General features: G+C 36.9%; 11 protein-coding genes, 3 long non-coding RNA genes, 1 other non-coding gene and 1 pseudogene across 18 annotated transcripts in view; 7 read left to right on the top strand and 9 right to left on the bottom strand.

Annotated features, from left to right (window-relative positions):
* The window catches only part of LOC145220547 (cytochrome P450 4B1-like), a 12895-nt gene extending 6530 nt beyond the window's left edge, over window positions 1-6365 (bottom strand). For both annotated transcript variants that reach the window (XM_080087762.1, XM_080087764.1), the window contains exons 1-4: window positions 6120-6365; window positions 3732-3879; window positions 2892-3024; window positions 1459-1617 (exon numbers count right to left, since the gene is read on the bottom strand). In XM_080087762.1, the coding sequence (XP_079943888.1) occupies window positions 1459-1617; window positions 2892-3024; window positions 3732-3879; window positions 6120-6329 (650 nt within the window). In that variant the 5' untranslated portion in view covers window positions 6330-6365. The remainder of the gene's footprint in view (window positions 1-1458; window positions 1618-2891; window positions 3025-3731; window positions 3880-6119) is intronic.
* Window positions 6366-10606: 4241 nt separating this feature from the next.
* Window positions 10607-15005, bottom strand: LOC145219192 (4-aminobutyrate aminotransferase, mitochondrial-like; the record flags this gene model as incomplete). Its single annotated transcript, XM_080086587.1, has 5 exons — window positions 10607-10842; window positions 11733-11991; window positions 12657-12836; window positions 13207-13344; window positions 14826-15005. Coding segments are annotated over 5 exons (885 nt in total), but the record flags the coding sequence as incomplete, so codon positions are not given.
* Window positions 15006-21512: 6507 nt separating this feature from the next.
* LOC145220309 (uncharacterized) lies at window positions 21513-23973 on the top strand. Its single transcript, XR_013858095.1, has 3 exons — window positions 21513-22701; window positions 22771-23003; window positions 23329-23973. It is a non-coding gene; the product is annotated as an uncharacterized LOC145220309 (long non-coding RNA).
* Window positions 23974-30847: 6874 nt separating this feature from the next.
* LOC145218907 (uncharacterized) lies at window positions 30848-31920 on the bottom strand. Its single transcript, XR_013857781.1, has 3 exons — window positions 31733-31920; window positions 31516-31669; window positions 30848-31144 (listed from the first exon to the last, which is right to left on the bottom strand). It is a non-coding gene; the product is annotated as an uncharacterized LOC145218907 (long non-coding RNA).
* A 5176-nt stretch (window positions 31921-37096) lies between these two features.
* LOC145220078 (uncharacterized) lies at window positions 37097-37673 on the bottom strand. The gene is made up of 3 exons (XM_080087373.1): window positions 37614-37673; window positions 37368-37556; window positions 37097-37276 (listed from the first exon to the last, which is right to left on the bottom strand). Exons 2-3 carry the CDS (start codon window positions 37554-37556, stop codon window positions 37097-37099), a joined length of 369 nt encoding a protein of 122 aa, XP_079943499.1. The 5' UTR covers window positions 37614-37673.
* Window positions 37674-46634: 8961 nt separating this feature from the next.
* Window positions 46635-54353, top strand: LOC145219789 (NACHT, LRR and PYD domains-containing protein 3-like). The gene is made up of 7 exons (XM_080087100.1): window positions 46635-46796; window positions 47037-49028; window positions 50665-50826; window positions 51205-51366; window positions 51594-51755; window positions 52458-52619; window positions 54183-54353. The coding sequence occupies exons 1-7, from the start codon at window positions 46635-46637 to the stop codon at window positions 54351-54353; spliced, it is 2973 nt and encodes a 990-aa protein (XP_079943226.1).
* Window positions 54354-69424: 15071 nt separating this feature from the next.
* LOC145218908 (CUB and zona pellucida-like domain-containing protein 1) lies at window positions 69425-84899 on the top strand. Of its 2 annotated transcripts, none has more exons than XM_080086306.1 (17): window positions 69425-69523; window positions 69829-69995; window positions 70453-70603; window positions 73707-73885; window positions 79191-79341; window positions 79567-79727; window positions 80717-80867; window positions 81047-81222; window positions 81515-81665; window positions 81756-81801; window positions 81955-82120; window positions 82280-82437; window positions 82799-82970; window positions 83189-83259; window positions 83363-83552; window positions 84018-84105; window positions 84617-84899. In XM_080086306.1, the coding sequence occupies exons 1-17, from the start codon at window positions 69463-69465 to the stop codon at window positions 84787-84789; spliced, it is 2412 nt and encodes an 803-aa protein (XP_079942432.1). In that variant the 5' UTR covers window positions 69425-69462; the 3' UTR covers window positions 84790-84899. The 2 variants fall into 2 exon arrangements, with proteins under 2 accessions (XP_079942432.1, XP_079942431.1); XM_080086305.1 differs by having other exon boundaries at window positions 84018-84126.
* LOC145220073 (uncharacterized) lies at window positions 75364-79133 on the top strand. The gene is made up of 2 exons (XM_080087369.1): window positions 75364-78158; window positions 78271-79133. The coding sequence occupies exons 1-2, from the start codon at window positions 75397-75399 to the stop codon at window positions 78710-78712; spliced, it is 3204 nt and encodes a 1067-aa protein (XP_079943495.1). The 5' UTR covers window positions 75364-75396; the 3' UTR covers window positions 78713-79133.
* Window positions 84900-86932: 2033 nt separating the features above from the next.
* Window positions 86933-90184, bottom strand: LOC145218563 (uncharacterized). The gene is made up of 5 exons (XM_080085977.1): window positions 89102-90184; window positions 88976-89012; window positions 88837-88906; window positions 88551-88649; window positions 86933-88192 (listed from the first exon to the last, which is right to left on the bottom strand). The coding sequence occupies exons 1-5, from the start codon at window positions 89185-89187 to the stop codon at window positions 87159-87161; spliced, it is 1326 nt and encodes a 441-aa protein (XP_079942103.1). The 5' UTR covers window positions 89188-90184; the 3' UTR covers window positions 86933-87158.
* Window positions 90185-90262: 78 nt separating this feature from the next.
* LOC145218562 (uncharacterized) lies at window positions 90263-101000 on the bottom strand. 2 transcript variants are annotated; one of them, XM_080085975.1, is made up of 17 exons: window positions 100841-101000; window positions 99398-99529; window positions 99242-99316; window positions 98706-98870; window positions 97682-97721; window positions 97490-97527; window positions 95797-95825; window positions 95670-95700; window positions 95158-95192; window positions 94397-94454; window positions 94021-94175; window positions 93699-93786; window positions 93008-93118; window positions 92444-92536; window positions 92143-92220; window positions 91295-91421; window positions 90263-91061 (listed from the first exon to the last, which is right to left on the bottom strand). In XM_080085975.1, the coding sequence occupies exons 1-17, from the start codon at window positions 100880-100882 to the stop codon at window positions 91003-91005; spliced, it is 1356 nt and encodes a 451-aa protein (XP_079942101.1). In that variant the 5' UTR covers window positions 100883-101000; the 3' UTR covers window positions 90263-91002. The 2 variants fall into 2 exon arrangements, with proteins under 2 accessions (XP_079942101.1, XP_079942102.1); XM_080085976.1 differs by having other exon boundaries at window positions 90997-91061; window positions 91321-91421.
* A 2614-nt stretch (window positions 101001-103614) lies between these two features.
* On the bottom strand, window positions 103615-103768 carry LOC145220743 (5.8S ribosomal RNA). Its single transcript, XR_013858263.1, has one exon. It is a non-coding gene; the product is annotated as a 5.8S ribosomal RNA (ribosomal RNA).
* Window positions 103769-105787: 2019 nt separating this feature from the next.
* LOC145221363 (small subunit ribosomal RNA) lies at window positions 105788-106997 on the bottom strand (annotated as a pseudogene).
* A 314-nt stretch (window positions 106998-107311) lies between these two features.
* LOC145219987 (mitochondrial amidoxime-reducing component 1-like) lies at window positions 107312-112284 on the bottom strand. Its single transcript, XM_080087280.1, has 7 exons — window positions 111985-112284; window positions 109548-109718; window positions 109166-109319; window positions 108520-108660; window positions 108235-108296; window positions 108099-108173; window positions 107312-107723 (listed from the first exon to the last, which is right to left on the bottom strand). The coding sequence occupies exons 1-7, from the start codon at window positions 112215-112217 to the stop codon at window positions 107603-107605; spliced, it is 957 nt and encodes a 318-aa protein (XP_079943406.1). The 5' UTR covers window positions 112218-112284; the 3' UTR covers window positions 107312-107602.
* A 2825-nt stretch (window positions 112285-115109) lies between these two features.
* On the top strand, window positions 115110-118887 carry LOC145219097 (endoplasmic reticulum lectin 1-like). Its single transcript, XM_080086474.1, has 6 exons — window positions 115110-115812; window positions 115878-116021; window positions 116198-116294; window positions 116681-116843; window positions 117419-117575; window positions 117816-118887. Exons 1-6 carry the CDS (start codon window positions 115144-115146, stop codon window positions 118065-118067), a joined length of 1482 nt encoding a protein of 493 aa, XP_079942600.1. The 5' UTR covers window positions 115110-115143; the 3' UTR covers window positions 118068-118887.
* Window positions 118888-121426: 2539 nt separating this feature from the next.
* Window positions 121427-123186, top strand: LOC145219180 (uncharacterized). Its single transcript, XR_013857877.1, has 3 exons — window positions 121427-121757; window positions 122524-122634; window positions 122717-123186. It is a non-coding gene; the product is annotated as an uncharacterized LOC145219180 (long non-coding RNA).
* Window positions 123187-127772: 4586 nt separating this feature from the next.
* On the top strand, window positions 127773-142467 carry LOC145220289 (tyrosine-protein kinase RYK-like). Its single transcript, XM_080087543.1, has 15 exons — window positions 127773-127938; window positions 130046-130218; window positions 130280-130339; window positions 130747-130930; window positions 132273-132347; window positions 132706-132847; window positions 133229-133320; window positions 134214-134310; window positions 134419-134522; window positions 135124-135270; window positions 136258-136382; window positions 137573-137643; window positions 137716-137875; window positions 141899-142035; window positions 142159-142467. Exons 1-15 carry the CDS (start codon window positions 127830-127832, stop codon window positions 142268-142270), a joined length of 1788 nt encoding a protein of 595 aa, XP_079943669.1. The 5' UTR covers window positions 127773-127829; the 3' UTR covers window positions 142271-142467.
* Window positions 142468-142876: the final 409 nt, after the last annotated feature.

Below are 142876 nucleotides of genomic sequence, written 5' to 3'. Positions count from 1 at the left end.
TTACGGTAAACCTATTTGGTGGTTATTTTTATATTCTTAAGGACAAATTTTTCACAAAGCATAAACTTAACTTTAAAAGTTCTTTTCCATATTGTTTTAGCATCAATATTGTCATATAATTACAAAAAATCGGTGAAAAAAGAACGGGGAAAATACATTCAATTTAATCTCTTGCTTTGACCTTGATATTGTGGTTCAAGTTCAGTTTTTAAACACAAATTTTCCTAGAAAGCCTTAACTGTTGTATTAGACACTATATAAAAAAAAGTCGTTTGCTACAAAGGTATACATAACAACTTGTTTTTCACTTAACTTTGTTTCGCAAAAACGACCGTTTAATGACTTTTGACACGGTTTTTAAAAGCATGCAGTCCTTAGTGTTCAACAATACCGTTCGGACTAATTTATACATGACTTAAGTACTGATTCTTGAATTGATTTGTCCAAAATAAAGAAGATACGTTATGACGAAAAATTCGTAACGGTGTTGTAATGCCTATAAGTTGACCTTTAGTGACCCATGGTTATAAGACGGCCAAGCTGACAACGAGAATTTAAAGACCATTTATCGCGGCGTTCGAAAAAGTTAAGTTTGTTAAGTTTCATATTTATGTTGATCAACGATGTTTTGCCTGACATAAACGAAACCGAAGTACGTTTATCGAGTTCGAATTACGTCTTAGGTGTAAAACCTGCGCCAATACTGAAAATGCGCGTGATAACTCAATAAAACGACACTGCATTGCTCCACAAAAAAACAGCTGATTACTAATCACCGAAACGACTGTCTCATAAAACGTCTGTCCAGACGTCAAGCTGAGCACTCCCGCTCTGCCGCCTTAATCGTAAACCAGTGAATTCCTCCCTTGGGACTTATATCTGACTGATAGCGTACACATATTATGGGTTGTAAAGGTAACTGGCAAAATTTTAAATACTAAACGAATACCCTGCTTAAACAATTGTTAACTTTTTCAAATATTTCTGCACCATAGGGCATGTATTTCTGCCTTAAAACTAAAACCGTTTATTTCGGTGTTTAAAGGGTAAAAAATGAGTGAATCCGAAAAAAAGATACAAAATTCTTTAAAAAACTTTACATTGCACCTAACAACAAAGCATGAAACTCCAAGATGCGGTACTTTAGTCAGTACAGCCGTTTCAAAAATTTTACGTTTTGGGGGCCTGTGGGTGAACCGCTGGGTCAATCGGGGTCAAACTTCAGGAGGATCAAATTTGGATTATTAACTATAACATCTCTGTAAATTTGAATAAATTTGGAGCACTCTTTCTTGACCAAACGCGTCTCACAAGCCAGCGTTAGACAGAAAAAAGAAAAAAGAAAAAAAGAAAAAAAGAAAAAAAGAAAAAAAGAAACAAAAAAATACGGACAAAAACAATATGTGTCCCCTTCAGGGAAGGGGACCCATAAAAATAATATTATTTCGATCTACGAACCTTAGCTGCTGGCAGTTAGTTTCAACCGACATTGCGCACTGAAGCATAGTATCCAACGTCATTAATCCAACATCAACAGATATTTCGATTGGCCCGCTGCCAAGATTTTCCCACTTGTCCAACATTTCCTTAGACGTCTTGTTAAAGATTTCAACGTAGCTGAATGCAGTAAAAACACATTTTATTGGATTTGTAAAAAATGCCAGACTTTTTAATTCAATTCAATATTTTATTTGCCACACTTTGAGATTTAAACACTTGCAATAAGGAAGTAATAACTGCGCGACCGGGTGAGTGAGAGCCAAACATCGGCCATCGAGTCACTGGACCCGTTACTGTTTAGCCTATACTTTAAAAGAAAAAGGGACGAAGGGTAATTAGGTAGTAAGGCAAAACACAAAATGCAATACCGAACACAGTTAGTACCAAAAACGACCTGGCAATATTACTAGTGAACAAAATGCATGAATCGTTGTACATTGGGGATGTGAGAACTGAAGCTCGAGGGCAAAACAATGCAAGGCATGTTTACGTTAGCACGTGGCTGAAGGCAGCATGTCATTACCAATTCAGTTGAGTATACCAACTTTTCACTCATTTTTCAGCCCAGTAATGTCACATCTATCTTTGTCAAGGCGCAACTTAGATGATTTGTATGTTAGTTCTTCTACATGCAAATAAATTTAGATATCACCAAAACGAAAATAATACTTCCCTATTAACGTGGGCATCAATACATGGTACAATTTAGCTTGATAAGGCCCGATCCACACCGGTTAATTGCTCGCACGCACGATCGCTCGCTTGGCTTGGAATTGCGTCGGCGTTGACCACATTGTCTACTTCATGCTTGGTTGACTGCTAACATTTTGTCAAGACTAAATGATATGAAATCCCGCATAAGATTATTAAACATAATTTTTCCTGAATAATATTTGCTTTATTACTCATTGCTATATACTTTGCTGATCTGTGATCACTAGCTAGCACAACATAACGAGTTTAAACATTATCTGGTATTTATGTAACATCGTTTGGGATACACAAAATATATCAAAGACCAAAAATATGCAGTTTTACTAACATAAACACCATGTGATTCAACCCCTGCGTAGCAAATTCGTTCACTTTTGCCTGCACGCGCTGCCCGAACAATGGATTTTCAATTCGGCTGCGAGCGACGCACGCAGCGTGAGATGAAGCTCGCGCCGCCTGCGGACAAAACATCAATAAACAAAGATCGTGCGAGCAGTGTGGATGGGGCCTTAGTCTTGACAAAATGTTAGCCGTCAACCAAGCATGAAGTAGACAATGTGATCAACGCCGACGCAATTCCAAGCCAAGCGAGCGATCGTGCGTGCGAGCAATTAACCAGTGTGGATCGGGCCTAACGGTGCACGACCCATCAGTGAAGCAGTATTTTAAAAACTCACCCTTTAAGAATTTTGAAATGAAAGGCTGGTGTGAGGAGATGTCTATTTCGTTGCCATTTCTTTCCTTTACTCGTCAGCAAACCGTCACCGATCCACGGACGTACAAATCTGTATCCAACATTATTTTTCGGCGCTGCGTAGAACAATATACTCGTTGTTTATCTCTTTACCAGGGTTAGTTTGTAAACATTTTGACGAAACAACAATGTGTCATTTTTACGACCAAAATATTCATGGTAATTGCATTATGTTAGTCTCCTGGTATGACTTATAGCAGGGGCGTCAAACTCACACAACTTTGTTGATCGAAAACAAACTTTTAAGTAAGGGCCGCATTGTCGAAACATTTTTTACAGTGTAGTGTGACAACAAACAAAATGCATATTTCAAAAAAATGTTCGGTAATAACATTAACTGCATTAAAAAACAGTTATTGTGGTAAATAGCAAACAGATATACAGTAGCAGAGGGAAAGAAGTAAAGAACCAACTGCGCTTTGTTGCTTTGTGTGAAAACGATGGCATACAATGACGCAACAATCGCAATTGCTGGTTCTAAACATGGGCTATTTCAATCATCATGATTAAACGTTGCATATACCACCAATAAAGAATAAGTGTGTCATATAAACTCACTGGTCTAACAGGGTATTCCGCCTGAGTAAAACACATAACTTCTAAAGGTTACTTAGCGGGCCACACAAAAACCCTTGGAGGGCCGCATGCGCCCGCGATCCGCGTGTTTGACACCCCCTGACTGATGGAAGGTACATCCGTAATGCGCTTCCACGTTAATGGACACAATAAAAAAGACATTACAAATGAAAGCAAATGGCCTTACCGCCGCTTGACAGAAGTGCAATGGCAGAGTCTGGATGATACGTGTGCAGAAACGAAAAGCAAGGGGCAATCCAAAAGTTAAACATCAATGGAAAACTAGCTGGACGTTCTCTTGAACCTCTCAAAATGCCATCGTGTGTAGGAGGATACTACAAAACAAAAAGCCAATATATGCTGTACATGTCAGTGTAAATCAGTGGTTCTCAACCTTTTTTCTTGTATCGCCCCTTTTACGTGTTCGTAATTTATAAACGCCCCCCTCAAAACTGACAAAATCAAATCGATTTTGGAACACTATATACGGATCTGTTCATAAGTTTAATGGTGAAAATAACGGCCCAAATAGACGTAAAAAGCGACATGCTTTATTGTTCAAATGATGTGGCCTTCTTATCACTGATGATAGCATGAGCATTTGCCGAAACGTTTGAACAATAAAGCATGTCGCTTTTTACGTGTATTTGGGCCGTTATTTTCACCCTAATTCAAATCGATTTTTTTACAAACAATATCAGTGCGATAATTAAGAGGGAATGTTTAACAAGCTATGTTTTAGCACTTAATCATAAATATTTTAATTTGTAATTCAACATGATACCACTAACTGCAGACAGTGCTCATTGCTTTTAGCTTGATTCGCGTGATGGGTCAAAACTGCAATCGTTTTGTTTGGTCGAGCAGCAAGCATCTCACGTCACGTTAACGCTCGTCGTTTTGTGACGTCAGAAACATTTCCAATTCCATGTTTTTACTTTTTAAGGCCCCCTAGGGCCGTACTGAGGGTGTATAGGTAATTTCCGCATACCACACAAAGAGAGCCAACGCCAAGTAAAACACCAACGTTTTTTTATGTAACAAATTGCAACTGAGAGTGTTAACACTATTTTATGTTTTTGAAAACAGTCGCTTTTATTGTTGGGGACCCTACCTCTGTAGGTCAGCACTAAACAAATCACACGTTCAAATGAGATGTCACAAAAACCGTTTATGACTTACCCGTTACATTATTGTGTAATAAGCAATAATCAACTCGTAGTACGGTTTTGTAGTGATTGTGTAACACAGGGATCACCAAACTTTTTTTCACTGCGGGCCGGATAGCATTAAAAATATCATGTGAGGGCCACATAGGTTGCATGCCCTAATACGCGTCTTTCCGGGACCAACACTAGTGCAATCTTTATTAAAGTCAGATCGTGCTACTGTCAAATAGTAAATTTTTTTTAAAAATTAAAGAATCTCTTTTACAGACGACTCATTTATTCCATCACAATTAACACTAGAAAGCCGTTGTTCACGCACAAAATAGCATTGATAGTTTTGGTTTGGCTGTGACAAAACAAACAACTTTTAGAACGTTGTATGCGTTCTGTAAAATTAGACGAACTTAGTCCTACATGTTGATGCAGAAATACTTTTCCAGTAAATTAACGTTTAACGTTTATCTAGCTTTAGTTTTTCCAAGATGTATATTAGGACCAAACACTCGCGCAGCCTGGATGAATTGACACTGTAGTAAGTGTAGTTAATGCGAGCGCAGCATCAAAAATTGCGATGCTCGGTACCAAGTACTCGGGTTCTAGCTCGGTTCGGCCAAGCACAAGTCAATTTCTGCCTGCAAATTTTGCTTTTAAAGCGGAGACAAGCCCGACGCATTGTGATTTGTGTAAAATGCATTGTGACACCACCATCAAAAACACGCTTTAAACCGGTGGTTCCCAACCGGGGAGGAATTCCTCCCCAGGGAGGAATTTTATGAGTTCAGGGGAGGAATTTCATAAAAACTGCAAAAAAATTACATTGGAAATGTTACAGAATATTTCTGTGTGTACATTATTATGTCCATTAAAATTTGGACCCAGTTCACATTTGGTAAAGGATTCTGAATGGACATCCCTAATTATAAGGTCTATTTCAAATTGCTATAATTTTTTATGTTATATTTGTTTTTCTTCTTATGGGGAGGAATAAATAGTTCGAAAATGGGCGAAGGGAGGAATGTAACAAAAAAGGTTGGGAACCACTGCTTTAAACAAAGTATACAATACAGTGAATATCATCTCATTTACTGGTCGCTGATGGAAGAGATATGATAAAAATGACTTTGACGTTTTGTTTCTTTTCATCTGCTCTTTCTTTTCCCAGCGCCCCCCAATCGCCCAATTTTTCTCCAGCGCCCCCTTAGTGAGAGCAAACGCCCCCAGGGGGGCGCTGGCGCCCCCGTTGAGAACTACTGGTGTAAATGAAGGGTTTTGCTTAGGTGAAATGAAAATATACGGTGTAACTCACACTACCAAATATATCGATGCCTTTTTGTAGAAAGAAAGCTCCAAATTGCTAAAACAAACTTTGCTATAGAACTTTACATCATAGGTCAAAACACTCATACCTTTTTAAGGTGACCAAAAAACCAGTGACGAGGTGCTGCGCCAACAATTTCGTCCAATCGTTTGGTCCGCACAAACAGTTTGACAAGCGGCTTTGCTAGTTTCCACAGAATAACGGTTACCAAGACAAATACAGACAAGCTTACAATAGTTGACGGTGTTTGAAGAATTTCACTTAGTAAACTGCCAAGCACAGTTGACAAAATTGACATTTTGACGTCTACAAAACAAACTCGATTGAGATAATAGGTGTTAAATACAGCGTGTCAGCTGTGTGAACTCAAATGTACAACCTTTTCAAAAGTCTTTCTACTTAGAAATGTCACTTCAGACAAATGTAGGTTGACATTTTTGTTTATAAACCGTACACCAACTAAAACCAATTCAATTGTTACACCAATCTTAATAGCGTATAGAACTGTAGTGTAAGTGTACAGAAAAGGGAAGAAAAGCTTTACTGCTGTAGCATACGATGGTCTCATTATTGTACGCTTATCAGGAAGCCACTAAAGACAATGCTGTGACGACATAACAATGTCATGAATGCTTTGATGATTGATCACACACAAACGTCTTTATCTTCTGTTCTTTCGGCCCACAACAATAAACTTTCGGTTTTGAACGTAACCTCATTGTTTGGAAAAACAAAATACAAACTACATCAAGCTTTCGGGAACTCAACTTCTTTCTAACGAAACTACTAAAAAAAAAACAAGTGCATGACTCATTAAACAGCTGGTCAACTGTAGTGAGAAAGGCCACTGATCTTTTTGTTATCTCATTGCTGCTACTACAATTAAGGCCTTCAGTCACCTAAACGCAACGTAAAAATGTACCTGGGAACAACAAAACAATACCACAAATAAGCACTGAAAACGGCATGAGTGAATACACTGACAAACTTACGGCTATTTCAAAACCAGTGGCCGCACGGCATTAGCGTCAGTCAAATTATACACCAAAGGAAAAGAAAAAGGGTTTGCCTTTTTCGTGATGTGCAACGCGTGACCTCACGTCACGGCGGTCATTTAAGATGCGCGTAAGAAAACTACAATCTTTTAAATCTTCAAGGAGAACGTTGATGTAAAGTGAAAGTATTTTGCCTTTAAATTTGTTTGAAGCTTTTATGTTTGTTTGTAGGGGAGTTAAAGACCGCTGTTACTGTAATTTATAGCGATAAACACCAGTTCAATTGATCAAAAACATGAGTTAATGCTGTAACAATATTGCATTGCTTTACTTCTTATTTTCGAGTGCAGCATGTTTCCAAACTTGTCAAGGTTTGAGAACTTTTGCCGCTGCGCTGATGTGAACCGATCAATACAGACTGTCGCACAACAGTAAACAAATATAACCTGGAGAGCGTGTGAAAAAATGCAAGCTTCCTTCGTAGTTGATTTTGCCAAGTTCTCAACCACTCAATTTAACTTTCCCACCATTCATGTCGCCTGTATTGTGCATTTCCGTCGAGGTATTCATTTTCCAGCCGTATTTATAGTAGTGGTGTGTAGGACGGCTCTCAGGTGACCATTAAGTAAACCGGACCAAAACAAAATGAAATTTATGCCTAGGGCTACATCTTCATCTAATTGTGCATCAGCTAATTACAGTACGGTGATTTTTCACCTGTTAACTATAGAAACAAAGATTATGTTTGCTACAAAATCAAGATTCTATTTGCAGAAAAACTAGTATGTCTCAATTACATGAAGGTTATAATTTCCTAGTTCAGGATTTTTGCGGTAGAAAGACACGGTCAAAGTCAGGGCAATTCATGGGAAACGTCGGTCACACAAAAGTCGGAATACGGTATGACAAGAGTTTGTTAATTGCCAATTCGGACGTATTTCGAGGCAATCGAGTACCTACTTAACTGTGCCTGTACGACGCCATGTTGTCATTCAAAATAGGCTTTGGACGTTTTATATACATGTACCAACTATCTCCAAAAAATCTATTCGCGTACCATTCTTATCAAGATCTGTAAACAAACTTAGATTAGAACAGCTACCTTCAAAAAACACCCTTTGTTGCTCCATTATAAACGTTTTTGTAACTATAGCACAATGTATAGTCCAGGGGTGGGCAAACTACGGCCCGCCAAATGTTGGGAAATTTTAAAGAGAAAGTTACCGAGCAACGCTGAATAGTATTATAACCACAGGCGTAGTTTTTAAAAACTACCGGGGATGTTTACGTGCTTTAGCCTGTTGTTTCTGCCTCGTTATCATGCACATATTCACTTAAAACAATTTCTTCGTTCGATAAATGTAAAAGCTATTCACGTTTTCAAATACAGCCCACTTTGTACTGTTGACGGCAAAACTTTGGTCACTTTGGATCAAGTTTAGGTCGTTGCAGTACATTGCAAACGGACATTAAACACGGCTTTAGAATCGTTAACACAGGCCACACCACACTTAAGATGGATACTAAAAGCGGCTCGCTTTGTTTAATGTTGGCGCAAGGAATTTATTAACAAAAAAACGTGGTGTAGCCTATGTTGCAATAAATGCTTGTTTATTTTGAAACAATTACAATTGTAACGTTTTAACCAATGTTTGTGCAAACAAAGGGACAACAAACGTATTTCCACATAGCTGAAAATATACTATGTTAATATTTTGGGCTAAAGCAGGGGTGCACAACCTGCGGCCACATGCGGCCGCGGAGACGAGTTTGTGCGGCCGTGACCATGTATGTTAAAATACATGTACAGGCTGCCATGACGTAACTAAAACTATTTTGCCAAATATTTCGGTTTTCAAACTGCCAAAAACCGATTTCGTGAGACAGAAAAAAAGACTACCAGCCTAAGAACCACATACGCCAGGCTTTTTACCCGCTTATTGTGTGCAAACAATGCGAAAAAACAGGCACCGGAATCGTCACAATACCGATGATGACGTCATAAACAGCTAGCTCCGTTCAGCTAAACTTATGCACCAAGTTAGAAATTGTTAATATGAGCATTTTAAACGGCTTGGAATCGTATATACACGATATATAAACCTAATTGTTTACACCAGTTATTTAAAAAAAACAAGCAAGCAATTGGTGGCTGTTGGTAAAATACTATGCGGCCCGATAAGATTACGAACTTTTGAATGCGGCCCTTGCACTGCAAAGTTTGCCCACCCCTGGTATAGTCTATATGTCAACTTAAGTCAACAGGATTGCGTAGGAGAAAAGTTACATACAACGAAATGTAGAACTATTAGTTCTTCCGACATGACCAATAAAGTAACCACATGAAAACGGGGCACAAATGTGCTTTGGTTGGGTGTACGATTGTAACCTTTCGATTTAGTTTAGACAAAGTTTGCAACGGCAAGTAGGAATTTGGATCTCATCAAGTCAGCAACGAATACCTAGGTCACCTGTTTGGCCATCTTTAAAAAGACCATGTAAACGGGTTAAATAAGAACTCTTCCTTGCGCTGTTCTTTTCCTGTGCAAATAATGGAATACAAGGTTTTACAAAATTTTTATTTTATCTTAAAGCAGTGGTTCTTAACTGGTGATCCGCGAACCTTTATTAATGGTTAGCAAAATATTTGAGGGGACCTTTAATGTTTTAACTCGTGCTCGTTAATTTCCTAACGATTTTCGAAACACATTTGGCAGTTTACTAGGTATGGAAGGATGTCTAAATATATTCTTAACAAGCGAAATTGTGATGCCGTAATGCACTATACCAGTGGTTCCCAACCGCCGGTCCGCGTAAATATTTTGCCGGTGCTACTTTTTAAAATGGAATGCCAAGCTACTTTTTAAAATGGAATAATAAGTAGGCCTATTGCAAAGTTTTTGATACATGCGAAACTCATTTTACGCTTGGCTGTAAAACTGGGCTAGCTCTCCACCGTTAATACCTGCAAAATTAATAAAGCTTTTGTGACGTTTATGATTGTTTTATCATGAACTGTGTCTAGCATTCAACATTTTTTTGTAAAACAAAGCTATTCTTTACTTTTGAGATGATTTTGAGATTCATACTGGCAGCGAAACAACAGCAAACATCCCACTAGCATTGATTTTGTATGTAAATGGATTGGCGTTTTGTTGTTTCAGTTGAGTTGATTGCCGTTTGGTTGTAATTTTTTGTCCTAAATTCATAGGCTATGACTAAATCTTGCATTATGTTGCGCAACGACAACTTTGGTGAACAAAAAGCTTAAAAATATCTGTTGCATTCACTGCGATCTTATGTTGCCGGTCCGTGGATTTTTTTTAAAAATTTTTGCCGGACCCACAGTGAAGAAAGGTTGGGAACCACTGCACTATACAAAACCACTGCACTATACATATCCGGCCCGAGGGCCGTATAGTATGGTGCAACATTTTTCGTTGGTGAGCCGTGTAACCAATTTCGGACATCAAGCGAGGGCCACACACTTTTTTCATGTAACAATAAATTTGAAAATTCTCACAAAGCAGCAATCCATTTTCTTTTGTAAGACATACAGTTTCGCGCAACACTGGCTTTTCACCAAAATATTTGTTTATTCGGCGTTGTACCGAATCAGAAAAAGCATTGAAGTAAAATGAGATTTTCAAATTCTTATTTAAAGGCTCGTGTTAATTTTCACAACGTTTCACAATTTGGTCACATCACTGATTGCTTTATCAAGGTTGTCCACAAGTATGTCAGCATGGGATGGTGTGAAGAGAAGGGAGGGTCGGAACCGCATGGTTTGCGTTCCACAGATGCCAGTTAGGACACCTAGAGGATATATTAAGTACACTGATTAAAGAGAATTTGTACATAACTTGTTGGATTTCTTATGAAGAAAGTGTTTTAAAGCCTTAAAAAATCTTCAAATCAAGTCAAATACCACGACAACTTTCTTTCTAATGGTAAATACTTTGCCAATGTCTAGTGGATAACTTTAGCATTCAATATTAGACTATATGTTCAAATTAGCGACGGTCTATTAAAAAAAAAACTTTTACAGTCCGTTTTTTCTGACTTTGAAACACTACCATATTATGAACTATCATGCATTATTATTGTCTGGGATGTGTATGAAGGTTTTTGAACAATATGTTGGGGTCATGTTAGCATATTGACCGGGATAGCGCTATACGACATGTTATTTGTCCCACTTTGTGGAAGTATTCCTTTTAGTGAAAGTATACCAGGCTTGTAGGTATCTTCTAATAACCATTGGGTTAAATTTTTGGACCGATAGGGGTCAAAACATTTATGGTTTACACGAACCAGTAGGAATTTCTGGCAAAAGATTTTTTTTAAAAGTTGAATGTGTATTTGTTTGAAGGGAAAATATTTGTCTCTCGCTAACAACCAAATTTTAAAGCAACCATATTCATGCAAAAGCAAGGTTTTTAAATAGGGCCCGATAAAATAAGGCAGTGATTTAGTGATTTCAGGCACAGTTGTAAGCGGGCCCAAACCCAAACTTGTCTAACATTAAAGTTAGGCCCGAAAGTTTTTGGTTTTGAAAGTGAAATATAGACATTTTTATGAAATTATACCGTTCAATAACCACTCCAACTATTGAACAGGTTGAAAAGAACAAACTCTTTATTTCGATACAAAACAATCATGCACAAGTCAAATAAACCAAACAAAAAAATCAAAATCACAATTACCTCTTTGCAACAATTTCCCCCGGACTTTATCTCTCATTCCTTCACCTATGACGTCGATTGCTGTGAAAGTCCCCAGCCCCCTGGCCCCATACACCACCCCGGGGTGGAGCTGCTCCAGCTGTTTAAAGCCCCCTAGCAGGTGCTCCCCCGTTTTCGCTGCTTGTTCCACTAAACTGTTCTGATGAACTACTTCGATTGTCTTCTCAAGGAGATGAAGCTTCACTGGGTCTCCCAACCACGTGTTAAACACACGGAAGCCCTACAATAACGTCATCATATTACGTAGCAAGAAAAAAATATACGCTTGGCGTGACATCCTTTGTAGCGTAGAGCAATGCTAGTTAAGTTTCCTGTTTAAATAAAGGTAGAAACGATATCAGAACCTACAGTCTTGTGAGGACATTTGAGGCAACCATGATCTGTTTTTACCTTTAAAACTATTTGATAAAAATCATTGCAACCAAAAACCAAAAACTTCAAAAGAGTCAAGTTGTGATCAAATTTTAAATGACAATCATAGTTTAAGTTTTACTCAATTTAGGCTTTCATTAAACTTTGCTTCACTTACTTAAATTACCTTTCCCAACCGATTTTTAAACCTATCTTTTTAACTTAAGACTGCAAACTAATAAAACAAGTAATTTTGTAATTATTTGCTTCACTTAACTTAAATTCCCAAGTTTTCTACTAACCACTCGAATAGTGTCAAGATCCCAAACTTACTCAACTTAAAGTCAACATTTTTAACTACTACACTCGAGTCAAGATTTCTAACTGCTTATCGTAGTAACAATTAACAGTCAAGATTTTTTATTTGCTCAACCTGAGATTAAAGTTCAAACTACTCAAATGAGGCTTTTTTTTCATTGCAACTGTTTGCATATTTACTGAAAACCTTCCCAAATTGTACTGGTTTTTACTTACGGTGTTCCATCGTATCTCATCAGAGAAATAATAACCGCCAGTCATCATCTTTTCGGCAAACGTCACCACATCCGGGGGACTTTGCAATTTGAAGTGCTCGTGCGCCCACCAGCGGCCAGTTACCGCCATACCAGTTTGAACCTCGTCACAGATGAATGCGATTCCTTGCTGTAAAATCACGTGATGTTAAACAGAATCTTAATTTTTAAGGCGCATACGCCCATTTATATGTTAAACATTATAATGTTAAAGATAATCTTTAATTTGAAGCAAAAAAACAAAAACTATTCGTTTGTTTTATGTTAATTTTGTGTTTATTTAGATTCAAATATTCTTTTCCGGCAATTTTATGACGGGAAATTGAACTTTGGACACCAAAGTCGGAAACGTAAGAAAAAAATTAAAAATCTTAACCTCAGAGTTGTCGAAGTAAAAACTGAAGGTTAAAAATCTAATTCTTAACCTAAAAATGGTTGATGAGCAAAATAGAGTCAAAAATATATTCTGTGGCATCAAATAATTTGTAAGCTACTCTTCTAGCTCAATAAATTTCTAAATTTCTGAAGTAATCTCCCGTCGCGTGAAAATCTCCCCCCTCGGCTTGAACTGGCTCGATAATTAGTCCAGCTACCGGAGATTTAGTCTTCCACTGATCCACCAAGTCCTCGGCTATTTCAAGACATCGAGCCTGAAAATTAAGTTTCAATTTTGCTCGTACAAAAACTTTTTGTGTACAAACTTTTCTACAAAAGCTATTTTGTTCTATGCAACTTGTCGATTTCCATGCAACTGGTCTACAAGTCCGAAAGTCATGGATGCGAATCCCGTAAACGGTGAGTAAATTAAGTTTCATTTTTTTTCGCACAAAATATGTGATTTGTATGCAACAAGTTCTACCTGAGTAAGTACAGAAGTCATGGGCTCTATTCCCGGCAAGGGCAAGTATTTTTTACCGTTAAAACTGCCAAAACATTTTGAAGAAACATCAAAAAGTTTTGTATCTGTTGCAACAAATTCTGGATAAAGATTATTGTATTAAATTTTCTGTCTTTTATAAAAGATTGAAAAATTCATAATTTAAAAAAACGAATTTATGTTATTGTAAACACAAAAGCAAATTTGGTAGTTTTAAAAAAATGATATCGATTTAATTGACGTGCCCATAAACACTCACCATGCAGACTAATGAGTTAATCAGGGGTCTTCAAGAAGGTATTTGAGTGTTAAGTAAAATAAATAGTTACCAAGTCGCTGAGATGAATATTTATTGCTGAGGTCAGCCATAAAGCGTTCATGGAGGACAAACCACGAAACACTCACATGTTAATAATAACACTCTTAAAAACACACTTAGGTTCAAATCCCACTCAAGGCCAGATTTATTTAGTAATGCCATAAGTAATGCTTTAGAGACCTTTAAGGTTTTTAGTTTGAAAATTTGTATTTTAAATAAAATTTAATTTCGTCAGCTTGACTTTTTGAACTACACAAATTTTTTCTTTGAATTTTATTTTATAGTTGAGACAATTTTTTTTAATTTATGTGCCACAAGAGATTGTTTCCAGCTTGTGCTAATTGCAAAACTTGTGTTTAAATTGTAACAAATAGCTTGGTAACCTACTAGATGATGAGAAAAATAGTATGAGTTCTCACAGTTTATGGTTAACTGTGATCATTTTTTTGACACTGAATTTGTTCTAAACCACATTGTTGCACTTTCTGACATTTTGACCTACAAAGTCACCTGTACCTGTTTGACCGGCACATTTTAGCGTGTGCAAATATTTGTCATGAGCCCTGTTGGCCCATGATTCCAGCCCTTTGCTGCACCAAATATGCTGAATTCGCAACTTAATTCAAACAGTACAAAAGAGTCAGCAAAAAAATGTGACATGGGCAAACAGGCCTTTTTGCAACGTGTTTTAATTGACCCTTCGGAATTCTGTAGCAAAGATGTAACAACACATGTCGTGGTGTAGAAAACATTTAGTCAGAAAACAGCTTACTTGTTTTGCATTAAGTCAAAATAAACCTTGATCGATAACAGCACTAAGCATTTTTTTGTATTAAAGACAAATTTTCGCCTTAATGGCATTGTTCGGTACCAAGAAACTAAATGCTCGTCACATGTATGGCGTTTTGCGAAAGAAGCAAGGAAAAATACTGTACCTCTTCTGCTGCATTTTCACTTTCAAATTCCTCCAATGGGTATTTGAGCTTTGGAAATGGAGCCTTTGGCCAATCAAATGCCGGTGTGTCCACGTTTTGGATTGCTTTAGTGCAGTGGTTCTTAACCTTTTTTCCTTGCTGCACCCCTTTCAAATCACCAACCAATTTTCGCACCCCCTTTCAAATCACTAACCAATTTTCGCTCCCCCTTCTGTAATTGCTTAAACAGAATATACCTAACCAACCTTAATGATTCAGCATCCTCGCACCCCCTAGGAACAGTTCTCGCACCCCTTGGGGGTGCGTGCACCCCAGGTTAAGAACCCCTGCTTTAGTGTGAGTGGCCGACAGAGCTCCAAGTGTTCGTCCGTGAAAACCCCCTTCGAATGATAAAATTGACAGCTTTGGTGCCCCTGGTGGTTGAAAATATAAAACACGATTGGTGGTGTTTACTTTTGTTCCTTCACCAGGCGCTAACTATACGTGAATTGTTTATTTCACCGGAAGTTTAAGGGGTGAAGCTGATTTTCGATTTTTCATTAGATGATTTTGCCAATGTTATTGAAACACTTAAACGATTGAATTACACTGTTTGTTTTAAAAGCTTGGAAGTAGTAGTATACCGATCAAGTTTTATTCAAGACCCGTTTGACGTTATTTACCTGCAAATTTGTTCAACACAACTAAAACAAATTTTCTTTTATAAGTTTGTGACAAGAGGATGTAAGACCCACGCTAGCTCTGTGGCGTTATTACCTGGTTCTGCATGCATGACTCGTAGGCCGGGTCGCCCAAGGGGGGCAGCTCGACCCCCCGTTGTTTCTTCATGTACCAAAAAAAACGACTTGAAGGCGTTCTCGTTGGAGCAACTGCCGCATGCCATCGTAATCACTTGACTGGCGCCACGTGGCGCCACTTTTAGCAAAGTGTTATCAATGAGCACGGGAAAGTCACGGTTGGGGAACATACCCATCGCCGGTCTATTGATCACAGGGCCCTGGAGAGAAAAAAATATGCTGGTGCAAGTCGATTTCTGAGCCCCCCTTTGAACACTATTTATGCGCAGATGATCAAGCGTTTAATACGTTTATTCGCCAAAAGAACAAACAGAAGCAAGCTAGCAGCACTCATTAAACAGCTTGGACAATAACGTCAAACCTTTAGGGTTTAAAAATCCTAAAATTCCTATATTTTTACTCCATGCACTATAGCGTTCGTACAGCAAAGTAAACGCTAAAAAGCAAATATTGGTCTTGACATGTACTGCCTTCGTTTAAACCAGGGATCTCCACAAACTTTTTTCAGCGCCAAGACATGGTATTTCTAAAATCCCAAAATCTGGTAATGCGACTGTTAAACTGTATAGTTCAAGGGTCGGCAACGTTTTAGGCGACGCGTGCCAAAGGCTGAATTTTAAGACCATGGCATGATAAAAACTATAAACAAGCAATGTAACAGGTTAAATTGTTACTTCAATATAAACACGCAACTCGGTTGGCGTGCCATAAAAAACCACCTAGCGTGCCAACCTTGACCGTCCCCTGGTTAAGTTAGTCTCATCTTACGAGCAATGCTTGTATATTAGGTCACAAGTAACCTAGGAAGGCAATTGTTTGCGCACAATGAACACTTGTAGTCTTGTTTGTGACGTAACAAACCGGCTTTAGTTCAATCTTGGGCGATGTAATCCTATGAAACTAGGTAAAATCAATTCCACATATCGCGACAGGAAAACTTTCGTAGGGAGTAATTTAATTTTTAAATGTTACAAAGTTATCAATACGGTTTCGCAAACCAAAAAAATATGGTCGAGGGCCGGATGAAATGACCTCAAAAATATAAAAATATATATACTCGGTATTCCAACAAAAATACCTACAAATCGCACAGTAAAGTTCTGCTATTGTTTGGTTAAAGCCAACTGAACAGGTTATCTGGTAAAAGATTTCGTGGTTTTGTTGGTATATCGAGTCAAGCCAAGTCTTTTCACAGCTGAGCAGACTCAAGTCAAGCTTGCGAAAAATGTGACTTAAGTTGGATGAGACCCCATTACTGCTAATTTGTTTAAAATAATAACTGCTTTGACGGTAATTTTCACATAGGTACGTACAGACCAATTAAAAATGTTAATACGAAGGCAGACATCAAAGTAAACGTCTTCACACACACACACACACACACACATAACTGTCGCTTTATCGCTTATGTACTTCAACAAATATGGTCCAATAAAGTACCTGGCTTACTACCAAAGCTGCGACCAAATCAAATACGTGTAACAAATGCTATTATAAGTCCATAAAACTCACCAGCACTATGTAGTCAATGTGCATAATTCTTACCAAACAACGGACGCAACTGTGGCACAAAAAGCAGAAACATCAAAAATAGATCTCGCTACAATTCGCGCATGCATCAACGTAACAATCATAAAACGTGTTGCATAGAGTTGCAATACAAACAAATCAAACTCCACATTCGGCAATCAGCATCAACATTTTTCAGTTTTAAAACAATTTTAAAAGTACACATTTCAACCCGTAATCTTCAACTTAATAATTATGGGCCCCCTAGATTCTCATGGGCCCCGGTGCGGCGCACCGGCTGCACCCCCCTCTCGTGGGGCCTGATTGATCATGGCGGACTGCAGAAACATAGTATATTTTTCGGTGGTCCTTTACAATGAATACTGTGACTTTAAACAAAAAAAAAACTATGTGACGTCACCAACATTACGACCCTGCTGACAAGAACATAGATGACGTCACAAATCGTAACCTTGCGCATGTTGTTTGCAAATAATGGAAACTACAACCATCAAGAAATATAGCAAAACATACGTCATTGTCCGTCACGTGGGACGATTTACGTCATCGTACCTTTGCGGGTGCAGAGTTCGCTACTTTGATAAGTTCTGGGTGGTTGTAACCTTCAAAACAAGTTTATGTAAAAGAAAAAACGCAGAACTTAAAATTCGCAAAAATGGATATTAACGTCACCAAATTCTACCCAATGGCAACGAGGAGATTTACTGGAAGCAGTCAAGCAGAACATTTTCGTCAGCGTCCACCAAGTAGTTGCCATGACTTTTTTCGAAATCACAGAACAATGCAACTAAAATGCGGTTATACAGTCGTATATTTGTAGAGTCATACAGTCAGTCGTACAGTGGCACAAACGTCCAGTCGTATACTCGAAAATTGGTGTAGGCATCCCTACAGACTGACAGGCGTACAAACCCATAGGCACACAGTCGGATGAAACAAATGCGTAAAGGTTAGATGTTCTTACTTGAATTTTGCTTGTATCCTCAATGAGACTCTGGCAAAAATTAAAACAAAAAAGGAAATGTTAGAGTTTCGTATTCACAAACAGAAGAAGCACATTGCGAAGATTCTTGACACAAATTACAATTGTTCCCTTTTTTCGTCACAGCAATATTCTACCGAAATTTTTAATTTATTTTTTGCGTGTTCGAAATCGACAAATTGATACCGTGCAACCAACATTGATTGGCTTGAAAGAGAGAAGACGGGAGATGCTTGAAATAACGAAACCGCTCTGACTATGGATTGCCCTGGGGTCAAATCATCAGTTAAAGTTTAACTAGACATCAGTTTGAAGCCGACTTGCAACTCGTCAAAACCTGGTCTGAAACTGGCTCAAAACCTGGTTAGAAACTGGGTCAAATCTGGGCCTGCTTACGTTGTGTTTGATTAAAAGAGACCGAGACCGTGTGGTTTTTTTAAAGCTCGGTTTAAATAAATGGATTTCCTTTAAATAAGTTGTCTTGGGTCAAAACTGGATAAAATATGTTTGTGTTTTGTCTTTCTCCAAAATGCAAACTCCTAATGTATATTGTTTAACAAAAGTGTTTTTTTGTTTCGACTTTATCTTAAATTACCAAAAAGTTCTAAGAAGTAATGACCCAAAATAAGGTATTAAATGCACTGCTGTAAGCACTTGCACGGTAATATATCTGCGTAAATTGTGATAAAAAAAAAAAGTCAATGCAAAAAACAAACTATGGAAAATATCTAAGAAAACAGTCAGAAAGTTCTAGGCTAGTCCAGCCTAATTCTTTATTGCAAAAACGGTTATTCTCTGAATTTTTGTTTCACTAATTTAGTTGAAAATTGGGTGACGGTACCTCAGTGTTTGGTCCCGGTATATCGGTTTTTACCCTTGGCCCTTCAACGTCTTCAGCTTGGCGAGCATGCTGGTATCTTACATCTAAAAACACGTCGTTACTTGTGGGATTTAATACTTTTTCGGATAAATCTAGTTTGTATTAGTGAAGTACCGAATATTCGGTTTACTGAATTTTTTAAATGAATGGAAAATTTTAACGAAGATTCGGTTTCGACCGAATAATGTGTTGCGATTCGGGTGAAACGGAACCTTTTAGAGACACAAATTTAAGGCGTAAACCTGTTTTATAAGCAGTGATTCTTAACATCGGTTCGTTTGAACCCCAGGGGTTCGGCAACCTTGAATTAGGGGTTTGATGAAGGATTTTTGAAGAACGAATACTCGTCAAACGTTTAAATAAACTATAGTTGTATATAGTCGCTAAATAGTATTTTTTTTATTTGCTAGATGGCAAAACATTGGAAGGTTGTAAGTTGTAAGTAGCTTATATTTCGTATGGTTGGTTAAAAACGTATGATTAAAAGCTCAAAATGAGTTAGAAACCAATGATCTAACTTGTTGGGCTCGAACGAAGTCTGCAGAATATCATAAGGGTTCGGTCACGATAAAAAGATTAAGAACCACTATTTATAAGGCACCACACAATCTGCACCATAACTATTATATTATGATTTTAAAAACATTTTTGTTTTTTCCACTCCAACAATAGGTGAATAATTTTTAACCCTACAGAACTACAATGATGACAAAACACAAATATTTTGTTAGGTAAGACCACTGTTTGTGAGGTAGAAAAACTTATGTTTTCATATCAAAAGCGTAGCGTACAACTTCGTGTGACGTTATAAATAATTTGGTTAATTAGGTCGAATTTATTCCGCAAAGAGGTTAATACGATTCGTTGCATCTCAAGTTTATAACTGTGTCGTTTTCTCAACCGACACTACTTCTCTTAAGTTTTTGTTACAGTTGGGATTTAAATAGCCTTTGAATCCAAATGTGGTTAAACAAATGCAAGTCGTTTTCGCAAAAGTCATTCCCTTTGATAAATAGTTTACACAATGACGCCGAATTTGTATTGTCATTCGCATTTGGTGGCATAGCGGAGCGAATCTTTTAAAATTTAAGGTTTTTTAACCCACTGTGGCAAAAACGTATACAAAACAAACTATAGCTTTTCCACAGCGGCTAACACTGAAATAAAATTTTTAATGAAACTTTCTGCTTTGCTTTTGTTTTGTGACCAACACAGCCCATAAAACTTGTGCTTTAGTTGTTCGCGGCAAATAAAACTAGAATAGTGGTTTTTCTATATATTGCCAGTTTATATATACTACGTCATATTTAACGATGTATCACATATAGCCTACCATTTACTATATTTATAATGGATATATATTTGGCACCTACATTTCATTGGGTCCCTATCTTTTTCCTGGCACTTTGTAACATAATTGTTTTTGCAAGCATAATCTAATGGGTCCCCACACATGTCAATGTCAATGGTTTATTTGTCACGATTTCATATAACAGTAACAAAAAAAATTGCACAACAAGTAACTACGTGACAGGTCAACAAAAGGCCAATCATTGGCCGCCAAGTCATTCTATTTGAATAAGCATTGTGTTAATTTTTTGAAAAACATGTGTTTCTACTTCTGTGGATAAGTGATGGAAAAGTGTTAGTTGACCAGCAGTGTCATCTTTCTGTATGTCAAAATAAAACATATTCAGCATCTATTTCTCGTGCAAAGCTAACACCAGCATTTCAAGATGCAGATGATACAGCAGTATGCCAAAAAGGACCTGGCCATTGGCCTTTTAGACATTGCCATATTTCGGGCACTTATGGGCCAAGTAAACATTCAACCACCGCAATTGATTGAAGATTTTTTGCCGCCTGAGGAAAGACTTGATGGTCTGGGTCCAGTGATGGGTATCACACAGCAACCATATCATATTGGGGTTGACTACCCAACCATGAAAACTGCAATTTTTGATGCCGATCGAGTTATGCATGATTACAGTGCATGTGCGAATGCGATTTGGTGAAAGCTAAGACAACAGAGGTTAGCGTCGATTTTTCATAGTTTCATTTTCATCAGCGATCATTGTCTCGCGGCGTGCGAGTGTTGTTAGATAAAGATATAGCGCGGAGGGGCCTGTCGTTAACCGCCATAAGACGCAAAACTGCGTGATAGAACAATATCTTAATTGCACAGTGCAAAATGACTGCCTGATAGCACGTCCAGTTATCCGCGAGGCCGAGATATTCGCTTTTCAGTGGGCAGGTTTGCGCTTTTCGTGCCCAATTGGGCCTTTTTTCGACATGGAGTTGCGCATTGTTTTCACGAGGTGGAAAATGGATGAGTCCAACTATTTAAACTTCTAACAAAGTTTCAACATTTTTTTTCCTTAATAGCCCTTTGTTTGTTGAATTTTGATTTTTAATCCACGCATAGCGTTCCCTGGCGCCGTTAAGTTTCTACATACCAACAATACGATTGCTTAGCTGGGCTCTTTATGTCTAAAACCTGTTCTGAAACAGTTTTATTAACGCTTTCAGTTTGAGAAGTCTCGTTACACAGGTGTAACAAATCGTGCTGCGTTGTCGCTCTGCGTTTCGAAACACGAATAAGTTGACCTATATTAACGTTTACAGCGCAATATAACTAACACCGTAACATCTTAATTCCAACCAGTGAGAAAAAGGTCAAATGCCGACTGCGTTCATGCGTGAAGCAGGGGCATTTTTTCTATCGTCAATTGCCACTATCGTCAATCACTCCCATTGCGTCAGGTGTGCACTGAGCGAGCACAAATTTGACAAAAGACAGCATGTAAAACATATTTGGGGCTGTAAGAGTAATTACTGAGCCGATTGCACTGAAATTTTTAACAGCCGACAAGGAGCACGCTTATCACAGCTGTTTAAAATTTAGCAGGTTAAGTCTTGTATTTCTGACCGCATTAACATGTGAACAAACAAACAAATATTCGGGGGTAAAGAGGTGAAAATGGATATATACAACTTCAAGTTACAAAATACTTTAAAATACGCTGCAATGTACCAATCAAAAAAGTATGAAACTCCAGAATCATCCGCTTTAGCAAGTATAGCCGTTTAAAAAATTTACGTTTTGGGTGGCTGTGGTTGAAAAACAAGAAAAAAAATATAGACAAAAACAATTTGTGTCCCCTTTGAGGAAGGGGACCCATAAATACTTTACAAACACCTTGTTCTTACCTTATTGCATTAACAGGTAATGCTTTTTTGCGTTACTTAATTGCTGGACATTGGATTTGTTTAGTTTGATCAAAGGTTTAACCCTGGAAAACCATTTTAAACCAGCTCAACACCAGACTAGACAAATATATACACGCGCAGGACGAATGTCAAAAATATCGATAGTATGTTCTTGTGACGTTGTAGCGATATTACAATTGAAAACCTGGTTGGATCTATTTAATACTCTGTTCATCGTAAAGTTCTTACCAGCCAATAAATTTGCATTTATTTTCCTTTAATTCCATTAACGGTTTTCAATTGTATGCCACCGAATTCGGTGGTTAAATAGTTTGCAACAAATAACGCGTAGTTGTTTTCAGTATGTGTGTTCCTTCCCTCACCTGTCTTGTTAGTCTTTGCAGGGGCGGCTCGTGCTAGGGTGCTCAAGACCCTCAATTGTTGTCAAGCGATTGCTCATCAGAGCAAGGATTTAAGGTTAGTTTGCCATCTAATTCTTGATTTCGTTCAGCGCAAGCCAGTTTTAGCACACTATCTTTTTTAAAGGTGATGAAACAGAATCCTATTTTCTTGCCGGTGTTTCTCTCAGTTGGGCGCTCAATGACATCAATCTCTCCAAATTGACTAAAATGTTCCCTTATTGTATCATCTTCAGTTTCAGTGCTGGTTCCATCGATAAACAATTTGTCATCTTTCTCCTGTACTTCTGCATGCTTGGGGTCAATATGACGGCCATCCAGCCAGTGGTCTTTGCACTTAAGCAATAGAAAACCTTACCAGTGAGTGTAAAAAAAGTTGTCAAAACAATTTATGGAGTAAACCCCCAACATGTCTATCACCATTAAAAATGTATCCACATTGTAATAAAAATTAGTTAAATAATCTGTTTAAACCAAACTCTACTACAGTTGAATTATAAGTATTTATAAGGTAGGTTTCTCTCCAACTAGTTTTTCTTGCTAAACTTTATTTCTTTAAATAAGCTATTGCTGCCAGGCATAATGTATGACCAAGTTGATATTGGGCATTTCTTTAGTTGATATTGGGCAATCAAAGGTTTCTGAAAATATTATCATAATAACTTAAGGAGCACAATTTTTACAGATTGCAGCAGAAACATCAACCAGTATTTTAATGTACGAAAACAACAACTATGGACATATGATTTCATAAGCAACATCCGAAATATTATAACAACATAGTTCCGATTTCTATCCCCTGATGGTTTATTTGCATTTTTTTTCTGAAATTTTAAAATCAGTGGCATTAACTATGAACTGACTCTGTCTTTCGTGGCCTTTTTGTTTGCCCAAAAACTATTGTTACTTACATTATTAGCTTTTTGTATCCCGCTGTTGTTCTGCGTTCCAGTTGAGTTTAAAATCAAAGCCTGTCTATTTGCCAATTTAAAAATGAAACCTTGTATATCACTTCACTTCTATTCGTTAGTAGAAACAAGACGGCTTCAGGTCTCCTGATTTGATCAAAAAAAGTCTAAAACCAATCTAAAAATATCTCTTAGTTTTGCACTACCACCAGACCGAAAATGGCATGCGTATAAGTCCGAAAAAAGGGAATTATTTGTTCGGATGGCGTTAACGTCCGTCTTGTCCGCAAGGTACGCATTCTGTTTATACACGTCGACGGACCGAAATTTACGCGCGTATACGCATAAGTTTTTTAACCACTGCATTTATCTTAAACCACATGGCATTTTCATTTTTTTGCCCTGAAGGGGGATTCTGTGTAGGTAAAACACATAATCCACCACATTTAAAAAGAAAAATAATATATATAAGTTAGTTGATTTGCACACAACATTATTTAAAATTAAAGATGCAGGAAAAGGAATGTAATAATTATGTAATTGGGACAAAAATGTTTTCGTGAAAGGGACAGAAAAACTTTTTCAGTGTAAAAAGAGAAAAAGTTCACAATTTTGGTATCTGCAGATTTTCGAAAAATGGCCGCACATTTCGACCCGGTCATTTTCGAGTAGAAGATTTTGTGGAAATTTTTGCCGTAAGCCTTGCTGCCGCGTCAAACAGCGCAGCTCACGCCGCCGCACTGGAGGCGCAATGGAATATGCGCAAGGAATTTTTTATGTATTTTTTTCAAACAATAAAGAATTTCCACACACGATTTTATGCGACAACTACAAAACCGCAGGCTCTCCATTGCAACAACGGCAGGTCATCAGTTATTTAACGCCAATCACGTTTTTGAGAAATTAAGGCAAAAACTACGCAACAGGCATGGTAATACGCATGACTAAAAAATGATCATGTGATAAAGCACGACTGCCTAATATTTGAAGATCATTTACATTGTAAGTAGCAAGTGCTTAAGTTGAATTAGCGAACTACATTGTTTCCTAAATGTCACGCTTTGGAGTGTTGTTTAAGCACTGTACGGGGAACAAGTCCCCTTCCTGTTTAAGACTGAAAAAAAAAGTTTATGACTGAAAAAAATAACCTCCGCTTATGGCGCATCTACGTTGGTGGTTGAACAGAATATGGGATGTGGGCGTTATCCTAACGTCTCTGCAATAGCTTCAGCTGCATGAGTCGTTTTCCTTTCATACAATGAACGATAAACAGCTAGCGTTTACGGCTAATGTTTCCATATCGATTATTAAGATTGGCCTGTATGTGATCTTAAAATACTGTTAGGTTCCTGAATCCGAAAATGCTATTCTTTGATTTTTAGGCATCCTCGGTGAGTCCAATGTTTGCGTACAAAATCAGTAACTTCTTATTACGGGATGCAGGCGTTGTGCTAACTCCTCTGCACTGGAGAGAAAAGAGAAAGTGAGAGAGAGAATGCAAGATAAACTCACAAACCAACTTTTGGTGGTGAAACAGGATACACGAGGTGCGTTATACCACCTCTTTTTCTCTACCAACCCGCACAGAAAACTACACCTACGTTTCCTTCTATTCCACCATAGGCTAAATAGAGGGCAGAGGATTTTTCTAAGTTTAAATCATCCTACTAAAATCAAAACTTCCACACCTGAACAAGATTTTTCTATGCGCTCTGATTTTCGCTATTATTCTTACTAATGTATGTATCAGGTCAACGCCGGGGATTCTGAATTAATTCCAGAAACAAATTACACGTAGGTAATAAAACTATTTACAGTGTGAACTCGGTTCATTCTATGCCAGTGGACGGCAACCGCCAGGCCGCGGCCCGGTATACCACGTTGGCGACGAGTTCATTACCGGGTAGCCTGATTTTTTTAAGGTTAAATGCTTTAAAACACTTTGTCCAGATATCCCGGGGATGATAAACCGATTTGGGCCTTTTATTGCTAAATATTTGTAGTTAGTTTTCTTTAAGGCCGGTCCGTGATAAAATTTCAGTTTCAAAAACGGTCCGGAGTGCAAAAAAGTTTGTGGACCCCTGACATAACCCACGCACTTTCGTCAACTCATGCCATCCTGCACTACACCAGTGCTGGCAGCATGTTGCAGTCTTTTGGTTGTCTGAGTTTTGAGGTCGTGTTTTGTTTGCATATTTATTCATGTTTAGACAGTGACTAGAGCTAGACAGTTTTAAAAATGAGAACAATATGTTGACTGTTTTCAAGACTGAAGCATTGCTATGTTCTTATATTTACCAAGCATTCCAAAAATACAATATTCTCATTTTCATACCAGTTTTGTTCCTTGTTTGAGGGTATAGTATCACACTTATTCCATCGCTTGCTTGCAGTAGACTGCGCATTTTGTCAACATGTTGATTTGCATGACACCGTTTTGTGCTTCATAAAGTTTTAATGCATATCTTACATTAGCAGGGTAACAGAGATACATTTTGTTTTTGAAAACACTGTTGTTAATAACTATTTAGGTTTTTGAGTTGCGTATGGTGTTTCCTGGCACAAACTCACCAACCTCATAACAACTAAGAATTTTTTTATTATTGAATTACCAATACGACAGCATTTGAACTGGCTAAAAATTTGATTTTTGTGATAGAACCTGCTGACAAAAACTTTGAATCTCACCACTGCACATAGCCTACCTATATTGTTGCTTAATGCTAAAATGGGTTTGTTGTTACATAAAGCTTGTTTAAATAAGCTTAAGCTGAGTGCTGAGTAAAATATTTGTAACCTAACAATTGGGCGCAATATTTAAAGTGCAGGCGTCATTGAGATTCTTTTGCCCACTTTTTTCATGTATTTTTGGAAAAGCGCAGCATATCGTTGAAAAGTTTAAACGTTGAAAGTTTAGTTGTGGTTGTAAGTTGGTTCTGTACGGACGTCCACTCAATTAAGCACTTGGCGTCTTTTTACTGTCTTGTCTCGGTGTTTTTATATATAATGTTACTGCGTGTGTTGTTGGTGACTGTTTCGTGCCATCAATGTTTGGTTAGAAACCACATGTGCACTAAAAATCCAATTTATTTTGTTCGGCTTTGCCTTGCATGCGATTTTAAATTTGAGTCTTAAGTTTGCATTACTGTTTTTTTTCAGTTGATATCAGCTGAAAGTAAGCTTGTGTCGCGTGCAAGAAATTGTGTTCGTGTGCGTGTTTTCCTTTCCGCGTCTTGTTTTGTTACAGTCTGTTGCAAATCAATGTGGTGTATCGTGTATTACAGAACAAATAAGCGCAAATATCATACGAGTTACTGTGATTGCATGAACGTTGTATTTCGTCATCGTCACCTGATCAGTGCTCGACCTCGATTGTCATTTGTCGCTATTTAACACCTTTTACCATCTGTACAGTTACGTCATCGCCACCTTTTTCACTATATATATTCACGTGTATTGTAACGATATAAGAATCAGAGGCTAGCTCTCTCTTTCGCTACAATATCGGCGATGCTACTAGCTAACTCAATAAACTAACCTCAATGTTCAACGCCGTCCAATATATCGGACTAAGCACAGACAAGCAGTAGCTCAGATAGCCAAGGACCTAAGGGTGTAAAACATCTACAGCGAAAGATACTTCTGTAGTAATAAGTACGACGTCATTAGGACCAATAAAGCCCCTACATAAATTGGTGAACCCGACGTGATCTTGACGGTCAACTACTCAACTACGAAGCTCTCAGCTGTCCATTTACAGTTCCTTGGCAATTTCAAACCAACAGTCTTCAAGACGATTTTGCCAGTTGGTTTAATTCAACTATCGGTCAACCGTCCGCAATCAAGGTGGTTTACCCGGACATGTCTATCAGCCAACATACTGAGGGCAATACGTACTCGTTGATACCTAACGGAGGAACAACCGAGAAGCCGCAATACCTCCGTTATCTGAAGAACAAAAGTCGCCATGACAAAGAAGAGCAAGAAAAAAGAAGACGACTAAGCAAAATGGTCCACAGCGTCGATGACGATGTTGCTTGTTAAAAACACTACAAGTTAAGTTTCATTTTTGATGCATGTTTTATTACTAAGCTACGCCTAACTTTGTGTTATGTTAGAAAACTCTTTAATGACTACGTCAAAACGCCTAACCCTGTGTTATGTCCAAACCTCTAATGACTTCGTCAGTATTGTTATACGACCTTCGCTATAGTGACTACCATAGGTTGGTACTGTACAAAATTGATTTTAGACTTGACATGGCAATGTAATTCTATACGATAAACGAATTTTATTTAGCTAAAACGTGCTAAGGAAAAATGCAGAGGGAATACTTCGTATTAGCGGTAATTCTGGTGTTTAAGCTAAACGCATAGGGCACTGTTTATACAAAGCGCCATAGTCGCGCCAGCGTTCACTGAGCGCCGATGCTAGCTCATTTTGAGCACATTTCACCACGAGCACGCTCTCGTAGGCAGTAATGCTGTTAGTCGCCAAGCATTACTTTACTTTATACCATCCGACAAAGCGACACATTTCATAAGACTGCAGATTGCATCGCACTGCCAGTCAACACATGTTGGAGGCACTGCCCCAGAATTTCACATGTGCATTTTCACTTTGCCCGCACCAAACCGTGTACGTTAGCCAACCCTGCCAAGTACTATGTCTCGTTAAGTTGTTTACACATTCGAATTTCTAGCACAAGCCAGATGTCAAAACGAATTTGATTTGTATGCCTCTACCTGCATGCCACCACACGAAAGACTCGCTCTCCGGAAAAGCACTTTTCGGCGGGGTGACCTGTGTGGTGTATCGTGTATTACAGAACAAATAAGCGCAAATATCATACGAGTTACTGTGATTGCATGAACGTTGTATTTCGTCATCGTCACCTGATCAGTGCTCGACCTCGATTGTCATTTGTCGCTATTTAACACCTTTTACCATCTGTACAGTTACGTCATCGCCACCTTTTTCACTATATATATTCACGTGTATTGTAACGATATAAGAATCAGAGGCTAGCTCTCTCTTTCGCTACAATATCGGCGATGCTACTAGCTAACTCAATAAACTAACCTCAATGTTCAACGCCGTCCAATATATCGGACTAAGCACAGACAAGCAGTAGCTCAGATAGCCAAGGACCTAAGGGTGTAAAACATCTACAGCGAAAGATACTTCTGTAGTAATAAGTACGACGTCATTAGGACCAATAAAGCCCCTACACCAATGATGCCGTAAACCTGCGGGAACGGGGCACACACGCAACTTTTGGAACGGAATATTTATGACAGAATGATTGGGCACATTCTGCTTGTTTGTTCCGATTTTCAACGTTTGTTTTAGGTAATTGACTGTATCAGCAGTTTACACGCCGATTTCAGTTCGTGCGCAATATTTGTTTTCATTCGAACCAATTCAAATTAATCAAACACTATTATTATAGTCAGTTTATATCTTCACTACCTTGCATTAATTTGGTAATAGTTTAGTTTTTCGTCAAAATAAGATAAAAAAAAGTGATTTCAGCAAATGCAAGATGTTGCTAATTTTTTTTATTAGGATTTTGTCTTGTGCAATCGACCCATTATCATTCACAAATGTCTGCGTATATTTTAAATTGTCTCTAAATAAGAAGTAAAAAGTACTGTAGGCTAGGCTAATGTAGGCCTACTTGCATTATTCTGTAAGAAATGAAAAAGCTTACTGTAAAGTTTTTCATCCTTTGGCGCATAACACAAGCAGTTGTTCATGTTCCTAGATCGCTACGATTAAAGCTAATTACAACTGTTTTGTGATTGCAGCTGGTAGATCACAGCAGCCGTGTAGGCTGAATTGGTTCTAAGCATCGACTTACCAATTTGACGTAGTTTATTCACAATTTGACGTATTTAGTATTTACTCTTGAACTACTACCGCTCTATAAAGAAAAATATTAACCGTTTTGGTTATTTTTTTGTTACATATTACTTTTTCCACATACTGTATTGCTATGTTACATATTCTTTGTGGAACGTGGTAAGTCTGTTATTCGCTTATGGCTGTAACGGTTTGCTGTCCTAAGCAGACCACGGAGGCTAGTGAGTTAGCAGTTCGTGTGCAACAGAAAGTGTGAAACAGTTTATCTATGCTGAATTTCGACACCCCAGTTGTATTTTAATGTTTAATACACATTTTTTGTGGCTGGGTAAGTAACTACTATGGCCCGACGTCGCTGCTATGGCGTCATATTTCTACGGAACGAGCGTGTGACCATACCCGGTTCGTAATACAACGCATTATTTTGTATCACTACAATGCATTATCATTACTTTTTAGAGCTTATAGGCGAGCGAAAACTTTGAAAAATAAACAACTAATCCTACGCAAGATTTAAGCAAACAAGGAGAGTAACAGGAGAAATGTAGCTATAATTAAAAATCCAAAAAATGAAATAAAAACAACAACAGGAAAACACATGATTAAACAAAAAAGGGACCTGGCCCTGCTTCGCAGGACTTTTTCTTTCGAATACCCGTGGTTTCGTTGCCATGCCAACTCTATATCTCATCAGTCCTCTAATAGGAGTCATCCAACACCATTGTGACGTCAAATTTGTCACGCTTGAGTGCGGCGGTACGCTAGAACAATTTTTCTTAAAGAGCCCCGGCACCGGAAAATTATTTTTTAATATGTTGTTTGTCGTATTTTTATAAACACGATTTCAGGTTTAAAACCACAAAAATCGAAGTTACTAGTCAAATATTTACGTTTAAAATCTAAAAACACTGACACCTTGCGGATATTTTGTCACTTAGCTCAAACGTCATGTGACGTCACCTCGTACCAACTTGGTTTGGAGCTTGTTTGTGGTCGGTGGTTGTTTACGTTCTGCGACGCCAATTACGTTAGTCAGTTTAGGTATTTTGGTGTTTAAATGTTTTCATTTTTATACTCAAGTGTGCAAAAATGCCTGCAGTGTGTTCTTTGTATGGTTGCAATTCAAGAGGAAAATCAAAAGGCCAGCAATATGACACTTTTTCGCTTTCCAAATTACCAAATATATAGCGATTGCGATCAGCTTGGATTAAATTTGTTAACGTAAAAAAAATGGAAGGGACCAACGAAATACAGTGTTCTTTGTAGCCTACATTTCACAGATGAATGTTTCACAAATAAAATGCAGTATGACAGGGGCATGGCAAAAGTGCCATTCCATGTATTTATTACAACAGCCTTCTTCAGCAAGAAATGGCATTGAGAGCGGCTGCAAGAAAAGTAGCATATGGTATGCTTTAGTTAATTGTTTTATGACATAATCTCATTTAACATTATAGTCTTTAATATTACCATTATGTCATACTAATTTAGTTTATTGTCATGCCATTTACTTGGTAATAACAAAAAAGTGTGGTTATGAAAAAAAGCTGTGATAATATCAGTACATTTTCATGTAGGGAACCACCCAATCTAAGCTATGAACCAAAATACATTGTGGGTAAAGGAAAACTTCTTTACCTCTAAAATGGTGTACCAGAAGTAAATTAACTGCAGATTTCCCTGGACACTCAGCTAAATTTGGTACATACACAATGATGGATGATGGATCTTTGCAACAATAAAATTGTTGCTATTAACCTTGTTCAGGTATTCAGATGGTAATTTCATAATATTTTCTAGAGCAATGAAGTGGCAAACAGCAATGATATGGAAAAAGAAGGATTCTTGGGATGCATTGAAAACATCACAAGCAAAGGATTGTTTATTAAAGCCTTTGTGACTAACAGGCATCCACAAATCATTAAATACATTAGTGAAGAATCGTCAGAAACAAAACAATATGTTTGGCATGTAGCTACAAGTATAATAGAAATAAACATGAGCATACACCAGTATATTTGTGTTTATGGTTTTGAATTTAGAAATCCAAAAGAAACTGAGAGCACTTTCTAACAAAGCCTATTGCAAAGAGGTGGGACCTTGGGTGAAAAGCATATGCAACCACATGTATTGTTGTGCAGCAACGTCACAAGGGAATTCACAACTTATAGTTGACAAGTGGCTGTCAGTCTGGCAACGTAACTCTGAAGTCTTCCCCAGCACCATTCAACAAATTTTCTGTAGGCAGTATATCTGTAACGCATAGAGGTTGCTGGTGGCATATTGCATGTTAGTAGTTAGTACAGTAAAACTTACTCGCGACGGGTGTTAATTACCCTCATCATGATTTCCCAATTGAAGTTCAAATCGATAACATGCTGCTTCTAATACATACACGTTGAGACATATAGATTCAAATCCAGGACATGCTTTTATACAAAGCAGATTCGATTTAGAATATTCGTTGAACTTGGCTAACTGCTGTTGCACTTACTAATTTCATGGCAGCAAACGAATGATTTTCTCTCCTCCATTATTACATAGTTAGTACATAAACACCTACAATAATTCTGTTACGTGGAAAATATCTTTTGTCAACAACAAAACACCTACCTTTTTAAGCAAACAGTTGTTATTTATTGCTCAACTGTCAACTACGTATCTACGTTAATTTTATCAGTTGTAAACAATAAAAAATGTACGCATCAAAGCTAAAACAAGCAGCAAAAACAACAGCTGACCAACGCCATTGTTAGAAGTTGGTACGAGGTGACGTAACAATCGCTGCTACATATCAAACCAAGGTGTCGCTCAAGAGCTCATTGTTTGATTGAATATCTCGAAAACCACAAATGATAGGACAAAAAAAATTAGTGATTCGGAATCCCTGAATTTTGGCAATTGTAAATATCTAAAATGTAGAAAAAGTCACATCACCGCTGCCGGGGCCCTTTAAAAGCCTTATAGCAGCGCGTATAAAAAGCAGCGTCTGCAGCTAGAGTATGCGAATTTGTACAATTTTGTGGATTTAGATATATGTATGCATGCATAATGCGTATACTTATCAAAAAAAATCTGAAAGAATAGTCTCCTGCGTCAGGGAAAGTTTGTGAAAAATGTCAGACTATTTGTTTTTCGTGCAGATCAATAATTTAAATCGTGTCTGCATATCATAAATCAATAATCTGCAATACTCAGTTTTTTATTATGGATCATAAAACTACAACTATTGATATTCCTGATGAAATTTTGCAAGAACTTCTGAAAGACTTCTCATTCGATGACGACCTTGAATTGCCACCTTCCTTAGCACAGAGCAGCACGAGCAACATCACCGTTTCTAAGGTTTTGCCACAGAACGTGTTGCTCACCACCATAGGCGTCGATTTAGGGGTGACCGGGGTGACATTGTAACATAATGATGTAATATTCGCATTGACGTCACGAGTAAGAGCGGACGTGACTTGTAAGTTTTCCCATTACGTGATTTATATACTTCAAGTGTTTGATTGCGTGAGACCGCAGAGGTACATCCCATATAATTGCTAATTGATGTTTTGGAGACAGGATGGAAACGTTCTGTACCTCCAGGCTAATCACAGATCTCACGTGCGTAGTTTAATGACGTTGTTTTGATATGTGTTTATATACCGTATCTTTCAAGTTCTCGTTGGGCAGAATTGACTGGGCTTCGCCCCAGCCCTGGACATTATTCTATTCGATTCGACTTCGGTTGGGCGTATGAATCACATTACGTCAAGCCACGTTTAAATTGCATTACCGTTGTTGTCAACCGCACAAACCAACCAAAGCTTTGTGCTTGCAATCGCCTTTTTGACCTTCAGAAATCAGGATCCCTGTGATATTTCCTACAATTGGTGACCCCGACGTGATTTGCTACCAGCAGTAAATTGCAAGAAGAGAAGAAGAAATACGTCAAACAACAACAACCACAACAACAACAACAACAACTGTGACCGTGAGTACCAAAACAATTGTACTTTTTGGTCGGAAGATCTTTCATCATTTAAACGAAGATAATCTTTCTTAAACCATTCAACAAATAACCTTCTGATCCATTCAAGCGTCAAGCAACAATCAAGCAAGCGGTACAATTTAACCCCGCAACAATCAAGCATCGCTTCGACTACGACGAGTCGACGAACAAGCATTAAGCCTTGCCAAGTGCTAGAAGGTTACTATCAATCAATCAATCCAAAAGCAAGGATTCAAGAGCACGAGCTTTCAATTTCTTCACGAATCAATCAAGCTCGAGCTATTGAGGAGGATATGTACTATTCAAGGTACGGAGATCGGAAACACGAACTGTCTATATTATAACTGGATTACGGAACAAATGGAACAAGCAAATACATCAAGCATCGTCATGAATCACGACTTCAACGATGACGCTTCTTGAATCTTACCAGTTAAGTTTTACCTTTTTGTTTTTGTTATGTCATTAAGTTCTTTGCCTACCCCATTCTTGGGATATGTTATACTAACACCTTTGTTTGTCTCTTTATTTGTAATGTGCTAGTTTAAAAGCTACTTATTGTGAAACACACACACTTAATTTGAACTATTAATTTCGAAATTAAGCTTTTTATTATCGCTTTTGCTTGTCTCAATATCCATTAGCTTCGTGGAGACTCGACTTTTCGAGTTGAGACACTTTGTTCTCTAGTATGCCACCTAGGAAAAGTTAGCTCTTGGTAGCGTTTGTGACTGATCAACACAAATTAATTACTTTTCGTGGTTCTGAGAAATACGTTAGCTTCTCGCGCGTACCTGCTTTACACCAGTCCTTATTGTCTGCAAGCAACATGCTCTATTTTTGACGGGATGAGCTTTTCCCCGCACTTATATTCTCCCATGACATTTCACAAGGTTGCTATACCTTTACTGGCTAGATGGCGTCCCAATTGGAAACATGATGCATTAGACACTAGACCAGATATCTTTGCTAGGCCATAGCTGCCTCAGATGTTGCTTACTGAAGCATATTTACGTGAATAACTTTGACCACGTAGAGTAAAAGTGATTATTATTTAGTGGTGTTTTGTTATTTGTAATTGCATCTAAATTTTGCTCTAGCACAAAGCAAACTGTTTATGTACGTGTACTGCTGTTTATTTTATTGTTGCAGAAATGTGAATTCATACAACTACTTGTGGCACAATGAAGGAGGACATTTGAATTTCCCATACCACTGCTAAGCCCGATTCTCGAATTTTCGGATAACTGTCGACAACCGAGCTCGAGAGACGCGCAAGCGTTATGACAAATTTTACTGTTAACGCGTATCAGTTTTGGTGTGGTTAATTAAATGTTTTTCTTTTGTATGTCATAATTGTTTTCACATGTTTTTTCGCAATTCTTTCTTGTGCATGTTTCTTGTAAAACACTTTTTGGAGGAAGACTAATGTAACATAATGATGTAATATTCGCATTGACGTCACGAGTAAGAGCGGACGTGACTTGTAAGTTTTCCCATTACGTGATTTATATACTTCAAGTGTTTGATTGCGTGAGACCGCAGAGGTACATCCCATATAATTGCTAATTGATGTTTTGGAGACAGGATGGAAACGTTCTGTACCTCCAGGCTAATCACAGATCTCACGTGCGTAGTTTAATGACGTTGTTTTGATATGTGTTTATATACCGTATCTTTCAAGTTCTCGTTGGGCAGAATTGACTGGGCTTCGCCCCAGCCCTGGACATTATTCTATTCGATTCGACTTCGGTTGGGCGTATGAATCACATTACGTCAAGCCACGTTTAAATTGCATTACCGTTGTTGTCAACCGCACAAACCAACCAAAGCTTTGTGCTTGCAATCGCCTTTTTGACCTTCAGAAATCAGGATCCCTGTGATATTTCCTACAACATGTCTCCCCTCCTGAAAAAACAGGGGTGACAACATATGTATTGTCTCCCCTGTTTTTTGTTTGAAATAAAGTATTGCCAGAAAAACCACATACACGCCTATGCCGTAAACCGGCTGTTTGTGCGATCGAAGGTCACAATCAATGACAAACGCAAGTGTCTCGTGGTTTGTTGTGCAACGTAACAATGGTTGCAGTAACAATCGGTATTGTTATGTGATAGTTAATTGTTTTATTCTCAGCACAGGCTGGCCGGCCAATTGGCTGCTTGCTTGTGTTTGAAAATTACTGATGTAAAGAAATATTATATATTATATGTCAACCATCTAATGGCACCTAAAATGCCTAGATTAATTTCTAACTTGAAGCGCAGATTGAGCTGAACAGTCTGACGATCAGTCTTAGCTGTTTATAACGTCATTATCGATATTGTGACGCTTAGGGTATCTGGTTTTTCGCATTGTTTGCAAACAATAGGCATAAAAACGTCTGGCGCACATGGCCCTTAGGCTGGTAATACTTTTTCAGTTACATAAAATGTGTTTAGAGCAGCTTGAAAATTGTAATATTTCACGAAAAAGTTTTTATTTAGGCCACGGCCGCCAGTACATATATTTTAATAAACATGTTCATGCCCGCAGGTTGTGCACCGCTGGACTAGTCAAACTAATGTATAGGCATTTTTGCAGCCAAAACGCAAGCAACCCTCGAAAAATACGTTTTCTGTTTAATGTTGAGTCATTTAAAAATCGTCACACGCAATGTAAATGAACATCTTGAACAACGTATACTTTAATCCTGTCGCAACTTTATTATCTGACTGCGTGGAAGTTATATCTGCAAACTTTATTTTGTTACATGCAACCGAATATGGGTCATAACTTCGTGCGGTCGCCAGGACAACGGAGCAGTTAACGCAACTGCTTTGTGTTCCTACGATTGTAGGTTTTAACCGCTGATGTATGTTTTTAAAACATGGAAAGGTCTCCCCTAAAATTTTGCAAATAATTAAAAAATCGACGCCTATGCTCACCACAGAGGGCGAACAGTATGTTACACATTTAATTCAAACTTATCAGAAAAATAAGAATCCCAATTGGTTTGTAACACAATACACAAAAGTTTGTTGTCAATCGAAAACGTTTTTTAAAGATACTGATAGGGCTACTGCATCTGAATATGTGTTGCAAATTATTAATACCATTATAGAACCTCCTACTAAACAGCAAGTTTGTTCAATAGGTAGTATCAATGCTCTCGAAAATGAAACTATTGAATATCTGGGTGGTTTTGTTGTAAAAAAGGCACTTACAAAATTCAACAATCATAAAAATATTGTTGAACTATTATGTCGTGACTCTCCCCAAGGAACCTTAATACCATTGATGGAATTTGTACCTGGCTCAAGTTCTTTAAAATGTCCTTCGGAGTTATTACTGTACTTGCTTCAAAAAATATATCTCAATTTAACAAAAGAAGGTAGCATGCAAGGACCCAACTGTTATTGATTTTAGTTATGTACTTAATTCAAGTTATGACGATCCTACATTTTTAAATCTTAAAGATCAACTAACTGAAATCTGCAAAGATGAAACTGTTGTAGAAACTGTACTAACATACATTGTAAAATTGTTTATACGTGTACTTTCGCATGCATTTGCAAAAAAAAATGTTTTCAAAAATCTTCACAAAATCAAACAGACAATCTTCAGGGTTGCGTGGAGATCTAAAAAAAATGTGAATAATTTTAAATTTTGCAGCTGTATTGATTGTTTGATACCCCTGTATATTATATTTTTCCCCGCTTCTGTAGTGGTTCGTCACACACTGATGTCCACGCATTGTTAGTTCCACTTGCTATTGTGTTTCCCCCTTTCAACTTTTTAATTATTTTTCTCTGAGTGATATGTTGAATGCCATATGCCACTTGTGAAATATCAGGATTTTGTGCCCTAATTCCAAGCTGCCGCTATACATAAAAAAATGCAATTAAAATTGTTTACTGTGTTTCAGACTAAATGGTGTGGCTATATTGATGTTAAATCATTGCGGATACTCACAAGATTGCCAAAAAATGCCTCTAAAATGTCTTGTGTAAAAGATTGGAGACATATATATTGCAATATTTTGTCATTCAACAAGTCATTGGCCAAAGCTATCATATTAGAAGTAGTGAAAATCAGTCCATCCAAAGTAGGGCGAGCAAGTAATCGCTTATTTTCACCAATATGGTTTTTTTCGACATCCATCTGTTAAATTTTTAAATTGTTAGAAATGAGCAAATACAATTTGATTGACCAATATACCTTCCATGCTTTGAGGGTGGCAATAAACTCATCTCTCAGCCACTGCAACCTTTTATCACCAACATTCCGAATTGGATTTTTTGTTCCACAAAAAATGGAACTAACAATGCGTGGACATCAGTGTGTGATTAGAGGACTCTGATCTCATTTAGTACCTTTTTTTAATGTTTGACTTAAACTTGGCAATTGTTTTGGAATTGCAGACCAAACGCTTACCGCAAGGTTTTTTAGGCTTTCTTGTATCATGGTGGGGTAGTCAGGGTGGTGAATTTCGGGAGTGCAAGAAAAGGTGATTAAAATATTGAAGGCAGGAGGTGTTTTTTAAGGTTGTATGAAAACCTAATAGTTTCGTTTTGAACTAAGTTGTGAATTGAGAGAATGCCCAGTTTGCAGTAGATTGGTTTCAGGTGAGTCATGTGCATGGCCATGGTTATGCTTACATTGGAGATTATTATAACGGCCTTATTTTGGAGGAATTATAATGGTGTTGAACTGTTGATATGTGGAAATGTGGAATATGTACGCCGCTAGTTGATGACACAGTTCTAAAGGTGAAAATGGATGAGTGCGAAGTATAGGATGAGATTGGTTGGTGCGTTTAATGTTTGAGTTTAGCTCAGATACAAATTGTACTAGAGACTTTGGATGATGTGTAGTGTGTACAATATACTATTTTGCCAGGAAAGTTGACTATGAAATATTAGTCCAAGAATCTGTGATAATTAGTTCTGTTGGTTCTTGAAATTGTGTGGTTGTTGATCGGAATTGAAAAGTTTTGGGCATCTGATAGTGGATGTAGTGGAAAATCATAAAATTGGTTTTGGCGTAATTACGTGACAATTTGTTGCATCTCATCCATTTGTCAGCTTACACCATGCCATTTTGCATTTTTGTTTGTAAGCTTGTGCCGTTCCATTTTGCCTTTTGTTTATAAGTCTAGAACAGCATGGGTTATGATATGCTACCCTAAGGTAAGCTGTATGTTGGTGGTACTGGAGTGGAAAGGGTGTTGATAATTTTTGTGTACTGGTTTTTGCTGAAACTGTTAATTAATTTAAGTGGTCCACCTCTAAAGCTGTAATTTTGCAACTTGGGTTTGAGAATTTGATAATGTGTCAAAAGCCTTGAAAGGGTCCATAAATATCGTGCATTGGTGTTCATGGTGATCGAAGCTATGTAGAATGTTTTCATATAGATCAGCTGTGGGAAGATCTGTGTAGTATTTTAGTTGTAATACGAATTGGTGCTCAGAAATAGTTATATTTTTATTTCGGAATTTTATTATTTGTGCCATGATAGTTTTTTTTAAACATTTTGCTTAATATGGGGGTAATTAATATGGGTCTAAACTCGGAACATGTGGTCAGATTTCTTATTTTTGGTATTGACATGATGTGACTTATTTTTAAACAGTTAGGAATGTGGAATATTGTTATGCATTCATTATAGAGGTTTACCAAGCATTGAGTTATTACTTTACTTGCTAGTTTGATAAACCATATGGAAATGTGATATGGACTCATCTGTAGTTTTACATTAAATTCGCCTTTAGGAGCCAGAAAGAAAGATTTGAAACAGGAGTGTTTTAAAAATGCGTGAAAGGGTGCATTTGTTGTTTGAATTTGTTCTGCTAGTTTTTTTCCAACTGTTAAAAAGTGTTCATTTATCTGTATTGCAATATTATGGCTATTTAGATACTGTTTTCCATTTTTTTAATGCTACTTACCGTGACTGGGCGAGTAGCATTGTTCATGACCTGTTTTATTACTTTTCAAGTTTGTCCTTGTTCATAACCTCTTTTACTACTTTTCATGAAAGTATTTGTTGTTTTGCCAGTTGTTTTATATGCGTTAATTTTCGGTGGGACTAAATACCGTATGTGACCACATGTGATTTCTTTTAAAACACACCATGGTATGTGAAATGTAAGAATGCCAGCCCCATCAAGGGTAAAATAGACCACATTCTAGGTTTATTTTAATTACAAACCTTCACTTAACCCTAATAGCTCTAACCGTCAGCGCTTTCAAAAGTCAGCAAAATTATTTTTTGTAAAAGCATATTCAAGTCCTTCACAGATTCCTTTTGTGTGATAACATGCAGTCACATGCGGTAGCATGTGGTCACATGCGGTTACACGCGGCAACATGTGGTCACATGCGTTATTTAGTACCACCCGTTAATTTGTTGCTGTACATTTCGTATTTGGCAATTTTGTTGTGATTTTAGCATTTATATTTTTTTCGAATTTGCAGTCAACATTTGCTCCGGCACACGACTTTAAACTCAAACACAAACAGGAAGAAAGCACTCCAATGCAGAGGTACACCATTGATTTGTGATATTTTAGCTCTAACTGCTAATGCATTGTCTTTTTTTATCTTTCTTTCTCCGGTGAAGGTTTTCTGTGCACTTTTGGCAGGAATTCTTTGGTGAATTTTGATGAAACTTTCACAGATGGTAAATATGGTCATGTAGATGTGTCATCTGCTTTGTTGACTTGATAACCCCAATATTTACCACGCTAGACCCCAAAGTGTAAAACGATTTTGTGTGTTGCTGCACAGTACCAATGAAAGATTTGTGTAGTTTAATGTTATAATAAAGGCAACAGAACATTCGTTACTTGTGTTTGTGCACTACATGGTGGATGTTTTTGCACATGCTAGTGGGTCACGTCTAAAACTGCGGGCCCGCTTGGCCCACTTGGACCGCTTTTCCCTGCGAAAGACAGGCCAAGCAATGGATATAGTGGGCCCGCAGCAATGGATATTTCCTTGCGAGAGACTCAACGAGCACTGGATATAGTGTGCTCGCAGTTTTTGTACTTGCAAGAGACACAACAAGCCCTGGATATAGTGGGCCCACAGTTTTTCAATAGCATGAGGCGGGCCAAGTGCTGGACCAAGTGATCCAAGTGGGCCCGCACTTTTAGGCGTGTCCGCATGCTAGTTAGAGGGGTGTTAACAGCCTTATGACGTCAGAAATGTTGACGAATTTTGCTATTAACACCTCTAGTAGTCAGAATAGAAATGTTTTACATGACTTTTGATTGGGTCATTGCGATTTCATATTTTATACTTTTTGGTGTTGAACCCTAACATTTACCCCACTAGCTCCCCAAAATGGTTCAATTTTTTCATCCATGTCCGAATTAAATGAAATTTTGACAGCTTGTAGAGTGTACCATTTATAAATGTTGATTGTTGTGTTCAACCCTGTAGCACTATCATTTACTCCACTACCCCCCTACAGTCATGTGCAATTTGCTATCAATAGGAGCTGCTTGTTGTGTTTTAGCATATTTTCTCACTACTTAACACTTTTTTCTCAGATAGACCATAAAATGGAAAAACCTTCAAAAATGTATGAACGAAATGAATTTAAATAGTTTGTACTAGATATAGCATATTTATTTACACGCAGTACCGATCACTGTGTTTGACTTAACAATACCAAACTTTCTCATTGTTATCTCTTGAAATGCATTATTTACAACTTTGCATGTTTGGGGGCCCTTTTCTGCTTGCAGAAACACCCAAGGTTATAAAAGACAGTGGATGATATGGGACCCAATATAAAATAAGTGTAGGATATATATAAATGTTTCACAATAGGTTATATGCAAGGGCAATATGTGCTAAGCCATCCTTCTAGTTTCTGTTACATGTTTTTTTTGTTAAATGGTAAATATAGAGTTATGTTGTTTTTTAATTTTTTTTCTTACCGCAATTATATGAGAATAGGACCCTTTGAGCATTTCGGCTAATACCCAGAAAATGTCAGTTTCAAAGCAAATTTTTTCTTCAATCAAATGCAGCATAAGCTGCACTTTCCAAATAGGTTGACGGTTGGTGGTTGGTCTGTAGCACACCCATTGCCATACAAGTATACCCTGTATTTACAAATAGCCCACATAATAAGCATTCTTTTTCAATAGTGGAGTAGTAGTGTTCGGGACTGCCAATTTTTGTGCTTGCTTTACTGAGAGGAAACAATTTTCTATCATTGTTCGACGCATCTGTTTGCAGAACAATAAGAAAGCTTTGAAAGCTACTTCTTGTGTATCACCTCAAATTACCATGTTGAGCTGTACTTTCTTTGTCAAGTCAGTTAGGTGATATGTCATTGCCATACAATTTGGCATTACATCTCGGCAATATCCTGTAATTCCAATAAACAACTAGACATTTTTCTTTGTCACCGGGTGTTTTGCACTCTTGAGTTTTTCTGACCATATCCTTATGAAGGTCAATCACATCCTGCTCAGTATTATATCCGAGAAAGTTGACATTGCTTGCACCAATTTTTTTTATTGTCATTTTTTCATCTTTGAGACAACGAAATAAAGTTTTCAAGGCAACAACATGTTCTCAATTTCATCATTACACCATTTTTAGAAATTTATAATTCTCTTCTGAGGTCACCTTCTCTACATCTTCCTCAGCTACTGGAATCTGCCAGTAACCAAAAACTTTACCTGTTCACGTTTAAATAATCCATGCACGCTCGGTTTGTGCCATCTTTTCTGGTGACAACCACACCTGGTGAGGCATAAGCCTAGTTTGATTTCTGAATACAGACGAATCCGGTTAATCGCATACCGGTTGATCGCATAATCCGTTTAATTGCATCGCAATCAAAAATCCCAAACCGTCGCCCATCGTTTGTTAAGAAAATCGTCCGGTTAATCGCATACCGGTTTATCGCATAAACCGGATATTCGCATCGATTTTCAACGAAATATGCGATTAACCGGATTGATGATCTCTATGTGAAAGTCAAACATACCGAGTTTTTCGAATAAAAGACGACGATATGATAGTAAAATCCTCCGGAGGTAATGTACGCGAAAAAAACGTAGATGCATGTTTGCATTCTACACCAAATAACGTATCTAACGTCGAAAATGAAACGTCTCGACCATAAAATATTTTTGAAAAGTTATTGTGAGATTAAATCGGCGTTCAGTTTACCGCTGTGCGATAACTAGGAATCCTTATCTCAAAGCCGTGCACATTGTTCCTTTATTGTTGGCTTATCTAATCGCCAATAGTGATATAACAAGCGTTTAAAAGAGTTCAACACGTGAAAATTACGAAACTGGTGTTCCGGCAAAGACACTGATTGTAATTTCTTACTATGTGCAAACTGCACCAAATTCGAAGTATTAAACTGTATTGAAATTTGAAAAATGTTAAATGTAAAACAAATGGTTAAAAATGTTCTTCTGTTATTGTTCATGACCCGCAAAACACGTAATGATTGTAAAAAATGTTAGCTCGCAAGTAATCACACTATGTTGTTTAGATTCACGTAATTGGTAACGTGCCAATGATTGACATATTTTATGTCGTCTATTCGTGACCTTGCGCAACTTATCAGGTGGATCACAGATTAAGAAAGCCATTTATTCCTCTAGTATTTGTTGCTGGTTTAAATTTTTGAAGCAACGGTCACCCTTTGATCACGTGACAGTCACGCTAATCTTGCAGCTGCAGTTTTGCTGAGTAAGCTAGAAAGTAGCGCCACAATCTGAGTCTTTAAAGGTTTGCTAAATGAATTATTCTTTTTGTCAATTGAATAACGGGTTATAATAGAAACTGATACAGCTCGACTTTGCACCCTTGCGCTGTAGAATGTGCCGAAGTTGGAAGTTTCGGTCGTGTACTTTCGGGTTTGGGCTTGCTTACAAATATGCACAGCGCTTTGCCGCTTAACACGTTGGTTTGAACTACAAAACGAAATAGGTCAGAAACAATTTTACGTGTATATTAAGCGAGAGGCCTTTATAAGGGAAACTACCCAAAACAAGACTAAAACGTCATAAACTGTAGTCATAGGGAAGTTCCTAAATTTAAATGTTGGGTACCTTGGCTACGATGCGACGTAACATATCTTTTCAAATAAACCTGACTACAAGAGAAAGCACAAATCAAACGAACTGCGGCGTGTGCGCCAATTAAAGAGTGTGTGTGCGTTGCTTCTGTTTCTTCAACACACTTGGGCGATTGCACCATAGCCACGGCAGTTAGGAAGCATGGCGCCCTGTATTTCGCTGCGAGTAGCACTTTTTTCAATTCGGCAACAAAAGAGAGAAAATACTGCTCCGTTGCCATAGTTGAGCGTCACTGCAACTTAGTTTTATCTGGGAAAGTGTAAATGAGCACTTTTGATAACCGCGTGGACTGTTTACATAGCAACCGGATTATCGCATAATCCGGTTAATCGCATCAAATGCCCGATGATGCGATTAACCGGATTCGTCTGTACCAGCAAAACCTGTTTCTATCTTGTTTTTGCATCATACATGTGACAAATAGTTTTCCTTATTTCTATAAGTTTTGCCACCATAGTGCCTTATGGAAATGTGTACATTTTATCTGATCAAGCAAAAATACATTTTAAATAATTGGGATTGGTATTAAAATATGTTTGTCTTTTTTACTTTATTTGTTAAAGAATCGAAAACAAATTAATAGACCTGATTATTGATGTGGTAATTTTAAACTTGAGTGCTCTGGCAGAGTGTCTGTGAGCAATTACCAACGTTTCAATTTTTATTTGATTAATTGCACCGGAGCAAGACAGTTTGAACAAGGCTATTAGCAAACTCTGAATTGGACTTAGATTGGACATTGGTTTGTTGCAACTGACAGTAATTAGTTTTAATGATAACTAGAATGGTGGCTTTCTGATATACTTCCATTTTATATATTCCATACGATATTTACCAATTTACTATACATATCATTTGATCTACACATATGGTTGTTTTTGTAAACAAAAACTAATGGGTCCCCACATGCGTGTTTTTGCGGATTTACGGTAAACAAATGTTGCGGTGATTTTTTAATTCTTAAGAACAAATTTTTAGAAAGCATTAACCCAACAACAACAAAATTTTGTTTGTATTTTTTTGCACTATTATTGTCGTATAATTACAAAAACAATCAAAAAGAACGAAACAAATACTTTCAATTTAATCTCTTGCTTTGACCCAGATATTGTCGTCCAAGGTCGGGTTTTAAACAATTTTTTTTTTCTAGAAAGCTGTAACAGTTGTGTTACAGACAATTAAAAAGCGATTTGCTGCAAGTGTATACATAACTTTTCATTTAACTTTGTTTCGCAAAACGAGTTTTTCATTTAACTTTGTTTCGCAAACGAGTACCATTGACCTGTAGTAACCTTTAGGGTGTACACACCAAACGACTGTTTGACCTTTTGACACCGTTTTCAATAGCACGCCGTCCTTGGTGTTCAATAACACCGTTTGACCTAATATATACATGCCTTGAGTATTTGATTCAAAAAAAAAAACGCTACGTTATGGCGAAAGAAAGTTCTGAACTGTGTTAGTAATACCTACTAATTGACCTTAAGTAACCCGTGGTCATGCAGCGGCCAACCTGACACTGAGCATTTAAAAAAACTTTTATCTTGCAAAAATGTCAAGTTTATTTTTTCATATTTAGTTTGTTTAACAAAGTTTTGCTTGACATATACGAAACCGAAGCACGCTTATTAGGTTTAAATCGCGTCATATGTATGAAACCTTTGCCAAAACTGAAAATGTGAGTGATAACTTAATAAAACGACATAGCATTGCTGTGCAAAACAGCTGATTTCTAATCACCGAAACGACGTCTCGTAAAACGTCTGTCCAACGTCAAGCTGAGCCCTCCCGCTCTGCCCTATTATTCGTAAACGTACTCTCTTGGGACTTCTGCCTACAGTGTCTTTCTTGACCAAATGAGCGTTAGACACATTTACGTTTCGGGGGCCTGTGGGTGTGTCGCTGGGTCATTCGGGGTCAAACTTCAGCTGGACCAAGTTCAGATTAATATCTAACATATGTCCAAATTTCAATAAATTTGAAGCACTCTTTCTTTACTAAACGAGCGTTACAAACTAGCGTTAAAAATTTTACGTTTCGGGGGCCTGTGGGTGAACCGCTGGGTAATTTGGGGTCAAACTTCTGGTGGACCAAGTTTGGAGTAATATCTAACATATGTCCAAATTTCAATAAATTTGAAGCACGCTTTCTTCACTAAACGAGCGTTACAAACCAGCGTTAAACATTTTACGTTTCGGGGGCCTGTGGGTGAACCGCTGGGTAATTTGGGGTCAAACTTCAGGTGGACCAAGTTTGGATTAATATCTAACATATGTCCAAATTTGAATAAATTTGAAGCACTCTTTCTTGACCAAATGCGTCTCACAAACCAGCGTTAGACAGAAAAAAGAAAAAAGAAAAAAAGAAAAAAAAATACGGACAAAAACAATATGTGTCCCCTTCAGGGAAGGGGACCCATAATTAATTTTGGAAACACTGCAACCGTTCAATAGGCATTACCTATGTATTACATCAGTCCATGAACATATTTACAGTGACAAGTTTGGATACTGAGCTAATACGAGGATTACTGTTCGGTTGGTAGCGCTGATTGAAATAATACTTTTGTTTGTTTCTGATTAGTGCCTGGTGTGGTCACCAGTCTTTGCAGTGTGTGTTTTGCAGCTTGATTTATTTGTTTTTTTGCCCGAAGTGTTCTTATAGCAATCATTATAAAAAGGTAAACTATGCTTTGTTTAATAACTCGGACTGGACAACACATTCACGTTTTTGTCAGTGTTTTTGAAATAATGTGTTATTGTCAGTCAAATTGAAAATGTTTCATAGGCTACCATTTAGTAGCAAAAGCTGTTAATTTTAGTTTTTGTTACTTGTGCATTTTATAACATATAATGTGTTCATTTTGGTCTTAATGGTATTATTACTTTTTACTTATAGCTTTGTTTACCTTTTGTAGGCATAGGACGACATTGTTGTAATAATAATAATTTTAAGTGAAATTAACTGGCCCATATCTGCTCATAGTAAATTTCATGAAGCAAAATCATCAAAAAATTACCATTTTGTTGTGAGTAAAAATAGCGTTACATGGCACAACTACAACAAACAGAAGGTGGATGCAGCCGCGTTACAATCACATAAAAAAATTGATATCTTCAATAATGGATGATAATGCTAGACTCCAACCCAGATTGATCCAAAGACAAGGTGATTTGGTACCTCTACACAGCACATACGAAGAACCCAGTACTGAGGTGCCTCAGTCAAGTTTAAATCACCCGTTGCAAGTTGATGTACAGGGCAGGAATGTGGTTTTTAGTCTGGTAAGACTTCTTACCCTATCAGCCAAGAACTCGTTGATTGAAATTCGGAATTTCTGCTTTCCTAACATGTGTTACAAAGTAGATGGATTGCAGTAGGTTTTGCGAAAAATAACCTGATTTTATAATTATCTTTGATAAGAAACAGTAGAAAGTCCCCAATAACAGCCGAATTGAATCGAATTCCTGGTGTATTGGGTGGACTAAAAAACATCCATTTTAATCTTAAAACTTTTTCTGCAGGAAAGCGGACAAGCGCCTCAGATTGGAGACACAAATGTCCACACAACCGGTCCAGTTTACAACGGTCCAGTCTATCAACAGCAGATTACACAACATGTAACAGTGCTACAAACATACGAACACGCTCACTCCTCGTCTCAACATGCCTTGGACGAAGTAACACAACCCAAACTACCTGGTATGGCTCCCCCACCCGAGGAAGCTCACAGCTCGTCTCAGTTGCCTGCTCAACATAATTTGGAAATAGAAACTGTACCCAAACTGCTTGAAACATCATCAACAGCACGAACGCAGAGATTTTCTGTACATAAACCTTTAAGACCAATTGAGCACCAGACAAATTCAGCACTTATGTCGTTGCTTAAACATAAAGCAATAGAAATCATTGACGAAGCGTCGTCACTTGCAGATTTTTCTAATCGACCAATACCAACCGTCAACCTTGCCATAGCCAACAAACCTCTGCAAATTGATGACGAGTTTCAAGCAGAAGGACATTATCACTGTAGAGAGGAACTTGCAAAAGTTTACTACAGACCAACAGGTAGCATCACCTGCGAAGAAATGTTTCCACGTGCCAAAGAAACAGCACAACAAGAAGCAGAACGAAAATTCAAACCTGATAAAGTAGAAGCAATACAATGTTACGTGCAAAAGCATGGCAATGTGGTTGGTGTAGTTGGACAAGCTGGGATAGGAAAGACCACCTCCGCCAAAAAGTGGGCTATGGAATGTTTAAGGGGAGAGTTGTTCGGAGAGACTTCCTTCTTCTTTTACATTGTGATCAGGCGCATCAACTTCACAAGGGAGATGACACTTCTTGAGTTTCTTCTCTCCACCATGTCGGTTGAGCAAGATTACACCCTGGAGCAAGAAAAAAACATCCTTAACGAGATTTGCAATGATCCAAATTGTGTGATGGTTTTCGATGGTTTCGACGAGGCAGCAATTGAATCATTTTCAACAGAAGTTCCCCAACCCCTATTACATTCGAAGTCGAATGCGGAAAGTTACTTGAAACATTTGGCTGGAGGAAACTTGCTTCCACGAGCACGAAAGATTTTTACGTCTCGACAATCTCAACTATACAAGCTTCACCCTTCATACCGACCCAGGTTTATTGTTGAAATACTTGGATTGACTTCGGTATCACAAGATGAACTTGGACGTCAAATATGTGGAGACAGATACGACGATATACACCAAAAGCTGTCGCAAAATCGTAATGTATTTGCATACTGTTATGTTCCTGTCAATTTTATATTGACTCTTGTCTACATGTTGAATTACAATGGAGATATTCAGTTTGTTTCACTCACTCGAGTCCTTGCTTTCACTTGTGGCCAATACCTTACAACCAATCATTTTAGAAAGCAAGAAGGTGAATTGGACAAACTAGCTAAACTGGCCTATTATGCATTTCTGAAGTTGGAGATTGTATTAAGGGCAAGGGCGTTCGAAAAAGCAGGTATTAAGGAATCCACAGCCGATGCATTTGCAAACACATCAGTCACAAAGCATGGAAATCTTAAGTTGACGATATTAGATGGTCACAAAGTTCGATATTTCTCTCACCTCATCTGGCAAGAGTTTTTTACGTCGTTCTACCTGATGATAATCATGCATCTTGACGAGTTTGAGAATGCTTACAAACAACTTGAAGACGACAGATGGGAAATGGTTTCCAAGTTTGTTTGCGGGATTTGCGATGTCTCGGTTTTCGAAATACTCGAGCCACTCGTTCCTGAATGTTCCAGAAAGGATTGGAAACAAAAGAAATCTTTGATTTTGAAATTTATTCAGTCTAAGACGGAGGTTAGCAGTAAAGATGAAATCTTGCGTGTTTGTAGCTGGGCTCACGAGTCCAATGATCTGGCGATTGCTTCATCTGTTGCTTCCCTACTTCCTGACGAGATTGACTTTCGCGATTCATCTCTTCTTCCAGTTGACTTCGAAAACCTTTCCTATGTGATTCAACACAGAGCGAAATCGGTAATACTCTAGTTTTGAAAAAATGTGCGTTGAATTATTATTTTTTAATAGTACCGTCACGTAAACAAACATAGAACATTATAAACACAACGAGGCTCAATCTGACTGAAACCACTAAAAACGTCACATTACTACCTTCCAATCATTACCGATTACTTGTAACTTACATTACGCTGACTAAAAGCAGTGGTTACAAATATCCATACATAGTGGTGTCTTTAAAGCACGTTGAAAAGTACAAACATCTGGATATGTAAGATTGTAAAGAAAGAGTGGGACGAAAATGAAGTGAAATGTGAAAAGCGTGCAAATGATGATGTTAGTAGTCACAAAGAGCCAGAACAAATGCAGTAAAATAAATAAAGTGCACTAACAAATATACACAAAATTGTTACAAATCAAAACACAACCTAACTATGGAGTTGGTGCACAATAACAAAATAACAATGCTGGTACACGATCATTACTTGTGCGGCAACAGACCAAAGTGTAAGTAACTCACAATAGTATGAATAAACGCCATGTAGGTTGCAAATCTGTTTTACACGCCTGTAACTTAAGTATAATCGTGTTGTCCCTATTTTTGTCATTTGGGTGCGTGCGCCTTAAAATATTTTGCGTGTTTATTTTTTCAATTGACCAACTTATAATGTTTGCGTTTGCAATACACTACCCCAAGTATAATCGCCGCACAGAGAGCGTGCCATCATATTTTCCATCAATTTTTTTTTCGATTCTTTCAGCACAATTTTTAAAATAGAGTAGTAAATGCTTTTGACTCAAACAACGAAGGTTAAACAGAGTTTTAAAATTAAACAAGACCTTGATTGCAAGTGCACGGTATATATGCGGCAGCTTGCATCACATGTAACGCACAACATGTAGGACAGACCAAAGTATATGTAAAACACAAGTAGTCCAGCCCATTGTTACGCGATAGAGCTCCATGGGCGCCATTTTGTGTCCAAATTAATACAGCAGGTATAGGGAAAAACACATAAATTGTCTGATTTTTACAAACTGGAGGGCTTTAAAGCGAATTTGATAGGCCAAATCGAATAAAGCTTTTGAGTTGTAACATTTGAGCGTGATAATGTTCGATGAACGCAAATATTTAAAGTTCACATGAAAATTAAGCGGCCAAATTTACATGAAAAACAGCAATTTAGCTTTTAATATTGCGTTGAAATGTTAGAACCCGAAATTTTCATTCAATTTAGCGAATCAAATTCGCGTCTAAGCTCTCCATGTTGTAAAAATCAGACAATTTATGTGTTATTTTTCCATACCCGCTGTATCATTTTGGACACAAAATGGCTCCATAGGCTTTATTGCGTAACAATAGGTTGGACAACTTGTGTTTTATACAGACTTTGGGACAGACTAAAAACCGTTTCAGCACCCATTCGACACATCAAGTTTTACACAAAACAAAAACCTGTGTGACGTCATAGTAAACCGGGGAACTATGATGAAAAAATGTTCTCTAATTTGTTCACAACTAAACGTTTTACCTTGTAGTGAAGAGATTTTAACTGAAAATGCCAAACTTAAATTGAAAGAGAAATGGGCATGTACTGATGTGTAAAACTTGTTACCATGTTAAATTTGATAATATTTGTTGCATTAAAATTAGCTGAAGATATTTGACCTCTCTCTCAACAAAATCGGCAACACGGAAGCAGCTTCAATGGGTCGTTGCCTTCACAACGTCGAAGTGCTTCTACTGATGGAATGTGAAATTGTAGGTGAAGGCTTTGTGAAACTCTGCGATGGAGTGAAAAAGCTAACAAAGCCGGTAAAAACTTTTGTATTTCGGTATTGTGTATTTTTTTGTGTAAGCACCAGAGGATAATGTTTAATAACAAATCCGAAACACGATATTGACAGATTTTGTCTTTCCAAACAAATTTCGAGATATCTGTCGTGTCACGCTGTAAAACATTTTGTTGATGAAGTGCCAACGTTGAAATACAACAGAAACACGTTTAAACAACTAATGCTAAACGCATGGGCTACAAAAACACTGTTCAAAAATACTGAGTTCGCTTTTCTGGGTAGAACAAGTTGTAACATTTTCAACAAGGCATAATCTAAAGTTAAATTGTGTTGTCCCATTTTACTTATTAGCTTTTGTCCCTACTTTAAACATAAAAAAACGTTGTCATATAATTAGATGAAGAGACTTGACCTCACCGAAAACAAAATTGATAACACGGAAGCCGATTTACTGGCTCATTGCGTCCATAACACAGAGGAACTTATACTGTGCAAATGTCACATAAGAAGTGAAGGCTTCGAGAAAATCTGCGATGGAGTGGCAAAGCTACCAACGCCGGTAAAACTTTTTTGTTTCAAACAAAGAACAGGACTTTTCCATTTAAGTTTATATCTAACAATGTACACTGCCAACGAGCACAACACGGCACAAAAATTTAAAACAAAAATTCAAATAGTTAAAGTTGTTTATTCGACCAACTGTAACTAACCAGCATCACATTTATTTTAAATTACCAAAATTTGTCACTGCGCTAAATGTGATATTGTTTGTTGCATTAAAATCAGCTGAAACGACTCGATCTCTCCCACAACAACATTGGCAACACGGGAGCAGTTTTACTATCTTGTTGTCTTTACGAAATTGATGAGCTTGTACTGCAGGAATGTATGATCGAAAGTGAAGGCTTCGAGAAACTCTGCGATGGAGTGGAAAAGCTAACAAAACCGGTAAAAAAAATTTAATGCAAAAGTGTCGATATGGAAATTCTAACCTTATTGTCTTTCTGTTCTATCCTTCCCACATAAAGTAACATGTCGCAGAGTTAGTCACATTCACTACGTGGAAGGTTTGGACGGTTTGTTATCCATATGAGAGGGTAAATTTCAAATTTTACTCTCTACTTACTGTCGTCTTTCAGGTTTATTTTTTTACTTTAAAATGCTGCCCAACGATAGCAATATTTGCAGATAAATAAAATGGGATAAATTATTTAAACTACTTGCACAGTATGCTGCTAATAGAGCTCAAAACAAGTTGGAAGTCAATATACAAAGCAAACCTAGTATTAAGTCGGGATTTGGAATAATATCTTTCTCTTTCTTTCTTGCAACGATTGAATAAGTTTTTGCGTACGAGTTTTCCCAATTCCGTTTTAATCACAGCAATTTGTGAAAACTGTGGGAGTTGATTTATCAAACTATATTCATGTTTGTTAGAAAAAAAAGGATTTCCACATACTGCGTAATGCAAAAAAAATAGTTGACAACCAATTGTTCAAACGGAAACATTTGAAGTGACAAATACCGAATTTATTGGTGATATAATATTACCAAAACGACATCAACATTAGTAATGTTATGTTGTTTGTTTTGACCAGTCCGCATTTGTCACTAAGTTGAATGTAATATTGTTTGTTGCATTAAAATCAGCTGAAAGAACTCGACCTCTCTTACAACAAGATTAGCAACATGGGAGCAGGTTCACTAGCTCGTTGCTGTCAAAACATCAAAATACTTGTACTGCGGGAATGTGAGATCGGAAGTGAAGGCGTCGAGAAACTCTGCGATGGAGTGGAAAAGCTAACAAAGCCGGTAAAAAAAAGATTTTTATGCAAATCATTCCTGTCGTGAGAACCTTAGGGTCTTTCTGTCTTGAGTTAGTCGCATTCATTTTGGTAGTTTTTGACAGTTGTTTTCAATACACGTTACTCACACAACGCAGCTAACTAACTAAAGTATAAACGTCACATTCATTTAGGTCAGTGGTGGTACGTCGAAACTTTTCAGGTGGTACACTAGTAGCTTTCTGTGATATACCTAATTTACCGAATTTAAACCTAATACTTAATTTAAGCCCGATCTAAAATTGCAACTCAACTAACAATATCAGTCCTGGTTTGAACGAAACTCGTGACATTATTTTGAAATTGCTGAATATGCTTGTCAGTTTGAGAAAATTGACCTATTTCTTTGTCTATCTATTCAAACAGGGTTTAGGTGGTACGCAACGATAAAAAAAAAGTTGTCAGTTGGTACGCGATCCATTTAAGATTGAGAACCACTCATTTAGAGTCTATTTTAGACCCTACAGCAGAGGTGTGCGACCTTATCGCAATGGCGGACGCATCATAAGTTTTTATTCCACCAACAAGTATCTCCTTGTTTGCACACACATCCATGCGCAACACTTAAATAAAAATATTCTGTTTGATTAAATCAGGGGTCACCAAACTTTTTTCACTGCAGGCAGGATAAGTTTAATAATGATTTGCGCGGGCCGCATAATTTACATGCCATATAGCGATCTTTTCAAACTTAGCCGGCGAGGCGATTTTTATTGGAGCGCCAAGATATGGTCTTTCTACAATCCAATTTAACATCTAGTGATGGAACTGTTAAATTGTATAGTTAATCCCATCTTACTTGCAATGATTGTATATTACGTCACAAGTAACAAAAGAAGGCAATTGTTTGCGCACAACATGTAGTCTGTGACGTAACAAACTTGCTTCGGATCAATCCTGGGTGTTGTAATTCTATGAAACTAAGTTAGGTAATAAAAATTCTACATGAAAAAATTTTTCGTTGAGTAGATTATTTTTTGGATGTTACCAAGTTATCAATACGATTTGGCAAACCCAAAAATATGGTCGCGGGCCGTAGTTTGGTGACCCCTGGATTTAATCGTCACATTGCTCATAAAATGACCATTGTTAATAAACACTGATATAAAGGGTTGCTGGATTTAAAACTTCAACAAAAAATTTGGTAAATCATGTATAACTATGTTTTAATTAGGAATTACAAAAGGAAGCGTCTTGGGGCAAATCAATGAGACTGGATTTTTGTTAATATCTTTTATTTTATGTGCTACAAACTACTGAAGGGGATCTGCAGACCTGTAGTGGTTTTGTATTTTACCTTTTTTTTTTCAAGAAAAGTTTTCCAACCCCAATTGGCCTCGAACTTGGTTACGACAACAAGTCGGTTATAAAACATTTGTATGTTAATTTTAGTAAATAGTTTTTCCTACGATCCATTTTCCAAACTTCTCATCACTTGACATACGTTTTTCGTGTAACAATTTGTAGTATGACATAGTATTTTATTTGCAATTAACTCTTGTTACTTCCGTTTAACTAATTCTTGTTTTAGATGGAGCTTCTTGATATATCTTCGAACAGTCTTAGCTACGAAAGTGCTGAGTCGCTGGCACGATGTGTCCACAACATCGATGAATTGAAGGGCTGGGGTAATAACTTCACAGAAGCAGGGAAGAATGTCATTAGATCAAAGTCGCGAGGACGTGTTGTGTTCGGATTCTGAACACTGTCATAACAAGTCAGATGGCAAAAAAGAAAAGAAAATGAAAACAAACAAAATCTTGCTACTTTATATACTTGACCAGACAGTGCTTCAAAGTGGTAATATATCATCACTAATGAGGGCTTTCGTCATTGCCTGAACATCCGATAAATCACTCAAGTTTAAAAAACTCTTCTGGCAAATGTGATTTCATTCCGACGTTTCGACGTCCTATAAAGGTCGTCTTCATCAGGGAATAAATCACTATTGTCCACTCTCTGTGTCAGTATCTCTTTCTTTTTAACTGTCATGTACAAGATGCAATAAGTTTTTTTTCGAAAAAATACCCTGCATGAGTGTAAACCAGCTCTTACGTTCTACATTTTGCGTCTTTTGTATAACTGTGAGTATGGTTTTAATTCGCTATTCTATTTTTTACTGGTTTTATCAGTGAGATTTTTTTACAAATTTTTGTTTTTAATTCGTGGCGTAAGTTGTCTGACGTCACAAATTCAGTTTTAAATTCACCTCGATTGAATACCCTGGCATAATGTTCGGTGATGTATTTACTGTTTGTTTTTTGTGCTTTCCATAAATTCAACCACGATGTGGTACATTTTGTGTGAAGAGAAGCTTATATCACGGACTTGATTTATTAGTTCACCTTCTGTGTGAATTTGCGAAATCATAGCCAAGCCTTTATTTGATACCATTCACTACATCGATCGCATCATTTATAAAGCTTCCACGCCAACACGATAAACGTTAAAAATAAACGTACGTTGTAAATCTTGTTACCTGTCGCTTTGACAACACTGAACTAAAGTTTTATTGTTTCGTTGGTACCGATTTGTAGCCACACAAGTTTGTAATCCCAATTTACCTAAAATTGTACTTGTTTCAAAATATTTGTACGTCCGGTTTCTGCACAAAGTAAACACAGGGTTCGCCTATGGGTCCATGATACCACTGCCCTACATCGGTTAAAAAATGAAACTCCAAATCCCATTTTTATTGCTTGACGTTTTAACTAGCAGCCTATTTTGAAGTAGTTATTGAAAAGGAACTTCTTTGATTGACATTTTACATCGTTTTTCAATTTTGATGCTCATATGTTCTTATTTGAGGAGTGAATTGAAAACAAAATTTCAGTGCTCTGCAACCTGTTTACAACCATAGTGCAGAAAACTGTACATTAGTGCAATGCGATTCACCACACATTGAAATAAAAGAACTAGGGTGATTTTTGCCTTTTAACGTTTTTTTGCATAATTTTAAACAAAGTTTTCATTCATTAGGGCCCCCGCGACTGGTCCCACCATCGTTTCCCCCCAGTCGTGTTATACTCACTCTGCGCCACACTCACTTTCTTGTGAGCACCCGACACATAACGCCGTATAATACGGTGTAGCTGCAGCGCGTTCAACTACTATCCACCAACTGTGCCCGACACTTTTTTGCGCTTCATAACGTCTTAACGTTGCGCAGCTATTTCCGGCTTGGTGATTGTTTTAGTGCAATTGTGTTGCTATGTTGTCTTTCACCAAGCGAAATAAACTCAACTCAACTCATTATAAAACCTACTACCCGCTTTGTTATTTTCTGATTTTTTCTTTTGTTGTCTGATAAGGCCGAACGTCTATAAGAAAAGTTTAAGAAATTAATCACATGCCAAAACAATGCAACAATACTGTTATGTACTAAATTGCTTGGAAAATTATGGTGGCCATAAGTTTTCACTCAATAGTGAACTGTGAAAAGCAGAGACGAATGGGAAATGGAGGGTGGCAATCAAGCGTTGTGAGCCTTTAACAAAAAAGTTGTGCAAACCGAAAATGACTACGATGCTGTGTGTAGAGACCACGTTCTGCCACAAGATTATGAAAGCACCAGTTGTGGTCCAACCAAAAAAGTAAAGAAAATCAGTTTTAATCAGATGCTGTCCCTTCAGTTCAGCTTTTCTAAGCAAACCAGCAAAGTTTTAAGATCAGTCCGTGTTAGAAGACCAGAAAGTGATGAAACTTTTTAAGGTGTAGCACACATGAATTAATTGTTTTTATTAGGTTGTAGATTCTTTAATAATATTTTAGAAAAGGGGAAATTTTATCTCAATTGTCGATGTGAAGCAATAAGTTTAAAATATCAATTGTTTTAACCGTGATGAAGCTTAGTCAAGAAAAGGGGACCACAAAGGACTCATTTTTTTGGAATTTCAATAGCTACAGTTTCTAAAAATTTGTGCACAATAATAAAAATTTTATTCTCTAATTTTTTTTGTTAATCAATTAAATGAAAGTGGCCAGCACAAGAAGTTGTTGTCCAATCAACGCCTGGTAAATTTAATCAGCAGTTTCCTACTACCAATTTGAGCCGTGTTGCGGTCTGCACGTGCAAATAGATATCGAAGTGTAACTGTAGTTGATTTTCCACTTGTAACAGTAGTTGATCAATGAATTTCGAACAAATGATGAATAGCCGGGCTTGTTTCTAAATTATAAGGGGTCATCGTCCTCATCACTCACTTTCAAATATAGCGATCTATCTCAGTTCCTTTCCTGAAGAATCTGTTTATTTAGCCCAAAATCAAGTTTACAAGCCACCACCATACACGTAATAAAAAACGTAAGTATTGTTTTTGTGTTTTCAATTGTTTTGCAGGGTGGTGAAACGTTTGAAGCTACCCAGATAGCTCTCCTGTACTGTGAAATTTGAAAACCGTAAGTGCTATGGCTGGATGTAGCAACAATCCCTCTTCATGCTGCACATTCTCATTCTGAATTTAATTTTCTCCACTGTTTTCATGTTTCATTTTAACATTATATGAAACATTTTTTTCGTTAAAGCATATACAATGCCACTTAAATAAAACGCAGATAAACACTTCAGACTGATCCAATAATATGCGTCCTTTCACAATAGAATTTTTCCCACGCGGACTACATTCTTTCACTTATTTCTCCGTTGTGCATTTAGTCCAAGCTGGTTATTTGAGTAAACCCTATTTTGGCCCACTGTAACTCGGAGCCGCAACCTACATTCTTTCTCAAGCTCATAACACATTTCAATCATAGTCCTGAAGTATGTGTACAAGTAATGCAAAGACAAAATCAAGAAACTATTGCAAAATAAAAATACGTAACGCACCTTAAAATTAAATCCCCATTCTTGCCAGTTGTTTCAGAAGATCTTCTATTGAGCTCAGATTTTAATCTGCTTGTTGTACATTTAGAATAATCCGTTTTCACTTGATATGTTGGCAAATAGCAGTATTTTTTGGTAAATATATGTCGAAGATGAGTTGTATTGATAGAGTAATCCGCAATTTAGGCGCCTAAATTTGAGCGCTTTTCTGCCGTTATGAAGACCATAACTGTTGCGTGGCGACACCATGCGGAATTTTAAACTTAACTACCCCACTGTACAAACCAGGGAGTCGAACCGGAACCGAACCCGAACCCGCAAACTGGTTTGAGCGGTTGATTTTATTGAACCCGAACCGAACCCGAACCGCTATTTACGAATTTCTGAAAATCCGAACCGGAGTTGAACCCTATATTTTGTTTGGCGTTGGACCCGAACTGGAATCGAACCAGTAAAAAAATGAAGTCTGTTTTATATTTTGCGTTTTTTTTTCAAAACAGCGCGCTGAAGAATACACGAGATAAAACTTATAGGGCGTGTCAAAAATAACAGTGCACGGACAAAATTATTTTTGAGTTTGATAAGGCCAAGTAGATGATGGGTAGAATTAAATTAAAACGAATAAAAGTTTGAACCGGTTTAAAAAGCGCAAACCGGTTCGGACCGGATAATTTGTTCAAACCGGAACAAAACCCGAACCGGAAAATATACATTTTTAAAAATCTGAACCCAATTGAACCCGAACCGAACCTGAAAACATATGACAAGCGGTTCGACTCCCTGGTGCAAACACATACAAGAACAGTGAAATATGCAATCTGAATTAACCAAGTTTATTTTACAACCAGAATTTATTCGTCTTGCAAACAAATTTGGGGCAAGAGATGCAACAACTTAAACATGCTGCTATTTGGTAAGTGTAGTAAGTCCAGTGTAACTTTACATGGAATATAAAAGTGAATTTTTTTCGATTTTTAAATTAGATTAGAATAAAATTTAATCCAGAATCAAAACTAGTATTAGATTTGAAGCCAACCAGCAGTTTGTTTCAAAATTGAACCTGTGCCCGTCATGTCAAATGGTTCTAGGCATCATCAGTTCGAACTGTCATGTCAAATGGTTCTAGGCATCATTAGTTCGAAAATAGTCCGTTATTTTGACCAGAGATTTTGGTTATTTTGACCAGAGAACTGCTGAAAAATGGGTCTCACAAGTGCATCAAAAAGCAGAGAAAAATGGGTCTCATAAGTGTATCAAAAAGCAGAGACGAGAAAAAGCAGAAACGAATGGGTCTCACAAGTGCATCAAAAAGCAGAGAGGAATGGGTCCCATAAGCATCAGAAAAGCAGAAACGAATGGGTCCCACAAGCATCAAAAAGCAGAAACGAATGGGTCTCACAATTGCTAACAAAAGCAGAGACGAATGGGTCCCACAAGAGCATCAAAAAGCAAAGAGGAATGGGTCCCATAAGCGTCAGAAAAGCAGAGAGGAATGGGTCCCACAAGCATCATAAAAGCAGAAACGAATGGGTCCCACAAGCACCAGAAAAGCAGAAACGAATGGGTCTCAAAAACGCTTTAAAAAAAGCAGAGACAAATGGGTCCCAAAAGCATCAGAAACGCAGAAACGAATCGGTCCCACAAGCACCAGAAAAGCAGAAACGAATGGGTCTCAAAAACGCTTAAAAAAAGCAGAGACAAATGGGTCCCAAAAGCATCAGAAACGCAGAAACGAATGGGTCCCACAAGCACCAGAAAAGCAGAAACGAATGGGTCCCACAAGCATCAGAAACGTAGAAACGAATCGGTCCCACAAGCATCAGAAAAGTAGAGACGAATGGGTCCCACAAGCATAAAAAGCAGAAACGAATGGGTCCCACAAGCATCAGAAAAGCAGAGACGAATGGGTCCTACAAGCATAAAAAAGCAGAAACGAATGGGTCCCACAAGCATAAAAAGCAGAAACCAATGGGTCCCACAAACATCAGAAAAGCAGAAACGAATGGGTCCCACCAGCATAAAAAGGCAGAGACGAATGGGTCCCACAAGCATAAAAAAAGCAGAAACGAATGGGTCCCACAAGCATAAAAAGCAGAAACGAATGGGTCCCAAAAGCATCAGAAACGCAGAAACGAATGGGTCCCACAAGCACCAGAAAAGCAGAAACGAATGGGTCTCAAAAACGCTGAAAAAAAGCAGAGACAAATGGGTCCCAAAAGCATCAGAAACGCAGAAACGAATGGGTCCCACAAGCACCAGAAACGAATGGGTCCCACAAGCATCAGAAACGTAGAAACGAATCGGTCCCACAAGCATCAGAAAAGTAGAGACGAATGGGTCCCACAAGCATAAAAAGCAGAAACGAATGGGTCCCACAAGCACCAGAAAAGCAGAAACGAATGGGTCCCACAAGCATCAGAAACGTAGAAACGAATCGGTCCCACAAGCATCAGAAAAGTAGAGACGAATGGGTCCCACAAGCATAAAAAGCAGAAACGAATGGGTCCCACAAGCATCAGAAAAGCAGAGACGAATGGGTCCTACAAGCATAAAAAAGCAGAAACGAATGGGTCCCACAAGCATAAAAAGCAGAAACCAATGGGTCCCACAAACATCAGAAAAGCAGAAACGAATGGGTCCCACCAGCATAAAAAGGCAGAGACGAATGGGTCCCACAAGCATAAAAAAAGCAGAAACGAATGGGTCCCACAAGCATAAAAAGCAGAAACGAATGGGTCCCAAAAGCATCAGAAACGCAGAAACGAATGGGTCCCACAAGCACCAGAAAAGCAGAAACGAATGGGTCTCAAAAACGCTGAAAAAAAGCAGAGACAAATGGGTCCCAAAAGCATCAGAAACGCAGAAACGAATGGGTCCCACAAGCACCAGAAACGAATGGGTCCCACAAGCATCAGAAACGTAGAAACGAATCGGTCCCACAAGCATCAGAAAAGTAGAGACGAATGGGTCCCACAAGCATAAAAAGCAGAAACGAATGGGTCCCACAAGCATCAGAAAAGCAGAGACGAATGGGTCCTACAAGCATAAAAAAGCAGAAACGAATGGGTCCCACAAGCATAAAAAGCAGAAACCAATGGGTCCCACAAACATCAGAAAAGCAGAAACGAATGGGTCCCACCAGCATAAAAAGGCAGAGACGAATGGGTCCCACCAGCATAAAAAGGCAGAGACGAATGGGTCCCACAAGCATAAAAAAAGCAGAAACGAATGGGTCCCACAAGCATAAAAAGCAGAAACGAATGGGTCCCAAAAGCATCAGAAACGCAGAAACGAATGGGTCCCACAAGCACCAGAAAAGCAGAAACGAATGGGTCTCAAAAACGCTGAAAAAAAGCAGAGACAAATGGGTCCCACAAACATCAGAAAAGCAGAGACGAATGAGTCTCACTAGTATCAGAAAAGCAGAAACGAATAGGTCTCACAAATGCTAAAAAAAGCAGAGACGAGTGGGTCCCACAAGCATAAAAAAGCAGAGATAAATGATGTACAACATTTGGTAAATTCATAAACTGAGCCGCATCAGAGGGATCAAAGAGCCGCATGCGGCTCCGGAGCCGCGGGTTGGCGACCCCTGCACTAAATGAAACCAAATGCCCTTTATCAAGCCGGCATATTTTTTCCTTTTTGTAGTTCTTCAGTCATTCCTAGGTAAGGCATGGGAATGAAGATCTTTTGTTCTCGAGCCCATCTTTTCCACGAATCAAAAAATGCCACATTTTTCAGGAGCAATGATACATGCGCCCGTTAAGCAAATTACGCTTTTCAAAATGTACCACAAAATACATTGAAGTTCCCATGAAACCATTATTTGGACATACTAAATGTGACGTTACAAGGCGGCAACTGTGACGGCATGTTTGATGCTTAATGTGTGCTGAATGCTGACATAAAACAGTGCAGTTTAATGCATACCATGGTGTCATCAACCTATGTGAAACTGGAATAATTGCTTATTTTTTTTAACTGGTACTGCTTAGTTTTAAGAGGACTGTTTTTCAAAACATAACATTCTGCAAGTGTACTTCTGAATGACTAAAACGTACTTAAGCATGTTGTAAGTTTTAGACATGTTATCACGACATTTACCCTACTAGTGCTAAGAATATTCGAAGAGAGTGAAATACCTGACATTGCTCCATTCCGCCAGAACCTGGTTTTCACTCACAGCAAAACTTTACCGAATCATGTCAGCTGTCTAAAAGCAGTTTGTGCTGGTGTTTTTCACATCGCCAAGATAAGCTTGTCACTGGTAGAACACCACTTGCTGATTGTTTACATTTGGATTTGAAGTTTCATTTGCGATTTCTTACAGAGTATCACGAATGTGAGTTAATTGAGTTTATTAATTAGAATAAATTAGTTGTGAACAAACTGCAGTGTAGCATTTTTGGACTAGATCTGGTTATCTAAAGCAGGGGTCATCAAATTTTTTATTGTGGGCCGGATAAGTTAAATAATAATTCGCGCGGGCCGCATAGTTTACATGCCCTAGGGCTGTCTTTCCAAACTTAGCCCGCGAGGCAGTTTTGAAAGGGGCGCCAAGACATTCTTTCTGCAATTCCATTTAAAATCTGGTGTTGCGACTGTTAAACTGTATAGCTAATCTCATCTTACGAGCAATGCTTGTATATCACGTCACAAGTGACCAAAGAAAAAAATGTTTGCGCGCAATTAACTCTTGTAGTCTTGTGTGTGACGTAACAAACTGGCTTTGGATCAGTCCTGGGCGTTGTAATCCCATGAAACTAGGTAATAGCAATTCTACATATCGCGACAGGAAAGTTTTCGTAAGGAGTAGTCTAATTTTTAAATGTTACAAAGTTATCAATACGATTTGGTAAACCAACAATGTGGTCGCGGGCCGGATGAAATGACCTCGCGGGCCGTAGTTTTTAGTAAGGAAACATGCCTTGGTAATGATAAATACCTTGTTGATGTTTTATGACGACTAAACAAGCTCGACATGCTCATGTAAGGAAACACACTTATATTATCGAAGATGTACATGCTTTGAATAAAAAAACTACATAATTTAGGAGAAAATAACTTTATCTCACGTTGTTTTAGCTGGACTTTTGTTTAGTACCAACGCAAAATCTGACAAAAAGTAAGAAAACGGAACAAAATGAACCTTTCACGTTCTACTTCTTTTAGGATGATTTATCAGGTTTGACTGAGATATTTCGTGTGTACTACCCACTTCATTTTCCATCGCTGTTATACATGTACCTCTACATATTACGTCAAATACACTGTAAATGGGTTCTGATTTTCGAAGTTCGTTACAGCCATAGAGCAATGTACAAGCATAAAAGACCTCGTAGGTCGAAACAGTGTACGGTTGTGTCGCAAATCAGAACCGTAGAGTATGGGGGTGCGGGGGTGCTTTGTCAATAGCGGAGCTATTGAAAAAAGTGGTCAATTTAAACGTGGTCAATTTGAAAAAAAGTGGTCAATTTAAACATTTTTAAACAACTTTTTGCAACAAAATGACATTTTGATGATGCCATCTCATAATTATGTCTTTAGACATAATGTCTTTAGATTTTTAGTTGATTATACCAGTTGAGCATTCGTTTTTGTGCTTTTAAAGTTAGTTACATCCCTAGCAAACCAATTTCAGAAAAAATAAACATTCTAGAACCGACGGCAAAAAGTTGTACATTCTAAAATATAGTATAATCCTGTGAAAACAGGAATGATGAAAGTCAGCATCATTAACCTTCAACAAAGTACGTGACTATTAAGGGTTGACTTGTGTTCTTGTTTTGTAGAAAATATTATTTGCAAAAAAACATACGTCTTTTATGCGGTAAATTAAATTATTGCGTGGCATGATGTGAGATTTTGTGCCATAAATATCTCTGATCCGTTCGGATTGAATTTGTGATCGTCAGACCAAGTGCCATCCGACAAAGGCAAAATAATGGTGTTTTTTTCACGTTCAATTAAACCAGAAGTCGTTTTGGGCACCAAAAAGCTCAAACGCATGAATAATTTGCAGTGGATTAATTATGGTAACATTTCAAGAGGTGACCTAGCACTGGCGTGTTTTTGTAGCAATGTGATTATGGGCGCAGTGGTTCGTATGCTGGTATGTCGTAATGCAGTAGCAACAAGCGCGGCGCCAATTAAGTTGCTTCATTTCCATTAGCAACTCTGGTATTCAACTGGACATGAAAAACTGGCCCACGACCAAAAAAGGAAAATTCCAAGGCGTGCCAATTAAGTTTTTGTTATATTATTTATAAGCAATTGATTTGTCGCGTGATTGTGGAATCCGCAGTTTGAAGATGTTACGTTTCCTTTTACGCAGCACACCATTTTCGTCACAAAAACATTTGGTTTACGTTACAATAATTCGGTCACACACACAGTCATTTACGCCAATTGCTGGAATCATATGAAACGGTCGACATACAACTCGTTTGTTCCAACATAATCTCGTAACGAATGGGCTTCGTACGCGATTTAAGAAGGTCAACGACAAAAACTGTTTAAACAAAACCCACTCTACGGATCACGCCTGACCAAATATTGCTTTAGGCGATTTTCTGTTCGAGTAGCCGCTCTGAATAGGTCAGGCTGCTTGACCTCAAGTAATTCTTGGTTGTCCTCAAGCCTCTTTTGGTAACAATGCTTTTAAAATTGCGTGTTTTAAAGTATATGCAAGCAATGGACTGAGTTGTACTTGCACCTGTATTGTTGGTTTTTCACGGGACGGGACCGTCTGCAACCGGAAGCATTTGTTTTGTTTTTCAATGTGTCTTGCGCAATACGAATGCAAACATTGCAGTTTCTTAAATCTTTGTAAGTGCCGGTTTTTGGAAAACGCTTTGTTCTAGTTTCAATATTTGCCTCCACACAAGCAGTAGGAAGCTGTAATTGAAAGTTAACCGAGTTTTGATTGTTCTAAATTTCCAAAAAATGTTTTATTAAAGCAGTTTTAATCCGACTTCTTATTGGTAAAACTATATTTTTTTGACATTTACAGCAACAGCTGATGCTTCCATTCTAAAAACGCGAACGAGTCAACTTGGGCCAACAACATGACTATATTACATTATATGTTTCGCTGTTTTACATTAAAGTTTGCGCAAACCACAATCACGATTTTATGTCAATAATAAAGCATGTAAGGTACCTGAAGGTATATAGGCCCGGAAGGTAATAAGGCCCACTACTCATATTTTTTCGTATACATGTAAAAATGTTTCCGTTTCGATATAATTTTTAGATTTATTCAAACTTAGAATGATTTGGAAAGTTTTGGATCTATAAGTTCTGTGTATTAGTTTCTACGACCAATCCAAATTCAAAAGTGTTTTTTTACAGCTTTTTATTATTTTTGAAAAAAAAATTGTCACAAAAATAAAAAGGTTTTGTTGTCGAAATGAAATCTTATTAGGATATATCAGAAAGGGGTCATTTTAGCTGAATTGGAGGGTAATCAAATCTGAAAAAAAGAATTACCTCAAATGAATTTTATTAGGGTTTTGTTTGTCAGCCATTGCTGGCAATAAGGCCCAACAATTTTTTGTCCTTTTCTAAAGTGTTTTTTATAGCAAAGGCGACTGGTATGCAAAATATTGCTTATTTGCTTTATTAGAGAGATGAAAGTTCCAATAATAAGTATTTTTTAAGTTTTTGGAATGTGATCTTTCATTTCGCTTTATTGGTGATCGACTGTCAAGTGGTTGTTTATTCGTTGTTGTTAGTACCTTCAGATTAACAGTTATATGTCTTACAGTTAATAACGTTGCTTGGCTAAACTTGATTTGGACCGACGCAAAGCATAAAGTAGTCTGATTGATTTCTCGACCTTTAAAAGATACGTAAAAATGTTGGGCCTAATTAACAGCATAGGTATGTATTAAGGCCCAAGTTTTTATTTTTTTTAACTGTCATCATACAAAAACTAATCTTGCAAACGCCTTCAAAGTCTGATGGATGATTACAATTGACCGCTACAACCACCATGCCAAATTTGGGCGGAAACTATTGAATGCTTTTTTAGTTATGCGCAATAGTTTTTTAAGGGGCCTTGTTACCTGCAGGTACCTTACTGGTAACTTATTGCGGATATTGTTTACAACTTTCATTGGCGTAGTGTTTCCTTCATTACGATTTGTTTGTAAGCACAAGTGTATGTTCGGAATCGACGCGATTTGGCGAATAGTTTTCAACAAAACAGTTTATCTGGTAAAGGTTTATAACTTTTTTCATGTTTGTGAGTTCACATTTCCATCCTCTACTACAGCTAATTTGTTAAATTGCCATATGGTACAGAGGTTCTAAACCTCCATTAACGGGCAGCCTCTTTCGAAAACAAAAAAGTAAAGCAGTTTTTTAAAAAAAAAGCTTTAAAAAATTTCTGAATTGTATTACAATCATTTATTTATAAGTGCTTGAAATTTCTAAAATAGTATAGAGCAAGTCAAAAAGTAATCCTTCAAAAGAAACGTTTTCTCTTCGCAATAAATACCTATGCAGTTCAACCTTTGTCAGTGGTTATTTAAGATTTTTTCAGAATTTGGTCACGCCTGTTTAACTAATGCAGACAAAAGTGCTGCCAGTAGTGTGACGTATTTGCCCCTCGTGTAATTCTGAAGCGTCCCTCGTGTTAAACGACTTTGTACAAACCACTGTAGTTGATTTTTTGTCTTATACATGTGTCAACAGACTGGGTGTTCTATTTTTTATCAAATTTGGTAGCCGTTAACTACCATTGAGTTGCTCGATATAAGCGTCCTATAAACAGTGCACTGTAGGACCATATCATCAGATTTAGAGGTGACATGTCTTTTTTATACAATCAGCATATTGGAAGTTGTTGACTCATTAAACACACACAGAAATTTCAGTCTATTTTCTATAAACCCGCCAAAAAAATCACATTTCCCAAAGCGGTTATTTTGCATAAAAAACATTGCCTGTTTGGATAAACATCATTTTTTCATGTTACCAAGTAAAGGGTCTTGTTTTATCCCGAAATGTGTTTGACAATTTCAAACCTAATGGACACCTAGAAGATGAACCAGCACATATTGATAGCCATTTGCAAACAGAACGAAGTAAACCTCATAACATCAATGCTAAGATGAATACATTCATAATGGGATCACCCGAAAAGCGTTCATGCAGACTAGCAATCACGACATACTCATCCATAAATCATAGCACAGCAGGTCCATTAAAAGAGTTGTACCGAATCAAGCCTTTCTCCTTAGCATTCATATATGACAAGGCACAGGATAGAAAATCTAGGGCCTGACGTACTATATGATTCATAACAACTAATGCTTATATTATATATTACTATGTTTGGCAATTTGATTCGTAATATGACAGTACATTTCCAATTTTAATTAAATTTTAAAAACTTTACCAAATTCAATTTCTGTTCGATAATGTTTGGAAATAATTATATTTTTCGCCAACGTTATCTAACATTACATTTGCCAGAAGAGCTCTACAAACTTGATATTATGCCTGGCAGCAATAGCTTATATGTTATCTAACACTACTCTTAAAAACGATTCAAAAATAAAATGAGGAAACTGTATGATGTCAATGAAAAAAGTGGAGGTGATAAAATTGTCACGATGTCACTAAAATAGTATATGAATTGTCTGTAGAATGCAAGAAACTGTTGACGTCAACTTTTGATTTTGTACAGAGCGCGAATGAACTCTCCGAAATCAAGAAAGAAATATACGCCACATTTACACTCAAAGATTATTTCAATGCAATTTCACAACTTACAGGGGGTTTAGAATCCTAAATTTACAAAGTCCTTGCGTTTATCATGTGATCAACTGACGTCACGTTTTTCGTTTGAGAAAATGACTAAAAGCGATATTCGTAGTTGTAGATATAAGACGAAAGTCTGAGGAAAGAGGAAATAAACAACAAGAGACTGGCAGTGAATGAAAATTTAGCTTGTCGCAATTCGAAATCAGTATTTTATTGAACTTCGAGCGTATGTTTCCCATTTTCCCTTAATATTGTTTTTTTCCCATATGATTCCCATATTTTCCCATACAAAAGTGGTCTCAAACGGTTGCTTTCGGACCCCTGGTTTAAAGGAAAACAGAACATGAATAACATTATTAATGTATTTGAAGATTAATAGCCTACAGTAAAAATACAGATTATATCTCACATAATATGTTTCAAACTTAATTCATTTCGTTAATAGTTAGATTTCTAGAGAAGGCGAAAAAATTTGAACAAAGTAAGCCACCGGTTAAAAAAGAATGAAAACCACTGCCGGTCTTAAGTTGAAACTTCAAATTAGCAAAACGCTGAAATGTTTTTTCCTAACCCCAGAAACAAGCGAATGTCAGGATGAAACCGAATGCATTTCAGAAACGTGATCAGAAACGGATGTCTTTGGATTAACTTTTGTAAAATACAACTTGAACAACAGCAACTTATGTTTCAAGTAATTTACGTTATGTACACATGTCGTCTTCACATCTTTTTTACTTTAATTTCGCGCCAATCTTGATAATTACGACGAAGTTTCTTGCCTAAGTGAGTCTAACACAATTATTAATTATGATTTGATGTTCAACAAGCAGGTCGCTTGTAATATATAAAGCAATCAAACTGCTAAAACAATCAAAGATAAAATCTGATAGTCCCTGTGTTTGTCCTCACATTTTTTACAATGTTTAAAAAACAAATGAAATTAGGTTCTACCTTAAAGATTAGCCTGGAGAAGTGCTTAGTGTTGAATGGATTGATCTATTCCAGGGGTCGGCAACCTTTTTGGCCACGCGTGCCAATTTACTTGTTATTTCCATGTGTTAATGACCTCGCGTGCCAACGTTTTTCAAAATAACTGTGGTTCGTGCCAGCAGATATCAATAATAAAGAGAAAGCAGAGTGTTTTGTGCATGTAAGGCTAAATTTTAAGACATCGGCATGATAAAAAGCATAAACAAGCAGTGTAACAGGGTAAATTGTTACTTCATATGAACACGCAAATCGGTTGGCGTGCCATGAAAAACCACCTCACGTGCCAACCTTGGCACGCGTGCCAAGGGTTTGCCGACCCCTGATCTATTCTCTCCAGACTTGCAGATGGCTTCTTCTTGCAGATGGCCCACCTCGTTGCAGATGGCTTCTTTCTAGTGCTTTACTTTACGATTGCTTCAGTTCAATAGTTTTCCCTTAGCTCGGTTGGTTCACAGTGCTATTATCACATTAATTGGGACCGTGGTTTGTTCACAGTACATGTATTTAATCATCAAGTACCGTGCCAACGGCTCAATTTACTTCTAGTTCAATTACTCTTGTGAGCTTTGAATGGTTGCAAAACAGTGTTTCGCCAACTGTTGTGAAACACTGAAGCGCGGACCCTGCAGTTCTTAATCATATTTGATAATTGTTACTTAAAAATACTTGTTTGTTACTTAAAATAATGTAATACATTAATTTATCACAATTGTCTAAAAGATTATTGTTAACCAACATGTATCGCGAAGTAAACAGATACAGCGGAATCGTAACAGGGATTTGCGACGCAACTGTATTGATCCGGTTTGAATCACCTGCGTTGTGTTACGGGGCTTCCGGTGTTTACGGCTGTAAGTCTTAATTAGGCCGCAGTGTGTCATGATGTGTGTGACTGTGAGGAGACCAGCTTGAAGCATAAGAAGTGTTTTAGCTGAGGGATGGCAATAATAAAATTATGTTGAAAAAATGATTTAGATAACTTTTAACTTTTTTCTCAAAATTGACTTAACAACACTAGCTAATAGTAAATAACACAGCATCAAACGTAGGTAGGTCAGCATATTAAATATGTATGTAGCGGTGTAAGTGCCAATATATGTAGTTCTTAAATTTAACATACTTGAGTTTTCTGAGGTAAGATTTCTTTTTTAGTGTTATAATCTGATCACATATTTGCAGTTGCTTTTTTAGTGTGGTTGTTTATTTTACAAAAACGTTAAAAATGTCGAACCGACTTTTAAAGTTTGCTGTTTTTGTCTACTTGATGAATTTCTCAAACAAAGGTAAATAGATTTTTAATTATGTTTATTCATAACAATTGTTCAAGTTTTTAGTGCATTAGTCTATCCATATTTTTATTCCAAATCAAATATTAATTAATGAACAAGTGGTTAAAACTATTCCCAGCACAACTTTTTTACCTCAACTCCATTTTGTATGTCAGATGGCAAAAAAATCAAACGTGCTCACTGCTGTGGTGGGTTTATTTTTGACATATTGCACCACTTAAAAACTCTGTAACGTATCTTTAAACGACTCGCGACACAGAAGGGGACTAGTACATCTTTCAATTTTCTTCGGCTTTCAGTTATGGCTACAGTGTGTGATGTTGATGATGTAACCACCAATGAGCTACAAGTGTCTATTTCAACCTCATGTGACTACTTCAAACGACGTTTTGTCTCAAACGCGAATCCTGCTAGGATGGTTGCCTATTTTCGAACCGGCCAATTGGCAGAAAACAACTTTTGCGAGGTACATGGCCCAGGCGGTTTTGGTTGTCAAAAAATTATGGAAATAAACTTTTGTAGGTCATGTTTTGAACTCGATTAGAGTCCAATAAAGGTTTGATTCTCAATAAACTCCGCTTCTCAATAAACTAAACTTGAAACGTTCAGTAAAGCCTGCACCTGATTCAAGTCAAGTCAAGTGTCTTACACAGCTCGATTCGAAACAAAACAACGATGCAGCAAAAAAATCTGACAAAAAAGTCTAGCATAAACTTTAACGACATTTTATCCACTCTATCAATGTCACAAAAAAGCGAATACTTATTAGTCCTGCGGCGCAATTATTCTGATGATTCCGGATAAGTGTTTGTGGTGTTTGCAAATCCTAGCTGCCATATTTATTTTGCCTGATCCAGGGCATGTTTCTGCAAAAATCCCTCTAAAATTTGTTTGGAAAGCTTTTTTGTTCCATTGCAACCCAGATTTACGAAGGGAGCGACGACTCCGGTACTTTGGCCGGCACATTACGCGGCGGCGGTTGGTCTTTTCCTGTTGTCATCAATGGCCCGGCTGCTTATTTTACCTGTGTTACGAATCTCACAACGGAATCAGTAATATTGAAAGCACAGCCAGGTACGTTAAGTTCAATTGCTTGTGAAATAGATGGACGTAAAGTAACATTTCTTGTGCATGTCGCGGTGTTGAGATGTAGATGTGACTTTGTGTTTAATTGTGTATTTCGTCCTTTGCTATGATTGAACATTTTCTTTGTGCAGAAACTAAGCAAGAACCAATGTCAAGAGCATATGTGTACAATTTAACACATTTATTCTCTAGTTTCCACCTTATATTTTAATTCTACAAATTAGCGTATCAGACACAAAAAATGCCATTAAAATAGATTGTACCTATATGTGTAGGGTAGTGACCTATTTTTATGCTTGTTTTTTTACGCTATTACGGTTTTTATCTTACAGCCAGACTAACAGCCAGACAACTAAATTTTTACAAATAAGATTAGAATATTTGATCAGGGGTGCAAAAATGCGGTTGCGCGGTCGAGCCACGCTTTAATCAACCCGCGACTGAAACAGCTTGATCGCATGTTGAACTTTTTAATTTTCACACGTTTTTAGGTACCATTGCACTGCGCACTAAGTGCTAATTCTGCTATCATCATTTGACATAACGTTACTTTGACCGCCATTAATAGAAGTAGTGACGTCCTTTCTATGTATTGTAACCAAGATAGAATATTTACTCTTTTACCACAATAAAACCCGTTCTCAAACCCGTTCGCAGATTGCGACTTCACACATGCCAATCGTCATGAGTATGGTGCAATCGAACACCTGTAACAAGAGAAGGTCATTTTTTTCAATCTTTGTGTGATGAATCGTAAAACACAGATCATTGTAGTCGTATTAAAGATTTTTTTTGTTCTGTCATAAATAACGTGCATTTGGGAAATTTGTATCTTTACTGACCACAGGCGAGGAGTATGGGGGTGCCGCGCACCTCCGGCCTTGACCTTGGTATAACATCAAAATCGTATCTTCGTTCGAGTCACGTCGGTTTTAAAACGTGTTTCCAGCTAAATACAAATGCGTTTGTCGTCACCTCATTGGTTGAACAGACATCGGTAAAAATAGGACATTTCAGTGCAACATATAGTTTTAGTTCTATTGGCGCAATAACTCTCTGCAATAAAAAGACTATTTTTTATGCAAGGTGCTTATAGTCACTTCTGGACGTTGTTGTGTAGGTCTGCATTAACGATTCCTAAGCAGTGTGCAATGTACATTTGCAAACCACTGCAATGGCTAAAACTTGAGCTAAGGTGGTCTAAGTTTAGGCGTCATCAATACAGAGTCGGCTATATTTAATCCATTTTAATCTATGCTTTACATTTATTTCCCGGTGTAACAAACTACTTCGTCGTTAAAATTGCTGATTCGACAAGTCGTCTATTCGGTACTTGCATGTGTTCTTAGTCAAGCGACTATTTGCAAAATAAAGAGACAGAAAGCAAAAGCTAAATCACGTAAACGTTATCGGTATTTGATCCCATACCGCTAAAGTATCGTACGGGTAAATGTGCTGCACATGGTATAGATATCAGCGCCGAAGTCACAAGTCGCACCCCCGGTATTCATTGAAACTCTATGCATGTGATGCTGACCTCTTGTCCTCTTATACGAAGTTGATTATTCATAGTACGCTTAGCTCCCTGAAGGCGTTATACCGAATCCAGGCACCTCAATACAGCAAGTCACTATGGGATTTGAACCCACAGAATTCGTTTAGAACTTCTGGAAAAAAACGTTTCTGTCAACTCTGTCCTGATGCTATCCAAGCACAAGGGTGCACAACCGCCGTATGCTGCCTTAAAGTCCGGCAGTAAAAATCTACGTTGAAATATGTGCTGGTGGCTGTGAATTGATTACAATTTTTTTTGGATAATATGCATTGAAAAAAAAAAACTGGTCTTCAGTTTAAAAAATTGCATTTGGCCACATGCCTGGGAAAGACATGTTTGTAGGCGCTATTTAGGTCCAACATTGTTGGTGTAGTTTAAGTTTAACTGTATGTGCTAACAAAACAATTTCGACGCGCTACCAGACTTCGAAAATTTTTGCACCCCTGTAAAGGCTGTAATTGACGTAATCTCAAGTATTATCTCATTGGCCGTCATCTCAAGCAGCACTGTTTCTAAAGTGGCCCTTTACTTTAACCTGAAATTTTCGTGAGGCTCGAGTTTATGATGTTGGCGGAAAGTTGCAATCGTGCTGGCCATTTGCGATTTTCGCAGTTTTACAGTCTTCTTAACATTTCAATCAAAATTTAATCTGATGATGCTAAGTTAGTGAACTTTTAGGCATAGCCTACTTCAACTGACCGAAAAACCGTGCTCCCTTTCATTGCCAGGCTACATTATGTCGCAACAGTGATTACGATATATAAATCGTGAGTAATGTTCGTCACAGTACAAAATGTATCCAAAAAAATCAGATATCAATGGTTTACTCTTGTTGGTGACATAGCTTTGTGCGCTTTGGACATAAAATGCTTACTTGTATAACATGCATAAAATGCTGGGAAAACTGTGAATTAGAGATTACTCGATACTTCCAACTTAGATTGGAATTAGAATTACCGCCATTTTGCTTTAATTTGACTAATTAGACAACTAGAATCATCTAGTCCCAGTTCTGCTTTCAGCTGTTCGGCAATCGTGCCAAGGATAGCCCTTTGAGCCATTTCGTTTTTAAACCCTTTTTGGTTTGCTTTTTATACACACCGATGATTCTGAAATAGCGAAATGTATTTGTCGTCAAAAATTCATTGAGAAACTTTTAACTAGGAGTAAAGGTTCCAAACTTTTTTGTATGAGAGGTAGAAATCGTTACAAAAATCGCAAAAGATTTTTGCAGAATCAAATCAAAGCATTTATGACCTAGTAGTTAATAGGGTACAGTATAGTTTGTCTCACTACATTTTTTGTGAAAGTAGCACTGTGACAAAAAGATGAATTACGCTCGATTGAATTACTTGGCATTTGATAGCAAAACAACACACGAGCACATATGAACGACATACGTGAGTTTACTTGGATGAACTAGAAAAGCTTAAGTTCAAACGGTAGTGTGAGAGGTTCGCATACACAAAGCACAACAGTTTGATGGAAACCAAAAGTTACAATTGCCCAGTAACACACACTGCATTTGCGTTTCAGCTACACTGTGCGGAGAAGACCCTCCTGCTGGCACAGTGTATAACTTAATGTCCCCAAATTTCCCAAGCACCTACCCGAATTGGTCTGGCTGTGTGTGGAATGTTAGACTAGATACCAGAAGGCACCTAGTCTTTCATTTTACCACCTTTTTCACGGAAGGAAACTGGGATTTTCTGTACGTAAGTCATCTAGGTTTTTTTGCAGTGCTTTTTTCGGTTTCCGCATCATTGAAGCGTCTGCATGTTTCCTTTGCAAACTTCCGGTTTGCCAGTCTGCAGAGTATGGCAGTTCCCGACGAGATCTCGCGCGTGCAGGACCAATATATCCCGCGTGCGCGCGTGCAGGACCTCCAAAACCGCGTGCAACAACAAAAAGCCCGCGTGCAAATCCACTTTTACCGCGTGCAAACGATAAATTAACTCCTTGCAAAGTAGTAACGAAACAAGCATAACTAAACCCTTCTGGGCCAAATCCCTTCAATAAAATTTCCTTTTCTAGCAAAAAGTACCGATTGCGTATTTTCACACTTACTTGTGCACAATTTAAGGTACGTTGTGAGTAGGCTACCGTATTTACTCGCATCCCCCGATTGTCAGTCGCATTTGTAACACTAATATATTGCTACATAAAACAACTATGTGTCAACAACTTGCGCTCGACTGTAAGCCGCACAAACGGCAGGGTAAAACACTTGATGCGCACAATCAAATAAACACGGTATCGTGTTTTTCGCACAATCAAATAAACACGGTATCGTGTTTTTAAAACGCTTATTTAGAACAAAAAAATGTTCAAGTGCCAATGGTTTAGTGCAGTGGTTCTCAACCGCCGGTCCGCGGACCGGTGCCGGTCCGTGTCAACTTTCCTGTCGGTCTGCCAAATATACTACAATTCTATATGTCTATTGCAAAATGCAAGATGTTGAAGGCAGAGAAATCGTGTGAAGGTCAACGCCCTACTTTGCCTTGCAGAAACTTCATTAGAACCGCGTTTAACACGTATGATATCAAACAAACAACAGGAAACTTCTCATTAAATTTTTTTTTATACTTCATTTGAATTGCTTATTTCGTCGTGACATTTTGGGTTGATTTTGAAAACCCACCGGTCCTCAAAATTTGTTTCAAAAGTTTACCGGTCCGCAAACTTAAAAGGTTGAGAACCACTGGTTTAGTGCACTGCCCTAGAATGGATTTTTTAATGACTGTGCTGATGAAGACATCTCCTATCGGAAAAGTGCAAGGTTTCAATAACTGCTCTGATAACGAAAACAACTCCCGCTGCACCGAAGTGACAAAAACGCCGAAGAAGCTTCACAGTAGGTGGTTGCATTGGTCTGTGAAGTCCCAACATAGTCATTGCTGGCTTCTATAGTTTATTAACGTCAGATGCAGCCATTGTGTCTAAAATATAGCCGTTGTTTAAATGACAAAGCTCAATTTTCTGCAAACAATGAAACTTAGTTGTTAAGTGCAGGTTAATATTACAGTAATCTAATTTAAAAAAGTCAATGCATCAGTTGAATTGTAGTTAATGTTGTCAATTCTGCGCGGTTTTTAAATACACCATTATAGGCTTATAGTGCAAAATAAAAATACGAATTAGGTAGCAGTTAAATGCAGCAATTATCTTCTGGGTGTAATTATTCTGCAGGCTACCTTTATATGATTATTATTAAGCAAATTTCAGTATGTCATCGCCAAGCAAGTCACCTTCATCTGAAAAGCAAAAGTTTCTGTCTTCGTTTCATTATGGGAAGTCCGGCAGCAAACCTGCTTCACTAAAGTCCAGCGCAAAACGAACACAAGAGGACTTACATTTTTGTTTAAAATGTAACAAGACCATTTCTCGCGGTAACCCTGCCTCGCGAAAGAGACACGCTGAATCCGTGCACAAAAATGACGCATTGTATGACCCCAAAAAGTTTATAGTACAAAACGACCATATTAAAGCGGTCGAAGCAAGAAAGGCAATACAAACACCACGATTCGAAGAAACGGACACGGAAGATGTCGCATCTTCTTCCATGTCAATTACAGAAGGAGCTGATAGTAATGTATCTCAGACGGCAAATACGACTGAGTCGGTGACAACTAGTGCACTATCAACACCGTCCGCTTCCCTACAAACAGCAACGATTCAATCTACCCTGGGATTTCCTGTAGAAAGCGACCGTGAACCTTCTGCTGCAAGCTCATCGTTTGGACAGGATGTTCTTATGCGTCAAATAAGCGACAAACTTGATCAGTTGGTAAAAAAAATGAAAATTTCCGAAGAGGACGTAAAACTACCAAACACAACCGAGGATGCGAACAACTTAAAAGTTCTTGAAGATGCAACATGTTTGCACGAAATAAAAGGATCCGGATTTGAATTTTATGTAAATGAAGATGGTGCAATGGTAAGGTGCGAAGTTTGTTTTCAACATTTGTGCGAGGACCATCCATATATCATAAAGGTCAAGGAACCTTTGTTAGCCAAAAGATCTTTGCTAAATATTGACAAAACAGCTGGAAATTCTTTGTCTTCCGGTCTGGATATAAGCGCTGAACGCTTAAAGAACATAGTTGCAGGACGCAACCAAACCTGGTACAGCTTCAAAAGCATGCTGGTTGAGCACGCGAGTTGTGCGTCCAAACGAAATGGGGGTTTAGGCCACTACAAGGCTTTAGTTTGGAAGAAAAAGAAGAACCGTGTAAGAGGGAGGTTAACGGAAGTGGTGGCCAATCAACTAAGCTGTGCTCTCTTGTTGGTAAAAGTTAAAGCTGCAACACTTCATTATGAATCAATGATTGCATTTCTGCATTGTTGTGGCTCTGACGTTGGCAACATAGGTCATGGCAGGAATCAGTTTAATCAAATGCTCAACGTCTTTCAAGTCCACCTAAGTCGTAAAACAAAAGAACTTTTAACGACACCACTCGCATCAACCGGTCTAATGCCACATTTTGCTACAGCATCCGATAAGTCTACACCAAACCGCGTCACAAACCATGCTATTATGATACTAATGCGCTTTAAGGGAAAGAAAATTTCCATACCTATTGACGCCCCTACTGTATACCAGTTTGCAGAGGAAAGTGTGGTCGAAGGCGGTACTGCTTCTCATTTAGCTCGTCAGATATCGGAGGCGTTGTGCGGAACCTCTGTTCAGCTGCAGCAGCAGCAACTGACGTACTTAGTAGCACATCATGCTGATGGACAGTATCAAGCCAGGCAGTTTGAATCGACTTTAAAGCAACAGGTTTATCACGATGCCTGCTGGCCCGAGTACCACGAAACTTTTTTCGTCGTTGCTTGGGACACGGCCCACTGGATGGATTGTGCCCTTGTGGACATAAAAAACAAGGACTGTAAAGGTTTTTTTGATCGATTAATAAAGCGGTCAAACAAGTTCAACATAATGTTTGGCAGAGGAAAAGGAGCCGCTGAGTACCAAGCCACTAAACAGCGTTACGACTTAAAGGGTCATGTTGCAAAAACGTACGCAACAACTAGGTTTACAAGTAGCGCTAACGAACAATTTAGCAGCATATACACCAGTTACGAGGCTTTGATCCGTGCATTTGAGGAAAATCGTGAAACTGCTGATGAATGTGAGGAGATGAAATACCTCATCAAGGGACGTGATTTTTGCATTGACCTTTGTGGTGTGCTAGATTGTCTTGCTCCCATCATCAAGATTATGATTAAGTCACAAAGTTTGAATCAAAATTTGTGGCACATAACGAAATGGTGGCCAAAATTAAAAGCAATAATTCAAAGAATGAAATTAAACCTGTCCAAACAGGTTGAAGAAAAATCACTCTGTCTAGAAAACACGTTGTTTCCTAAACTTTACCAGCACTTTATCGACATATGTTCCGAGGAAGGAAAGTTCTGCAACATCAAGTTGGAAGATGGTTGGGTTGTTTGTCCAAACAACGAAGAAATTACCACCGGGTCTGTCAAAAGGAAGGTAATTGAATGGAAGATGCGACAACCTAACGATTGCTTGACTGATTTAATTGGCTTATGTGATGCCTTGCAAAATCGACTGGACGCACGCATGACGAAATGCGTGCCGGCAGCAGCTGACATTTTGGCCGATTGTCTGTACTTGCCCGACATTTTGCGTTTGGTTACTGGAAATGTTCATCAGTTCACCACGGGGGAAAGGGCTAGACTGGAAAACCATGGAAATGATAGCTTTGCCAAGTTCAAGTACGTGTGCTCTCTGAATCACGTGAAGGTTTTATGCGGGACAAGTCCGTCTCTCAATTTACATCCTGTTTACGCTCAAAGAGTTTTAAGTGTATTTAAGCAAATTATTTTTCGAGTTGTTTGGGAAAACTTTGCTCAATGTAGAAACGAATGGTTTGATTTAGAAGTGGGTGGCATTGGGTCATCAAAACTGCTTCGATTCGAAGTTTCTTGTTCAGAAATGGATTTGGAAGATAGCTACAAATTTACATTTGAAGATGAAGAAAAAAAACTGAATTTTCTTCATCTGATTTTAATGACCCTGAATCGTCGCGGCGTTTTACTTGAAAGGAGATTTCAATAATAAGAAAAGAATTACTACATTTGAAGATGGTATCTGTCTCGCAGCTCTAAATGAACTTGCTGTTTACCAAAGCTTCTATACAAACGAGGAACTGTTTACAGCTGCCGGTAAAGAGTTTTGCATTGCTCTCGATGTCGCCTTGGCAATGGGTGGGTCCGAGGCAGTCGTTGAATCATACTACTCAGTAATGAAAAGTCAATTAAAAACCGGAGGTCAAGCAAACGACACTCTAGTCCGACGGACAAACGTTGATTGGGTGTACCCAATGCCTATTCAATGCAGAAACACATTAAAAGAGATGGCAGCACTCTACCTCGACGGATGTGACGAATACAAATTGCCCAGCCACCAGGTGCCTATATTTATTGATGACAGAGGTCGAGCACGTTACACTGATAGCAAGGTCCTTTCACGATTAGGTCAACGAGCTTCGAGTTTTATAATTAATGATCAAGATTAACATTCCAATTTGACTTTCGTTACGTAACGTGTTTTTGTTTATTCGTGTTCCTTCTATTTTTTATTGTTATTGTTTTTCAATTCATTCGTTTCCGTTGTTTTTATCCTGAATCAGTATGAAAACACCCTACTTACCGTGAATATAACAACCTGTCTGTTGATGCTTGCGCATTCCGTTACTACAGCAGTTTTTGATTCATTGTTTTCTGTTTAAACATTGGCGTGCAAAAAAAAATTCCGCGTGCAGTAACGAAAAAATGGCGCGCAAATTTTTTTTTGAAAAAACAACTCGCGCGTGCAGCTGCCATACTCTGCAGACTGGCCGGTTTGTATTGGAAGAAAGCCGTATTTCAGTGTGGTGGTCAGTATTTATCGGTTCCCATTAAATAGTTTATTTGCTTCCAGCGCTTTGTATACTTTGAAACTCTTGTCCATTTGCACTTGATGATATTTTGACACTATGTTTTAAACTTGTTCAGTTCACGGATGAAGATAATAACGTGGAAAGACTAACTGGGGTGCTTGGGGAATTTCCATTTCAATTTAATGCCACCAACCTCACAATGATATTCTTTAGCGATAATTCAGGCGGTGGAGATGGTTTTAATGCGACAGTAAACCTCGGAACCGGTAAGTATAAATGTGTACAAAAACAAACAAACTGGAAAACATAGTCCTGCAGAGGAATACAGTACTCGTTTGAAGTGCTCGGTGTTAATGTTTAGATGCGATATTCAGTTAAATGTGAAAAAGAAAGTTTGATTCGATTTTATTTTGTAACTCAGTTATCGAGTTAACTTGCTTATTACTAAGTTTTTAATTACTCGTTGTTTTATTTTGTTTGTTTGAATGTAGTCTCCGAGTGCGATTTGGCAGAAGTAAACACTGATGAGTTGATTGTACCTATTCCTAGTTCATGTAACCACTTCATCCGACGATTTACTACAAGTCAGGGTTCCCCTAGAATGGTCGCTCATTTTCCAAACGACCAACTGGCTGCAAACAACTTTTGTGAGGTAATTTTTTTCTTCCATCTGTTTTTTTTCTTCGAATGATGTTGGTATTCATTACTTGTTTTCACAATAGATCAGTGGTTTCCAAACTTTTTCATATTTTTTTTTTCAAACGGTCCCTTTTTATTTCGAGGGCTCGCGATCCTTTAGCCCAGTGCTTCCCAACCTTTTTCAGCTCACGGGCCACTTTAATTTTTTTTAGGCGGACCACCGTTTAATATTGCGACAAAACCGCAATGAAAAAAGAACTAAAATTACTAAGAAAAATAGTAAGCGCACAAGCTTTTAATGTAAAGCCTGAGCTTGATGATTTGATATGATGAGTCCGAGTCGGAGTTTAATGGGAGACAAGCTCACACGCAATGCAGCATAAAGACTGTTTTGTGTCTTCGCTTTCGTTATAGTTACTGATACAAGTAGTGTTGTGAATTGTGATGCGACAATTGCAGTTTAAATGCAGTTGTGACGTGACAATTGCAGTATGTTTGTGTGATAAAGCTTTGTTTAACGTAAAATCTTATGCGATTTCATAGTAAGTAATATTTTTATTTAGAGAAACATAGTTTGACTTGAAAGTACGTTCTTACGAACTGTGTAACTTTTTTAAACTATTATATTTTCGCGGCCTACCGGTCGGGAAGCGGTGCTTAGCCTAAATGTGTATTTCATAAAAACTAAAGTTGATTGCAGGATTTTAGCGAGTTATGCAAAATTGCGCATAATAATCATCCAAAGACAGCTTGTTTTTGATAGTTGCCAATCATTAAAGGATAATTGTTTAGCAATGGAGACAGTCGATTCTCAATTCTTTGATTTAAACGTATTTAGTGGCACAAACTGACGCCAAATAAGATTTTAGAATTACTTCAACCTTTTCGCGGTCCCCCCAAAAATGGCTCACGGACCCCTGAAGGACCGCTGACCCCAGTTTGAGAACCGCTGCAATAGACACAAACAACATTGTTTTGACCCGACTTTACCGTTTACCCTAGATTTACGAAGGAAGTGACGACTCAGGGGTTTTGGCTGGTATCTTAAGAGGCGGAGATTTGGCTTTTCCGGTCGTTATTGCAAGCTCAATGACCTATATTAGTTGTAATACAGATCTCACTACAATAGACGTGCTGTTAAGCATATTTCCAGGTGAACAAGTTAATTTGATTGTAATCTCTTTTATGATGCTTGATATTAACACGGTTCCAACATAAAAGAAAAGTTTTATTATTTGGTGTGGCACATCTTATAGGTCAAATGATGGGCCACATTTTTCATGAATGTTATAATTTCTAATGAACTGTGAAAAATACATTTTTTCATTGCAGCTAGACCGTGCGGGGAGGATGTTACTGGCCTGGTGTACAATTTACAGTCTCCTAATTTTCCGAGTAACTATCTCCAGTTGTCTGCATGTGTTTGGAGATTTGAATTGGAAGTCAGAACGTCTTTGGTGTTCCAATTCTCTACGTTTGTCACAGAATCAAACGCTGATTTTCTTTACGTAAGTCGTTGTTTCTACACCATGCCTGACTAAAAATTGAATTATTTAGCCATTTGTTTGATTTCATCTCCTTGGAGGGACTCCTTATTAGATTAGATCGGGTCCCAATGGGCTGGAAATTTTTCGTTTAAGTTGCTTGCTCATGGAAACACAACTATTGCGCTGACCATGACCATGTAAACAGCATCAAGTGTCAAACAGTCTCATTAATTTTTTTGTAATTTGTTGGGACTTGAACGCTTACTGCAATATAGCTTACGATTTAATGATTTGTGTTTTATACATTTCTAAGTTCAAAGACGAAGAAGAAAATGCTTTCCGACTTTCCGGGACGTTTGTGGGAGCATTTCCGTATCAAATTGATGCCACAAATTTAACTGTTATGTTCATCAGCAACTTTGGAAATGAGGAAATGGGTTTTAATGCGACTGTCAACCTACAAGGTGTGTAGAAATTGTTTCCAGCCTTGCAACGTCTAACTACAGCGACCCGAATTTGCATTCGCAAAACTTTAAATATTGTGTAAATTCCAGGAATACCGCAATCGCTGGAATGCAAGGAACAAAATTTGACCATCAGGTGAGTTAATAACCCGTTCGTGAATATGTTAATTTTGTAAAAAAATATCGACCTAAACATTTAATTTTTTTTTTTCTTTAAATCTTAATTGAAAGAAAAACATTTATGTGCATGTTTTTGACCTCTAAATACCGAACTTCCCTATTTTTGCAGAGTAACAGCTGAAAATGAGATGACATTAGATTACAAACTCGGTGACACACTTTACATCGCATTGGACAGGGAAACTCCCCTTTTTCAACTCAATGACAACTGCAAGGTCACGGGGTTAAACCCGGTGTTCGTGTTTGACATTGACCAATGCGAAGGGCTTTATCAGGTAATCAGTGACAATTCTGTGATTTTCAACGTAATTATTGTAGAAAACAGTTTAAACCTAATTTATTCTCATCATGATTTTTGATAAAGTGTTGTCATCGTTTGTCTTAATAAACAACGCTTTACTAAGATCTTTATTAAATTTGATAAATATTAACAGAATGAGAACGACATGATGTCGGTGTCTTTCCTGATCTGGAGATTCCTAGCTCCATCCCCTGCCGTGATCCAACGCGACGTTCAAAACAAACTCAATTTGACTTGTCTGTTTGAAGCCGATCAACTTCTCTCGTCAACCAACGTTCAACCACAAATAGGGTAGGTGACAACCTAAAACACATCATAAACATGATTGTCATCCATTGCATACACTACATGTGTTACACGAAATATAAAGCACGATATCAGTCAAGTAGCACATGACAACTTCCACAGACCACACAAAACACAATGCACGCATAACACATTACGTCTGTCAATGTCTAAGACATGTTAACATGGGTTTGTATATGGACTAAATTTGAACACCGTTCATTCTCCAACGATTCAACAGAAATTATATTTATATTTCCACCAATACAATCCACTATAAAAACCTATAATTTCAAATGAATTACATCCAACGACGCATTACAGCGAGACAAATTCATTCAATTATAAAACACATAACATTTTAAAGAGCGGTTGAACTCTCTGCTGAGAATACAGGAAATTTTGATCTTGCCCTAAATCTCTTTACCAACGAACACTTCAACGAAAGCTTGCCGGGGGAAGCTACAGTACCCAACTACATTTTTGCTGAAGTTAATCTTGATGAGATTTCTGCAAGCAATGATGTCTTCATTGTCCAGGTGAGTTGAGAGCAAACCGTGCTTTTCACAAATTATCAAAAGTACTAAGTTTCTGCACTAAGCGTTTTTGTAAAAAAGTTTAAACATAGCGATCCTGTGTCCAAAATATTCCTTTTGAAAATCTAGTTCTGTTAGTGCGCTTTCGATTCGCTAGTTAGGTTACTCTGGAGATTTCAAATATTTCTTCTCGGATTGTAATTAAAAAATATTTTTAACAGCTTGAAGAATGTTGGGCGACACGCGTTGAAAACTCCAGTGGTTTGCCGATTTACTCCATTGTACAGAGCGGGTAAGCTTTACTTACAATTATATGGGTTTTCCCAGTTGAATGTATATTTGTTAACTTTCGTTTTACAGTTTACTCTGCGCAACTTTTGTGTAAAATTTATCAGGTGTGTTGCTCCACCCAGTGGAAGCGAGGTTGCCGACGCAAAGTTGTTGTTGCGAAATTACGAATCCAACTTTGCATCGTTCAAGCTGATGAGCTTCGTGTGGACAAACTTTACCGACGCAGAACAATTTATCTACATCCACTGCGATGTGACTGTCTGTCAAAACTCAACTGGACAATGCCCTGGACAGGTGAGTTGAGAACATTTCACTCAGAAACAAGACTGCAGGAATGTAGTTTACTAATTTATGTTGGTCAAAAAGTGTAGCAAACTGGACTTGGAATTCTGGTGTTTACTAACAAAATTACAGTTGTATATTAGTCACACGGAGTCGAATGTTTAGCACAGGGGCGGGCAACTTCTCCAGTCGGCGGACTGGCTATTGGGGAGCGTTACTGTCCGTTACAACTATAATTTGACATAGTAAGCAAGTAGTGGGGGATTGCGGCAGACTGTGGTCGCGGGCCACATTATCATGTAAGACCAGAAACTGTCTGCGGGCCGCTCAAAATCCCGTCGCGGGCCGTATGTTGCCCGCCCCTGGTTTAGCACATATTCGATGCGTTTTAATTCAAATGAATAACCAAATACAAATTACGAAATTATAGTGACAAGAGCGGGTTAAAACCACAAATTTATGATAAGTTATTCACAGACTTGTGGCAGTAAAAAACGGCGATCCTTTGACAATAATGGACACAACCAACGAATTTCTGCAGGACCAGTTCACATCGTAAAAACTGGCAAGTATAAGATTCTACAAGGTAACATCAAAATAAGTAAAACACATTTTATCCTGTCTTCATAGTGCACCAGGCCTTCTGTACGCGTTTTACCGAATAAGTCGGCCACCAAGCATACTTAATATGCCATCTAGCTTGCGGTGGGAATCAAAACCACGACAGAGTCTTTCGGAACCCGCCCCCTACCTACTTAACTACATAGGCTTCCCCTGTATTGTTTTTATGTTTAAATGGAATATTTTTGATACCTTTGTTACATGTGCGTTTGTTTAATGTAATGCGCAATCAAATACCAACAGATTTTTTTTCTTGGTCATGCTTCCCTCTTTTTTGCATACCCCTTGTGGCAAGGTCTCTTGACCGACTGGATAAGGTATAACATATGTTGCTGGTCTGGCGTACTGCGATGTATGATTAGTCTTAATTCTGATCAAATCAACACTTCATGCCTGGGGATAGTATGAAATAGCCTCTTTGATATATCTTTATATCAGCGTTTGTTTGTTTGCAGACACTACAGAAGAAAGAAAGGAAGCAAATGAAACAGCTTACGACATTTTCCCACTTGTGATGTTTGTTCTTCTGGCAGCTGTAATTATTACTGGAGCTGGTTACATCGTGTGGTGGAAAATTGTGCAAGATCAAACGTATTTGCGATCCAAAAACAAATCTTTGGACTTTTAATTAAGCTATTTGTTTATGGTGATGGCAGAAACTTGCTTCGTGAAAATGTTTCATTGTGTCTGTGGTTTTAGAGCAATATAATCAAGTTTAATTAAATTTGTAACAGTTGATTGTGTTTTGGATCCTTTCTCTTACCGAAACCGGACTCAACTCAAGAATTGAAGACTGAAACCCGACCCAAACCTGATTTTAGACATAAGTTACTACAAAACCTGAATTACACCCGACAGTTAGATTTTCGAAAGTGATTTACGATACAAATCTAGCCAAGAATAAAGTCAGGCCGAATACCGTTTTTGGTTTTAAACCGAAATACTGTGAAAACACGTATTAACACTAGATCACAATTAAAGTGGCATCTGCATTCTAATTAACTGTGACAGGAAAGTTCAAACATGATTTCGCGACATTAAGTTGCGACACATTTTGACTAAATCGCAAGCTTTGAGCTAGCAAGTAAAAATGAGCTATTTTGATAAACAACTTTTGCTGAATTTGCACAAATTGTCATTGGAACCGCTACACTATTGTGTTTAAGATTACAACCCACGAGTTTAAAATTGTGGTTAACGATTTTGCGCCTTTTTGCATCTTGCTTTATTATTTAAGTCATGGACACAGTGCAAATGTTGTTTCATACTGGCTCGACACATATGTTTTTGTTGTACTAATATAAATAAATGCGTTAACTGTGGCTGGGGAAAAGTGAGTTACGCATTTTATGTTACATGCTATCATCAGATACAAACTGCTTTAAATGTAAAAGACATTTTCCAACCGCAACTTAGCAGTAACTTAAAGCTTCCCAAAAATAAAAGTTGGTTGTTCAATGTTAAAGGTTTTGCTTACCACTTCTAGCCTAGGTTCTCATGCGGTTTAAACCTGAGTCTGTAAAAATGTTGGAGAAACTTTTGAATCGGACACTAAATGTTTTTGTACTGAAACACCACATAATACCGCAGATATATGCAAAGGTATACGGCAAAACAATAGCTCACTATCGAGCCAAAATGACCTCTACCATCAACCATACTGACTCATTTCCCCCTTTTTAGGCTCATAGATAAGTCTGTACGGGCGTATCTGTATCATTCAACTTTGAGACAAAAATTAACTTGATTTGAGTTAAGGGGCCCTAGAGTCTAACCACCTGTGTTACGAAGGAGGGTGGGGTTCGACAGGAAACACACAAGTCACAAGGAATAAACTCTACAGACAAAGTTTATGTTAAACTAAAGTGCAGGTTTAGTAAATGAGTATGAGCATAATAAAATTTAAATCACTTTAAATCAGCAGTTCTAGGATTCATCGGGATTCGTCCCCGGGAGTGTCCTGGGTTCAAACCTCGTGCAAAAAACTCGACTTGCTCATGTAGAGAAACACATTTAGATTTTTCAAAAAGTAGATGCTTGGAATTCATTTGTGTGACTTCCCGCCTTTTCATTTTCTGATTCTAGTTTGTTTTTGATTGTTTTTTCGGAAAAAAAATATAATTTCGGAGAAAATAACTTTATCTCACGTTGTTTTAGCTGGACTTTTGTTCGTACATCACTAGTGAATACATTACTCTAAAAAAAAATACCGATCATATATGCAAAAATCGTTGCACATATGCCTAAAACAAGATTTATCGACATTTTTCCACTCTATCCCTATTGCCCGCAATGCATTTTTTGGGCTTCCTTGAGCAGCCGCCATTACACTTCAATTTGCTTCAACCGTGGCGGCCAGTGATTATAAAGATCAAAGGCTCTAATTTGCAAAGTTCAGTAAATACCACACAGGTATTCACTAAACATTTCACAGAATGCCCATGATATTAAGTGTACAACATTCTCCACCTCTTGTACATCAACAAAGTTTTGCAATACAACAGGTATTGCGCTCAATGTTTAAATCTCAACCATTTAAAACGTTTTATGTATGTATTTTTTATTACAATTTTAATCTTTGCGCAGTTTGAAAGTATAGTCCCTATGTTCGACTTTACAATTGGAAAAATCAATTTTCTGCTATTTATGATCATGTTGTCTTGGATTAGGTTTGATTGGTCAGATTTGGTTGAATCCAATCGTTTTGCAAAACCCACTGCATTTTGTATCTCTGTCATAGTATGTACTCTACATTTCAAGGCGAGTAAAATAGGAATAAAATTTATTTAGAGCAAACATGTAGCATGCAAAAATACAAAAAAAAGCAAAATATATCATGTTGACAAATAATACTGGACAAAAAATAAAAAAAATACCCACAGTAGAAACAATTGACACAAAAGTGTTCGTGCTTAAGTGCAACCTCGCATACTCTGATGCACGTATCTACATTTGTTTCTAGAAATCGATTCAAGTTACTGTATCAAGTATCTCCATTTACTGGATGCAGCAAATGCAACACCTCTTACGTTTTTTCTTCTTTGTATTTTTTGCTGCACCCACAGACGAACTTGTAGTCAATTTCACACTGTGGTTTGTGGATGAATCTGCTTCTTTTGTGGCATGTCTGGAGGATGAAACGCCACGTTTCTCCTTTGACAAATTTAATTTCTTCAAGGAATGGTGTTCCAGTAATTTCCCAGACGCCATAGTATCGTTTTTCTCCACAACAGTGCCAGGGTCATTGTGGGAGACATGTCTTCTTAAAACTGGTATAACATGATCCGATTTGATCTCAGGCTTTGTTTGGGAAGGCGAAGTGTTCTGACGAAGGGGTTTATTGCATTTGAAAGGTGGTGCTGGAACGACTATATCACAACCTTGAACTTGAGTTTGCTGTTTTGCCATGAGATGAATTGAAGACTGACTTTGTGCAGTTGAAGGCTGGTTTTGTTGATTGAGTTTGCTTTGAAGAGGTTTTGTTGGCGGAAGACTGGAATACTTGACCTCGTTTTCAGGGTGGACTTCAGATGTAAGGGGGAAAATAAAGGGAAGATTCACATCTTTTTCAATTACCAGAGTAGACTTTAGAGTGTGCAAATTATTTGTGGTTTGCTCATCTTCTTCCACCTTGAAAGGGCTTTCCATTTCTTTGACTTCAGGTGCAATATCGGCACTGCACATCTCCGCATTTAAAACTCCGATATTCTGGACGTCCACAACCTTGTCGCAAATAGATTTCACCTTATCTTGTTGGGTGCTGGGTGCTTCGCCACCGGTTACAACCCGGTCAATAATTTTGCTTGCCACATGAGGAGGCTTAACTTTTGCTTGTGCTTTGTCAGCGCCAAGCATTCTACAAACTATTGTATCTGGCCAGTGCATGAAAACTTGAATGTACATCTCTGGTTGTTTTGCTGGGCTTCCTGTTTGATATAATACAACTTGTTTGGGGGGCAAGACGATAAACCGGTTGTTTGTTGGATGAGTAATTAACCAGCATTGATAATTGGGATCCACAAGAAGAGAGTCTGTTAAATAACAAAGATTAAGTTAATGAGACTACATTATGTGACAATCTAAAGTTTAGCTTAGTTTCTAAACCAGTGGTTCTCCAAATTTAAATGTGCAGGGAGCCGCAAAAAACGAAACCTTGAGAAAATCGATAAAGATTATGACTTTAAAAGCTAAAATAGCAATGTTTGGTGGTTTTCTGAGGTCGGGTGCGAAGGTTGGAGCCCCATGCGGCCCCGAAAACCGAGTTTGAGAACCACTGTTCTAAACCATCTATCAAAACACAATTTTTTAACAGACATGCCCGGCGTTTATGGTGGTCGTCGTTTTAAGAAGACATACCCTCGAAGGGCCAACATAAAATACAAAAATTACCTTGTAGATCTTTTTCAGTTGAGCAGTCTTTTTCGGGCTTTAGTCCGAACCAGAACCATACGTCGGCAGCAAGTTCAGACGAAGTATCCACAGTGTCGTCTAACAAACAAAATCACAATTCGTTTTTACAAAAATCGTACGTGGTTGTATGAGGTCTTGAAGCCAGACATAATCTTGGAATAGGTATTTTAGCAATTGTATTGTGTAGCAATACTTAAATAAATAACGCGACTATTAGAAAAACTATCTCAAACTTGCATTGTGTTAAAAATATTTACGCACTAACCTTTGTCAGACAACAGAGCTGGACAATTAAAGGTGCGTTTTTCAGCCAATGATAATTCAAAGCAACTGGCCTTTCAAAAACAATAGAAGATTAAGTTTTCTATGTTTCATGTGAAGGTAAAATAAAAAAAATTAAATACCTGTATCGGCAAAGACGAAATCCTTAGGTCGAGACATCTACAGAAACGAAAAATGAACTTTGTAAATTTTAGGTACAACTGTATGCCCATTAAGGCGAGATAATTTTTCCTTTTTGCAGTCCTTACCTTATTTCAGTCATTCCCAGGTAAGGCATGGGAATGAAGATCTTTTGTTCTCGAGCCCATCTTTTCCACGAATCAAAAAATGCCATATTTTTCAGGAGCAATGATATATGCGTCCGTTAAGCAAATTCCACTTTTCAAAATGTACCACAAAATATATTGAAGTTCCCATGAAACCATTATTTGGTCATATTAAATGTGACGTCACAAGGCAGGCAATTGTGACGGTTCGTTTGATGCTTATGTGTGCTGAATGCTGACATAATGCACAGCATGCAGTGCAGTTTTGGGCTTCCATCAAACTAAACCAGCTGCTTGTTTTTTGCTGGCACTGTTTGATTTCAAGAGCCCATTTTTTTAAAGCATTTGTAAAATTCTGCAAGCTCTTGTGCAGTATATGTGTTACCTAATTTTAATTTATTAATGAATGAAACGTATACGGGGCAGAATCTTGTGCTTAACATTGCTTCAACTTTGCATCAGATATTCTTAACGACTGCACTCCAAATATTTTTGTTAAGGTTTACTTGCAGGAAAAACAGCTGACTGTGTCAAGGTAGAAAGTTATCATGTGATTATGTTGTGGTTTCAGAAGAAGAAGCATAACATTAAATCTGCACCTTGCTCTTTCCTGATGGAAAATACAAATGTAAGTTTTGCTGCCATTTGTTTACTTACCAATTTCAGGCAATACTTATTAAGCTTTTACATCACAATCTACAGTAGGCCCATCTCAGCGTACTAATGAAAGTTTCCAATATTAATCACTTCACTCAGGACGTGAGTATTCCAAATTCCAATGCCTGTGCACAAATATCCATCTGTTATGTTTAAACATTCGATAATAAAAAAGATTTGTTTTGTCATACTTTCGAATGTAAAAAACAAACAATCTTAAAACGTTTCACACAGATCTACGGTATAATGTCAAATTTAATTACAGTACAATGGGTAAAATACACTACATTCCGCTTCACGTAACAAGTATATCAGTTTCTTTGAATCATCTCGTTTTGCAATACTCATAATGTCGGGAAACTCGGCTAATCGGGACGGTTTTCAAATCGTCGCTTATTATTTGTTGAGAAAATAATTCGGGTTACATAAATTCACTGACAACTTTTCGTAACAGTAAGTACTTGCCATTTGAAAAGACGTCATCTGCACGCTTGGCGCTTATCTTTTATTAAAACAGAAACATTTACACGAGTAGAAACATGGCACAAAATGCCATCTGCTCACACAATAGTACTTAAAAATCGAAGAACTCGTATGTACACGGTCTTCGTAAAGTTCGACGAAAACCATTCAAGTACAAACGGCCAACATGCGTAGCACCCAATTAACAAAAGCTAATAATCTGATCAGTTAACGTTTATAACGCGTTTCTGCTTGAAAACCACGCAACATAAAATTGAACTGTGCAACAGCACAAGCTTTTCACATTAATTATAGCTCGCTTAGGAAATGTTTGACTCTACACCCTGTGTCTTCTGTGATAAATTATGTCACCATCGTGTGTCTGATGACGTCATAATGCGTCAAAAACAGCATTCAAAAAACTAAAATCAAAATCAGAAACTCTTTGGAAGCAAACGCTTGCATTGGTGTAACAAATAGATCGAAGCCATTAATTTATGACAATCTATAAAAATTTACTGTAACAGAACATTTGCGATTCGGCACCAATATAGTTAAGGCAAGACACATGAGTGATCCAATTAGGTATCGCAAACCACGTGATTGGTATGAACAAACGCATTGGCCGCCAGTATACCACGTGACAGGTATCAATAATCGCATTGGCTCTCTTATAAAGGCAAACATATTTGGAGGCAGAGGCTTGGTGAGGCGGTGGCATGGCAACGACAAAAAGTCACGTGATCGACTTAGTTAAGATCAAGTCATTCCTGTAAACCTTCCTCGCATCCTATTTCGGATGAGTCCATATCAATGCCTTTAGCTGCAAGTAAAAATAAAAAGGATCGAAATTTGCTTAAAGACCTAGAAACCGCTGAATGATTGTTGTAGGGAACTATAGCGAAAAATATACATTTTGTAATATTATGTGAAAATAACTAAATTGCAAAATCTTAACTAAATTGGGATCTAATCGAACTATACTAATCATTTATCAATACAAAAACTTGACAAAACTTTTAACAAACTCGTGACAGGCGAAAAAAGTTCACTGACATTTATTCAAGGTCTGTTTAACTCGCCATTTCTTGCAGTGGATAGAATGTTTAACTTTCACCAGCAAACTTCTCCGAACCGTTGGGTCGTTGATCTTGCCACGTAAGCATTCAAACCTGTCCATGATCTAAATATAAGTCAGAAAATATTTAAAGAATTTATTAAGACGCATAATAAGCAAATAGTTAATTTTGTCAAAAAATTTTATTTTGACATAATGCGGATTTTATTGTAAATCTTTAATATTTAATAACTAAATAACCATAATTTAGATATTTATAAAGTGGCATGCAGAAAGCTGGTTTTTGAAAGATGCTACAAGCAGAAAATATCTTCGCTGCTTGCAATATACACGGTTTTCGACAAAAGGTTCTTGTTGTAACAAACTGTAAAATTATGTCGTAGGCAAATACCCGTAGGTTTGTGGCATTTTTATGAGAATGTTCATGGCCCAATTGTGATCGAATTCTTACATTTAAATTAAAGAAACAAAAACAACATTAAAGACACAAAGACATCGGTTACATTGTTCCTCATAATGGAAAATAAATCGATTTCAAAATGGATAGTATGAAAGCATTGTATCTTTATGAGAAGAATTTATTCGATGACTAATTTTGGGAGAGATGTCACTTTGTAATATTGACACACTTTGCAATAATGTGAATACAAAGGACAATTTTTTACACTTTGAAGCTGTTGGGAAAAATAGATCAGTATAGTCATCAAAAAGGCAGCTTTCCTTGCGCCATGCGCGCCGGTTTGATTAATGTAGCTGTGACTTTGGGTTTTAATGAGGACCATCACTTTTTAAGAAAAATTAAAATTTCAGTTTTGCTGTTACTCACCAAAAACAATGCGTCCTCAACCCTAGGATCGGTTGAATCAACTATCTTGATTGTGTCCAGGATAAGACGAATCACATTCTGAAAAAACATTAAGAAATGAGTCAGAGTCATCGTAAATCAAGGGTCGCTGATGTGCCACTGGGCAATGATATCAGCGCAGCAGTATGAAAAAGTTGTACGAAGCACAATTATGACGAAAAACATTATATGGAAGCACATGGAAGTTTTAATGACTATGACAATATGGGAATTTTGCATTTGAATGTTTAAAAGTCTGAAAAAATTGTTTCAATATACTTACGTTTAGTGTATTTTGCTCAACTGATTTGCGCTTTCTTGATTTGCCCCTTTGAAGAAGCTCGTTTGCAGTGCAGTTTGCTGCCTCTGGTGATTCCTTTACAACAGAATAATGTCACACAAGCCATATCGTAGTAAGTTTACGCTATAATTAATACACTTTGTGATGTTTGGAAGATTAAAGCATTCACTTGTTGCCCAGACAACAAAGTGTGGGTATTTTTTCAAATTTAGCAGTTTTAAAATCATTGGATTTCAGGCCTGTCTTACATACATAATTATGTAAAGCTTCTTTAAAAAAAATTCCTGATTTGTTCAAACGAAGCAAGAAATTTTGAAAAAAACTTTTTTAATCCATACTAAGTCTAATTTGTACTAAACATTAGGATTTCGCAGTGGTGAGACTTTATAGGTCGAAACATTGTGCACTGTCTGCAGCTAATTTATTATGATTTTACTTGAGACAAATTCTAAATATTCACTGGATTACTGGGTAACTTAACTTGGGTCGCAAAACAGGTTATGTATTAAAAATATATGGAATGCAACAACAAAAAGAGTAACTTACAGGTTTTATTTCAGGATATCTCATGTACAGATTTTGTCGAAATTGTTCAGTTACTATCCTAAAATCTGGTGGCATGTCACTTTGGGACACATCTGAAGCGTCAGGTAAGGCCTGTAAAAATACATACACTAATTAGACAAAAAATGTACAGTTTTGGCATTGTGAAATAGCCTTCCTTTTATTTATTAACTGGGTCATACTCATCCTTAACAATATTCAGGAGGCATTGAATGTATTCAATTGCTATATTAACCTGTGTCTCCAGATGGTTTATGGCTAATAAAGAAAAATTACAAACCAAGCATCTTGTGTTAACAGATTTTACCAAAATATACAGTATTTTTTAAATTCATGTATGCCACATAAATTTGGCTACAACATTTGTTTAAGTGGTCACAGTTAAAATTCTAAAACAGTCACTATTTTTTATTATTTGGACATTGTGTAATATTTAGCTCACTTGCTGAAGTAGCAGGGCAAGCACAGGCATGGATTTTTACAAAAATAATGACACATGCCATATACATGAAACCAAACTTGACTGTTTGTATTTTTTGAAAAGCCTAATGCGTTTCACATCACATCTAAATTATCGCCAACAAATTTTAATTATTGCCAAAAAATTTCAATTTTTTTATTATTTATTTTTAAGCAAAAACAAACAAAAAATAGATCATAGCAGTTTTTATACTTGTGTGACAGAAGGTAAGGGAGTATTGGAAGTAACTTGAACAACAGTGACATTTGAATCCTCCTCTGGATCAACTTCTGTCTTTTTTCTGCAGAAAAGAATAAAATGTAAAACTGCAATGTTGTAGAGTAGACCTAAAGCATGCGTACTACCTATGTTACTTAACACATTTAGGTTTATATTGCATGTTTAAAAGCCCAGAAACCGAAATGGTCTAACTCTATGTATTCATAATAAATTTGAACATATTAAAATAGGTGGAGATAATGTAACATTTTCCTGTTTTTTTTTTAACTGTTTTTCAACAACAAATAATTATTACCTTTTTGTAATTGGTTCAACAGGCACAACTGGAGTGGGAACTGTTAAAGCTGTTTGAACACCTGGCATTGGTTTTGACTCAACTTTGCCATGCAGGCGAGTTTGCTCCAGTTGCAACCTTTGTAACTGTTGATGCTGCTGTCGTAGTTGTTCAACCTGCAACACATTTTTTTAATCCAAGCAAAAAAATAAATTCACCAATGAAATTACATGTGGTATAGTATTGATTGCTAATTAGCATATTCTTATTGGTCAAATTATGTTGTAAGTCAAGGAAAGTTTAATACACCTTTTACACGTTTCGAAATCATGCCCTTAAAAGGTTTGCAGATTATGTTTGGTAACCATTGAAGTAAACCACTTATTTATCAACCCACCTCAGCCATCATTACTTCACAGTTGATTTTTTCTTGTGGGACAATTCCATGGTTTACCCTGCGAGATTAAAATGGTGTATTAGATCAGGGGTCACCAAACTTTTTTCACTGCGGGCCGGATAAGTTTAATAATGATTCGCGCGGGCCGCATTATTTACATGCCCTAGCGCCGTCTTTCCAAACTTAGCACGCGATTTTTTAGGTGCGCCAAGATATGGTCTTTCTACAATCTCATTCAAAAACTGGTCATGCAAAAGTTGAACTGTATAATTAGTCTTATCTTACGAGCAATGCTTGTATATTACGGCACAAGTGACTATAGAGGGCAATTGTTTGCGCACAATTAACACTTGTAGTCTTGCCTGTGACGTAACAAACTGGCTTTGGATCAATCCTGGGCGTTATAATCCTATGAAACTCGGTAATATCAATTCTAAATATCCCCACAGAAAAACTTTTGTAAGGAGTAGATTAACTTTTAATGTTACAAAGTTATTGATACAACTTGGCAACCTAAAAAATGTGGTCGCGGGCCGGATCCGGCCCGCGGGCCGTAGTTTGGTGACCCCTGTATTAGATTAATGTTTTGAATATTATTTTTCAAAAATAGGTATGGCCTGCCCAAATTTAGATATGTGGCAACATGTTTGAAAACTAGCAATTTTTTTTTGTTCACATGTAATTTTTAAAGACAGATTGGACACAGCTATTCTACATGTCATTTAACGTAGATTAACAAAATTCATATTAAATTTTAGTACCTGTTTAAATTTGGCACAGGCTTCTTTGCAGCATTCTAAAAAAGAGAGTATTACTAACTTCTATAAAAAAGCATATTTATGTTTACTAGAGAAAATACAAGTCTTTGCATGATAAAAAACAAATTCAGGCATTAATTAATTATTTGATTTGTTTAGGCAGTGGTATAACTTTAAACACAAAAAAGTGTTTATGTAATGCAGTGATACCCAATCTTTTTAGGCTTGGATCATACCAGCCCAATCAGTTTAAATGCGGGTTAAACATATAAAGGGGTGCATCGTTATTAAATGCAGTTAAAAATTATTCTAGTGTTGTCATGTAACATAAAACAATAATTGTACACTGACATTTAATAGCATAATTAAAAATTATTTAAAAAAAAACAAAGTAATGGATAAATATGGGAAAAAAATAAAAGTATTATCATAGTTTCAAAAATGTTTGCAGCATGGTAATTGACAAAGTATTACATGTAATCTTAAATATGAACCATTTCGATTTTTCAACTTACCTTAGTATTTTGCTTGGGAACACCACCGGGGCTACAAAAAAAATGTTATCAATTTATTGCATTGCAATATATGGTAGGTTCATTTTCGTAACATTTTTGAATTAAACTGCAAAGAGACAACACTCACATATATTCCGGGTCATTTTCACTCCAACTCTGTAACAAAGCAAAATAGTTTTGATTTTTAACCACATTATTTTGTTTTTCAACACAACTGTTGAGTCAACTTTTAATTTACAATATAAAACTAGAAGAGTGGCTTTCTGATATACTTCCATTTTATATATTCTATACGATATTTACCAATTTACTATACACATCATTTGATCTACACATATGATTGTTTTTCGTTTGTGCGGATTTACAGCAAACAAATGTTGCGGTGATTTTTAGATTCTTAAGGACACATTTTTAGAAAGCATTAACCCAACAAAAACAAAAATTTGTTCGTATTCTTTTTTGCACTATTATTGTCATGTAATTACAAAAACATTAAAAAACGTAACAAATACTTAAATCTAATCTCTTGCTTTGACCCAGATATTGTCGTCCAAGGTCGGGTTTTAAACACAATTTTTTTTAGAAAGCTGTAACAGTTATGATACAGACACTATAAATGAAAAGGAATTTGCTACAAGTGTATACATAACAAATTGTTTTTCATTTAACTTTGTTTCGCAAAACGAGTACCATTGACCTGTAGTAACCTCTCTTGGTGCACACGCCAAACGACTGTTTGACCTTTTGACATCGTTTTCAATAGCATGTCGTCCTTAGTTTTAAGCCTAATTTATACATGCCTCGAGTAACTCCTAAATTCATTGTCAAAAAAAACGCTACGTTATGACGAAAAAAAGTTCTGAACTGTGTTTGTAATACCTACTAGTTGACCTTAAGTAACCTGTGATCATGCGGCGGCCAACCTGACAACGAGCATTTAAAAAACATTTTTTTGGCAAAAAAGTCAAGTTAATTTTTTCATCTTTACTTTGATTAACAAAGTTTTGCTTGACATATACAAAACCGAAGCATGCTTATTAGGTTTAAATCACGTCATAAGTGTAAAACCTTCGCCAAAACTAAAAATGTGAGTGATAACTTAATAAAACGACATAGCATTGCTGTGCAAAACAGCTGATTTCTAATTACTGAAACGACCTCGCGTAAAACGTCTGTCCGACGTCAAGCTGAGCCCTCCCGCTATCCTAAACCAGTGAGTTACTCTCTTGGTACTTCTGCCTACAGTGTGTTTCTTGACCAAACGAGCGTTAGACACATTTACGTTTTTGGGGCCTGTGGGTGAACCTCTGGGTCATTCGGGGTCAAACTTCTAAAGGATCAAGTTCAGATTGATAACTAACATATGTCCAAATTTGAATAAATTTGAAGCACTCCTTCTTTACCACACGAGCGATAAAAACCAGAGTTAAAAATTTTACGTTTCGGGGCCCTGTGGGTGAACCGCTGGATCATTCGGGGTCAAACTTCTGGAGGATCAAGTTTACATTGATAACTATCATATGTCCAAATTTGAATAAATTTGAAGCACTTTTTCTTTACCAAACGAGCATTACAAACCAGCGTTAAAAATTTTACGTTTCGGGGGTGTGTGGGTGAACCGCTGGGTCAATCGGGGTCAAACCTCAGGAGGATCAAATTTTGATTATTAACTAACATCTCTGTAAATTTGAATAAATTTGAAGCACTCTTTCTTGACCAAACGCGTCTCACAAATCAGCGTTAGACAGAAAAAAGAAAAAAAAAATACGGACAAAAACAAAATGTGTCCCCTTCAGGGAAGGGGACCCATAATTACTAACCTTATCAGTCACCATTGTATTGGACTGATTGTGAGAATCTGTGTACACAAAAAAGGTTAGGCACAAAATATATGACAAAATAATTTTATAAAGTTTTGTAGATTAGGTTGAGTGTAACAAAAAAAAATCAGTTCAGATTTAATTATCAAACAACTTAGAAAAACATTCATACAAAAAAGAAACCATTCTTACTATTGTGTACAGGTTGTAGCTGGTTGTATTTTCTTGTAGTCTATAAAACAATCAGATAAAATGTTGTTTAAAATTTATAGCACAGGATAAACACAAAGTGACACAAACTTTAAATTAGTGTTTCAGACATGCCCGCCCTACCACTTCCCCAACCCTAGAAAACTTTTAAACAGCTTGTGTGGTTTAAAAATTTTCTTGTTTGAACAACACCCACACTCAAGCAATAAATTATGACCCCAAATTTATGCACTGTTTTAATTTTTAACAGATAAGAAATTATTTTCAAAGTAGAAATCAAAGATAAACACAAAAATTTTGCAAATGTACATTTAAATCAGTGGTTCCCAACCTTTTTGTAGTCACGGACCCCTTTTATAAATTTTATACGTCTGCGGACCCCCTAATTTTCCGTAAGTCTCTGTATGTTTTTCGTTTCTTGCATTATACGTTATTATACTTTTTGGGTAGAATTTTAATCAACCTTCACAATAAGCCTTAAATCTCATTGAAGTTCTGTACTGTAGCAACAAAGAGATAGATTTTCTAGCATACAAGAAGAAACAAAGTACTATAATTTCCATTGTTCATGTGTGTTGTGATGTCACAATGGAGATAACAATCACAAAAAAATAATTTTGGTATTTTTCCTGACTTGAAGGTTTGATAAACAGTCTGCACGTGTATGCAGGATTGTAAACGCTTCAAAAACTTAAAAATATTTTACTGTTGGTTTATGGTACTAAAAATGTTTGCCTTCATAGACCCTTGAAACCATCTCACGGACCCCTTGGGGGAAGCCCAGGTTGGGAACCACTGATTTAAATAGAAACTTTAGTAAATATTTAAATGAGGGTGTAAACATAATATATGTAGAGAGTTGCAAAGTCAAATTTTATATTATACATTCCAGGTTGGTTGCTTGTACAAGCCGATACTTTTTATGAAATACTCTGTGAAAGATGTAAATCAAACAATGGAATAAAAAGTGTGAAAAAACATTTTAAGTTAAACGACATTTCCATACCTTAGCATCATCAGAAATGGGCTGGTTGGATACGGATTGTTGACAAAATTCATTGCACATTGAAACTACATCTGGTAGTTCTAGGTATGCTGCTGTCATCCACACTGGCATTACAGTTTGTTGCTCAATTTTTAACTCTCCAACATAGAAGAAATCAAGGAGTTTCTAAAAGTAAACATTGAATTATGTTCCTTGTGTCATAAGTTTCCATTTATCAGCTTAGATTCTCAGAAATACACACACACATATATATATATGTATACATATATATATATACATATATATTGTACATTTTGGCCTAGTAAATTTCACTCTAACTCAAACCCAAACCTGTCCGCTACAACATTTTTTGTGACCCAAATCAGGTTGGTTTGGCACCATATTAATTACTACATTTGATCTGATTAGGTCAGACACAACATTATGACCAAACATAACTGCCAACCAACTATAAGATACAAAACTATGAGGCTGTTTTAAACGTGAACAACGGTAAGTCCAAATTAGATATGTATGAATAAATTCACACAGTTTACCTCGAATCCAACAGGACTAACACCCTGAATTTCTATTTCAATGTCTTGACTGTTGCTATTGTGGCCAATGGCATCCTGTAACAATATTTTTTTTACAAAACTACACATTATATGTACAATTGAAAAGTAAACAATGGATTTATTCATAATGCTTACAAGTATTAATGCATCCAGTTTAGCGCTGTTGGCAGACAACACACATTTATGGGCAAGAAACCTCTTGTCTGATACACAGACACACACATCACAGTGTTTGCCAGAATCCCGCTGCACTGACAAATTTGCTGCCTATAAAATAGGTATAAAATGTAATTTTAGTATTAAAAAAATGTCATTTACAAATAGCGTCAGGACAAATTACCTACATTTTCTTAACAAACTGATTTAGTTTGTCTGGATGTAATTAGTTTTTACTGTAAAAGTTTGTTGATTGAAAATTATTATATTTACTGGATCTGTTTTTACAGTAGAAAATAGACTGGTAGAATAAAAAAAAACATGACCATGACCTAATTTTTTTGAATAAACCTTTTGCAACTCCCACTTTAAAAACTTTAGTTAGGTAAATACCAGATTGGAAAGAATGGCCTCCGCACAATATTTTGGATTTCCCCTTGTAATCCGTGCAAATTTAGGCTTTTTACGTGTAATCCGCGCAAAAAAATGTTGTCCGCGCAACTTAGCACAGCTTTCGTAGGTAACCATAATAAACTTTCTTTAAAATTTTATATTTTCGTTTTACAATGAAGTTCTATGTCGTCACAAGCCTTATTTCGCGAACAATCCTATTTAAGGGCGCTGTAAAAAAAATAAAAAATAAATAAATTGAATCCGCGTAAATCAGTCAAGCACATCGAAACTTACTGATCGTCACGCTTAAAATAACATTTTTATTTCGCTAATGTAGACGTTAAAAGCACATTTATCTGTATTTTTAGGATGTAGTTTGACTATTAAAGTGACTGTCGGCTGGGCAAGTTACATAAAATAATGTTTTCTGTATGACAAATAATTAAAAACAGTTAAGAGCAAAAACTATCCTCACAAAACAAATCAGCAAAATGTTTGAATCGTTATGAAAAAGAAAAATTGTAGAATCTAGCAGAACAGCTGCGTGCGCAATAGAGCAAAACTGAAGATTCGTCGTATTTATTGATTTATTTAGTTGTTCTTTTTGTCGGCTGGATAGTCTTGCTTGCAAGCATTACATACAAATTGCGTTAATCGTTAAATCCACCTGCCAATCAAAAGTCTAGCCATCCGCACAAAAAATTGTAATTCCGCGCAAAAATTTTGACAAAAAAAATATCCTCCGCGCAAAAAATAAAACTTTCCAATCTGGGGTAAATACACTAGTTTGTCCACTGTTACACTTTTTTATCAAATTTGTGAAATATTTTGAAGGCTTTTAATACAGCAAAATATATTCTATTAACTACATTGTTAACTGAAATCTTATACAAGTCAACACAACAATATAAATTGGCACAGATATGCCAAATTGAGTCCATAATTCACAAGGAGTGTATATTACTTCCCAAATCCCAAGAAAGTAAGGAACTGTAGTCAGTGTAGTAAGTATTAATCACAGAAACTTACCAGTCTGACAGCATGTTCAACATCTACCTTTGCATTCGGCATCACTATCCAGAATTTGATTAGATGAAACAGTTACTTATAAATACATACAAATTCTAAATGTTATACATATCACTTGACCAAGCTCACTTTTCTATAAAGTTAAAACACAACAGTTGTTTCATTTTAATCCAGCTCCTTTTACAGTGATATTAAAAATATATATATTCATTGGTAATAAATTCCATGATTTGCTTAACTATAAAGATATAAGTCTTTAGAACTTTTAAAATGTGTTTCTGTTATTAAAGGCACTAAATACTTTTTTGATAAACTCCCACTGTTTTTTTTATTGCTATGGCGTCAGCAGCCTGATATTTTTGCATCTTCGATTGAAAACAGAAACGGTAAAACTTCAAAATCAGAACGGAGACAGTTAGAGACTGGAGTAACTGGCCTTTTACACGAGCCAAACCAAGAACAGTTACGCTAATGCAAATTTTAAGCACTTCTTTATCCAAGTTCTTGAAAAAAAAGTAACCCAACCAAATTCTGCTCTATTTATTAAATTTTGCGTTCGTTTACTTTTTTCATTCACCATTGTCCATTGTCGGCGTGGAAGCAAAGAGCTGCGTTAATTTCTCTGTTAGTGAGACACACTTTTACGCCACCTTTATTTGGCCATATTCCAGCATTTGTCAGAATAATTTTGGTAATTTTAAAGAAAGTTACCAAAGCTAGTAGCTACATAAACATTATATTTATTGTGCTTGGTGACTCTTGTCACACCGAAAATTTACGACAATAGCCCTAATAAAATTTAAAATATTACGGAACAAATCCGCATTTTCAAACATTCGAGTCCCATTGCCATGTTTCTTTCTGTGATCTTCAAAGCATTTAAGATTACATACCCACAGATAATAACTAATGTGAACAAAATTGGAAGTTATCGAGCTGTCTGTTTCATTTCAAGTACCGTATTCACTCGATTGTAAGCCGCCCTAGTTTATAAGTCGCCCTCGATTGTAAGCCGCATGCTGGAATATCTGATACTATTGCTTCTTAATACATCTTTCTGTTGTTACATAGCACAACTTTTTACCCATATTTGTTAGTTACGTTGATAACTGTACCCAACAGAACGTATATCGACGTATAATCTGTACTTGGATACATGTTTTGAACCTCAAATAATTTAAAACGTTGGAGTGTAGAAATAATTTCGGTATAAAATAAAAATATGAGCCGCCCTCGATTGTAAGCCGCCCTCGATTATAAGCCGCACAAACGGCAGCTAAAAAACAATATAAGCCGCGGCTTACAATCGAGTAAATACGGTACCTTAGGCTACGTTGCAAATTATGCTATTAAGTGGATTATGCGATTAAGTGAATTATGCGACTAAGTGAAATATGCGATTAAGTGGATTATGCGATTAAGTGAATTATGCGACTAAGTGAAATATGCGATTAAGTGGATTATGCTATTAAGTGGATTATGCTATTAAGTGGATTATGCGATTAAGTGAATTATGCTATTAAGTGGATTATGCTATTAAGTGAATTATGCTATTAAGTGAATTATGCGATTAAGTGAATTATGCTATTAAGTGGATTATGCGCTTCAGTGAATTATGCTATTAAGTGGATTATGCGATTAAGTGAATTATGCTATTAAGTGGATTATGCTATTAAGTGAAATATGCGATTAAGTGAATTATGCTATTAAGTGAAATATGCGATTAAGTGAATTATGCTATTAAGTGGATTATGCGCTTCAGTGAATTGTGCGCTTAAGTGAATTGTGCGATTAAGTGAAATACGCTATAAAGTGGATTATGCGATTAAGTGAAATATGCGATTACGTGAATTATGCTATTAAGTGGATTATGCGATTAAGTGAATTATGCTATTAAGTGAAATATGCGATTAAGTGAATTATGCTATTAAGTGGATTATGCTATTAAGTGAAATATGCGATTAAGTTAATTATGCTATTAAGTGAAATATGCGATTAAGTGGATTATGCTATTAAGTGAATTATGCGATTAAGTGAATTATGCTATTAAGTGAATCATGCGATTAAGTGAATTATGCTATTAAGTCAGGGGTTCCCAACCTTTTTACGATCCCGTACCACCTGGACGCTCTGCACTACCACGCGTACCACCATAGAGCACTAATGTGCTCTACAGTGTTCTATGGTACCACTTCTTGCAGAACAACTAATTTGTTTGAATAATATTTCATTCAACGCTATCTTAAGCACCAAAACAGTAGATATATCTATCAAGAGCAATCATTTGACATAATTAACGCCCACTGTGCCGCAGCGTTGTTCGGCTTTTCATAGCAAGTAGCAACAATGCTTTTTGTTGAGAATTGACATGACCTGTATTTTGAAGATCGTAATGATACGAAACAACAGGAATAGTTACGTAACAATGACAATAGGCCTAGGGACTGTTTTTTTTTTAATTGGAGCCCAGCTCCAGGCGTTCGTCGACGACGAGCCTACCACGGCGGCGGGCGTTCTGCGACGGGCATTAGACGGCGGGCGCTTGACTGTCAGGGCGAGCTCGTGAGCCGCAGTCCTATTCGAGGCCGACTCGCGAGACTCGCTCGCCTGCGTCGCCGTGCCGCGTCGCAACCCAAATTGCACGCAGTAGGCAGTTCGTGCTGTCATAAGCGGGACGACCAGCGCGCCCGTACGGATCGCCAGCCGACACCGCACCAGCCCGACGCGGCTTCTCCTTTTTAGGGGAGACAAACCACGCGGGAGCGTTTGAAACGCGACCCTGAGGCGGGAGCGGCTCCGGGATTGACCCGACGCCGCAATTTGCGTTCAGAACGTCGATGCTCAATGTGTTCTGCAATTCACATTAATTCACGCAGCTAGCTGCGTCCTTCAGCGACTCGCGAGCCGAGTGGTCCACCGCCAAGAACCCTCGATTGACATTTGTTCTGCACTGCGCCGCGCACAATGTCATAGCATTCGAAAACTAGAAGGGTGGCTCAGCACATATTTCAATTGCACATACACTATAACCTATTTTGAAACGTTAATATATTTCCTACACTTTTTTTATATTGGGTCCCATACCACCCACTGTCTTTTATAACCTTAGTTGTTTCTGCAGGCAGAAACTCATGCGTCCCCCACACATGCAAAGTTAAAAACTATGCATTTCAAAAGACAACCATCAGTAAGTTTGGTATTTTAAGAAAAACTGTGGTCAGATCTTCGCTTAAATAATCATGCTATTAAAAGTAATGCAAATCTGATTCAATTCACACATTGTTTGAAGTTTGTCCTATTTAGTGCTCTATTTATAGAAAAGAAGGGATAAATAGTGGCAAAATAAAGTGAAACACAAAAATCGACACCTATAAATAGCAAATTCTACAAGCTGTCTAAATTTCATTCAATTCCGACACAGTTTTAAAAAATCGCCCATTTTAGGGGGCTGGTTAGGTAGATGTTAAAGCTATAGGGTGAAACATAACAATCGACACCTAAAAATTACATAATCTACTAACCATCCCAATGTCATTTTAGACATTGTTAAAAACATGGACCCATTTTGGGGGGCCTAGTGGGGTAAATGTTGGGAAGACAGGGTTGAACACAGCAATCAACAATTATAAATGACAAACTCTGCAAACTGTCCAAATTTCATCCAATTCAGACAATGTTTAAAAAATTCACCCATTTTAGGGGGCAAGAGGGGTAAATATTGGGACTTCAGGGTTAAACACAACAATCGACACCTATAAATGACAAACTCTGACTGTCCAAATTTCATTTAATTCCAACACTGTTAAAAATTTCACCCTTTTTAGGGGGTTAGTGGGGTAACTGATGGGGTTTTACACCCAAAAGTATAAAATATGAAACCACAATGACCCAAGCAACAGTCCTGTAAAATTTTATCCAAATCGGTCAATGTTTAAAAGTTTGACCACTAGAGGTGTCATTATCAACATTCGTTAACAAATCTGACGTCATAAGGCTGTTAACACCCCCTCTGAGCAAAACCGTCCGCCAAGTATTACACAAACACAAGTACCATATGTTCTGTTGCCTATATTATACTATTACACCAAAGAAATTTTCTGTTTGTGGTGCGCAGCAACCTACAAAAACGTTTTACATTTCGGGGTCTAGCGGGGTAAATACTGGGGTTATCACGTCAAACGAAGTAGATGGCACATCTGCATAACCATATCTACCATCTCTGAAAGTTTCATCGAAATCCATCAAACATTTCATGGCAAAGTGGGGTGGACAAACTTCAGGGAAGAAAAACAAAACAAGAAAAAAACAAAAAACAAATCGAGTAAAATCAACATGTGTCCCCTTCAGGGAAGGGGACCCATAATTACTGGCGCCGAGCGGTCGACCCGACCTAGTCGGTTCGCCGACGCATGAAGCCGGCTTCGCGGAGCTGGCACTCGGCACGCAATTTACCAGGTGACCGTTGGGATCCCGGCAGCAGCCGGGGTACCTTCGCCGTTCGGGCGGTCGCGCGCACATTGGAGTAACGCACGTGCGGTCGCAGCCATTTCTCGAGCCTCGCCTCGCCTCGACCGTTGCGCTGACGCCCAACGTCGACCGTTAATGATCCTTCCGCAGGTTCACCTACGGAAACCTTGTTACGACTTTTACTTCCTCTAAATCAGGGGTTCCAACCTGTGGTACGCGTACCACTAGTGGTACGCGAAGGTTTTTCAGGTGGTACGCGAGTAGCTTTCGTGTTTTGCACCACAACCTGGATTCACATCTTTATCATTTATGTATCTGATTTTGTTGACCAATTGGTGGACAGTAAACAAAAAAAATCAATTTAGGTGTGGTGCTTTAGTGTTACTTTAGTAGGCCAATTATTGTTTGGAATAAAGATTCGATCAAATTAGTTGTTCTGCAAGAAATGGTACGCGTGGCAGTAAAGAGCGCCCAAGTGGTACGAGATCGCAAAAAGGTTGGGAACCCCTGCTCTAAATGATCAAGTTAGATCGTCTTCTCGGACACCGGCCCGGCCGTTGCCGACCGCGCCAGGTCCAATCGGAGGACCTCACTAAACCATTCAATCGGTAGTAGCGACGGGCGGTGTGTACAAAGGGCAGGGACGTAATCAACGCGAGCTGATGACTCGCGCTTACTGGGCATTCCTCGTTCAAGGGAAACAATTGCAATTCCCTATCCCTAGCACGGCCGGGGTTCAGCGGGTTACCCGGACCTTTCGGCCAAGGCGAGCACACGCTGATCCGGTCAGTGTAGCGCGCGTGCGGCCCCGAACATCTAAGGGCATCACGGACCTGTTATTGCTCAATCTCGTGTGGCTAAACGCCACTAGTCCCTCTAAGAAGTTAAACGCCGACCGATCGGGTCGCGTAACTAGTTAGCAAGCCAGAGTCTCGTTCGTTATCGGAATTAACCAGACAAATCGCTCCACCAACTAAGAACGGCCATGCACCTCCACCCACAGAATCAAGAAAGAGCTCTCAATCTGTCAATCCTCACTGTGTCCGGGCCGGGTGAGATTCCCCGTGTTGAGTCAAATTAAGCCGCAGGCTCCACGCCTGGTGGTGCCCTTCCGTCAATTCCTTTAAGTTTCAGCTTTGCAACCATACTTCGCCCGGAACCCAAAGACTTTGGTTTCCCGCAAGCTGCCGGGGAGGTCGTCAAACTAACGCCCCCCGATCGCTGGTTGACATCGTTTATAGTCAGAACTAGGACGGTATCTGATCGTCTTCGAACCTCTGACTTTCGCTCTTGATTAAAGAAAACATTCTTGGCAAATGCTTTCGCAGTCGCTCGTCTTGCGCCGATCCAAGAATTTCACCTCTAGCGGCACAGTACGAATGCCCCCGTCTTTTATGAGACATCGTGAGGAAATTGGTGCCTTTAATATAAATCAGTGATTCCCAACATTTCTGTGCTCGTGCACCACTTTCTTTAAGGCTACTCATCGGGCCTGCCTACCACCTGAGTACAACGAGGAGCTAAGTACACTAAAATGCCGAATCTAAAACGTCATTTGACACAAAATTTCCCAAAAGAAATTAAAAATTTAATTCATTCTATGTGCTTTTTGCACTTGCAGTACAACAACCTTATTCCCCGGAAACTAGTTTGTTAATGAGCGAATAATGGTTTTATGACGAAACAATTTAAGAAAAAAATTGTTTACAAAAAAGTTACTAGCGTCCTAATTTTGCATCAGCATAGCAAGTGATGCACAACCCGATGTTTTAACAAACGTTTTTTTGCCAGAATTTTGTGTGCAAAAAGTGCTTTGTGTGCAAAAATACAAAATAAATAAATAACCAAGTGTGTTCGCTTACAACCTGTTGGGAACCACTGATATAAATTGATGTTCTAATAATATTTAATTGGTGCCTATTCCTTTTTATTCCACAAAAAAGGTATGCCACACACAGTACATAACAGAATATACATTCCTTTTTACATAGCTCACCTCATTGACAGATTTTAAACATAATTGTATTGTGCATCAAAATTTACCCTGGCACTTCGCATGATATTGCAAAAAATAGATTACTACAACTGAATACACTCACACCTGAAGTTGGGTATTTATACATACTTTGCAAAATTAGAAAAAGGTAGGGAAAGTTTGCAACACTTTGAAGTGAACCACATACAGCAGCATAATTTCACAAGCTATTTGACATAACAAAATTTTGCAGCAACATATAAATAATACACTCATTACTAAATCACTGTTCATACTCTCTTTAAATGTTAAGAACCAGATTAGGACACATAAACACTGTCCCCAACATTTATAACACCAGGATTAAGAATTACCATGTGGACTCCCAACAGAGGATCATGGCCATAAATATGTTTCAGGGTTTTGTCACATTGGCGATACCTGACAAACGTAAAAAAGTTGGTATAGAAATACACCTCAACAATTATGATTGAATATAATTTGAGTGCAGAGGGAACTAATCATTATGTTTGTAAAAGGTAAAAATATTTTTTTTAACAAATAATGATTCTTCATAATAAAAAACTTATAATGATAGATTTACATGCCCAATATAGTAGGTATTCCTTTTTGGTTGTAATGAGTAATTCAATGGTTCATAAAGTCTGTTCCTATTTTTCACTCAAGACTCAATATTTGTTGGTACCCATGGAGGTCATTGGAGAAGCCAGAAAGCTTTTAGCTCAGAACATCATTACTGGTTAAATACACTTTAAACAACTAGTTCGTATTTATAGTTTGTTCAATTTAACTTACGCTTTTAATGTTTTCAATGGTTCACCATCACTGTCTTTAATTCCAGAAGTTGGATCAACTGTTGTCAAAAGACACCTAAATAAAATAAGTTATTTACAAAAGTGTATATTCAACTTCAGAAAAGTTTTGGGTTTACCTTGCACAGAATTTCATGAACTTCATCTCAACCACTCCAATCTTCACATTTGTCCAGCTATCCTAAAAAGTAAATTTTGTTCCTAATTAATAGATGTCACAAAACATAAGAAACAAAATTACTGAAACCAAACTAAAAGTTCATTATTTTTTTAGTGTATCTTTTCACAAATATTTTTAAAGAATATTTGTGCAAAATATATTGGCATTACAAAAATATTTATTTTTGCCAATACAACTTGGATTTGTTTATGACTCACATTACTACCTAATATTTTCTACCAACCTCTTCATAAGCTGAACAGCCAGTTATTAAAATACTTGGCCGAAAGTTCCTGGCTGAAATATTAATATCTACACGTGAACTAAGATCATCAACAGATGCTTCTGATAAAATGTTACAAGGAGCACAGTCATGGTACACAATCTGTAAAAAACACAATAAATATTTAATGTTTTTATTGAGCAAGATTGTTGTGTTTGTACTTAACCGAATTGAGCAAATAATGATCTACATTACAACAATTAGAACTGTGAATGCACATAGCAGCAGGTCTTTAGTTTTATTTGTCAAAAATGCTTTAAAAGGCCTTAGTCACCCTAATCCAGGGGTGCGCAACCTTTACGTGATGGCCGCATCACATATACTTTTTTCACCAATGGTCACCAAGTGTCTTCTTGTTTTTGTTTATAAAATACTGAAGTAAAAATAGTTTTATCTCATGTATATACTATCTAAAAGCCAAGATTAATTTCTGATAATACTCTTTTTAGTCCGACAAAATCTGTTTGGGAGCAGCTTTAAACTCCCAACATATAATATGTAAAGTATTACTTATGTCATGACAGCCAGTACATATGTTGTAGCAAACATGTTCATGCCCGCATAAACTCGTCCGCCACAGGTTGTGCACCCCTGCTCCAGTCCTTACCTTTCCAGGGGGACTAGAAATTTCTCCACGAGCATCTCGTGGTGTTGCATTTCTTGGATAGTAAACTAACCGATAATCAGCATTGAAGTATTTTTGCAACCAATTAGCCACTTCATCACCACAATCCACACCAGCTATGTCATTACCCCAAACTCTGTAATAACAACATGTGTCATTCACTTTAGCTGTAAGCCATGTTGAAAGACAAGCAAATATTTGGTAAATCTAATGCAAACACAAAATATTTAATTCCAGAAGTTGTATGCATAAACACCTGTTTATGTAATTACACAATTTGTAATGCAGGCATATGAACTCACACACCCATTAGAGGGCAATTTCAAACAGCAATACAAAAATTAAAGTTTTTTTGTTAAATTACCTGCAGTTCATAGCATCAGAAACATTCGTTGGGATAGGTACATTAATATCTTCCATTTCTGGTCCAGAAAGTGTGATTGAATTTAAGCTAACATGGCTTTTTACCATAACCAGTCGTGGTTCTTGTCTTCCAGTTACCATTTGGCCATTTGGGCTTACTACCAAAAAACATCTGCAAATAAGTTTTGCAAAAAAATGAACCTGAATCGATCATAAAAGCAAGTTTGTTTTACAATCAAAAGAAAAGCTTTTATTTTTAAAAAAACACATTGAATATATTACTTTTATTAAGTTTTTCTGGATGATAAACAATGCACGATGCACCAACTAGTTACTTTGTGTGTAACCAATTTTTTCATTACATATATTTTTTTAAATTCATTGGCCAGTAAATATTTGGTTTATAACTGGATTGTTTTTTTACTTGATTAAAAAAATTGTCGGTGAAATGCTCCAAACTTGTATATGTTAGTGGTTATTTACACAGCAATGCCTTTAGGCAAATTCCAGCATAAACACTTGTTTCCAACATCCTTTTTTTTTGATTTTTTGTCATGTTTTTTTTGGGAACATATCAAACTTACATTTTTTTGTTGGACAAGCATCATATCATTATGTATATATACATGGTAGTTTTGGGGTTGTGTCCTAAAGTATATATAATATATATTCTTTTTTAATTAAAAAAAGTAGTTGGTGTTTTTACTTTTTACTTTTTTTTTTTTCACAATAACTTGACATAACTTTTGAAGTGTCCATAATGTTATTATTAGTCTGAAACACATAACAGTCACCCTCCAGTTGCAATATCAATGTTGTACCTAAATAAGTGATTCTTAAACATCCTAACCACAATGATTTTGTTATTTTCAAGGTCACATTGTATCCCTAAATATATTTTGCCCAGTCTGCAGAGTGTGGCAGCTGTACGCTCAAATTAAAAAAAAACTTTGACACACCAATTTTTTGGGGTTGCATGTGAAAATTTTGCACCAAAGGCATTTAATTGGTCTTGTATTTTCTTTGCTTTGTGCCTGCTGAAATTGGTCTTGCACAGGGGACCAGTTGGTCCTGCATGCCAGAGATCTCGTTGGGAACTGCCCATGTTCTGCAGACTGGTATTTTAGGGTGTTGTATACCAGTTTTTTGCCATGAATTTTCAAACCAAAACTACAGCCTGACATTTGTTTCAAAAATTCTTATTTAACATAAAATAAACACTAATAATGCAAAGACGAAATAAGCCATTTATCACTTCATAAAATAATACATTATTCTTTTTCTTACAAATAGTAACTTATTTCATTACAAAACTAGAAGGGTGGCTTAGCACATTTTGTTGTTGCATTTACACTATAACCTATTTTAAAACATTAATATAATGCAATTCAAGAGATAACCATAAGGAAGTGGGGTGTTGTAAGGTAAAACACAGTGATCGGCACTGTGCTTAAATAATAATACTATGTAGAATACAAACTATAAAATTAGATTCACCCCAGATATTGTTTGAAGTATGTCCTATTTAACGTTTTAAAAAACTGACCTATTTTAGAGGGCTAGTAGGGTAACTAATTGGGTTCGACACACAAACTAAAAAATATAAAAAACTACAATGACTCAATCAATAGTACTGCAAAATTTCAGCCAAATCCGCCAATGTTTAAAATTTCGACCACTAGAGGTGTTTTGAGCAACAACCGTTAATGTTTCTGACGTCATAGGGCTGCTAACAAGCCCCTAACTGCCATGGCGCAAAAACGTCCACCAAGCAACCCACCAACGAGCAACATACAACTGGTTACCCTTGTAACACTATTGCGCCAAAGAAATCTTTCGTTTGTGGTGCCCAGTAACATACAAATACGATTTACACTTTAGGGGCTTGTGGGGTAAATGTTAGGACTACAGGGTTGAACACAACAATTGACACCTATAAATGGCATACCATACAAGAAATCCAAATTTCAGCCAATTCTGACACTGTTTAAAAACTCACCCATTTTAGGGGGCTAGCGGGGTAAATATTGGGGTTATCAACAAAAACAAAGTGGGATGCACATCTACATGAATATATCTACCATCTGTGTAAATTTTAGCCAAATCCATCAAACATTTGATGGAAAAACGAGTCGGACAAACTTTGGGGAACAAATACCCATTTTAGGGGGCTAGCGGGGTAAATACTAGGGTTATCAACAAAAACAAAGTGGGATGCACATCTACATAACTATATCTACCATCTGTGTAAATTTCAGCCAAATCCATCAAACATTTGATGGAAAAATGAGTCGGACAAACTTTGGGAAGAAAAAAAAAGAAAGAAAAAAAACAAAAAAAAACAAAAACAATTTGAGTAAAATCAATATGCGTCCCCTTCAGGGAAGGGGACCCATAATAATGTTTCGATTTCCGACCAACAGCCAATCAAAAATCACCTGTCATCTGAATGTTCTGTGCCAACTTTGCCCACTCCAAATGAAGTAATATTTGCTGATTCTAATTCCTCTCCTCTTGATGATTTGATTGGATATAAGTATATCTTAGAAACATTTGCCACTTTTCTCCAGGACACCTTTTTCTTTTTAGAGTATAACAAATACACAACAGAAACAGCAGCAGCTAAAGCCAAACTGCTTCCAATTAATATCTGGTTTGTGGTTAGACCCATTGCCAACACAAAACTTTTGCAGTACACCTATTAGTCTATTACCGCTATACAAACACGAAAACAAGTATTGTAAAGAATGAAACGTCAATTAACCTAAAAATGCATGTTATCCAAACAGAAAAGTTAGTTTTCCACAGTAGATGATTAAATTGTAAGTGTATTTTTAATAATAACCCATTTTGCATTTATAATTATAATTAATTTGGTACACCAAATTACCGTATAAACACACTTTTTGATATACACACTTTTGATACACATTTACACTTTTAAGATAATACGTTTGGGTACCTGACTTATTTTCAGTCCAAGTTCATTGACCAATAAAGTGCAGAGTTGCAGACTAACCATATTTATACAATTAAGAATATGCGTGATGCCGGTTTGTTTACAATGCATTCATACATCGCACGTTGCAGATCAGTTGGTGCTTGTTCGACCGTGAAATACCTTCGGGTTCAAGGGTCAATGTAAGGCAACAGAAACAGATGATTTCCGGACACTGCTGCACGTGGTGGTTTTGACAAAAGATTGTTAGCCCCCCTCGATTGTAAAACGATGAAGTTTTTTTATGGACAAACCATAAGAAAGGACAAACGCGAATAGGCTAAATTGAGTTCCGACTTCCGACAAAACCGAATTTTCGGCAGTTTTGCTGAATAAATTCGCCCGAATCACAAATCATTTGTATTTATGTTAAGTTTTTGGTGTAAAAAAGTCAAATAGGTTGTTACACAATGCTACTGAGCATGAGCGCCGAGTTTCACAAAAATGCAAGGTGGCGACCGTAAAATATGACGTCACTTTATATGACTAATGACTCAATGATTTTAAAAGTACTTTTAAAATCATTGAATGACTAATGAGTGCAATCACAAGAACTCAAACCCCAACAAACTTCTCACAGAACGCAAAGTTTGTCATGATTTCCACAAATGTGACTCTACGAGGTGAAACTTCTTGCTCTAACGTACATCTGTGCCAATTTATAGAAAAATATTAGGCTCGGAATGTCTTTTTATTTGATCGTAACATTGGCTTAGCGATGTATGCATTTGTATATGGGCGACCTACGTAAACAAGTATCGGTTAAAGTCATTTCGTTGGCAAATACTGTTTGAGATCAGAAATGTGACTCTACGAGGTGAAACTTCTTGCTCTAACGTACATCTGTGCCAATTTATAGAAAAATATTAGGCTCGGAATGTATTTTTATTTCTTTCGTAACATTGGCTTAGCGATGTATGCATTTGTATATGGGCGACTTATGTAAACAAGTATCGGTTAAAGTCATTTCGTTGGCAAATACTGTTTGAGACCAGAAATGTGACTCTACGAGGTGAAACTTCTTGCTCTAACGTACATCTGTGCCAATTTATAGAAAAATATTAGGCTCGGAATGTTTTTTTATTTGATCGTAACATTGGATTAGCGATGTATGCATTTGTATATGGGCGACTTATGTAAACAAGTATCGGTTAAAGTCATTTCGTTGGCAAATACTGTTTGAGACCAGAAATGTGACTCTACGAGGTGAAACTTCTTGCTCTAACGTACATTTGTGCCAATTTATAGAGAAATATTAGGCTCGGAATGTATTTTTATTTCTTTCGTAACATTGGCTTAGCGATGTATGCATTTGTATATGGGCGACCTACGTAAACAAGTATCGGTTAAAGTCATTTCGTTGGCAAATACTGTTTGAGACCAGAAATGTGTCTCTACGAGGTGAAACTTCTTGCTCTAACGTACATCTGTGCCAATTTATAGAAAAATATTAGGCTCGGAATGTCTTTTTATTTATTTCATAACATTGGCTTAGCGATGTATGCATTTGTATATGGGCGACTTATGTAAACAAGTATCGGTTAAAGTCATTTCGTTGGCAAATACTGTTTGAGACCAGAAATGTGTCTCTACGAGGTGAAACTTCTTGCTCTAACGTACATCTGTGCCAATTTATAGAAAAATATTAGGCTCGGAATGTCTTTTTATTTCTTTCATAACATTGGCTTAGCGATGTATGCATTTGTATATGGGCGACCTACGTAAACAAGTATCGGTTAAAGTCATTTCGTTGGCAAATACTGTTTGAGACCAGAAATGTGACTCTACGAGGTGAAACTTCTTGCTCTGACGTACATCTGTGCCAATTTATAGAAAAATATTAGGCTCGGAATGTCTTTTTATTTCTTTCATATCATTGGCTTAGCGAAGTATGCATTTGTATATGGGCGACTTATGTAAACAAGTATCGGTTAAAGTCATTTCGTTGGCAAATACTGTTTGAAAAAAGAAATGTGACTTTACAAGCTGAAACGTTTTCTCTCATACCTCAAAATGTCGATTTGTACGTACCTTGACCACTCTCTATGGTTTAAAAAAAATAAAAATGAAAAAAAAATTTGGAAACTGTACGCAGTGGTGCGTAACGCTTATTAACCTTTTTCGCACTTACCATTTCGGCGAAATGATGATGGTCACGTGCTATTGTAAACCAATGGAATAACAAACTGGTTAGCCGACCCAGAGCTGTGCAAGTGTGCATTCCTAAAAAAAGGTAAACACAAACGCGGTGTATGGATCACGTGACTTAACGTAACGTGTCTGTTCAGTGTTCGCTCAGGTGTGTAGTAAATAAAAATGGATATCTGGATCTGACTGACTGGTGACTATTTCGTTTTAAAATGTTGCTGGTTTTAAATGCCCTCGTTTATGCGTTTTATTAAATACTTTTTGTGTCTCTGCAATAACTAATTAAACTATGCACTGATTTTCCCATATAATCAGGTATTTATAACTGTTTGCTTTTTCACAAAGCAAAGCATGCAAGCTATAGCATTCTCACCAGATTTTTTGCAACCGCTGAACAGACTCCATAATTACGTTGTGTCTTCTAAAACTGTAAGTTGTGTGTTGCAGCATAATGAATATTTTCGGGTTTGTTATTGTTACTTTGGTAAATTTAGCCTATTGTGGGGAACATTTTTCCCCATTGAAAGATGACATAGCATATAAAATCAATTGGCTTGGAAGCCAGGATCCACTAGAAAGTGCAAACAAGGAACTGGAATATAAGAAAGAAGACTCATTTGTTATCACCTCTGCCAACAATGAACGCTACACATGCACCGTTCCAACCAAACTTTCCTCAACAGGCAAGGATGGGGACCTTAATAGTAAGGGTTCCACTCCACCTCATGCTCTTCTAGCACCAATTTTTAAAAAGAGAGTCTGCACTTATAGGTTTGAACCATACTGGACATATGAACTGTGTCATGGTAAGCACATTCGACAGTACCATGAAGAACGAGTAAGAACAAGTGGAAAAAGTGACGAGACTGATGGAATTATAATGCAAACTGAGAGTGGGAAAAAAATACTTGTGGAAAACGCTGAAGAGAAGAGTAGTTATGTTAAAACAACAGAGTTCACTTTGGGTAAAATTTCAGACAGCATAGACAAAGATGGATTTTTGTTAAACCCAGGCAAGTGGCCAGTAACTTCCAAAGATGTTCCATTTAAAGTCATTGATGGTGTGAAAACGCCATATTATCCAGTGGTTATGGCTGATGGTACACCCTGTGATTTAAAGGCAAGTCAAATTTGGGTTTTTGGCAAATAGTTGTTAGAACCTGTATTAAATATTTTTTTCCACAGTCCGGATCAAGCCGTAAAAGCACCATCATTTATATTTGTCGACCAACAGGACGTAATGAAATTATATCAATAACAGAAACCAGTTCATGTGAATATGAGTTGATTGTGCCTTCACCAGATTTGTGTCGCAATCCACTGTACAATGTAAGATAGTATGCTGCATTTAAAATAAACATGCATTTATGTGCAAGTTTGTAGTTTAAAAACAATATACAGAGGATTTAATTATAACATCCAATAAATAAATAATAAAGCTTGTACATGTATTGTATTTACATGTTATGTAACCCTTTATTTAAAGCATGTTTTTGTGAACTTAGATTGAGGGAAAAGGTGTAAATGACATTCAGTGTGTTCCCATGGATGGTTCTCCAACAAAACCGCGAAAATTTTTTGATATTGAAGAAGCTTTAGCAGGTATATACAGCGTACGAACTTGGTTGGTATGCGTTATATATTGTTGTTGATGCAGAAAACTGGCAAGATTTATTTTTGTAAACTGAATACATGCACACATAATATAAATCTTGTTCAATTTAGCACAATAAATGGTTGGAAAAATCATTGCAGTAGACAAATTTGCAAACTTTATTTGAACACCCTCTACTGTTTATATATTATATACTTAGCAGGACAAGTATTGAAAAGATTCAGCACTAAAAATAACTGAAGTAATCTGTAAAAAAATGCAACTATTGTAACCAGAGTTTCCAGCATGTGCAATAATAAAGGCTGTTAATGCGAAAATTTTAAATATAGATGGATTGTACTGCTTACAAAGTATTAACAAAAATTTTTTGCAGCATCTGAAAAAACGGCTCAGATGGCACAAAAGACAGATGAACCATTGAAAAATGAACTTCACAGGGTTGAGGAAACCACTATTTCACCACTTGTTGACAAATCGCTACTAAAAGATTTTTTGTCTGGAAGTTTTTGTTTAACAGGTGGAAGTGGTTGGTGGAGGTAAGTTGAAAATTTGCAATTTAAAATATTTTTACACATACTCTTACAAAAAACTGAATTGCACCACACAAAGTGACTACTGCTTTGCACCATGTGCTGTATGTTATGATAATAAGGGTGTAGTTTCAATAGTGATCATTGGTATGTCAGACCTCACATGCAGACAAAATTACAGGTGTTTTGGTTAACACTGTATTTAAGGAAAAAATAAATGTTTCCTTTAAAAGAACACACAGTGCCTATCAATCAACAATTTAATTTTTTGTGGGCTGGTCTTCCTATGCCTGTGGAAATTAAAAGGGTTCTAAATAATACCCAATAAATGTAAAAACAAAATACGTACCACTCATAATGATAGAAAATTTGGATGATAGCAATGATATATGTGTTTGTGTTTTTTGGAAAGTATGATCAAGCAGGCCTATCTTGTTGGTAAAGTAGTCTTTACCTAAACATTTTGCATTAAAAGCTGATGATGATGTTGTATTAGTTTTTCACTGTTATGAAGTATATAATTGATTAAAAACTAACATAACAAAACACGAAATTTGCTAAGTTGTCTTTTTGATACATAGGTTTGAATTTTGCTATGGAAAACATGTTCATCAATATCATGATGATTCAAGATTGGGCAGAACAACAATTGTTGTTGGAACATGGAATAGTGAACAACATGAGGAATGGGCCAAACTTCCAACATCAAAAACTAAAGTTATGAGACCTGATAAAGATGTAAGATTGTGTACCTAGAAACATGTTTTTTATTTGTTAGTAAATTAAGATCTCTACAAGTAAATTTTTCTCATAGAAAAGTTGTTTTTACACAACATTTTGAGGTACCACTTAGTTAACCCAATGTTTTTTCTGTTTTGTTGTAAACACAGTGTGATACCTTACCACCAACCTTTCTTTTTGAAACGAATAATGCATACCATCTTGCAGAAAAAAGTTTTCACGTTCCCATTTTTTCAGGGCAAGGCTGTTGTGTCCAAGGTTCAGCACTTTTACAGTAATGGTGAAACATGTGATGTTACTGGAAAACCCAGACAGGTTGTGGTTCAATTGAAATGCAAGAAAGACGCATTAAGCCCACATGCAGTCACTATCTACTTGCTGGAGCCTTCAACATGCCAATACATTTTAGGTGTTGAATCACTTATAGTATGTGATTTACTGGACTCTGCTGATGATTTAGGCTTGCTTAATGCTGATGCTTTGCCATAGTGGTTTAGTTTTTCGGTTTCTTGAGATTTTTATTTATATATGAGAGTCTATGGGCTGCTGTTGCACTAAGTACATTATGTTTATTTTCAAAGTCGGTTTTCTGGTTACTAATCCAGAATAGCAGTAAGCATTTTTCAACAAATGTCAATTTGCTCATTTGTTTTCACAGAAGATACGTTTTATCTGACACAACAATTCCAAAACCAATGTGAAACACCACACATTTCACCATTCAAACAAAGACTTAACATGTAACGTAATCGTAAAGCACATGTGATTTTTTTCTTTTTAAGTGTTTAAAATCATTTTCAAATGAGGTTAAATAATAAAGATTGCTGCTGTAATTTTAATTTTTTTGAGTAAGTGGGGTATTTGTGAAAACAAAAGAAAAACTTAGGATATGTTGTGGGGTAATAATTTTTGTAAAGGTTGCTTCCATTATTGTGATACAAATGTATTTTATTTTGAGAAAAACAATCTTTGGATGTGTTGTGCATTTAATTATTGTAATATTGGTCAAAAATACTAAACGTTTTGGTTTGAACATTTTTCAACAACTTTGTCATTGTTTTGTATGTGTTTAAAACACAAACAAGTAAAATATTGTTAAAAAAACTTCTGTATGAAAATGTTGCTATATGTTGTGGGTACTGAAAGTTGGAAACCATTGGCACAGCGTAATAATACATGTGGTTTGCTGCAACAAAGCTATATTTCAACCAGTAAACTTTTACAACATATACTCCCTGTGAATTTGCGCGTGGGTGTACTAAACACACTTTTGTAACAAATAAAACCGTCACGGACATGTGGATTTAAATAGGAGATTGGCTGAAACACTATCAAAAATGATTTTGAATGGCACATAGAGTAATATTACTAGCATGCCAAAACTCAAAAGTAACGCACATTTAAATGGCACGTTGAGTTCTAATACTTGCAGGCCAAAAGTAACGCATTTTGGGACAGGTTTAATAGACAAATAAACGAGTTTTTGTAGCAAAACATCAGCAAAGTCGATTCTATATACAGTTAATATGTAAAATTTACACGGCAAAATAGTACGACTTTTTATGCAGCATGCAAAATGAAGCCAACATTACCGGACTTTCGTTTCACATCAGAGTTTTTATACATTTAGCCATTTCATCTACTATAGACAAACAGTTTAAAATCGGTTAGCCTAATCCACCTTCGAATGTTCTGTAAACTCGGAAGTTAACAAACCCAAAAGCAATTTATCGCACTATACGTGGTCCCAACAAAACCCAACACAAAATTTCCAAAAGCACAGCAACAGAAAAAAATGCAAAGCTGTTATTGTCACATCACCGGAACAGTTGGCATTGTGATGCAATGATACATAACATGTGAAGTGTACGTTCTTATACACTTCCAACTTAAGGCCGTTCGCGTTCACAGTTTTTATGATCCTTAGGGTTGTTCGCCGCAGCAGCTGCACAATCAAATAAGCATAATAAAAACAAACTTTGGATAAAATTAGATTGTGAATCAAACTGAAGCTTATTTTTTTAAATTGTTGTGGTATTTGGCCAGGTTGTGCCTAAAAAGGCGTGAGGTTTCTGTTAGTTCAATCTGTTTTGTTTGGGATACATTCTTCGAACTTGTATGTTGACTGCGAGTATGCATTCGTTTTAACGACCGGATTATTATCTATATTTTGAAGCTGTTGTTATTTAAGTGCAGAATTGTTTATACCAGATCGAGGATCGGTAGTCTCTTGCAATGCTTGTCAATCCGCGGCTGTCTGTTCAGTTTAGCATACTTTCAAGTCATTGCATGAGCCTTAATCAAAATGGTATCTATAGCAGGAGAAACGGCGTAATCGAATACTGCACGAGTTGTAATTTGAAATCTATTTCGTAAGCCCCCAATAAAACCACGAACCCGCAAATTCACGCAAACCCTGATTTAGGAACTAAACTGTTCCACACAAATGCGACAGGCAGTGCCCGAACTCGCCATGCGCAATCTGCAACTAGTCAGTTTTATCCCCTTAAAAACAATGTGTTTTTAACATTTTTTTCCGTGATATAAAATCGATGTTAATTAAAAATACCCATTGTTGCGACGACATCAAAAACAGCACGCCTCCTAAAGTGTCAGACACACGCCATGTACTCTTATGCCCATCTTTATGATGACGTAATTACTTAAAACGTTTAACAGCCAAAAAATCGCTGATCAAGTCCTAACTAAATAGTCGGAAAAAACTATTTGTCTGCAATATCGATTTTGTGTCCGACTGATTTTTAACATGTCATGCCCTGCTGTTTTGTGTTGTATAAAACACATAATAAATGGAGGATGACCGATACAAACAGTAACGGGTCAAGTGACTGGATGGCCAATGTTTAGATATCACTGATCCCGTCGCGCAATTATTACTTCCGTAATTATTTCGTTTATGCAAACTTTTCAGTGCAAGGGCGGCATTCAAAAGTTCTTAATCTTATGGGGCCGCATAGTATTTTACCAACGGCCGCTAATTGCTCGCTTGTTTTTGTTTCAAAATAACTGGTGTAAAGAATTTGGTTTATATCATATATATACCAGCCACCTGAAATTCTCAGACTAATAATTTCTGACTTGGTGCATAAGTTTAGCTAAACGAAGCTAACTGTTTATGACGTCATAATCTGTATTGTGACGATTGCGGTGCCTGTTTTTTCGCATTGTTTGCACACAATAAGCGAATAAAAAGCCTGACGCATAGTTTCTAGGCTGGTAATCTTATTTCCAGTCTCACGAAATCTGTTCAGCATATTAAAAATCAAAATATTTGGAAAAATAGTTTTAGTTACGTCACGGCTGCCATTGCATGTATGTCAACCGTGCAAAGTGGACTGTATTTGAAAACGTGACTTGCTTTTACTTTTATCGAACGAAGAAATTGTGTCAAGTGACGATTTGCATAATAACGTGGCAGAAACAACAGGCTAAAGGACGTAAAAAGTATCTGTGTTTAGTTCCCAAGTATGGTGCGGGTACAGATACTGCACATGGTATAGGTATCGGAAAGTCGCACCCTCGGTATTTTTTATTATTTTTAAAAACTCTACGCCTGTGCTTATAATACTATCCAGCGTTGCTCGGTAACTTTCTATTTAAAATTTACTAACGTTTGGCGGGCCGCATGAACTCCTTTGCCGGGCCGTAGTTTGCCCACCCCTGGTTTATGCATAAATTTCAAAGCGTGGCAAATAAAATATTGAATTGAAATGTTTGCAATCATATGTTATAGTATACTTTAAATATGTGTGGCAGTTAGGCAACCGGTCGAAACGTTTGTTTTGTTTATCCAACGGCATTTGTGTTACAGTCTTATAGTGAAGAAATGAGTATATAGACGTTTGTTTATTTATGTATCAGTCTGATACAAACCATCTAAAATGAAAGGAGCCATACTCGTTTGATGTACGATACCATTGAAAAATCCAGAAAAAGTAGGGGCCGCAGACACAATAAATCAAACCTTAGTGCCGTTTCACCAACTTGATGTTGCGCAGATTTTGGGCGCGCAAGGTTTTAAATTACATGATCTTACATTGAACGAATTCTTAAGTTAGTATTCTTTACGGTTGCCTTGTTTTAGCACCATGCGGGCCATTGTATGCTGGATATTGCTTTTCTGCATTTTTGCGGATCAAAGTTTCATTTACCAAACTGGTGAGTTCAGATTTTCTGTGCAGAGTAATGTTTGATATCAAGCTCGCAACCATTTTAATGCAAAAGGCATAGAGCGAACAATAGTAATAATAATCGTTTGTTCAATTTAATGCAGATTTTACAATCGTGAGGTAGGCTATAGCCTGCGTAAGGTATCAAACGATAGATATGCATGTGTAAAATACGGCTTGTGGGCTTTAGAGCGCGTATACCTTAAACAGCTCAAAATGAGTTGGAAATATATAACGCCTTAACATTTGTTGACCACCAAAAGTTCCATTCGCTTTAAAAGTATCGAATAGCAAGGTATAGGAGCCACATTAAAGTTGCTCTCCTTTTTATTGAGATGTAGACCACGTCTATTTTTCACATTGTACTTTGTTGCAATTAATTAAAGGTTAAAAATTTGACCCAATCCCGGAAGCATACCCTAAATGTGATACTCAGGGAAAAACTGAGCCAATTTAATTTTACTCAACGATATATCCACATGACAGAAGACCTTCGAAAGTCAGCAAATTAATAATTTAAATGATGACAATAAAATAGAAGTGCAAAAATTAAGGCAATTCTCCTTCGGGATTATTGTGATAGAAAAACCCCCTTTTGTGATAGAAAATTGTTGTCGATAATATAAGTTTCGGTGGCAATATCAACGACAAATACACGGCATAAAAATATTGGGCTTATTTATAATAATTGTCTGTTCATTGTATTTCTAAACTCATCACAAATCAATCAATACTGAAATATGCTTATTTTTAAGTTGCCAAACGTCGATATTCTCTGCCATCCCTGCGAAGGTATTGCATTGCAACAAAGAGATGTGGATCATTTTGTGGTAATGTGGCAGCGTGTGCACATTTTCGCTACAAAAGTAAGGAACTGGGTAGAATTAATTAGCTTACTTTAACAGTTGTGGTAATTACTCAGTAAATCTGTTTTTTTTGTGTGTGCAGGACTTTGCCTTGCGTGTCGAATCGTCTGCAACTGCTTCAAGAAGACCCAAAGATTGTTTGATTGAAAGCGTTTCATAAACAACGCAAAGGGTTTTTGCGACTTGTATAAATATTCATAGCTTGCAACTTTTCCTCTGTAGTTAGCCTTTAAAAAGCAATCCGTCCTTTTTTGCGGGTTTTTGAGTTTTTTTATTGTTTTACAATATGATGTTTTTTATGTCTTTAATGATTGCTGCTTGGGTACTGTGGTTATTGCGTAGGTCAATTAAATAAACGTGGGACTATAAATTTTAGATGATGGGTCAAATAAACATTCTTTATTACACCCCAGTAAAAGTTGTAGTTGATGACAAGGTTTCAAACCCTTTTTGTATTTTACCAGAGGAGAAAACTGCATAAAGCTCTAAATCTTTTAATTTTCTAAAAATCTGGGTTGTATTGTCGTAATACATAGTCGCTTATGCGTGCTAATAATAAAAGCTTCATATATTACTATAAACTTGTATGTTTTTTTTGTTTAAGGAAGGTGCAGCGTGTCTGTTTGCATAAGCATAGCATATATTGCACAGGCGCAACTGCTTTACAAACGTGATAGCAATATGCGTAGTCTACTATAAATCCATTTTTCGAGAACATAAATATAATTTTCTAAATCATGTAGATTTTTTTGTCCTCCTTCAACTTAACTCAAATCTTAACTCAATTCAACTTAACTCAACCAATGGCAACTTTAACTAAAAAACATAGAAGCCCTATAGTCTAGGTAGGGCACAGGCCTAATTAGGACTCAGAGATGGGTTAAATATTGGACTGTTTGTTTACGCTCGGGGATTTACTGATTGACGCACATGCAAAATTGTAACAAAAAATATCAATACACAACAAACCCTTGCCCGTTTTACTTCATTAGATTTCCTACTGATTGGGTAAAGTAAACTACAATGTAGCTGCTACAGAGAGAATGTTTTGAAGTTTTGTTTGCTGAAAGGCGTTTTACTACCATAAGGAGTCATAATCTCGTCTACCACCCGGCCCAACATGCCGATGAACGTACTTTAATTGACTACGTTTTTGATTTAGAAATGTTATTTTAAGCGCTACGTTCGTTGTGTTCCGACTTCCGATGCACTTGGTAGAGCTACTAACACTGAGCTTCACCTTTGGCTCGACCTGGGAACTTCTGGTAGGTGGCGCAAAAGAGCATAGGCGTTTATGGTGCTGTTATAGCAATTTGGGTTTCCGGTAAGAATAATTGCTGAGTCAGCACCATAAACGCCTATGCTCTTTTGCGCCACCTACCAGAAGTTCCCAGGTCGGGCCAAAGGTGAAGCTCAGTGTTAGTAGCTCTACCGATGCACTTGACCAAAGTCTATCTATCAAACACAAGTTGTCGCACGAGAATTCATGGAGCGTGAAATGGGGCGACTTTGCACGCTTTTAACAACGCAAAGGATAGGCCGATAGGGTTTTTGATGTTTTTTTCAATAACCTGGCTTAACGACTAAATATTTTTTATTTCTAAATTGCCTTGCTGACAAGAAAATTTATGCGTGACGTGAAAATGACGTCATTGGTTGCTAGGCAACGCACAAAGTTTGCAGGAAAGCAGTTTTATTGGAACTAGTTTAGCGAAAAAAAAATTCTGCATCGTTTGCTAGCAAATTTGTGAATAAAGTGTAGTAAATATAAATGATCCCGACCGTTTTTAGTAATAAAAAATGTTGACTGTACAGATATTTGAAAAACTTAGTAATATAAGTGTTAACCAAAGCAGTTTGTTTATCAAAGTTATACTTTTTAAAGTCTTTATTTAGGTTACCGGTATACTTATTTTTTTGCTACTGGAAAAAGTGCAAACCTACAGAAATTTGCAATACATCTAACAGTTCTATGATAAGAATAAAGTGTGCATATATATAAACTTGCAACTTAAAATAGTAAAAAAAAGTGGTTTGGTGGCCAGGTAAGTGCACCAATATAATGAAGAAACTGGTGGATGGGTGGGCTTTTAAAAGAACAAGCCGTTGATTTCAAAGTATCCTTACTGAAGAAGAATTATCTAGTGTCCCATCGCACCAAACCTGTGTAAGAAGTTGCTGTTTGGCATGGCTCCTGGCTTGCAATACCAACAGGCATATAGACTCAGAAAAAGTAAAACATAAATGCCAATGTTTTATTTTGCAACAATTTTGATTAAAACAGACACAAATAATGACATAAAATAGTAATGCATAACAAGATGGAAAGACAAATAACATTCATTGATTTAAATGTAATTTTGTGACATTTAGAAGGCTGACACAGGATCTATTGGACTTCATGTAACTACTGTGTTTGAGTTTATGAAGCTTCAAAAAAACATGTCATACTGTGCAGTGTGTCTCTTAAGTTTTGAATTTTTTGATTTTATGGAATCACCAATTTTGAAAATTGCTAATAATTCTTGCATGTTATTTTATGCCCTTAATGAAATCATTTGGATTTTTTGTGATATCCTCACATAACATCTATTGTGGGAAGTATCAGCTGAAACTGAAATAAATGAAAAAAGTGCCACTTTGGATGCAAAATTTCCCACGAGACTTTTTGTGCTGTACAGGTGAATAGATTCAAGAAGATTTAACAATTTTGTTGATATTGGTTGTTTTATGCATCAATGTTAGTTGTATTTGTTTATATTGCATTTTATCTTGTGGTTGTGTTGCATATGACAGTACACATATTCAACATGGTATATAGACCTTAATTAATGCAATAAATATTTTTATCACTAAAAAGTGTCAAATATCTTTCAAAAAAATTAAAAACAGAGGGAAAGATTGTGCAACACCAAAAGCTTTCAAAATTCAGTATGTGCTAAAAGCGTCAAAATGCAGTAAATAAACGATGACGTCACTATTACGTCATGACTTTTCTGACCTTGGAGGACCATGGTCAAACTATTTATTCCAATTTTAGATGAATATACATCACAACCTTTTTATCTTTCGGGACTTAAGTAGGCTACATGTATATCTACTGGAAAATTTACCCGCTAAAACAGGGGTTCTTAAACTGTTTCGGTCGCGCCCCACTTTACACTAATTATTTATTCTCACGCCCCCCCCTAAAAAACGTTAGCACTAATGATGCTTGTCTTGTTTTTCGGAAACAACATACATGGTAGGTCCGCTTTAAGCTACTGTCAAGTTAGTTCCGAACGTTGGAAAAAGTCACTTCAACACTGATAAGTTGCAAAAAAGTAGGCTTTTGCGAACACAGAGACACGTTGCCAGTATTCTTTTAAACTACGCATATGTTGCCCAGAAATTGTTGATTCACTCAAAGTCAGGGCAATCTCTAATGCGAAATTGCGAACAAATAAAGAATGTACAGCCGACTATATAGTACAGGGGTCACCAAACTACGGCCCGCGAGGTCATTTCATCCGGCTCCAATTTTTGGTTTGCCAAATCGTATTGATAACTTTGTTACTGTCAAAACCTAATCTACTCCTTACGAAAGTTTACTGTTACGACATGTAAAATAAATATTACCGATCTCAAAGGATTGCAACGCCCAGGATTGATCCAAACCCAGTTTATTACGTCACAGACAAAACAAAAAGTGTTAATTGTGCGCAAACAATTGCCTTATTGTGTCACTTATGACGTAATATACAAGCATTCCTTGTAAGATGAGAATAATTATACAATTTAACAGATTTTAAATGGGGTTTCAAAAAGACCATATCTTGGCGCCCATATAAAAAATCGCCTGATGGGCTAAGTTTGAGAAGACGGCACTAGGGCATGTAAACTATGCGGCGGCCCGCAGTGGGAAAAATTTGGTTAATACAACTGGACATCCATTTCAGAGTATTGAAGCGTTTATACTTTAAACAATAAGTTCGAAATCAGCGCCGACATAATTCCAATGCATTAATTTACAATTGTTTGCAAGTGAAAACTTTGCTGCCAGATTGTGCTGCGCCCCCCTTGCGAACCCTTCACGCCCCCCAGTTTAAGAACCCCTGCGCTAAAACCTAATTTAAACTCTATTTCATGTTCATCAGTTCCATTTAAACATTATAAGTTGAGCGTAGTTATATTTTTATTCAAAATTTTGCAGAAATTGCAAAATCAAACACCGCAAAAGTATCCAAATTAATCATTTTATAAATCGGCCCCATAAGGCGCAATGCAAAATTCGCGCTAATTTCGCCCCATTTTCATCCCCACAACTTGTGTTTTCTATGGATTTTGCACTTGACTGATTTCATTATTGTGCTAAACTTATAGGAGAGCTAGGGGAAACTGTTCGAAACATTTCTAAATCAAATTTATAGGAGATACTTAGTACCTAGGGGAATTGTTCGAAATTTTGTGCATTTCTAAAAGAAAGAAAAAAAATTACTTCGGAAAAAGAAAAACGGAAAACGAGTGAAATTTGCGTGCTACTGATAAAAGCTAAGCTTCATATATTCTTTCCTCAAGTTGTAATTGTATGTTTATCTTTCAAGGAATGTGTAGCGTGTCTAACTTCTGTTTGCATCAGCTTATATTGGACAGGCACAATTTTTGCATAAAATACTGATAGGGATGCTTCCTTTTTTTTAAGCAAACCAAAAAAACAAAACAAAATTACTTGTTTTGTGATGTTTCGAAAAACAGTAAAGCAGAATGATGGGAAAAGTATCTTCATTTATTTTTTATGATGATTTGACTGGCACAAATCATTTTGAAACAGATTTAATGCCTGAATCGCTGAATGTTTCAAAAAATATCAAAAGCGGAAAAGAAGGAAAATATTTGTTTTTTCTGTTTCAATTCACACAAACCATTTTATACGGGTCACGTCTAAAACTGCGGGCCCACTATATCCATTGCTTGTCGCGTCTCTTGCACATAAAAACTTCGCGGGCCCACTATATCCATTGCTTGGCCTGTCTCTTGCAAGTGCAAACTGGGAGCCCGCAGTTTTTTTAATTGCATGAGGCGGGCCAAGTGATCCAAGTGGGCCCGCAGATTTAGACGTGACCATTTTATACTGGTTTGGGTTTATAGAATATTGATCCTTTTGTTTTTCTGTTTCAGTAAACACTTTAAGTTCAGTTTGGTGTTATAACACTACTATGATATATTGGTACAGCTGCATTTTGTGCTTACTTTGTTTCCATCTTGAATTGGGATCAGCAAGCATTAATTTTTACCTGCCTCAAACAGAAGTATACAAACTTTTTGGTAGGTACATGTGTGTTGGTAATGTAATAAATGTAGCCAATAGTTGAATAGAATTAAGAACGCCATATGCAGACTAAACGAAGTAATTTAATTACTGTACAAATATACAATGGATGGATTGTTGAAACAACTTCTGTCTGCACTAAGATGTTTTCTACAGGCTTTATGGCATTTTATGTTTTTAAGTTCAATAAAATATTTTGGAATTTTTTCAAATGAATTGTGGCACGCTAATAATTGTTATCATACAGTTTTGTTTTAAAAATTATTTAATATTCTGCAGCTGCTATGGCATCAAAAAATTAATAAAAGTGGTCATTATGGGTCCCCTTCCCTGAAGGGGACACATATTGTTTTTGTCCGTATTTTTTTTTTCTGTCTAACGCTGGTTTGTAACGCTCGTTTGGTCAAGAAATAGTGCTTCAAATTTATTCAAATTTGGACATATTACAGATATTAATCCAAAGTTGGTCCATCTGAAGTTTGACCCCAAATTACCCAGCGGTTCACCCACAGGCCCCCGAAACGTAAAATTTTTAACGCTGGTTTGTAACGCTCGTTTAGTGCAGAAAGCGTGCTTCAAATTTATTGAAATTTGGACATATGTTAGATATTAATCCAAACTTGGTCCACCAGAAGTTTGACCCTAAATTACCCAGCGGTTCACCCACAGGCCCCCGAAACGTAAAATTTTTAACGCTGGTTTGTAACGCTCGTTTAGTAAAGAAAGAGTGCTTCAAATTTATTCAAATTTGGACATATGTTAGATATTAATCTGAACTTGGTCCACCTGAAGTTTGACCCCGAATGACCCAGCGACACACCCACAGGCCCCCGAAACGTAAATGTGTCTAACGCTCGTTTGGTCAAGAAAGACACTGTAGGCAGAAGTCCCAAGAGAGTACGTTTACGAATAATAGGGCAGAGCGGGAGGGCTCAGCTTGACGTCAGACAGACGTTTTACGAGACGTTGTTTCGGTGATTAGAAATCAGCTGTTTTGCACAGCAATGCTATGTCGTTTTATTAAGTTATCACTCACATTTTCAGTTTTGGCAAAGGTTTCACACATATGACGCGATTTAAACCTAATAAGCGTGCTTCGGTTTCGTATAATGTCAAGCAAAACTTTGTTAAACAAACTAAATATGAAAAAATAAACTTGACTGTTTTGCAAGATAAAAGTTTTTTAAATGCTTGTTGTCAGGTTGGCCGCTGCATGACCACGGGTTACTTAAGGTCAATTAGTAGGTATTACTAACACAGTTCAGAACTTTCTTTCGCCATAACGTAGCGTTTTTTTTTTTTGAATCAAATACTCAAGGCATGTATAAATTAGGTCAAACGGTGTTGTTGAACACCAAGGACGGCGTGCTATTGAAAACGGTGTCAAAAGGTCAAACAGTCGTTTGGCGTGTGCACCCTAAAGGTTACTACAGGTCAATGGTACTCGTTTTGCGAAACAAAGTTAAATGAAAAACTCGTTTTGCGAAATAAAGTTAAATGAAAAGTTATGTATACACTTGCAGCAAATCGCTTTTTAATTGTCTGTAACACAACTGTTACAGCTTTCTAGAAAAAATTGTGTTTAAAACCCGACCTTGGACGACAATATCTGGGTCAAAGCAAGAGATTAAATTGAAAGTATTTGTTTCGTTCTTTTTTAATGTTTTTGTAATTATACGACAATAATAGTGCAAAAAAATACAACAAAATTTTTCATTGTTGGGTTAATGCTTTCTAAAAATTTGTTCTTAAGAATTTAAAAATCACCGCAACATTTGTTTACCGTAAATCCGCACAAACACGCGTGGACCCATTAGTTTTTGTTTACAAAAACAATCATATGTGTAGATCAAATGATGTGTATAGTAAATTGGTAAATATCGCATAGAATATATAAAATGGAAGTATATCAGAAAGCCACCATTCTAGTTTTAGCTTCATTGCTTACATTGCCAAAAATGGGTAATGAGTTGGTGTGATGACTTTAGCTTACTCATAAATGTTTGTACAACATAAATATTGTTTAACAAAAACATAAACAGCATAGACATAACACAGAACCTCAAACAAATAAGTTTATTAAATGCATTTAAAAAACTGTAGGTGTTGAAGATGCCCAGCTGTTTTATGTCAATGATGGACGTGTGAGCAAAAATGCGGCAAAGTTTGTTGCTCATGTTCAGCCAGAACATCAAAATCTTACTTTCTACTGGCAAGCAAGAAATTCTGCAGAATACACTAGGGTATTTTATGACATTAAATGGGATGAAACACAGGTAGACTTTAATTTGTGCTGACAAGCAAGAGAGTACTAATGCTGTATTTGCTTGATTGCAGAACTTTTCTCAAGAATACTGCTCAAGTGGTGAACAATGTGAAATTATTTATAAACCGAAGGTAATGTTGTACAACGTGTTGCTTGTGGACCTGACAATTTTTTTATGCAAACATGAAATGGCTATTTTTTATAATGCAAACATGAAATATAAAACTTTTTGCTGGACTTTCACCTTCTAAAACTGGTCTGAAATGGTATTTAAAAGCATACAATTATTTCAATATAAGTCAGAAGTTTAACAGACTTTTGTGTGCAAACAATGAAACATTAAGATGTCATTTTTATGTGGCCAGACTATATTTTTTGGTTTGCCATATCATATTTAAGCTGTAACATTTTAAACTTAAAATACTCTTTAAGAAAGTGTTCCTTTAAAAACATGATTAATTTTACATAGTCTCATAGGATTACTTCCAATGCACAAGAAGAATATTTCTCAAAAATAATTTCTTTCTATTTATTAAAGTTATCGATTCCTAAAAGTGGACCCGTTCCTATAAGCAATCAACCATTTTCATTGTCACTTCGTTGCACCGGTGATTTTGATGGCAATGTGACCATTGTCATTGATTTTGTGTTTCGCTACACAATTGATGATGCTCCTCAAACACTCAATTTGCAAATTCATCGACTTAAAAAGTGCCGAAAAGGTTTGATGCTTTTTATTTAAATGATTTCTTTGTTTGATTTTTTGTATTTATGGGTCCCCTTCCCTGAAGGGGACACATCTTGATTTCACTCTGTTTTTTTCTTTTTTTTTCTGTTTTTTCTTTTTTCTGCCGAAGTTTGTCCATGCACTTTTGGCATGAAATCTTTGGTGGATTTGGATGAAACTTTCACAGATGGTAGATATAGTTATGTAGATGTGCCATCTGCTTCGTTTAACTTAATAACCCCAGTATTTACCCCGCTAGACCCCAAAGTGTAAAACGTTTTTGTATGTTAGTGCGCACCACAAACGAAAGATTTCTGTAGTGTAATAGTATAATAAAGGCACCAGTACATATCATACTTATGTTTGTGCATTACTTGGTGGACGTTTCTGCACATGCCAGTCAGAGGGGTATTAACAGCCTTATGACGTCAGATGTGTTAACGAATGTTGCTAATGACACCCCTAGTGGTCAGAATTTTAAACATTGTTCGATTTGGATAAAATTTTACATGACTGTCGATTAGTTCATTGTGGTTTCATATTTTATACTTTTGGGTGTTAAAACCCATCAGTTACCCCTCTAACCCCCTAAAATGGGTGAGTTTTTTAAACGGTGTCAGAATTAAGTGACATTTGGACAGCTTGTGAGATTTGTCATTTATAGGTGTCAATTGTTGTGTTCACCCCGTTAGCCCCCCAAATTGAATGAAATTTGGACAGTTTGTTTATTTTGCTATAATAAGCTGACGGTAGTTATGTTTCACTCTGTGACCCCAATATTTACCCTACTAGTCCCCTAAAATGGGTAAATTTGTGAAACAATGCAGGAATTGGATGAAATTTGGACAGTTTGTTCTTTTGCCACAATTAGCTGTTGATTATTTTGTTTCACCTTGTAGCCCCCTAAAATGGGTGAACTTTTAAACAATGTCAGAACTATATATGGAAGTTAGACAGTTTTGAGTACATTATTCATTGATGTGTTTTACCCTGTAAGACTCGCCTTTACCCCATTAACCCCCAAAATGGGTGTAATTTGTAAACATTTGCCGAATTAAATGTGACTTGTGTAGTTTCTATCTCACACAGCATGATTATTTCTGCAGACTTTTTTTCGTCCTGTTTAAACTCATAGCACCAAAATTTATCATAGTTATTTCAAAAAATGCACTATTTACAACTTTGCATGTGTGGGGGACCCATGAGGATCTGCTTGCAGAAACAACTAAAGGTATAAAATACAGTGGCTGATATGGGACCCATTACGAAATAGGTCATAGTATATGTGCAATGGCAATATGTGCTAAGCCACCCTTCTAGTTTACTTTTTTGTTTAGATCAAAAAAGATTCATGCATTCTCCTTCACCACCAACCACACCTCTAGAAGAAAATGTCGCTAAAACTCCTTCAGGTAACTTGAAACAAAAGCTTTTCTGAAATTGTTTATACATTAACTTTTGATGTTTTTTGTACAGCCTTGTTTTGAATTGTTTTCAGCCATTTTATACCCAATGTTAACAAATTAAATGTACTTAGGAATCTTTGTTTAATGTTTTATTATATATCTTTGATTTAATTTGTTGTAAAGGCTATGTTCTAACTCCAACTTTTCAGGCACCAAAAATTGTTTTTGTAATAGCTTAGACTTCCTCTAACACACACCTTCGGTTTTTACCTAAATGTCATTGTTTTTTTAGCATATCTACTTTGTTTTTGGTGTGTTTTGTTTGGCTTGTTTGTATACCAAACATATATTTGTTTTTTTACAGATTCAACTTTTCATCCTGACTCCGAACAGAGCACATTGTCATTTTACATTTTTATCGCAGTATTTTCGTCATTAATACTGTTAATTGTGGTGGCAGTTGCCGTGTGGAATTGCCAAACAAGCAAGTTTAATACTGGTGCCAGGTATGTATGTTAAAATTTTATGGGCTACAAAATACATAATTATTGTATTGCTACTGTATAATCTTTGATTTTGATAACTTGCTTAAACCATTCAACCTGCTATGCCCAACCCATGGGGCATTACAAGTGATGTACAGTTGTTCATTAAATACACACAAAAATTGTCATGCTAATAGAAAAGGTGAAAAAAACTTCTTTCAGTATAAATCCTTATCTTAAAACTCCTATTGGTGTTGGGAAAATGTTCGTTGATCCTAAACTCTTTATAAAAAACATATTTGCGGAAAACAGTCCAACAAAGCAATCAAACTGATCTCGCATTAAGAGAACATAATGACTTCTTTTTATGTCCCAAATTATAACTATTTTTTATTGCAATAGGAATGACAATGCAAAATCATTACATGTCAATTCCCCTCAGTTGGTGCAGTTTCTTAGGCCAGATTTACCAAACAATGCCCAGAAACCACAAGGTAAATCTCTTGCATTTTTTGTTCACATACATTTACAAAATCTTGTATTTTATTAACCAAAAATATTTGATTTTACTCGAATTGTTTTTTTCTTTTTTTTTTCTTTTTTTTTCTTCCCTAAGTTTGTCCGACTCGTTTTTCTATCAAATGTTCATTGTTGATAACCCTAGTATTTACCCCGCTAGCCCCCTAAAATGGGTATTTTTCCCCCGAAGTTTGTCCGACTCGTTTTTCCATCAAATGTTTGATGGATTTGGCTGAAATTTACACAGATGGTAGATATAGTCATGTAGATGTGCATCCCACTTTGTTTTTGTTGACAACCCCAGTATTTACCCCGCTCGCCCCCTAAAATGGGTCTTTTTACCCAAAGTTTGTCTGACTCGTTTTTCCATCAAATGTTTGATGGATTTGGCTGAAATTTACACAGATGGTAGATATATTCATGTAGATGTGCATCCCACTTTGTTTTTGTTGATAACCCCAGTATTTAGCCCACTAGCCCCCTAAAATGGAGTTTTTAAACAGTGTCAGAATTGGCTGAAATTTGGATTTCTTGTATGGTATGCCATTTATAGGTGTCGATTGTTGTGTTCAACCCTGTAGTCCTAACATTTACCCCACAAGCCCCTAAAGTGTAAAACGTATTTGTATGTTACTGGGCACCACAAACGAAAGATTTCTTTGGAGCAATAGTGTTACAAGGGCAACCAGTTGTATGTTGCTCGTTGGTGGGTTGTTTGGTGGTCGTTTTTGCGCCATGGCAGTTAGGGGCTTGTTAACAGCCCTATGACGTCAGAAACATTAACGGTTGTTGCTCAAAACACCTCTAGTGGTCGAAATTTTAAACATTAGTTGGCTATAAGTTTTATTGATTTTTTTTATCTTTGCAGCACAATCAAGCATTATGCATTTTACGCCCTTTATAAATGATCTTGGTGCAGACATTGGAGAAATTCAAAGCAAACTTTCTGACATTGCCATACCCAGGTATATACGACTAAATTTAAACCCTTCTTTCTTACAAAAACATTTCATCACAAAACACAAAAATATTGCCTTTAAAATGAAATTTCAATAAATGTTAAATTGGTACAGGGATGCTGTTAATATTGAAGAACTCATATTAAAAGGAACATTTGCTCGAATATACAAAGGAACTCTTGAAGATGGCTCACAAGTTATGATTAAAACTGTTTCAGGTACTGTTAATAAAAATATTTAGCATGAAAAGTTGCAAAAAGAATCATTATTTTATTACAGTGGTTTCTTAACTGTGATAAATGTACCACCATCCACCAATGGGATTTTCTTTTTGTATGTGCCTTTACTGTAACATTACAATGGTATTATACAAATGGCATAGAAAAACATTTGTCTCCTGTAAAAACACACTAATTTTTTATGCCAGTTTCGTTTATAAATAGGTTTATTTTCCAAGAATCATTAAATTAATATAATGGAATATATAAATATGTGTGCAAATACATCTTGCCTAACCAGCATCTTCAGATCACACAAAACCACAGCATAAAACATTTCTAAATGTTGAACAAAACTTAAAAGTAATATTCTGAATGAAATGGTTAATGTTAGTAATGGTATTGAACCAAAACATAATATTTGGAGTTTTTGCAAAACATTCTGTGGTATGTAATTAGCCTAAAAAGACCTGTTTGAGCTTCTAAACTTGTGTGCTTTGAAACAAATAAATAGTTGCCTATTTTTTTGCCTATTAATGCAAACATTTTTATTGGTCTTTTTAAATTGGTCCTAATACTTAGTTTGCATTTTTATTTGCAGACGCAGCCACTGAAAAACAACAAAGGTTGCTTCTTCTTGAGGGATCAATGTTGAAAGGAATCCACCACAAATATTTGTTGTCTATTAAAAGTGTGGTGCTAGATGATGCAACGTTACCACCTCTAGTTATTTTCCCATTTGCATCAGGTGTGTTTAACAATTAAAACTTTTTGCACTGTGAACCCCACTGTTGGGGAAACTTAAGTTAAGGTCATGACTAAGGCGATTATTTTTTGACTTGTCAAAAAAAGTCAAAAATTTGTCAAAATTTTTAGAATAGGTCAAAACTTGTCAAAATTGTTTACAAAGTCAAATTTTTTATGAACTTAAAATTGTTTACAAACTGCATTGTCGTGGTGTTGTACAGGTTGCACTGTCAGTGAACTTTTCATTTTACACCTTGTAGCCTACTTTATACTGTTGTAATTGACCCATTGCCTACTTATTGTGAATCATAAACCATCAAGTGAGTGTTCAATAATTAGGTTGATATGGCGTTATGCTCAACACACCGCAAAACATGCATAATTTTGGTAGGTCCGAAGTCATTTTACGGCAGCTGCAGGTTAGGTGCAGCTCTTGCTTCGATTTTCGCTTATAATTTTTGTTGTGTCTTAGCAGCAGTTTTTTGGAAGTAATTTTTAATTAGCTCATTTCCTTTTTTCAGAATAGGCTAGGTTTATGTTCAGATTTTTGCCCTTCTGTTAGACTTTTGCACATTCTTTCGCTCTAGTTAGATTAGCCTACAGCCATATTTTAACTTTTTGTACAATAATGCGTAATTTAATTACTTGAATTCTTCATAGGTCAAAATTTTGTCAAATAAAAGTTTTTTAAAGTCAAAATTTTCAATTTGTAGGTCAAATTTTTTCATTTTTTACGTCAAAAAATAATGGCCCTAGTCATGACCCAAACTGACTGAATTCAATCTGTCTACTTTACTGTTATTGGCTGGTGCAAAGTGCTGTAAACAGTGTAATGCATAAGCATGCTAAATTGGCAAAGAAAATTAAATTGACTTTGACTGGAGTTGCTGCTTATTAGATGCAAATAGCTTTGCGATTTAGTGTAAATGCCATTTTTTAGTTTCAATTGAAACCCCTAAATGGCCTAACTAAAGATTTGTTTGTGCAGGTGGAAACTTGAAGCATTACTTGCAAAAAGTGAAAATGACCCATGCATCTGGATATTATTTTCCTTCTGTTCACACAAGTTTTGAACAAGCATCAACACAAGATTTGGTGGAGATTGCTATTCAAGTTAGTACCTTCCAGTGATAGTAGTGTTTGTTTTAACAAACAAGCAACGCAATTCAATATTATTATGCACGAACATTGTGCAAAAATGATTTAAAAACTGGGAATTGTTAAAAACGTTTTTTACTTATTGGAACCATATTTTAAGCAACTTAATGGCCCAAAGACTCTTGCACTATTATAGATTACAGGGCAGGGCATCAATACAGGTTTTAATTAGGTTGAAATGGCTACTGTGACCTTACTGATTGTGTCTTAACAATACAATAACCTTTTTTTTCTTCCAACTAACAGTGGTAACCAAAACAAGTTCGTATCTTCGTTTTTGACATCTTCGTGTACTTAAGCTTTAAAACAGTGGTTCCCAAACTTTTTGGCAAGAACCAAATACTTTGAAAAACTATTTTGTGGTTTCTTGCAACCCATGGATATGCTTAATTCCTATTTTAGTTGTATTTATAACAGAAAAGCTTTCTGAAAATTAAGTTTTAATGGAAATTACTGCGCCATTTTTGGTCAAAATATAAAACACATTCCTTTCTTTTTTTCTTTCGGCAAAACAATTTCATTTAATCTGAACTTTAAAAGATTTGATGCATTATCGGCCAGGCAACGCTCAACAGTGATCTAACAAATAATGTATAATGTCACAAATAAAGTTAATCATTATACGTTAGAAGAAATTTGTTGTCAAATTATTATTACGCAAGAGTTTCATCCACAAACTCTAACAATGTAGTATCATTTGTTTTAAATATTATTGACAAATATTATGTGATGTGATAACTACCGACAATAATTGCTGTGTGTTGCAACCTTCTTTTCCCCTAATTGTAAAGACCACAAAGCAATATTCGTTTGTTAAGACTGAAATACCGTAAAATACCGTAAAATACCGTCATAAACTATGTCAGACTGGAACGAAATGAAAATATCGGTCCAAACGAAATAAATAGTTTGCACATAACGAATAACGTTATTTCGTATCGTTCCGTTCCGGTATGAAACACTGTTAAAAAGTACATGATATTGTCCCAAATTAGGCGACCCAACAGAGTTTTTAGGCGGCCCAAAATTGGGTCGCGACCCGTTGTTTGTGAAACACTGCTGTAAAAGACGCTTAACTCGGCGCCCATGGCTAAGATGCGGTGTTTTACAAAAATCTTTTTTAAAATGACATTATGTTTTTGTAGATCGCATGCGGTATGACACACTTGTCAAAACGTGGCTTAGTGCATAAAGATTTGGCCACAAGAAACTGTGTGTAAGTACCACATGAATTTCTGCCAACTCAGCATTTTTTAATCGCGTTTACCATTCTTCTATTTCAAATTAGCATTGACAACGACATGAAGGTCAAAATTACTGACAACGCTTTATCCAGAGATGCTTTTCCTGCTGATTATTGTTGTCTTGGCAACAACGAGAACAGACCCATACGGTGGTTAGCACTGGAAAGTCTGGTCCATGAAGTTTATTCGTCAGCTAGTGATGTGGTATGTCTGTATGTTTGATTCTAGTTTTACTTTTATATTATAGTGGCTTGACTTATGTTCTTTCCATAAAAACCATGAAAATTATCTATACGTTTTTATGGGTCCCCTTCCCTGAAGGAGGATTTTTTTTCGGTCTAACGCGGATTTGTTCCCACGTTTTGGTCAAGAAAAAATGGTTCAAACTTTTTTAAATTTACACACATTATAGATATTGGTCTAAAGATGGTCCATGTGAATTTTGACCCCGTTTGATCCCTCGGTTCACCCACAGCCCCCCAAAACGTGAAATTTTTAAAACGGCTATACTTGATAAAGTACTTCATTTAGGAGTTATATTAGGCTTTATTATGGGTCCCCTTCCCTGAAGGGGACACATATTGTTTTTGTCCGTATTTTTTTTTCTTTTTTCTGTCTAACGCTGGTTTGTTAAACGCATTTGGTCAAGAAAGAGTGCTTTAAATTTATTCAAATTTGGACAGATGTTAGTTATTAATCTAAATTTGATCCTCCTAAAGTTTGACCCCGAATTACCCAGCGGTTCACCCACAGGCCCCCAAAATGCAAAAATTTTAAAACATGTTTTGTTATATGCGTTTGGTCAAGAAAGAGTGCTTCAAATTTGTTTAAATTTTGTCAGATGTTAGTTATTAACCAAAATTTGATCCTCCTGAAGTTTGACCCTAATTGACCCAGGGGTTCACCCACAGGCCCCCGAAACGTAAAATTTTGCACGCTGGTTTGTAACGCTCGTTTGGTAAAGGAAGAGTGCTTCAAATTTATTCAAATTTGGACATATGTTAGTTATTAATCCAAACTTGATCCTCCAGAAGTTTGACCCCGAATTACCCAGCGGTTCACCCACAGGTCCCCGAAACGTAAATGTGTCTAACGCTCGTTTGGTCAAGAAAGACACTGTAGGCAGAAGTCCCAAGAGACTCACTGGTTTACGATAGCAGGAGGGCTCAGCTTGACGTCGGACAGACGTTTTACGAGACGTCGTTTTGGTGAACAGAAATCAGCTGTTTTGCACAGCAATGCTATTTCGTTTTATTAAGTTGTCACTCACATTTTCAGTTTTGGCAAAGGTTTCACACCTATGACGTGATTTAAACCTAATAAGCGTGCTTCGGTTTCGTATATGTCAAGCAAAACTTGTTAATCAAAATAAAGTTGAAAAAATAAACTTGACATTTTTGCAAGATAAATGTTTTTTTTAAATGCTCGTTGTCAGGTCGGCCGCCGCATGACCATGGGTTACTTAAGGTCAACTAGTAGGTATTACTAACACCGTTCAGAACTTTCTTTCGTCATAACGTAGCGTTTTTTTTTGCAATACATTTAGGAATCAACACTCAAGGCATGTATAAATTAGGTTAAACGGTGTTGTTGAACAGTAAGGACGGCGTGCTATTGAAAACGGTGTCAATAGGTGAAACAGTCGTTTGGCGTGTGCACCCTGAGAGGTTACTACAGGTCAATGGTACTCGTTTTGCGAAACAAAGTTAAATGAAAAACAATTTGTTATGTGTACACTTGTAGCAAATTGCTTTTTAATTTAAAGTGTCTGTAACACAACTGTTACAGCTTTCTGGAAAAAATTGTGTTTAAAACCTGACCTTGGACGACAATATCTGGGTCAAAGCAAGAGATTAAATTAAAGTATTTGTTTCGTTCTTTTTTAATGTTTTTGTAATTATATGACAATAATAGTGCAAAAGGAATACGAACAAAAATTTTTTATTGTTGGGTTAATGCTTTCTAAAAATTTGTCCTTAAAAATCTAAAAGTCACCGCAACATTTGTTTACCGTAAATCCGCACAAACACGCGTGTGGGGACCCATTAGTTTTTGTTTACAAAAACAATCATATGTGTAGATCAAATGATGTGTATAGTAAATTGGTAAATATCGTATAGAATATATAAAAAGGAAGTATATCAGAAAGCCACCCTTCTAGTTGTTTGGTGCAAAATAAGGTATTTCAAACAATTTTGTACCTTAAAAAAAGATTTACCCATTTTCACCCCTTAAACCCCAAAATATTCGTTTCTGTCTAACACTGGTTTGTTAAATGCGTTTGGTCAAGAAAGAGTGCTTTAAATTTATTCAAATTCGCACAGATGTCAGTTATTGTTCCGAATTTGATCCTCCTGAAGTTTGACCCAACACGACCCAGTGGTTCACCCACAGGCCCCCAAAACAAAAAATTAAAAATGGCTGTACTGGGTTTCATGCAGTTTTGAAAAATTGTGTTTAAAAACTGACCTTAAACGACAATATCACGGTCAAAGCATGAAATTAAATTGAAAAGATTTTTCCTGTTCTTATTTACTGTTTTTTGTAATTATATGACAATAATGATGCAAAAAGAATACGGACAAAATTTTTTGGGTTAAGGCTAAAGTCGGTTAAGTTTGTCCTTAAGAATCTAAAAATAACCAGGATGTTTGTTTACCATAAATCCGCACAAACGCGCGTGTGGGGACCCATTCGATTTCGCTTGCAAAAACAATCATATGTGTAGATCAAAAAATCACATGTAGACCAAATCGCATATGCATATGTGTGGGGACCCATTAGATCAGGGGTGGGCAAACTTTTCAGTGCAAGGGCCGCATTCAAAGGTTTTTAATCTTATCGGGCCGCATAGTATTTCACCAACGGACGCCAATTGCTTACTTGTTTTTTTGTTTTGAAATAACTTGTGTAAAGAATTTGGTTTATATCACATATATATATCATTTTAAGTCGCCTGAAATGCCCAGATTAATAATTTCTAACTTGGTGCATTAGTTTAGCTGAACGGAGCTAACTGTTTATGACGTCATAAACTGTAATGTGACGATTGCGGTGCCTGTTCTTTCGCATTGTTTGCACACAATAAGCGGATAAAAAGCCTGGCGTATATGGTCACTATAGGCTGGTAATCTTTTTTTCCAGTCTCACGAAAGCTGTTTTTAGCTGTTTGAAAATCAAAATATTAGGCAAAATAGTTTTAGTTACGTCACGGCCGCCAGTACATGTATTTTAACATACATGGCCACGACCGCACAAACTTGTCTCCGCGGCCGCATGTCGCCTTACGGCCGCACGTTGTGTACCCCTGATTTAGCCCAAAATATTAACATAGTATATTTTCAGCTATGTGCAAATACGTTTGTCACTTTAATGATTGTACACACATTGGTTGAAACGCTACAACTGTAATTGTTTTAAAAAATAAACAAGCATTTGTTTCAACATAGGCTACACCACGTTTTTTTGTTAATAAATTCCTTGCGCTAACATTAAACAATGCGAGCCGCTTTTAATAGCCGTGTTTAATGTTCGTTTGCAAAGAACTGCAACGACCTAAACTTGATCCAAAGTGACCAAAGTTTTGGCGTCAACATTGCAAAGTGGGATGTATTTGAAAACGTAAACCGCTTTTACTTTATCGAACAAAGAAATTGTGTCAAGTGACGATTTGCATAATAACGTGGCAGAAACAACCGGCTAAAGCACGTAAAAAGTATCTGCGTTTAGGCAAGTCCCATCCCCGGTATTTTTAAAACTCTACGCCTGTGCTTATAATTCTATTCAGCGTTGCTTGGTCACTTTCTCTTCAAAGTTTGCGAACATTTGGCGGGCCGCGGGCCGTAGTTTGCCCACCCCTGCATTAGATTATGCTTGCAAAAACAATTATGTTATAAAGTGCCAGAAAAAAGATAGGGACCCAATGAAATGTGGGTGACAAATATATATCCATTATAAATATAGTAAATGATATGTGTGAAACATCGTTAAATATGATGTAGTATTTATAAACTGGCAATATATAGGAAAACCACTATTCTAGTTTTAAATTGTACGCTAGGCCCGTTGAAGGCGTTGTACCAAATTAAGCCAGTCTACCATACATTCGAATATGGCAAGGCATAAAGTCTAAAATCTTGTCTGCGGTGGAAATCACACCCACGGCCTGAGGTACTTTATGCATGGCGTGAAAATACTAATTGAACGAATGTTACATGAAAATTGCAGTGGTCCTTTGGAGTATTACTGTGGGAATTACAATCGTTAGCAGCAACACCATATATGGATATTGATGACTTTGAAATGGCTGATAATCTACGTGACGGTTATCGTCTTATTCAACCAATCAACTGCCCAGATCACCTGTAAGTTAAAAAAGCAAATAGCTAACATAATAAGTATTAAACAAATTAATGTTTCAAAATAAAACTGCATTATTAAGTTTTTTTTTCGCCAAGCAAACTATTACTCAAAGCAATTTGTTTCAGATACAGCATAATGGCGGGATGTTGGCATTATTCACCGGATCGGCGCCCAACATTTTCAGTTTTACTGCAGATGTTGAACGAGTTTAATGCAGAACTTGGTGACTACGTGTAACAGTTTATATCTTGTCTTTTTCACTATCGGTGCCTTTTTTATTTTTACCTTGCTTTTTTTACCAGTATTTTTCCTCTTTTATATATTATTGCGATGTTTTGTACATTTGTTGATGCAATTGTTTTGATACCTACTGCCCTAACTAAAGTATTGGATGCTGGTCCAAACTGCAGTCAAATACAGAATACGCGCAATTGGTTGGTTGTGAATATAGTTACGAACAAGACAAAACAACAGGCCTCATTTTTTAACGTTTGTTAAACGACGTACAAGGCTCTTGTAACTTTTTTAGGTTTGTTGACCGGGATGTCGAATAGGCGTTTTGCACAATTGCACGTTACTGCAACAGTTTTTTAAGTTGCGTTGCACAGGCTTAAATTTGCGCGCATAACTTTTTATATATTGCCCCAAAGAGACCTCTTGGACATGCCAAAGTTAGGGGCTAAAGGGCATAAGTATACATAAAACACCAGTAGTCCAACCCATTCTACGTGTTTTTTGTAGACTTTGGAAAAGGATGAATAGGCCACGTGGTTTTAAACGTTTGCGTTTACCAACAACGGGTTTTTCGATTTTTTAAGGTGGAAATTGAACATTTTGTTGTCA

Source organism: Phallusia mammillata, chromosome 3 (assembly GCF_965637545.1).
Source record: "Phallusia mammillata chromosome 3, kaPhaMamm4.hap1.1, whole genome shotgun sequence".
NCBI classification, from domain to species: Eukaryota; Metazoa; Chordata; class Ascidiacea; order Phlebobranchia; family Ascidiidae; genus Phallusia; species Phallusia mammillata.
This window is presented reverse-complemented; position numbering and strand designations above follow the sequence as displayed.

Excerpts from the sequence above, each read along its gene's own strand:
- LOC145219987 (XM_080087280.1), bottom strand. The coding sequence starts at position 112,217 with ATGGGTCTAACCACAAACCAGATATTAATTGGAAGCAGTTTGGCTTTA. Across the intron at positions 109,320-109,547 it reads TCTGATGCTATGAACTGCAG|AGTTTGGGGTAATGACATAG; the intron begins GTAATTTAACAA and ends TTGTTATTACAG. Across the intron at positions 108,661-109,165 it reads TTTCTAGTCCCCCTGGAAAG|ATTGTGTACCATGACTGTGC; the intron begins GTAAGGACTGGA and ends TGTTTTTTACAG.
- LOC145219097 (XM_080086474.1), top strand. The coding sequence starts at position 115,144 with ATGAATATTTTCGGGTTTGTTATTGTTACTTTGGTAAATTTAGCCTAT. Across the intron at positions 116,022-116,197 it reads GTCGCAATCCACTGTACAAT|ATTGAGGGAAAAGGTGTAAA; the intron begins GTAAGATAGTAT and ends TTGTGAACTTAG. Across the intron at positions 116,844-117,418 it reads GGTGGAAGTGGTTGGTGGAG|GTTTGAATTTTGCTATGGAA; the intron begins GTAAGTTGAAAA and ends TTTGATACATAG.
- LOC145220078 (XM_080087373.1), bottom strand. The coding sequence starts at position 37,556 with ATGGATGTCGAAAAAAACCATATTGGTGAAAATAAGCGATTACTTGCT. Across the intron at positions 37,277-37,367 it reads AGGCATTTTTTGGCAATCTT|CGGCAGCTTGGAATTAGGGC; the intron begins GTGAGTATCCGC and ends TTTTATGTATAG.
- LOC145219789 (XM_080087100.1), top strand. The coding sequence starts at position 46,635 with ATGGATGATAATGCTAGACTCCAACCCAGATTGATCCAAAGACAAGGT. Across the intron at positions 49,029-50,664 it reads TTCAACACAGAGCGAAATCG|CTGAAGATATTTGACCTCTC; the intron begins GTAATACTCTAG and ends CATTAAAATTAG. Across the intron at positions 52,620-54,182 it reads TGGAAAAGCTAACAAAGCCG|ATGGAGCTTCTTGATATATC; the intron begins GTAAAAAAAAGA and ends TTCTTGTTTTAG.
- LOC145220073 (XM_080087369.1), top strand. The coding sequence starts at position 75,397 with ATGTCATCGCCAAGCAAGTCACCTTCATCTGAAAAGCAAAAGTTTCTG. Across the intron at positions 78,159-78,270 it reads GAAGATAGCTACAAATTTAC|ATTTGAAGATGGTATCTGTC; the intron begins ATTTGAAGATGA and ends AAGAATTACTAC.
- LOC145220289 (XM_080087543.1), top strand. The coding sequence starts at position 127,830 with ATGATATATTGGTACAGCTGCATTTTGTGCTTACTTTGTTTCCATCTT. Across the intron at positions 127,939-130,045 it reads AGAAGTATACAAACTTTTTG|GTGTTGAAGATGCCCAGCTG; the intron begins GTAGGTACATGT and ends AAAAAACTGTAG. Across the intron at positions 135,271-136,257 it reads TATTTTCCCATTTGCATCAG|GTGGAAACTTGAAGCATTAC; the intron begins GTGTGTTTAACA and ends TTGTTTGTGCAG.
- LOC145218908 (XM_080086305.1), top strand. The coding sequence starts at position 69,463 with ATGTCGAACCGACTTTTAAAGTTTGCTGTTTTTGTCTACTTGATGAAT. Across the intron at positions 80,868-81,046 it reads GCTGTTAAGCATATTTCCAG|CTAGACCGTGCGGGGAGGAT; the intron begins GTGAACAAGTTA and ends TTTTCATTGCAG. Across the intron at positions 82,438-82,798 it reads AACGTTCAACCACAAATAGG|AGCGGTTGAACTCTCTGCTG; the intron begins GTAGGTGACAAC and ends AACATTTTAAAG.
- LOC145218563 (XM_080085977.1), bottom strand. The coding sequence starts at position 89,187 with ATGGCATTTTTTGATTCGTGGAAAAGATGGGCTCGAGAACAAAAGATC. Across the intron at positions 88,907-88,975 it reads TTTCGTCTTTGCCGATACAG|GCCAGTTGCTTTGAATTATC; the intron begins GTATTTAATTTT and ends TGTTTTTGAAAG. Across the intron at positions 88,650-88,836 it reads AGCTCTGTTGTCTGACAAAG|ACGACACTGTGGATACTTCG; the intron begins GTTAGTGCGTAA and ends TTTGTTTGTTAG.
- LOC145218562 (XM_080085975.1), bottom strand. The coding sequence starts at position 100,882 with ATGCCGAATGCAAAGGTAGATGTTGAACATGCTGTCAGACTG. Across the intron at positions 93,787-94,020 it reads GTTGAACCAATTACAAAAAG|AAAAAAGACAGAAGTTGATC; the intron begins GTAATAATTATT and ends TCTTTTCTGCAG. Across the intron at positions 91,062-91,294 it reads TAAACAGACCTTGAATAAAT|CTAAAGGCATTGATATGGAC; the intron begins GTCAGTGAACTT and ends TTTTACTTGCAG.